The sequence below is a fragment of the Platalea leucorodia genome (assembly GCF_965183815.1).
Source record: "Platalea leucorodia genome assembly, chromosome: Z".
Lineage (NCBI taxonomy): Eukaryota > Metazoa > Chordata > Aves > Pelecaniformes > Threskiornithidae > Platalea > Platalea leucorodia.
The window spans coordinates 16,339,727-16,483,905 of NC_138858.1; the positions used below are offsets into that span (position 1 = coordinate 16,339,727).

The window sequence follows — 144,179 nt, forward strand, 5'->3', positions numbered from 1 at the left end:
GTGTGACCTTGGCATGGTTTGCTGTCGTCTCTTAAATGAAAGGTTGGAGGTTTTGTTTGATTTGGTTATCCGTTAATGAAGGCAAATCTGGTCTGGTGGCAGAAATGGTCAGAACAAAATGGCCTTTCCACCAGCGCTCCCAGAGAGGCACGTTCTAGAGAATTGTGGAGGAACAGCTCTTCATACAAATGTAGCTGCCCAACACAAAAAACACCTTTGCATTAGGCCATAATGGCTCAAGGAGCTGCAGGACTCCTTGTGCTGACCGACAGAGCTGCACAACTTCTCTACTCTCAGTCTGAAGGTAAGAAAGAGAGTGAGAAGCTGGTAAGATGGCACATGCTCATAATTCATTATTGCTTTCACTAGGAAACAGGAGACAGAGTCCAGGCCAGGGCAAGATACCTGTCTGCTGCTGCACCCTCTCTGCAAAAGCAGGGCTCCCTGAGAAAGCAAAAATCCAAATACATTTGAGGTTATTTAGAGCTCTTTGCCTTTTGCTCTCTGTGGTGACCCTGGGAAAGTGCAGCCAGCAGACAAGAGCTGCTGAGTGCCTCTGCCCTGCAACATGGGCACCACCCCAAAACTGAGGTGCCAGGGCAGGAACTAAAATGGAAAGCAAGAGAATGCACCCATGCAGAACAGAAACAGCAATGACAAACACAAACGAAGGAAGCAGTTTGCCCTAAAAAAATAATCAAAGTCTGGAACAGAAGCCAAAACCTCCCAAATACCCAGCGTGCGCCCCACTCAGAGGGCAATGCTGCATTGAATCCCCCTTCACTCCAGAAGACTGGCAGAAACATATCAAGATGTCAGAGTCCTCAAAACATATTTCCCAATTTGTTGGGACCCAAGGTCATATATATCTTTGAAAAAGAAAAATAACTCAGATCTTCCTGCATATCTTCATTTTCCAGTTGCCTTTGCATTTTGTTTTTCTTTTTTTAATTCTGAGTTTGGCCAGGGAAGTGCTGTTACACAACTTGAGGACACAATTAGCAAACTGATGTTCCACCAGATCCTTATTACATTCTGTAAACTTGTCATAAGAAATCAAAATAGTCATCACTTCAGCTCCATGGTTGCTGCTGTGTGGGATTTGTAGTTATGTGAAAAATACTGACTTCTAACTTTCAGAGGCCATCTCCTAACCCTCAGCACTGCCAGCTCACTGAGGGCAGCCCCTCCAGCCCCAGTGGGACACCAAACAGGAGATGCCTGGCTTCTCCCAGGCTTGTAGAAACAAACCACAGCTGTGAGCTGCAAGTCAGTGTTTATAGTAGTATAATGCAGATGGCTAAAAGCTTCTACTTAGAAACTACTTCTACGCTTTTTCTTAACAGGAAAACAAGGATTTACTAAAAAAGTTTATAAATGTTAAAATTATTACAAGGATAGGGCACTTCACACAGTCTACAAGCAGTCTGTGCCATTCATAATCAGAGAACAAGCTAGCAGACAAGCACCACAGTTAGCATTAACAGAAATGTTAGGTGGAGACTGGTACTGGTAGACTTCACACTAAAGTCAGGGCTTGAGGACAGCATGAGTACATCCATACTGAATCTTTAGATGGGAGTTCATGTGAACTTAACACAGTTGCCTGAAGCTGATGGGCCACAGCAGCAAAGAGCACTGCTTGGGCTAACTCACATTTTGGCAAAGCTACATGCAACTGCTGATGTGCCCCAGGAGGTTGTCAGATCATCTGCAAGCAGGCGAGCTGATCAGAGGAATGAAGGGTCTGTACCAGGACAACAAAGCTGGCACTCATGTAACCAAAGTGACTAGAGAAAGGAGCTTTTCCCAAGTGTGGCAGCTCACCTTGTGACACTGCAGGACTGCTCTCCATATATATACCTCAGTTCCTCGCAGGCTTTGTCTATAGGATATCCTCAGAGCAATCTCACTCTCTTCTGCCCTGGCTGGAGATTAGCACTTGCATCTGTACATCCTTCCCTTATATCACAGGATGTGTTAGGGCACCTGAACAGCAGGCAATACCCTAGTGCTGGCACTTCACTTTGTGTTCACTTTCTGTCCTCACAGTCAGCTACTCACAAGGTTTCCTCGTCACCTTTTAAAAGTATAAGAAATCAAATAAGTCTGCTTAGAGATAAAAGCATTTAGAGATTTAGTCAACAGTTTGGCAAGTGATGGCTCATGCAAACAGGGGTGCCTTCTAGGACTGATTTTCACATGGAAAAGCACCAACACCAAAAGATGCTCTTCCTCTGGACTGCGGTTCTGCAGGCTTTCACACCCATATGAATCCATGCCTTACCAAGCCTCTGGTCTCAAGTTCTGGCACAATATTCCCCAAAGACCAAAGCATTATCACTGGAATCAAACTGGGAGCAACCCATAGAGGTCAGTGTATAGATGCATGCCGTTTTACAACACTCAGACTTTGGGAGTGCCTATGCACATATCCATGGCCTCAATTTCATTATTTCTACAAGAAATATTTCTCCAGCAGAACAAACATAACATCCCTTCCTCTCTGCTGCAATATGTTTATAAAAGATCATTTTTCAAAGAATGGGAAAATGCTGTCTCAAAGGGAGTGGAGAAATCCAATGAGTATTCTGCCTGAGATTATAGTGTTTCTAGCTGGGTTTCACAAGGTCACACCTCATCTATTTCAACCTGTATCTATTTCCTCCCACTCAGAAAAACCATATTATCCTCCCAAGTCAACCACTAACCCCCCTCTGAGAGCAGCCTATGTTTGCACCCCAAAGCTCTGCTGAAGGGAGAAACTCTAGAACTGTAAAGGGGAAAGAGCAGAAGGGGCAAACACCACAACATTTTCTGGGAGGTAAGCAAAACAGAAGTCAAACAGCTGTTCAATTTAAGTGTCATTCCCTGGTGCTTTCCAGACCCCCTAGGTGCAGAGACAGGAAAAAACATTCATCCCATCCCATAAAATTCACAACTGTGGACTGTTACCACCTACCTCCAGTTCTTTGGATGATAAACAGCAAGAGTTTACTGAACTGCACCCCTCACCTCACACAGATCTTGCAGACATGGCTTCAGCTGTCTGCTCTCTGCCAAAGTCTGGAGTTTTAACAGCATAAACTGATACTATTCACTAGACACTTTTTTCCCCTCAAAATCTTCCTGAAAACAAAATAGAAGAGAAATCTCTCATCCCTACATGGCAGATTAAAATTTAGTATCAGGCTGGACTGGGAGGAAAATACACTTTGCACTTAATTCAATAAATCAGTGAGGTATTTTTCCTCCTCTTTAAATTTTTATCACCCTATATGCCCCCCATGAGAAGGGATCTTGAAACAAAAAAATGAAGGTACCTTTAAGCACGAAAGGCCATCTGAATGGCTTCAGTACTGAGCTGCTTTGACATACCCTGTGGCAATAAGAAAAGTGAACCATAAAATATCTTATTTACTCTGTCCATCACTGGGCTATCTGATGACAGGGGTGGCACTGCCCCTGGCATGGCACAGCAGCGGCAGGCAGCCTTGCCTGCAGCCAGGCGCCTGTCACTTGTGCTCTGCTTCACCGGGAAACCCACGCCACTGCCTCATCCTTGGCTGCCACTGCTGATCTGAAGTAGGTGTGGGATTGAAGAGCAGAGGCAAAGGCTTTGAGAAGAGGGGTTGTATCAGCACAGAGGATGCTGTGAAACAGCAGCACCTGTGGAGGAAAACAATTTCTGTCCAAGGATTTTGTTAGCAGATTCAGATTTTATGCTGCAGGATTTGAAAGTGTTGGGTAGCAGCTACTCTCTCCGTCTGCTTTGTCAAAAGAACATTCAGGCATTTCCTCTCTTATATAGAATTTGCTGCTCCTTGACTTTAATTAACAAGCTGGAAGTATTTGGTGCATCAGCAGTCGCCCAGGACTCAGGACTTCATTGTGGCAGGGGTCGGCACCAATGTGACTCTGGGGCAGCAGCAAGCAAAACCAGCCACTGCTTCTGGAAACGTGTTCAGGTGGCTTTGCTCCAGATCAGGCACAGTTCAGGGTGTTTAGCTCTGAAAAGCACATTCACTACTTGCATCGCCAGGAAGACCCAGCACGAGGCTTGTTTGCCCTCTTGCTTGCACCCCATGTAAGTGGGTGGGCTGGAGCCAAGAAGGAGAACCCCAGCTCAGCACCTTCCTCTGTTTCCATGCTTTCATGCTACTGTTTTGTCAATTCTTCATCCCACAGATCACCTGGAAATTAAATTAAGACTTTTCACCTTTAGAAGCCACATCGGATTTCATCCCCGTTAACACCCAGCGACTGCTCTGACAGACTGAATCATGACCATGGGATTACCCAAGCACAACTACAGCACAGGCGCATTCCCCCAAAGCAGCAAAAGCACCCCTTCTGCCAGGGGCTGAAATGTTTAAAAGCGGGTTTTATCTACCACACAGCGGGAAAACAAAATTACAGGGAAACGAAGTCACAGTTTCCATGCTTGTAAGGCACCTGACCAGCAGAGGAGATGACAGGCAACAAACCAGAAACATTGTATACAGGCATTCACTGGGCACTCAGTCACCTCACCTTCTCATGGAGGGTGGATGGAAAGTCAGCCACCCTTCACACAACACCCTGCTTGCCAAGCCAGCCACCAAGGAAGGAGGAAGCAGCACCTGAATGAAGAGGGTCTGAGCTGGTCTATCCCAGAAGAGAGTCACGCATCCTCCATTGCACAAGCTGTGACACAGAGCACCAGGATCCCTCCTGCATGACAGCAAGGAGCCTGCAGCAGCCACCACTGCAAGGCTTACGGGGAAGGAAGGCGGTCAGAAAGCATCTGGCACTAGCTAGTGATTCGGGTACACAGCTGGAAGGAAGACGCATGAGCTGGACTGTTTGACCCACATCTTGTATTAGCCCAGGTGAACATGACCTTACCCTATAACATTTTTCAGAATAAATAAAAGCTATCATTAAGTAGCACTATTCAAGCTGCTTGTATATTGAGGAATTTGCATCTAAAGCATGCCTACTATATGAAACAAGTGATTCATGTAACTATTTTGTTTCCTGGTTAACACTTCAAAAGTACTAATGAGATGGTATCATTAGTGATCAGTAAAACATACTCTGATCGTTATTTTTATGAGACCAGTTTAAATGTTTGTCAAAACTTTAGTGGAAGTTGCCTTTTTAACATTTTCCATAGAAAATACCTACTTCCCCCCCTTTTTTTTTAAATGTGAAAACTTGCCTTTATGATGACTGACATTTTTAAAAGGGGAGGGTTTTTTTCCTTTTTTTTTTTCCTGCTCAAGAAAAAGGAGAAATTTTCACTTGAAAAATGCTTGAAATTAATTTGAAAAATATGGATGTATTTTTCCATTGCCTTGCAATTTTTTCCCACAGTTCTCTCAGCTAAATAGATCTAATCTGTTGTGTGCCCAGAAAAACCTGAATCACACATGTGTGCAGCCCCTTTCCTACAGCCCTATGAGTATTTAAATCAAGGTGATTAAGCTTGACAAGAACAAATCACAGAGCAGGGTTTCATCAGTACAGTTATCACTCTGTTTTTCATTCATCCAAATCAAATAAGACTTAAAACAAACCTGCAAGAACCTTGAGAAAAAATTATCTTTTAAAAGATGCACGAGGAGAGGTCTCTTCTTGCCTTGAAGGAGTTGGAAATCACCTGGAACTGCCAAAACTGAAACCCATTAGCCTCTTCCAATGCTAAAAATATGCCCCTTCCCCATACTGGTTGTAAATAGTCGGCTGCCAGTTCTGGAGCTTCCTGCTCGTGGGCCAGACAGTCTGCAATGCTGCTTTTCCCTCCTGCAGTCAGAAACCTATACACGTCCCCTGAGGCCTGTCCATGGGGAGAACAGCGTTTTCTTTTCATGGTATCCCTATCTTATGTGCAGAGTAGGCACCCCAGGACAGCTTGGGCCCACAGACACAGGCAGCATCTTGGGGGAGCCCCTTTCCACCACTCCTGCATGAGCTGCCTGGACCAATCTATAATTTATATAATTTATAATTTAATTTATAATTATATTAAATTATATTAAAGGTATAATTCATAATACATATTTTATATAATTTCTGATTTCTGTAAGCACAAAATTTACTGGGGTTGATTCCTCTGTGGAGCACAACTCAAAGAGGGGCTCATATCCCAGCAAATAATACAAGTTACAAAATGTGGCTGTGTGCCTTTTTTCACTGAGGAGGAGCTGTAAAGGGCAAGTTTCCCCCATGCAATCCAAAGGAGATACGTGACTTCCACCTTCACAGAAGGGAGTGGTTTTTGCTCCATCGAGGCTTCTAAGGACCACGCAGAATACCACAGGAGCCCTCAGCCTGTGGAGGGGTGAATGCAGGAGAGGGATGGCAGATGTTCAGCCCCACACTCTCATTCTGCTCCATCAACCCAGCGTCGAGGGCCTGGCCCATGGTTCATGGCTGGAACACAGGCATTGCTGTATGTGAGCTGGCACCACCACTTTGTCCTACACTGCTCATCTATCATAGGGCAATGTGACACCACAGTCTCCCCATTTGCAATCACCTCCTAAATTACTCCCAGTCACTGTTTAAGTCATTAAGCAAATTAATTCTTTCTTGGTACCCATAGGCACTGGAGCACTGGAGTGAGAGATGGATGCTGAAGTCTGAGACAGCAAATAGGGCTGGAGATTTGGGATCCCTGAAACCTCACCCAGTAAGTCATGCTGGAAGCTGCATCTGTGTTTAGTTCTTCTATGAGAAATGATAGTAATTCTGGAGTGTTAGCAACCAGGAGGGACAGTTGAGCAGGTATTCTAGACAAAGGACAGGAGAAAATATCTGTCATTTCATGTAACAAATAACTCTGCAGCTGTATCAGTGCTCAACGCAGATGGCAGTACCATGAGTACCTGTGAGCATACCCAGAGTTCAGGAGACAGCAGCTTGGGCCACAGGTGATTTCACCAATATTTACCAGGGCAAACGCTCCCCATCTGCAGCAAGAGAGCCGGGGTGCACATCGCCTGCCTATAGGCTTTGGAAACTCCCAAGGAACTAACCAAAGCTGACCCAAGTCATGGAAAGTACATGGGGAAAAAGCTCTGTTTCAAGCCACTGGAAATACAGTTTGCAACTGTGGGAGCCGTCTGCTGTACTGGGCTTTCTTGCATTGGTAGGGAAGGTCTAGTAATATGCATGCATAAGGCGAACGCTAGAAATTGAAGTTTTCCTTTACAGGTTCCACAGGCTGATTTCAATTTGCGTCCAGCCAGTTTGCTGGTAGGTCTCAACTTCCTAAAAGAGATAACACGGTGATGAAAACGCTGAAGGTAAGAAGATGAGATCCTGCCTGATAGAAAAAAGGATAGAAAAACCTTCAAAAGGAACAACGTGAAGCAATAAGGATCCCTGATAAACAATTGTATTTACTATCAAACGAGTTTGATAATCATGAATCAAATCACCTGGTAATGTTTGATTGTTTGATTAAACCAGCACCCAAAAGCCACCCCACAGGGAAGAGGTGAAGGGAACTGGGTGCACCCCTAATCACCACTCCTGTCCCAGCACTCCCCATTCCATGCTTAGACTCACAGCCTCTGTGCAAAAAGAGATGATCCTCTGACTCCACTGTTTTCTCCAGGGCCTTTCGAAGTCCTGGGACAATTTCCCTTTCCAGGCAGAATCTAAAGCATCACAGTGAGCCTTGTCCTTTACTGGACTGTGATGAGTGGCAGTTTCCCTGGGGCAGAAGCATCCCACTGCCTCTGCATATGTGGTGCTGTGGTACTACCTTTTCCGCAATACAGCCTTAGCAATCTTTCCCATAAATGAACCTGAGCCAACACTATTGTGCTGGGCTTGAGCATTTGAGAGTGGTGCTATCTAAAAGGTATATATATGTTTTATATACTTTTGTATATATATGTTTTATATACTTTTATATATATATATTACATGCACGTATTTAAAAGATACCAGATCTGGATATATACAACCTCTTTTGTTCCCGTGTAGACATAAATCCCAGCACGTGCTGGGGAAACCCAAAGGCTTTAGGGGGTTCGTGCTGGAGGAGATTGACACAACGAGGATTTGCCAGTGCAAATCTAGTCTGCAAGGCTTTGTCCATCAGCTCAGGCTCAGAGTAATTCCTGTACCATGGCTGGCAGTGGATGAGAGCAGAAGAGACTTTTTTTTGTCTTAACTGCTGTTGCTCACAGGCAACATGGTTATGCTTGGCTCCTGCTGCACTAGGGACCTGTGGCACTTGCTGGGTACAGCATGGGTTGATGCCAGTTTGGCATTCATCAAAGTCCTTTTTGCCAATGCTTTGTTGCCAGCCTGGCACATTTATAGGGAGGGAACCATGGAGCTCAGCATGGGAATGACCACCCTACTGGGAAATGTACCACTTGCTACTGGAAATGGACCCTGGGGATGGGTTTGAGAGCAGAAATATTCTCCGTGTGTGTGTGTGTGCGCGCGCACATGCCTGGCTTTCTGGCTGATACAGAATGAGAAAAGAAACAAGAGTGGCATATCTCATCTTACTTAGGAAAGTTTACATAGCACATTAATGCTAAGGACAGAAATGAACAAAGCCTGGGAAGGAAAAAGGATTTTCTTTGCTGCTGTGTACATTTTTCACGTTATAAAGGCCTTATGCTACATGAAAGCGCAGTCCTGCAAGCACTGATATGTGTGAATGACTTTATACCCCCAAACAGTCTTTTTGAGGGACTTAAATTTAAAGCAATTAAGATACGGAATTGCACAATCATTAGCAAAATTCCTGCAGCTTTACTGCAGGCAGACTTCACCACTAGGGAGCACCAACAGACAAAGTTTTTTAGAGCTTTTCTGTATTGAAATCAAACTACAACTATAAAATACAGAATGCATTTAACACTGACACGATAAGTATTTTAAATTGCGATTTTTTAAAACTGCCCACTGAGAACCTAGATGAATCAGGCGTAATGGGACAAGAGATTTTAATTTATTTGATCACTAGGCAAGGACTGTAAATTGATACCAATCAAGAGCTGTGCTGATTCATCTCTGCAACTTGTGGATATTTTTTTCCAAGTTTCTATATGATTGGTAACTTTATCACAATAAAAAAAGACAAATACCAGGCACCAAAGGAGTCTCTCCACCAGATATGAACCTTCTAGGTCAAATCCGAAGTACATTACAGAGCCAAGAGAACAGCCAGCTTGTTTTTTTCTGTGGCAAATCAGGATTGGAGGTTTCTGATGGTGTTTGGCAGTGGCTCAGAGGCAGACGGAGAAAATTCAGAGCTGTAGCTCAAATCCCAGTCTACACAGCAGAACTGACTGACCAGACATGGTTGCTAATAGTTCACCCTGTACATCTTCAATTCCTCTTCCTCTTGCCAGAAGCACAACTATATGTCCTCCTTACCCTCCCTTTCTGTCTGAGTTGGACACAAAACACCAGCATTGCTGTCACGTCTGTACAGAGTGGGGTGACATTAAGGACAGTGTCAGACTGTGCTGTGAAACTCTCTGGCCATTCTGGTTTTAGCTATACACCCCATCGTCCAAGTTCCACGTGGACATTCGAGAGCCTCTGGACATTGAAATGAAGGCAAAGCTCCAGTCAACACAACCTCGACTTCTAAATGGCTTTGCGGATACAGACTAACGTGTATAATAAACTGATCACTAATGTAAAATTTCATATCTTATCTACTGCTTCTAACACTAGAAGATGGGATTAGCCTTGATTATTCAGTGACTCAGGAGCCACCCAAGTTGCAGCTCTTCCTAGTCTTTAGTTTCCCCAATAGCAAGGATGTGCACCCATGACAGTGCCATCCATTTGGAAAGCAGCCCTGGCATACCTCACACTGATTCCCACAAAACAGAGGAGGTTTGACTAGAGACTAGTCTATAGCCACTGCTCATAGGGCTGTCCTCTGTGGCTGGAGTCAAGGAAATTCTCCAAGCAAACATGCACGGGCCGTAGCTGTCAAAAGATGCAAGATGCAAAGCTCTACAAACCTGATGCAGTGGATGATGGCACACTGAGCACTCACTCTTAGGAAAACACTTTCGATTATTGTATGGACACTAAACTGCATTCATCTAGCCTGCCATGGTAGCCCATTTCCAGTTGGATTAAGGCTCTCCCCTTCCCCAATGGCATGTTATTTCCTGTCTTGTTCTTCCCAATAGTCATGTCACTGTAGTGAATGTGCTCTAAATATCCCGAGAAGATGTAATTGGATTCAGTAGGAAAGCTCCTGTTCACTTGTACATTGCAATGACATTTAAGGTGACGTTCCTCACCACATGCAGAGGGATGGCTTCTACACCGTGGTGCTGCTGGGCTGGCCAGGGATGCCAGTCTCCTGCTGGGGACTCCTTAGTCCATCAGGGCACTGTGTGTTTGAGGGCAATGGGGATGGGAGCAGAAGTGGGGTAGCTGAGATGAAATTGAACCGAGAACAGTAGGTACATACCTGAGTTATGCCTGATACGCTCTGCAAAGCTGGATACGAGAAACCAGACAGAGGGTGAAAGTCTTGAGTGTTGCTGGGCATTGTATGGGCTGTACAATGCAGTACAGAAAAAATGCCCTGTGCAGGTAGGTAGAAGCTCCTTCCTCTTTAGTATCAGAACTATCCTAAATACCATATCTTAGAGACCCGGTTTCTGACCTCCCTTTATAGTCATGTCACCCATCTAAAGGCTGGCTCTCCAAAATGCCTTGGAAGCCACACACTCAGGGGAACAGCCAAAGTTTGGGCGGGGGCAGAGGTGCGTGAAAAGGTCCACAAGCTGTGAGGGGTCCCAAGGTCTCCACTGCAACTTTGCCATGCTTTGACCAGTGATATTTCTGAGCAGACCTAAAAGTCAAACCATGGGTCTTGTCAGCTGAAATGCAAATGCTTAACATCAGGGCTCATGAAAACTGTCAGTCTGGAAACCTTTTCCTCTGGCTGAGTGGTACATACATGACCTAGCCTCTTTGTCTCTTCATTGCAGGGCAATGCTGACTGCTAAAGAGCTGCAGATCAGCCTCAGCTTTGCACAGAGCCCGTCTGTACCTGACAGGCCTGCTTGCCCTGCAAGGTCCCGGAGCCAGCAAACGCAGCTTCAGCAAACCAGGGAGTGAACTCCAAGGTGCACGTGCAAGCTAGCTTACCTCTGTTCATTTGGACTCATGTCCTGAAATATCCATGTATGCACTAACACACTTGCTTGCAATGAAGCTGACCGTCAGCTACCAGCATCTGCTAACAGTCAGCCTTCTCCAAAGGAAGTGTTGGATGAATCCTATTACATCTTTCCAAGGACACAGACTCGCCTTTCCTGCAGCCATCTCCATGGGAAGCAGGGAGATGGGCTCAGCCCTCCCTGCAGAAGCTTTTGGCTTGCCTAGGCCATCTTGTGCCCCCATCCCAACAGCAGCAGCAGCCACAGCAGGAGCTGGCCCTGGAGGCAAGCAGTGCTCGGAGACATCAGCTGCAGCAGAACAGTGCTGTTTGCCCAGGCTCCAGCACTGCTGAACCTGCATTTTAGGAAAGGCATAGGAGAACACGAGGCAGCCCTGACCTCGTGCTAATGAACTCAGTCACAACTGCATCGCTATAAAACAGTTTCAACACCATTCAGCTCATATGAGATATTTTTGTTTCATGCTGGTGAGAGTGGGAAATGTTGAACTTCAATGTGCATGCAGTGATTGACAGGCTCACGAGATGATCCAAAGATATCCCACTATCTATTTGAGACAGCTTTTAAAACCGAGCTTACAGTAGTCAATCCTTCTTTAGAGACTTAATGAGTTTAACGATCATCCCAGTAGGCCAATGCTCACTTTACAATAATAAACCCAGAGGACAGAGAGTGAATTGAGGTAAGTTTCAGCCCCTTAAGCCAGCCCCACTGAAGACGAAAGATGATTTATGGTGTACCTGTTCTGCAGATAAGCAGGAGACTTGAGGCACTTCCGTAATTACGCATGTGCTCTCCTCTGGAAGCAGTGGCTATTTTCATACCACAGCCCAATAAAGGAAATGTGAGATGCATCTGTGCTTTGTTTATAGCTCCATTAGCCTTTCTTGAACTGCAAATTAGTTGGCAGCAGCAGAGACAAAAGGGAAAGACAGGGCTGGATTCCAAACAAAAGGTTTGAAGTTCACAGATAATTCAAGTCTTTCAGATTCTACTGCCTAAAGTTATAGTTCCTTTGAATAGTTACTCCATAATTAAAAAACTCATTAGTGGAAATTGACACATTTAGTACATGTTTAATTGTAGAACAGACTATTGTAAAGTATATTTTTTCTATAGAAGTTCTTTATAATATTTCAACTATGACCGTTTTCCATGGCAGTCTTCACCCTTGTCTCCTTCTTACTTTTCATCAGTCAGTGAACAGAAAAGAGAATAGACAAATGGGTTTGAGGTCTGCCTAGCACACTTGAAATTTTCAGAGTGAGGGGAGTTAGGAACAATAAATTGTACTTTTCTCCCATTTCCAGCCCCCTGGGGTAACCACAATGATGACACTAGGAGAATGTAAAGGCACAGCCTGTGAGGGCCAGCAGCAGGAAGCACAGTGCCATAACGGCATCTAGAGCATTAGCAGTAGCACAGTTGCAAGTAATTGCATTAATTGCCTTTAATTACACTCTGTGACCTGAAACAGACTGCTTCCAAGAAACATGACACACTACCAATCATGACGGATTTAGAAAGTAACTTGAAAAAGTATATGATTACATCTTTCTAATTGGAGCTGCAACTGGAATGACAGATGTGAGCCTGCGTATTTCTGTGCTTGTTTTGCAGGTCACCCACAACAGAAGTAGAGGAGCAAGCAGCAGGTCCTTCTTCACATAGGAAACCCTATACAAAACATTCCCAGAAAAATGGCAAATCTGGAAATGCTGCTTTGCTTTCCTTTCCCTGGGACTAAACATCACCTCTGTCTTCTGCCATTAGTGTCCCTGCCCCTGTAGAAAGGCTTTAGAGACAGCAAGTTACACTACAGTTCCTGCTGGATGGTAACATCTTTGCCACGGGCACAATGAGAGTTGTAAGTTACCACAGCTTTCCACAAATCCTGAAAGGAATTTTGTCCCAAAGTAATCTCTGTCCCCTTTTTAGTTACAGTTCTGCAAACATGAATAAACATTTACATGTATGCATTTTTGTTGTGAGGCAGTTCTGTCCAACGCTGGACAGAATTTACTGATGAAATCCAAAAGTCAATGGAGGAGTTGCATTAGAAAGGCATGGTCTCAGCTCTCCACCCAAGCCTTGGGATGGACCTAAACTCCTGGTCCAGCATCCCAGCAGCAGAGCCAGGAGCTGTGGTTGTAGATTTATCTAATGATGTGCACACATGCCTCTCTGGCAGGCAGACAGGCTCCTGAGATGGCTCTGCTGATGGAGCCAAGATGACTATTTCTCTGTCGCTCCCCGTGTCCTACAGTGTGATGGAGCTGACATTGCCATGCCACGTTTACATCGCACACCTGCAATTATAGGAACTGTGCTCTTCTCCATGACTCAGAATGTTTTATTCATGATCCATTTATGGTAAGACAAGGCACAGAGGACTCTGATGATACTGAAATCCCTTTGCATGCTAATAGCTAGGTTTTCAGCTGTGGGTCTCTAATTCTCATGCCTTATGCTGACATTTGTGTGTCTGAAGGAGAGTTGCATGCCGAACTTGCTGCATGTGCATTTACCTGAATGTCACCTGCTGTCCTGATTTTGGCTGGGATGGAGTTAATTTTCTTCCTAGTAGCTGGTATAGTGCTGTGTTTTGGATTTAGGATGAGAATAATGTTGATAACACACTGATGTTTTAGTTGTCGCTAAGTAGTGCTTACACCAGTCAAGGACTTTTCAGCTTCCCATGCCCTGCCAGGTGCACAAGAAGCTGGGAGGGGGCACAGCCAGGACAGCTGACCCAGACTGGCCAAAGGGCTGTTCCATACCGTATGGCATCATGCCCAGTATATAAACGAGGGGGACTTGGCTGGGGCCAGCGATCACTGCTCGGGGACAGGCTGGGCATCGGTCAGGGGGTGGTGAGCAATTGCATTGTGCATCATTTGTTTTGTATATTCTTGTATTATTATTGTTATTATTTTTTTTTTTCTCTCTCTGCCGTGCTATTAAACTGTCTTTATCTCAACCCATGGGTTTTACTTTTTTTTTCCCTGATTGTCTGCCCCCACGGAGGGGATGGGGGAGGGTGAGCAAGCAGCTGTGTGGTGCTTAGTTGCCAGCTGGGGTTAAACCACAACACTTGCATACAGGGCACAGCTGGCTGTGCAAATTTAATGTGCATGCCTCTGTATCCAAGGATAACTGCGTGCATGACTCCTTGAACACCTGTATGAAGATGGGAGAAAAATCTGATATGCCATGTCATATGGCTTAGGCAGTCATTCTGCCAAACACCTTCCGTCTCACCCTTTTCACTGAGCTCCTTCAGAGTGCATGGTGAGACCCTCAGGCTGACCCAACTCCCAGCTCGGCTGCATCTCACAGCCTTAATCTCCTGAGCTGCACTATAAATCCTTGCATATCCGGGAAGGTAAAGGGGGATCTCCATTATGCCTGTATGATGTACTCATGCTGCTAAGTCCTCTGTAGCAGACATGGGTGGAAACTCACATAGACCGATGAAGAAGCAAAACCGACTCCTTCCTTGCTCCCTGTTGTGGATGTCCATGGAGTCACAGGATGTCCCTTCCCCTGCCCAAGGTGTCAGTAGGTCCTCAGTCATTTTTGAGCTTATGATCTTCAGCCTTACCTGTATTAACACATTTTGAGGCATTCAAGAGCTGGGTCCAGTAGGTCATACTGTGATTTTGTTGCTGTAAGTCTACCGGTCACACAACTCAGTTTTACATTTTTTTTAATTGTCTTAAAAATGTACTGTAGAAAGCATACGTACGTACTTACCTGTCAAGCAACCTGATGGCTATGTCCAATGGCCAACAAATAGAACAATCAATTGACAGATCTACCAGGGTCCACATAATTCTTGTGACCTCCTGCTTTGCAAGCAGGAGGCGAATAAAAGAACCTCAAATTCCCTAAGCCACCACTTGCAAGTAACTGAGATCTTGGCTTTCAAGTAAGTTTTATAAACAACAAAATCGCTCTGGAAACCAGCAGTGAGTCTCTGACTCCCTCAACTGTCTTTGAAAATCCCAGCCTAAGGTCTTGTTCCTGTTCCCACTGAAGTAATTAAATTAATGAAATTCAAGATAGGGCAGCAGAGGAAAGCGTAGTCCAGACAACTGAACACAAGGTTATGAACTAGAAATTACAATACCCAGCCTCATCCCTTCTTTTCTATGGGTTATGCCAAGTCACTTAGTTTTCTTGCCCTTTTCCTCATCTATTTTTAGACTCAGGGGTTTATTCACCTATCTAAAAAAAGATTTGTTCACCTCTAAATCCACTAATGATCTTCAAGTTATTAATTTTCTTGGATAAAGACATCACTGACAACCAGCTCTGATTCTCATCACACATTGCAGCATAGCCAAGCTCAGCCTGAACTCCCCTCTCTGCTCCCTGCCATCTGCATGGACTCACAGTGGGGAGAGAAGACAGTGCTGTGCAGAAGGGGGGAATGCACCAGAAGGGTTTTTGTTCTGCGCTTGTGAGCCATGAGGATGCAGGATGCAAGGAGGCTGTTGATGAAGCTGGTGAAGATGCAAGCTCACACTGCCCTCCGGGATTTAACTGCACAGGAAGGAGGTCTCATGACTAATGCACCACACTTGGGCCCCTGGTGCGTCAACATTGCTAACTGCTGGCATTTTGAGACTTGCTTTCCCACCCACACTTTTTCCACTAAATCTTCCTATTCCTAGTGCTTGGGCACGGACAGCTGTGGCTCCCAGCTTCTGTATACATTCCTGGTACATAACCACCCCAGCTGTGACATTCATCTTTGCTTGTCCTGTTTACAGTGCAGCAATGACCTGATGCCACTGTCCTCCACTGGTCCTGTTCTCTCCATCCATCCCTCCCTCCCTCCCTCCCTACATCCACTCACCCCCGCTGTTTGCACAGAGGCTTGGCAGCACTCTAGGCTGCCCTTGTTCCTCCTCCACAGGCCGCTCCAGACTGCCATCATATCCTTTTCTGCTAAGGTACCACGAGCTGCTCCACAGCGAGCCAGAGGGGCACGTAGGCCTTCTGGTGACTATGAAAGGGATATTCCAAGATTGCGGTTTTGGCTATACAATTTCCCATTTTGGCATTTGAAGTCAGTCTTGGTGAAAGAACCTGGAACGAGCTGAACACTTAGTGCAGCATCAGCATATTGCAGTCGCCAGATCCATGGTACATTACATGAATACTTGCTTAACACCACCTTTGCCCTGTAAAGATACTCGTAATTTGAGGGTTTTCAGCACTGCTAATGACGGTGTGCCTTGTGAAGAAAGCAGACTGCACCACTGCAGTAATTTAGCCCAAGGGAACCTGTAGAAACAGATTAAGCAACATATATCAGAAATTTGCCTTCTTTTTTCTGTTTTTCACCCCAGCCAAGAAGGTAATGCAAAATTTCTTTCATTTCATTAAAGGAAATTTAAGTCATTAATGTCCAGCTGACACTGTAGTGTTAGTTCTGCTCTGCAGAAGTGAGAAAAAGGCTAGTGACCTGAATTTTTTAAGCTGCATAGAAACAGCATGGTGCAATTACAATGCTACAGCGATGGTTAGCTCCATCTCTAGGTATGAAGAGGCTATTCCTTCAGACAAAAATCAGAAAAGGTCAAACTTAAAAGCAAGGTCATAAGCAGAACGTTGGGAAGAACAGTAAAGGACTCTTCATTCTGAAATTCTTTTGATATTTTGTGATCATAGTGGCTGGAGCTTTTTTTAATTTAAAAAAAATTTAGAGCAAGTCAGGTGAGAAGCTTCTCTTAGATGAAATGCCAGAGAGACTCAGTGAGTGTAACAGAAGGTGACTATGCAGAGGAAGGATTAGTACAGTGACTAGAGCTGGAAGTTTGGAGAAGAAAATGATAGCAAAGAGGACCATGTTCTGTATGACCAAGCCCATGAAGGAATTTTAATTGTTTTTGAACAAGATACCTAAATAAAAAAATTAGCATTTTCGTGTTGTGGTTTAACCCCAGCCAGCAACTAAGCACCACACAGCTGCTCGCTCACTCCCCCGCAGTGGATGGGGGAGAGGATCGGAAGAGTAAAAATGAGAAAACTTGTGGGTTGAGATAAAGACAGTTTAATAGGTAAAGCAAAAGCCATGCACGCAAGCAAAGCAAAACAGGGAATTCATTCACTCCTTCCCATGGCCAGGCAGGTGTTCAGCCATCCTCAGGAAAGCAGGGCTCCATCACTCGTAACGGTTACTTGGGAAGACAAACGCCATCACTCTGAACGTCCCTCTCCTTCCTTCTTCTTCCCCCAACGTTATATACTGAGCATGACGCCATACGGTATGGAACAGCCCTTTGGCCAGTCTGGGTCAGCTGTCCTGGCTGCGCCCCCTCCCAGCTTCTTGTGCACCTGGCAGGGCATGGGAAGCTGAAAAGTCCTTGACTTAGTGTAAGCACTACTTAGCGACAACTAAAACATCAGTGTGTTACCAACATTATTCTCATCCTAAATCCAAAACACAGCACTATACCAGCTACTAGGAAGAAAATTAACTCCATCCCAGCTGAAATCAGGACATTTTGGTATCACCACATTAACTCAGCTTCATTTTTCTTATCAATGAGTGAGGTGAGATTCAGCTTCACTGACAGGAATTTGGATTTATTGTTTTGATGATTGTAAAGGTCTTGTGGAAGAATTAGAACAGTTGAGTAAAAGAAGGATCCATTGCCTAAAAAAAAAAAGTAATTACCCAGAGTGTGCACTATCTAATTAGACACGATCCAGCTGATATAGCAGCTGTGCATAAAGACTTCCCATTTCTAGAATCCTCACAATCTGAATAAAATGAAAAATTATATGATCCAGAAGCAGTTTTTAGGATTACTAAATTAAATAAAGGAAAATACTACTGAAACTATACACAGTGGATTTGTAGGACATATTCAGCTACAGGTGAAGGGAGAGAACAGTGCTGTACAACAGGGAGCTTGTGCTGAATGCTCTCCCAAGAGAAATCATGGCTTATTTAATACAAATATTGCTTCATGTATATATGCATGCGTGTTCATTATAACCAGGCTTACTGTTTTCTGCTTAACACAAGGCAAGCATGATGAGGAGGTGCTACTAAAATATTGATTTAATTTTTTAAATATCACTTGAAGACTAATTGCACTATTCACTTGAGAATTTTCAAACATGCACAATAACTGATCTTTTCTAAGTCCTCATAGATAACCATGAAAACTAGATCTGTATTAATTAAGACACAGCAGAACCTTGTTATGAGCATTAAGGTGAGTGATTTGCAGCTGCACCATCACCCCTTGTAAGAGGAAGCAAACCCTGCCAGTTAATGCCTTAGTATTCAGCGCTAAGCCCAGATCTAACATATGCTGAGACTGTATGATCAGTGTTGCAGTAAGAATTACTGTGTTTTATAATTCATGACAATATAGCTTGTAGATCACAACACTGAATCCAGCAGCAGAGACTTACAAAGCAAGTCATGCCACCCTTAACAGTGGCTGGACTGGATATAATACACTGCGCACTCACAGAGCAACAGTTATGCACTGCAGGACAGAACAAGCACATCTTGCATTACATGTGTTTGCCTCCTTAATGTAGGATTTTATAGGTTGCTAAGCCACTGTAAAGCACTCATCTTGATTTAAGTCTTGAATTGTTCAAAGTACCATGCAAACACATTTGAATGTTTGGCTGGTGGCACTAAGGTAAATTGTCCCTGCAGCCTCACAGCTGTCCACATTGCACATTCATTGTTTTTTTTTCCAATAGCCCATTTTCTCCTGATCTGGTCCTTGAGCAACACCGTGAAAGGCATTATAACAGACTGATGCAAGCCAGATCCTCTAAATCCTATCAAACTTCAGTGTATTTAGGTTTAACAAGCACATTTTCAGGCAGGGAGGGGATGGGGAAGGGGGGGACACTGTCCTGAAAGTGGATGTTTTCTTGTCCCCCTCCCTGCCAACAAAAGCCCATGCTAGACTTTTGGGTTTGAAAACAGAAGGACCAGTAGAGGTGCCTGGGGATAGCTTAGTTCACACTTAGCCACTGCAAAATCCCTGTAAAACCCCCAATGCTAGTGCAACGTTCTATGCATGGGACTTGCAGGTCAGCCTGAGTGGCAGTATTTTGAACCCTTAATGGTTCCCAGGGGACTTGATTCAGTGTGATTAACTGTAAATGGTACATAAACATAGATGAGAGCCAGGCAATAAGCTGGTACATATGCTGCTTTAGTAACTGCAACAGGACCACACAGATTTATAGTAACCAAGAACTGGGTCCTTAAAGGCTAAGATTTATCCAAGCCCCAGGTCTGGTCTGAAGAAGGAGCTCACTTCAGAGTCAGATATCTCTCCTGAATGTCCTGAAAATTCTTCTTTCTTTCATCAATACGCAGATACACTCAGAATTGCACAGTTCATCACCTTCAAAGCAACACAGTTAGTGTAGCTTGCAGACAGTGTCTTAAAGAAAGTATTCTATCTGCCATCTGGACACAAAGCTGCAACACAGAGGCACTTGGACGTGTTACGGAGCCATGCTTATATCTTGACATGCCCAGGAACTATCAGGGAGGTGTCACCCATACAGGAGAGCCAGCTGCACCTTTGAAGGCAAACTTTGAGATACAGCAAAGAAATGGAAGAGCCATCTTCATCTATCATAAAAATGCAATTAGTGGGATCTCAAATAACACAGCTTAGATACAACAGTCAGACAGACAAAGAAAATGCAGCTTGAAGGTATAGAAACTGGCAGTCACATTGTAGTTTAAAAGGGAATCTTTTGCAACACGACGTGGTGAAGGTTGCCTTCCCCAGTGGATGGGAAGGCTGTTTTCGCTCACCCATGGGCAGCTGGGCACGTGCTGGACCCCAAGCCTCCCACCACCGGCCGTCCCCAGCTGCCTGCAGAATCCACAGAGAAGCTCCCATTCCAAAGGCTTTATGCTTTTGCCAAGTGAATATGAAGTGCTAACAAATTAGAGCACCAATATCTTACCCTCACTTTGTAGAGGTGTAAATGTCAGGCAAGCTCCGAGGCAGTGCAGCAAATAAACTAAAAGCAGGCAAAACGGAGCAAAACCTGGGCACATCCTTACACCAGAAATGCTCTAAGAGGCAAGCACAAGGCAATCCCATGTTAAAAGATGGCACCTGACCGCCAAACAGCTGCACATATACAAATACATATAACACAGACAGGGGGAATCAATGTCTCTTTTTAGTCAGAAAGGAAAAGGGGTTTCTGTTTGGAAGGTCAATGTTCTCTGAACCATCTGCCACACAGGTTTCGTATAGCAATTCGAGAAGAGATGCATGAGAAACAACAGGAGACAAACATGTTTTGTCTTCTCTTCTTTACTCTTCTGAAGCTTCCCATCCACTTTACAATCACAAAAATAGCTACAGAAACGTCCCCAAACCATTTTGTTCCCTTCCATCTTGTCCAATTATTAGGGGAGTATGGACTTGAATCAAAATGTTCTGTTTTCCACATGTCTGTTGGTACTTAAGTGCTCTATGCAACATAAAAGAGCCCCAGGAGAAGGGAATGGAAGAGCTGCAGACCAGCCTGCACATGGACCTGTTCCTGGTGAGCTGCCTGGGGCTGGAGCCCAGGGCTCCCGCACAGCCAAAATATTTGGCTAACATGATAGAGATTAGCAATTTTGTGTTGAAAAACTGTATGTTTCAGGAAACAAACTTACTTAAAAAAGAAAAAAAAACCAAACAACAACAAAACCTTACGCAAATTTGTAAAACACAAAATCACAGGACAATTCCTCTTTGGAGGACGTCATCTCCCCTTTATGTGCTCACTCATAGGCAAGGGCTTGCACATATACACATATGATGTTTACAGGGCAGAATCACTGTTTCTTTTTTCTTAGAGGATAAAAATATATAGATTTACTGATAAATCTTTCTAAACATAGTTTGGCTCAGCTCCTTTACATGGCCTCTCAAAAAAATTGACAAAGTTCTTGTAACTCAGTATCATAAATTCTTAGCGCATCAAAATAGCACTCAGATCATTAATGCCACAATATTTATCCCTTGCTTTGAAGTAAGAGAGAACTCGTGCAGACCTGTAAATAAATCCCATTTATATTTATTAACAAACTATTTCTGAGCATGCACTGGGTCCCACAAGACACACAGGACCAAAAGTTACCACTGATATTTTGCTCCCACAAAGGTTCCACTAAACCACTTCCTTTCACTCACCTGATGGAATCGATGCAGCAAAGGCTGTAATAGGAACTGCAGCACATTGGCATTAAACACCACTTAATGGTATCACATTTTTGTTCTGTTTTTGTCCACGATGCCCAAGAAAGAGAAAAAAAAGAGCTCCTTGCAGCGGTAGCAGGTCAAGCATTTGGTTTGATATGAAAACTGAGACATGCCGGTCCAATTCTCTATTCTTCTGCACAATGCTATGGGACTACAAGTTACTACAAAACTGTCAGCATAATTCTCCAAGCTATTTAATTCTTATAGAGGGTCAAGAGCTTTTTCTGAATGTCTGGAAACAGGGCAAATTAAAAAAAAAAAAAAAGTAGCAGGAGGTTCACTGAATAATTAATTTAGTAACATACATACAAGTTCTCACATCAGTAACTTGGTCTTTTACATTAAGCTCCTTTTTTACTCTAAAAGTTGTATTTATTTAATCCACAATCTAATCTTAGTTGCACAAAGAGAACATCAGGGGAAAAGTTCCTCAGAGCTCTACTGTGTTAAACATTATGATTACAGGCAAATTAACACACTTGACACTTATTTGTTAACTGCGGCCTTTGCACAACTGACACTCTCCATGTACAGGACGAGCAGCCCTGAAAGTTGAAAAGCAGCTTTCTCATAAATTTTTGATTTACATTTCTCTTTGTCAAGTCCTTTTAGCAAGCTCTGATTTAGGACTCAGGCTTTATTAAAAGGAAAGCAGAGGGAAGATGACAAACATTTGATAGCAGAAGCAGCAGCCGTGTTTACTCCCTTCACCAGCAAACAGACTTCTCTTACGTGGCTCCAGGAAGGGTGGGGTTGTGTTTGTTTTCATCTGCCCCTATTTCTGGTTTTAAATGGCCAATTTGTCATCATCAGGCTAAATTTTAGCCAAATTTTATAAAACCAGATCCATTTAGTTGAACCTTTAGAAAGTTGAGATACTACCTGATGTAATTTCCTCTGGACAGAGTGGTGGGGCAGCCCAGGGCACCAGCTCTTAATAAATTATTGCCAATAAAATCCAAAGCCCCAATTTTTTTTCTTTTAAGTACTCTGGAGTGGCTGGCTGGGTGGTCCATGCTCCTCTTCTGCAGTAAATGCAAGGAGCCTTAGCCCTCACTAAAAAAGCAAGTGTACTTCCAGAGGTAGTTGGCGATGTGTGATATAACAGCCCCCATTCATTTTCACTAGCCTTGAGATACACCAGCTTTGCCTTGCTTCAAAGAAGAGGCAGCTAATTGCCACAACCATTCCCTCGCTTTCAACTTCGATTTTGCTATACTCAGGCTAAAATCCCAGTGTTCAGACTGTGTAGTTCGTGCTTACGGTGGTGCTGTCGGATTTTGCAAGCAGCTTTTTGAAAGAAGTTCCCCCTCCCTTCCCCATTACATGCAGACCGATTATGCACACATACAAAAAGGTTCAGCCAAGTTTAGCTTGCACATTTAACTGTTCTAGTAAGGAGAATACAGATTACCTGATTTTCTTGCAGAGTACATTGTCTGCACAAACAGATGTACAGAGTAATAATCCTCATATTACAGAAAAGCACCTGATCTGACCATATTAGAGCTTTAGTAATGCAGTAATTCAAGCAGATGACAAACTCATCTCTAAAAGGTTTGATGAATTGGAGCACTGCTATTTTGTGCAAGTCTGTGAATCACGGGTATGATTACCTATTTCTATAACTAGGTAGTTAATCACCCCAAAGCATTCAATGTAGAAGCTTGCTTTTCATCTGGAAAGGGCTATTGTGGTCTTTATTTCATTGAACATGGAGCATGAAGACACAACAGCTTGTTGGATTGGACTATGGAGACAAAGCATGCAGGTCAGTTTGATACTAGGCCCTGTGACAACCTGTGACTACAGCTAATAAAGTACTTCTGGCTCTCCAGTCCCATGTAAAATACATGCGCAAATCTTTAGCCCACAAAAATACTGTTACCCAAATGTGGGTTTCGTGAATAACCAGGCAGTCTTATGAAAGTCTTATCAAACAGATGAATGAAAGCATAGCAGGATCTTTTCCTCCAAGATAATGTTTTCAGCATCTGATAATCCTGTCTAGCCAAGGGTATTAGGAAGGATTAAATATGGAAATAGATGAACCTGAATTATTCTGTGACTCTATGATAACAAATCAGTGGGGTGCTCAAGGGTGAGCTATCAAAGCAGAGTTTACCTTCACATGCCTATAACATGAATTAACTTTTTTCCTATTCATCACTAGACAAGTGCTATCAGATTTTGATTTGTGTGAAAGATTACACTTTATTCACCATGAAAAGTAAAAATTTTTCTTTCTGTTATGAAACAACAGCCCCTAAGCACCCTCCCAGCCCCCAACTATTTGCAGCTTAGAACTCCCTGAGATGAATTCACTGTCTGTGTATTTAGTAACCTTCACTAAATAAATTTTTCACGAACTTGCCTAGTCTCCCTTTTGGCTGATGAAAACATTCAACACCCACCCCAGCATCAGAGCAGGTGAAACCCCCTCCTTTTGTTTGCTCTGAACATATGTCCAGCAAGATTCAGCTGATGCCTCCTCACGCTTGTGGGCCACCAGCTGCAGTCCACCCCTTCCATGCCACTCATGGTTTCATAGCCATCTATCATACCTCCTCCTACCAGTCTCTCCTCCAGTCTGAAAAATCCTGACCTAGTCATTCCTGACGTGGAAGTTAGCCACAACTTTGCTCATCCTTGTTGCCCTTCTCTGAGTCTTTTTCAGATCTGTCACATGCTCCTTAAGACTGGCTAACCGAACTGCACTCAGTACTCCAGATGCAGATGTGGCTTAGATGAACACATAATGATGTGCTCTGGTTTGTTCCTATTTCTTTCCTCATGATCCCTACTGTGATTTGCTTTTTTTGACCATCAAAGTAAATGAATTTTATTGCTCCATTATTTACAGTTTTTTTCAGTGCTGATGCTAACAGTCATTAGAGGATCGAGAGGTAGAGAGTTGACAAATACATGTTTCTCAATAGCCCAGAGAGTAGGGTACAGCCATTCACTGTCTGTATTCACTGCTAATGGCATATTTAATTTCAGTTAAAATATAAAACCAGACACTTATTCTTGAAACAATCCAATGCCAATGGGATTATTAAAATGTATTGGCCACTTTGGGAGCTTGCAGTGACTCTATATGAGCTACAAGGCTTGAACACGTAAAACTATATCCGGTATGCTTTATTTCTGACAACTTCTCATACTTTCTATTTTTTAATGCTGTAATTAGAGGAAGAGCAGAGGTGAATTTTATGGGGTAGCAGATACATGACACAGTGGAAAAGGAGTTAGCTCAGATTTTGATTTCGGCAAATCTTCCCATTACTGCAGGGAAATAAATGGTGATTTGCTATCAAGAAACCAACCCTTAAAAACCTTTTGCAAGGTCTTTGATGACTCTGGTCAGACGACTGCCAGGTTGATGAGTGCACCATTAGAGAAAGATGAAAGCGCTAAGCCCTGGCTGGTGTCAGTGCTCTCACCTGCACTGCCTTGTCCACAGGATAGATCTAGACCGGGGCAGGCAGGCCTTGGAAGCTCTGGAATAAGCAATTCGTTCAGGTATCACCCAGTAACATAATGCACCGTCCTCCTGGATTTGAACGCAAGCTGAGAGATGGGTTTCATGTTTTTTCAGAGTAACTAGAAAAGCAAAGTCAGAGGACTTAGACAATTGGCTAATAACAGGCTTTTGTATTCCAAGGTAAGATCTATTCTGGCTGTTCCATCCACGTGGTACCCAACATACCTAAAACACACCCCAGCTCATGCCCTCCAATTCTTCCTTGCAAATTGTACAAGCTTTATTTTAAGATGTTTATGAGTTTCCGAAATGTCACGGCTACTCGGGGAATGGAATTGGTTTGGTCAGACAATAGTTTTGCTAATGAGGACGCTTCCTCACCTGTGCAAACTGCACAGGAACAAGAAGCCAATATACCTGCATAGATCGCATGGCATTAATGAACACGGACTGCATGCATCATGGAGTTTTTTAAAGCTTTCTTCCTTTTAATCTGAATGCCGTGAGGGAGCAACGGCTCTCCCTAAGCCCTGCAAGCTCCTATCAGCCTGCAGCTTATTGTTCAGTCTTAATGTTTTTCCATTTCCATGGTTTGGTCTGGCTCAAATATGCTTATTTGAAGGTGAAGGTGCTCAGGTATGCCTTTCAGGCCATACTGGCTGGGCTGAATCTGTGTGATCAACACAGGCAGGGTATTTAAATCTGCATCTCCCAGCAAAAAAAACCACCTGGAGCATTTACTGTTCCATTTTACGAAGCAGCAAACCCAGTCCCTTCCCATCTGATGCCTCCTGAGGCAATAATTCCCCTCTCAGGTGAACAAAGCCCCCTGTTCTTAAGATTTTCCCACTTTCTCACTGACCCTCCTGAAAATACATTTCTTTGTCCACACCACAGCCCCCAGGACATCCTGTTCAGAGCCATCCAGTGAAATTCAACCCCGCTCTTCGGTCCCTTCCAGCTGATCAGCTCCTTCTGCAGTTTGTGCCACCCCCATCGTGCTCCTCTCCACCAGCAAAAGAGTCAAATTCTCCCTCTCTCCCAAGAGCTGCAGATTGTATGCCAGCTGCCCTCATTTCTGGGCAGGTTTGCTAGTTATTCATGACTATTTGAAAATTGGGTATCACTTCCACCATTTTAAAGGGCAGATGGAAGCTTTTTTGATCGATACTGATCCAAATTAAAGCTTACATTTACTATTTAGTACTGTAAAATAATTTCTACTTTGTTCACCCTGAAACACGGACAAATGTAAGAAGCTAAAATGGGTGAGGTTGCCAGCTCTAAGCACTGAGGAACAAAGTTCCCTGAAGTGACCAACTTTTTTTGGCATGTGGGATCTCTGCAGCAAAAATCAATAAGCTTTCCTCTCCTTAGTTTAATTCAATGATTTGCTTTTTCAAAGCTCAAAAATTTGACTTAGAAGCCAGGAAGACTTTCTTTTTCTGCTCATCTATGAACAAAAAGTATATGCACATTTTTGGGGCCTTTTGGTCCTAAAAAAACAAGAGAATTTGATAATTATATAAAAAAAATCCTACTCAAATCTTTAACTCTATATCAAAATTTTCATTTAGTAAATCACTTTCCATATATTTCAGTGTTGATATAGATTTTCTTTGGGATCCAGCATATTTAACTCCATTTTATTTACAACACTTTTTTTATTAGCCATAGTGCTGATTTTATATGTGTTAATTCGCTCTAATAATCTTCAGGACACAGCATGAAAACAACTAAAAAAATTAATTTCATAAATAAGAAATGCCTTTTGCTGTTTCCTCACAAAATAAACAATGAAATAACAATCTACATGAATGTATGTTAAAACAGATACTTGTTTACCCATGTGTATAACTTACCCTCCGGTTTAGCAAAGACATACCAAGTCTCATGTGTCATTCCACTTAGTTGTTAAATCAGGTCTTAATAGTTATCTGTAAGAATTAACCTGTCTTTAGACAACAAAAAACTGCAATGAAAAAAGAGAAATCAAGACTAAAATTCATTACCTAAATCGCTGTTTTGTATTTGAAGATTTAAACCTGATCAAGACCAGTTACTATTTATGTCACTTTGATTTCAATCAGTACATTTACAATGAAATGATTTTTTTCCTCAGAAATTTCACAGTTGCTGGGAGAAAAAACAAACATAAATGAATAATGCCAGAAACTGCAGCTAGGGCACTAAGGAGCAAGAAACTGGGCCAAAAATGTTGAAGTCCTATTTATCACTTACACTGCGCCTATGCCCATAAACTGCTTATTTCCATAAAATCTATTTAAAATTGAACTTCTGAGAGAATAGTTGCATTTTAATTGAACTCTCTTATCAAATTAAAAACATATAAAACATTTCTTTTTCCCCTCCTCTCAAATCCAGTGATTTAATATACAATTACTTCCTGGAATCAGAACCATTTACTAAATACCTGTCTCACCTAGTGTTACACATGCTTTCTTAAAGGCATCAGCATCTGAGCTGGCTGCGTTCTCATGTGTCATCAGACCACGATATTAACAGTTAGGACAGAGGCAACCTGTATCTGGAATAAAGTAGCTATTGCAACAGCCGGATAAAGTTGGCCTGCTGATTCTTTTATTGCAGTAGTTTAGGGAAAAAAAGGAGACAGAAGAGAACTACTTTTGCAATGAGGAAAATTCATTCTTTGTACTGAGCAACCTATATGCTCCTGTTGGTAAGACAGTACCTGTGGGATAGGAAGAGGAGGGGAGACAATTTAAGAAGCAGGCAAATTTAATTCATGGGTTTCTGCAGGGAAGCCTCTTTGGCATTGCTCATCTTTCATGGCACCTTCTTCTGCAGCTCTGGCAGCCCGCACCTGGCTACCTGACTTCAAACTGGGCCAAGTGAGAGGGCATGAATAGTGCGGGAGAAGAACACTTGGGCTAGGTTTGCCTGTGACTTGGTAAGAGAGGTGAGCAAAAGAGGTCTGTCCCAGAAAACAACACTTCTGGCCTTGCTAGGAAGAAAAAGTAATACGAACCTTAAACTCCAAGCTGTTGCCATGCAGAAAGGCACTGGCTTCTGACATGCCACACTTCACCTTTGCAGGACGCTGTAAAGCCCAGCCTTGCTGGCTGTGCTCCTGGGTGCAGAGAGCTCTTCGTGGGGGCTTGTCTGTGTCCCCCTCTGAGGAACAGGTCCCCACACCCCACAGGAGGCACCAGGGAGATGATGGAGGGAACTCACCTGCTTGCTGGCATGTGCTGGAGCCAGGCTTGAGGCAGCGGCCAGTCTGCTCCACCAGCACCTGCAGGCAAGCTGAGATTGCAACCACGGTGGACACTCCTCACCGTGCCTACGTGAGCTGCAGGCAGCAATGCTGAGAGGGCCCAGGGGAGCAATGGGACAGACTAAGATATCAGAGGTCTAGTCCCTGCTTTCCATCTCCCTCCTTCTTACGAAGTACCACCAGTGGCAAGAGTAGCAGCACGGGCTCATCCAGGCTACAGAGCTGGGTCATACGCTTTCCTGCTTGAGGCAAATTGGGGCTGGAAAGCCCTGCCAGGGAAAGGGGTAGCTGAGAGCCTGCTGTGTCCCTGGCAGCATGAACACATCACAGCGTCCTGTGGTATTCAGGGGTCCCACAGTAACCACGTGGAAACGGTACTCCCACTGCAATGCCCTCATGGGGCAGTCCACATACACCCCTAACATAATAGCACAGCCTGGGTCTAACATCCAACTCCACCCCATATCGCAAAACCGTGTTTAAGAAGCCTCCTACATGTAAAGACTTGAATGCAGCAATAAAGCCATAAACCAAGAATACAGGTACCAGAGCTTTATTAGATGTTTCACTGGATACAAAGAAACTGGATTTTATATTACTCTTTTTTTACATTAAGTACACATTCTTGTCATAAAAATTCACATTTGCTATACAGAACTGTAGGCATTTTTTACACAACATTTATTAAAGTACCATTAAATAGATCCTAAAAAGAGAAGGTGCAGCTCTGTGAACCTTTATGGGCACAATACACAGGGAGCTCCATGTCCTCAGTGTTACACAACTGTCCTTCCCACCAAAACGGAGAAAAGTCATTCAAATGCATTAATGCTCATTAGGAATAATAAGGCTTCTGTACAGAGACCCTGAACAGCGTCAGGAGGCAGTGTGGCAATAACATCCTAATCGTCACCTGCATGATCCTAAAGCTACTGACAACTGAGGCAGTCAAAAACTTAACAACTGTCCTGGCAAGCTCAGATATTTCTTCTTTTTCTTTTTCAAATTATATTTTTAACAACATATTTTCATTTTCAATAATAATAATTACACATAAACCCAGGATTCTGCTTTAAGGATCCCAGCTTCACAGCAACACTGATTTCAGCTACTCAAGGAATCTCTCCTGATCAAATTTACTTTTGCAGTACCCACAGCTGAGGGAAGAGACTAGTATGTGTCATCTCACTGCAGAAAAAAAAGCCTAAGTGTACCTCCATCTTCGGAGATACTCATTGGCGTATCATCCAGTCTGTTTTTAATTTGGAGGGAGAAAGTTTATAACTGAATTCTCATCAGCCAAGGTGAGGCCCATCTACAAGGGCATGCGTACATAACTTGGGAGTGCAGAAATAAACCATCCTGGGGCATCAGCTATGGTACACTGCCATCTTTTAGCCCCATATTTAACACCTTATAAGAACTTGTGGATTGCTATGGTGTACTGAGGATGACAAACCTGTAATACTCACTTTGAGCAGTGTTGCTCACAGCTGGCAGTTAAAGGGATGCGTATGCAGAAGTTGACATAAGCAGCACTGAGCAGAGGCAAAACAGAAGAGTGGGAAGATGCTGCATTTTAACAAGACAAAGATAACAGAAGAGGGTCTGAAATCAGACTTCTGCTTTCCCTCAATCACTGTTCAGGTGGGTCAGACTGAAGCTGACCTCACACCAAATGCACTGTAGGGCAGGCACGCTCTGCCTAATCCTGTCCAACTGGCCAGGCACAAGGTGGACCCTCTCTGTGGTCAGTACGTCTTTCAGAATTACCCTTGGTGCCAGGCAGAGGCATCTCAGACAGAAACCATGAAGGGAGAGCTAGACCTGGCTGTGGGAATGGTAGAGGGGTCATACCTGTAGGCAATGTAGGCATTCCTAACCAAAGCACTAGGTCCTGCCAGCCACTGGGAAATTATTATACCTTTTTTAAATAAAGCTGCCACGGCTCCTGAAAGCAGAATGCTGTACGTGGGCAGGCCAGGCCAGGGCTGCTCAGCCTCTGACATTTACAATTTTTACATAAGGATTTTTACAGTCCAATCTAGATTGGAGCAGAGTTCAAAGCTCTTCCTGCGAATTTACAGCTACATTCCAGCACAGGACATGAGCAGTATTGCACAGCATCCAGGCACTTCCCCAAAGCTGGGGTACCACCGCCCTCCTATCATGATTGTATCCCAGAAGATGAATTTTAGGCCATTCAATTACACGATCACAATTCCTGCTTGCATCAGCAGGAGCTGTGTGTGCACAGAAGTGATTTGATCTGTATCACACTAGAAAACACGTCTTTGCCACCTTGTACAATCAAGGTAGTCCATCAGGCAAACATCCTATTCTTCATTCACCAATATGTGAGCTCCAAGTAACTTCAAGTTTAACTCCTTAGTGCCGAAAAGTGAGGGAGCCAGCCCTATGGACAATCCCCAGTAACGTTTGAAATCAGAACTGATAATCATGGGATTTAAACAAGATTATGCAAATGCATTAAGGCAGGTTACATAACTGCCCTTTTCCTTTAGGATTAATTATTATTTCCTCATACATTGTAGACAACCCATACTTCCATACACACACATACATACCTACAAAACGGCAGCACAGTAAAAACTAAATAGATCACTGAACTCCAACATACTTGTAATCAATACATTGCACGTACTATACAGCATATTTTAACCTCATCATTGGGTAAACATATATAATTCAGAACAACGTTGACTGTATGTAACACAGAAGCTACCACTGAGATATGGCAAATACATCATATACACTATTAGCTTTTACTTCACTGAAAAGGAGTTTAGAAGTTTAAAATGGTGTTAACTGAACTGCTGAAATCACCAAATAGCCTACTCAGTTGCTAATACCTAGTGCTCCATATACTATATTCAGGATAAACAGGACTGGAGCTATGCTTTCAGGGCACTCCACTTTTTTTGATATTGTAGAGTTAACCTCCACAATTTTAAATTTCCTTTGCAACACAATATATACTTACTATATGCTAACTATCTGCTCCCTCTCATCCCAGGGTAAAACTTTATTAACTGCTTTGAAGTTGGTAGAAATGGTCTAGATTTATATCAGTATGACAGAAAGACTTAGCGCAGCATACAGGATCATACATTCCCTCTCACGCACACATGCATATATATACACGTGTCTGTTTAAAGAACAGCTTGAAATGGACAGGACCTACAAAATCAGTAATGTAACCAACAGCAAGTGAATGCAAATAACCCACTGATTTTAAAACTAGGCTCCCATGGTCTGATTCTGATCTTATCCCTCTCCACACAAGGCAGGAATCAGACTGTGGGACCAGCTGCTATTTGGTCCAAATTGCTGCAGGTTGGATCAGTACTTGAGAAAGACATCTCAGCTTGTGTAAACTGAAAAATGGAGCCAGGTAGGTTTACACCAGCTGAGAGACTGCCTGTGTTGTGGCGAAGTTGCAATTTTTCAATTATGACTGAAAAGAAAGGATCAAGTAATCACGTGAAAACATCAGAAAACAATACTATTTGATGTGTATACAGTGAATATAGAGAGGGGAAAAATGAGCACAGGAACAAAAAATGTTTTGGTGGAGAATGACATGACAGTTTGAGTAAATAGATGCTTATGAAGATCAATAGTGTAGACAGGTATTTTTCCTGATGGGCTGATTACAGTCATCTAATTTCCCATTCCAGATTCCTCATACTACATGTGTAGAAACCTCCCAGATGAATCAGGTCAGACAACTCATCTGACCCAACCCCACAAGCACATTTCTAGTTGAAATCAAAGAGAGTTTTAGCTGCATATGAGTGGCAAAACTGGGCTCTTGAATGGTCCAGTTGTGCTGCATAGTCCCTTCTGGCTTGTTCTTTTCTGGCAAGATCTCCCAAGCAATATCAACAGGGAGTACATCCCTATCAGGACAGTTCAATTACAGTTTTGGGGCCTTGCAGATAAAATCGCCAGAAAAGTGTGGATAGTATGCCCCCGCCTCCTTTTTTGTTTTAGTAATTAAGGCAAGGTTGTTTACCTGTCCCTAACATAGCAAGTGCTGTGCTTCTCCAACAGAAAGGAGATCGACAGCTAAATGAAATAATAATTTTTCTGACCAAATGTAACATTTTGCTAAGATTTTTTTTCCCCATTAATGGAGAAACTATATGATTTGTCTATTATCCTTCTTGTCAGAGGATTTTTTTTTTTTGCTTTGCTTTTATTTTCCAGCACCCAAATGACAATTAGAATAAAACTGATGCTAAGCGAACATTTCATAACAATGCTAATAAGCTCAAGAAAGCTCTATATTTATTCATATATACAGGCGCACGCGTACACACACACACACACACACACACACACTTTTCTTAAATACAGCAGAACATTTGCTTTGAGTACATCTCTGTGTAAGCGAAAAGCTTGGTGTGTCTGGTGTGTGTTTGAGTGGGGGGTCCTAGGAGGAACTCGGTGTTGTTGGTGCTCTCAGATTCAACAGAATTTCAATCAATAGCCAAAAAAAGAAACCTATTTTTTGCTCCACCCAAGGATTCTCATTGCTTTACTATATTAAAAGAATAGGGTAACTCTTTTGACTACACTTAAGTAGCTGAAGGGTAACAGGTAGAATCTGGAAGCAAACGAATCCAGCTAAATAGAAAAATGAAGAGAGCATTTCACACCACATCACCGATAAATAAGCAAACATTTTCATGTTTCTATATGGGACACCCACATTGGGTGGGTTAAAAAAAATGTATGCTCATGTTTCATTTTATATGCCTGTTACATGAATTTTGCTGGGAGAGCCTGTGAAAACTGGAAACAAAAGGCATCAACCCACCCCATATTTTGATTAGGCATGAGTGAAAGCACTACAGTCCTACCCCTTGTTCAATGTAAAGGTGGACTGTGACTCTTGGTAAATTTTTGGGGCAGTTTGGGTAAAGTTTTAACGCTGTAAAAAACCTAACTGGCTTAGATCACAGATTGCACTGAGGATGAATCTTACAGTCGTAACCTATACAGAAAAAAATGGTACTGAAGGAGGCATCATAACTTCTTAACACCTGCACAGTTTTCTTCAACCAAATTTATAACACTCCTGTCCAGAAACCAGAATATCATTACGCAAGTGTGCATGGATGTCTTTGTGTCATATACATACATTTATATGTGTCTTTATGGTACACATACACTTAGATGTTTCTTTATAGTACACACACACTCTTTTTCCAAGGCACCCTCTCAGTACAAAATAGCAGTAAGTGTTCATTTTAGTCCACTTCTTTCTAAACTAAAAACAACAACAAAAACCCTACAAACCCACTGTAACCCACCTGTTCGGTAAGACCATTTTTGGTTTTCTGAACTCTGATGGTAGTCCTTATAATCTGATAGAAAATAGCAAAGGACTGTATGATGCCATTCTCTTTTCTCATTCAACAAAAAATTCTAGTAACATCAATGGAAACTTGACCTCAGTCTTATCCAATAAAGCCCTGCAATATTTCAAAGAGCATTTTCCTTGTTAGACATTGTAGCATCTATAATTTTGCACAAATGAAATGTTTTGCTTTCCAAAGTCATGTGCCTGTGTGTTGATGTGTTCAAGAGATATGTCTGACTGCATTGTATCCAGTTAGGTGTCATACAGTGGCAATGCTCTCATTTTATAACCTGCTAAGTCTTCCATATATTTGAGTTTTATATATGTTTCATTAAAAGTAGGATGATTAGCCATTCTGCTGCTAGAACAGTGCCATTCAGTAGACTTCCAACCGTGTTACGCAGTATTATACCCCACAAACAATTATAAGGACTATAGGGTATTTTTATTTGCTAGAAATTGAACTACTACACTCTTTAGTACAGCAATTTTTCACTGATGAAACTGGCACTGATTTTTTTGTAATCAGCAGAGAAGTGTTGTGTTCGTAGCTGCCTTAAAGAGAAGCTTAGACTGCACCTATTTTTTTTAAGTGCAGTTTTAGTCTTGCAGAAAGCAGGTTTTCACTATGGGACAAAATCCTGCCCACCTTACAGTACACACAATTTACTGATCCTATGACCAATCCATGCCAAACACAGGAAACTTTCCTATTAAATTCAGTGGACATCATTGGATCAGACACTTACATAAGATTAACCCTGGGAGGGAGTGGTGCTCCAAGCTGGCCTAACTTTGTTCCTGCTAGAACCAGGGAAAATACACACTGGCAGCTCCTAGTAGAGAGTTAGGCCAGCACTACATATCTGCTGACTTGACCTGGGGCAGAGACATTGGAAAACCCCATTTTGAGAATGAAAAGCAAGCAGGATTTATTCTGTGCTCCGTGCAAGCTACGTAATACATCATGTTTACTGTCCACTGATTGCGCATGTGTTAGAAGCATGACTTTGGATTTACTTCACAAAGGCATTTAAACCTGTAGCTCACTGATAAATATGATCAAACCACCTAACAGATGAAGTGTAGCAGCTTGAAATTTTTGGGCCAGATATACTGTCCTTAGTCTGCCAGTGTAATGCTCACACTGTCGGGAATCCTGCTGTGGGCAGGCAGAGGGCAATACACATCCCATTGCTCCAAAAGCAGCAAATTTCTTGGCACTGTTCATAACCATAGAAGACACATGAATCCTATTTGGTACCTCATGGAAAACACGTAAATGGCCTTCTTTTATCAAACACTGTAAACATGTTTAGTTTTGCTCTTCACATGAAACACAAATGTAAAAAATGATAACTGATTAAAACATTTCCCCTACGCCCACCCACTAAAGCCCTAAACACCTCAGTGTGTTATAGGAAGATCAGTGTTTTAGAAGATAATTCTTTTAAAATGCAATCCTAAATAATGCAACATCACACACATTATAGTACTATCAAGTAGTGTCATCTTCACCTTCATCCAGGGCATAGTTGAGCTTTATGACTGTGCTGATAAAGTCACCAAGTTCTACAAAATCTGCAGTGATAATATTCACACCACTTTCTCCTGGTTTCTGAGTTCGGACCCACTGCATCATTGCAGGAAGAGCCCTAAGGAGAAAACAGGAACAATAATTACTCATAAAGCAGCGAAATAAATGCATTGAGGCAGGATTTACCAACAGTGACTCCCACTGATCTTACTTGGTTTCTAAAGGAACCATGTGAGAAAGGACACAGGTTACTGCTCAGGCTTTCTGAAAAACCTTCTTTTTGTAATTTTTATTCTCTGTGGAAATAATATGTTGATTGTATTTCAACTTCTCAGTAGAAGAGAATGAAAGAAGCTCACATACCGGCTCACAGTAATTATTGATCTTGCCTAGGGGCAAGGGCATGGACCTTTTCAATATCATCAGGCCATATGATTCCATGGGAATCGTTCATGGAAAAAGAAGCAACAGAGAACTCAAATCATTTGGAAAGCATGTTTGACACATTAAAGGCAATAATGAAAATAATATTTTGGGGGACACTAGAGCAATCATGATTTCTACAGTGTAAGTACAGCATGTACCGAATACCCTGCTTCACCAGTATTAATATCCCAGCCATGAATGATATTTAATCATAAACCAGTGGCTAGTAACTGAAATAAAAAGCACCACAGTCTTATCAGCTCTTTTCTAAGATGGCCTATTTTTATTATGTCAGACCCTTAGCATGGGAATACTGGGGTGTAAAAGATGTGTGCCTAACTGGGTCTGTGAGTATAAAGAAATTTTTCTGACACCATGAAAATATAAACTAATAATCACAAGAAATATCTATAGGAAAATAAAGGGCTCCCCAGTCCTGCTGAGAAAGTCAAGCAGCAAGATCCAGTTTTCAGAAGACAGAAGTTAACAGAGTTCCAAAAAAATAAGGTACAGATTTTTCAGAGAAAGGGTATTTTTCAGAGAAAGGGTAGTTGACCATTGGAACAAACTCTCAACGACTGTGACAAACTCTGCAGCACTTGAGGTCTTTAAATCAAGCCTGGATGTCATTCCAAAAATACACTCTCGGTCAACCTCAAGCTGCTGAGTTAAATAAAAGAACCTATGGACTGTGCAGGGCCGCAGTCAGTTTAGATGAACATCGTGTTCTCCCTTTGCTCTAAAATCTATAAATCTGTGATTCCCCCTCAGCCAGCATGTTGTACAGCCTCTTTCATAGAGGCAAGATACATATAAAATGTTGGTCTGACAGTAATTTAAATCAAGCTGAACACGCTGAACCTAAATCTGCTCCCAAAAGCTTTAGGAAAACAGATTTAAAGAAAACAGAACTATTAGCAGACACAGATTGTACTTGTCAGTGGCCACCAGAATTAGTCATTTTTTTAAAAACAATTTAGTGCTGAAAAAACTAAGCAGTTATAATTTTTGATTCCTCTATGATTTTACAGGAGAATGCACAACACTAAGGTTTTGCTTCAGCAAATGTGCTTAAATCCACTCTAAGATCCATGTTTAAGCCCAGCCAGCCATTTTTTCCACTCATTGATTCAATATCACTGAAGCATATGTATGTATGCACACCAGCTCACAAAACTGAGCTTCAGCACTCTGCTATATAAGAACCCAGACAGCATCTTTAGATTTAAGCTATGTAATCCTGACAAGCTGCACTCCATGGAACTGTAACAGGCACAGGTCAGGTGTTAAATATCCAGCAAGGCCTGGACTGTTTGAAAAGATCTGTGAGCAACCAGAACCAGGAGAGGTCTCAGCAGAACAGCATGGACCACCAAGGTGATACAAAGCAGCTCAGAGCAGTTGAAAACTCCACTACATCTTCACATGCAAGAGATACTGCTGAACACTGGACAAAGACACAACGCTGAACTTCTAAGATGGCAGATGCTTTTGTATTTAATATCATCCTATTTAAGCTCAAAGAGTCTCAGGTTTAAAGGTGAACTGATTGACTGTAGGCAGGCACAGATCTTTTTCGTCCTTTCTTCTGCGTAAATTGATACCCTTGATATTTTACTCCCCCTTGAGGCACAATTAACTTCTTTTGGTGTCCTTTATTTGTTCTGAAGCTGGTTCTGATGCAATTCTGTCTTCAGACCATAGAGTCTGCTGTCTATACACTTAGCCATATAGACTGAAATACTGTTTTCTTTTTCCTACTGTGTTCTTATTAAGCCAGCCTTTAACATATAGTCATGGCTCCTTTCGATTAGTGCTCTATCTTAAACTCAGTTTGCCCTGCCACTTCACCTCCAGTTAGGCTTGGTAGTTAAATGGGTTATTTACATTTTGCTGATATTTCACACAGGACACAGTTGCATGACCCTTTGCTCATACACAAATCATTAAAGTCACAGAAATCTTTTGTTCACAAAACTAGAAAGCATTCAAAGATAAGTCAAAAATTCAATCAGATTATCCAACAAAAAGCTTATTTACAGAGCAAAGCCAAAGAACACAATACTGTAAAAAAAAAAACCCACCTGAACAAAAGATTCCACTGACCTAAAAAGATTTGATCTAGGCTACACAACTCTGCTTATGATAGAAATTCATAGAAAAAACCCATACAGATCATCTTCCTCCCATAGTGCCACCTTGAAAGTGGATTACATCAATGACTGTAAGAAACCACACGTTGCTCAGTTTCAGTACAAATATCTCACATGCTCACAAAACAAGCCTGCTTTAACATTTCTCAGGGTGCCTTTGTGATAGCAGCACAAACCTTGTTCACCCTCCCTTGTAATTTCCAGTCTCTGCATGCCTCAAACTAGTAATTGTTCTCATTAAGGGTTTCAGTCAGAGGAACACAAACCATGCTGTGTGGCAGCCACCTACATGACTGTGCTCACAGCAACCCAATACATACTATGGTCTTCGTAGATATTCTTGCAGTGTTGATAAGATACGATTTTGCACATGAGCATAGGCAAGCCTCTCAGCTTGCAAACCCTGACAGTACCACTGCCTCTGTGTTAGGCAGGTCCTGGCTCTCCTATGGAGGATGCTGATGTCCGTGCTTAGGGGTCTCACTGAAGCTCTGGCACCAACAGATCCCAACCTTGCAAGGGCTGAGGACAGCCCAGCCATGTGAGTATGGGCCACACGTAGATACTCAAGGTTAGTAATATGTCTGCTGTTACCCCACTAATCACAGCGGTGTAGTCATACTGTAACTACATCCACAGCTCCATTGTGCTAGTGTAATGAGTTTTCCTAATAAAACAGTGTCATGTTGGTAATAATGACAGCAATGCCGCTATTGAAACTGCATTCAGGACGAGGTCTAGCTCTCCTGAGGGCAACCTCAAGTCTTCCAGACCTCCTGTGCCTCAGCTGTCTCCACTATAAATGAGGCAGTGAAAGCTGGATCAGTTGATCAGGAGTCCTACTGGTCTCAGAGATGTGTTGTGAGGTTTCAGTGCTGTGCATGAATGTTCTGAAGGGCATACAAGATGAAAAGTCCTACGTTAACATGCCACAAATGAAGAGACAGGCATCTGGAAAAGCTGACAGATGCAGAATACTGTCAGCCCTTAAAGCTGACAGATGCAGAATACTGTCAGCCCTTAAACTTACTGAAGTTGGCTGCATCCTGCAGCTGGGCAGTCCAGCTCTTGTGGCCACAATCCCAGTTCTTGGAATGAATCACTTCTAAGCCCTAAGGGTTGCAAAAGCCACTGTGCGACGCTGAGCCACACACACAGAAGGGTGCTGCCTGCCTTAGCCTAGAGCCAGGGAGAAGGTATGCTCATCAGCAAAACCTGTGCGGGGAGAAAGCAAGGAGTCTCCTCCTCTCACCCCACTACATGGGGCACTGTTTTCATCCTGCTGCAGCTCCACCAACCTGGGTCAGGGCTGGCCAGATTTCACGCTGCCAGGCCAGTGCAGCACTGCCCCACAAACCAGCATCTGAAGTCGACTCCTTTTTCCACGTCCCCAGCAGGATGAGAGGGCTAGCAGCATGAGTAGGGCAGGGAGAGGAAAGCCAAAGGATGGGGGGGGGTTGAGTGGTGGTGGGGAAGGAGGGGAACAGCACGTTACCTGCATTTGACTATGGATTGGGATCAGTAATCTTGGTGAAAAATTTTCTGTCCTGAAGGAATACATAGAATATATAATTTATTTGCACTGACTGGCACCTAGGAGGTACCAGACTGCTGCCCCTCACACCCAGAAGGGCAAGAGAGCAGGGGGGTGAAAGCGATGTGACCAGACGTGACATGGAAGGACCTCATGGGAAGGGCTGTGGTCCAGTCCCAGCCCACCACCGCTGCACCTCGGCACCAGGGGCCAGATCCACCCTGCCACCCATGCTGCCCAGCAGCCTCCCGCAGGGGCTCTCAGACCCACCAAAAAGTCTGCATGAGAAGGGGGAGAGCAGAGAAGGTCTGGGCAGTAGGGATCTACCTATGCTGGACAATGCAGTGTCATGCAGGTATTTAATGTGGCTGTATTTCTTCTGAGACCAAAGCTTTTACCTCTAGGTGGCACCTCACTAGGTCAGTCAGAGGTACTCATCATTTGGGCACGGCTTGGGTATCAGGATGGCTTACATCATGCATGCAAACACGCCTTACATCACTGTTGCCAGATATTTTTTTTTGTTGAGGAGCCGTGTACTTTCTCATATGGCATTGCTACAGTGATCTTCATTTTCAATCCAGTAAAATCTAGGCTCAGCTTTGACAGTTATTTTATTACCTCTATTTTCCCTGTCCTGTTTGCTTGCTCATATAAAGAGAAATGTGCGCAGATTTCTTTTTAAGTTTTTCATTTCTTTCAGGAACCATTTTCTGATGCATTAAAGAACTCAGCGGAGAAACACTGCCCTAAACCACAAAACATGCATAGCCCTTTTCAAAGCTATTGAATATTCAAGACCTCTTTTTTTTTTAATCTATCAAAGATCTCAAGTGGACTCCAATGGTATTGAATTTTGTTTAAAAAATATTAATTGAATATTCAAATAGCTTCAGTTCAAGCAGCAAAACTGTGAGTCCCACTACGAGCTTTCAGGAAGAAAATATGAACTAACTAATTGCATTAAAATTTACGTAAAAAAATTTGCTCTTAGGCTATTTTAGTTCAGAAAGAGGGGGGTGGGTTTTTTTTTTTAATGCTTGAGTCATCAAAGCCTGACAACATGACAGAAGACTAACGACAGCAGTGCTGTAAGACAGGACCTCCCATGGCGAAACAGCCGTCCCTCTCTGCAGAGCTTTCAAGGGAGAGGAGGGGGGAAACCAACTTTGTAAACGCAAAACAAAAGGGCTGTTCACTGTTTAATGAGAGTTAATGATCACTAAAGGCAGGGAACAGGTTTTCTTCTGGAGTGCAGGGAGCCAGTACAACCTAATCCAGAGTGAGAAACTGGTCTCATTTACAGAGTGTGATGCTGCCTAGCATTAACCGCCCATTACCAGTAACACCAGTGAGAACTGAAGCAGGTCCACTTGCTCAGGGCAAAGTGACGTGTGGCATTTCTTCCCTCTCCAGTGAAGCACACACCTGCCTCCCTGCAGCCTTTTGCAGACAGGTGTTACTGTTCAAGAAAAACAGCACTCCTCTGCAGGAGGATGTACTCATGCCAGCCTGAATCTGAATCCCTATACTCTAACTTTTCTCCCCTGCATCCAATTTTACCCATGTTTGCAAGTACACTGATTAATTCTGGAGCCGTAATTCAGCAAATGCTGACTTTGGCTTTTCAAGGATGCTGAAAATTCATAGCTCCAGTGGGAGCAGTGGATGTCTCGCATGTCACTGAATCATAAAATCACAACTGGAAAGAACCTTGAAAAGTCATTCAAGTTCATTCAGCCCATCCTGGGCAGGATCAATTACAGAAAGATCAACAATACAAACCACTCCTGGTAAATGTTCAATTTAATCAGTACTTACAAGCCCCCAGTGATGGAGACATTCCAATCTTCCTCTGTATTCAGAGGATCCCTGCGTAAATATCCTTACATATCCTCATTAGCTTCAACTAGAGTACCCACAAATAGATGCCACCAAAAATAATGGCATTAAGGTGTGCTGCTCAAGAGTGTTCACCACATCCTCACTCTGCTCCCGCTAAAGATTTACTGTTCATCAGTAAGTAAGCTTCCCCACAGAACATGAACCTTAGGTACCATTCCGCAGTACATCATTCTACTGTAATTTTCTCTGTGGCAAAACTAGTTTAAAAGGTCCTCTTCTGTGGAAGCTGTTTGTTTCTCATCCCTAATCAAAATTTACCATTCTCTCACTTGTGCTAATAGACCTCTAGAGACAAGAGACCTCTAGACCTCTAGCACATAGAAACGGTCTGGATTAACAGAAACAAATCAACCATTTTTGCTCTTCCTCTGTCCCAAATGGCCCAGTTCATTGACGAGATTTGATTTATAACAGGACCTCCCAAATTGTTAAATCGACACAACCAAGGAACAAATGAACTGAAACACAGAGATTTACATGAGCTCGGCATGAATGGGCTGGGAAAGAACTCCTTAGATTCACTTCCTTACCCCTCAGATCCTCTCTAGGCAGCAGTAGTGTGGCCATAAAATTGCCACTACCAAGGCCAGACTGACTAGAACCAGAAAATTTGGGCAACGCTAGGTGAAATTTTATTATTAATAGTCTTGAAGGCACACAGGTGGGAATTCCTTTCCCCGGATCCTGCGTGGACACTACACTGCCTACCAGCTGTCACGTTGCAAGAACTATCTACACTAACATCCAACAGCCCTGAATTTATTTTTCTGAAATGCCTACCTGTAATTCAGGCATCTCCAATTGCTTTATACAGTTTGGAAACACATCTAATCAGATGACACAGACTACCGTGCTGGGGTCAGATGAATATTTTAACATAATTGATCATAGTACTGTACTCTGCAGAGTCAGCAGGGGCCAGATGTCTTTGCTCTCCTATTGAGCTGTTGTTGGCTTTCTGGGTTTCATTTTTAAGTGGAGGCAGAAAAGAGCTCAAAAGGGCCTTTCCTGCCCTCCCTTCAAAGAACATTTCAGCTGAATTTATTGAACCTACACCTCTATGTCTGTACAAAAATGCAACGGGATATTTAATAGCAGCAAATGGTGGTTCTGAAGGTGATTAATGTTCAACATCCTATTTTTCCCTCATTCTGTGTTTTTAGTCATTGCACCTAGGGCATTAACTAATAGCACTGGGAATACAGACAGCTGGGAAAGGACTCAGTGGACCATATAGTACAAAAGATCTCATTAATGAGGCAACTCCAGTATTTTCGCTACTCTCTTGGTCAATGTAGTGGGGAAATAAAGTGGGCAACGCCAGAGCTAAAAGCCTGAACTGCTACCACACAAAGTGAGGCATTTAGCTTTTACATCATGACTGAAGAAGGCCTTGTAACACAGATAGTTATGCTAGTATGGATAAATACATGATAGTCCATGACTTAACAGGAAAACTACTGCCTGCCATGAGGATGCCTGTGTTCAAAGGCTGGCTTTTCTCAGTGGTCCAGCAGATCAAGTTAGACAAGCTCATCAACTGCTCTTCTAATCAGTTATCTCTTTGGTGACACAGGGAGAAACATCTCCCATTTTCCTAACAGTGGTGCAAGTCTTAAGCTATGAAAATGGAGGGAAAAAGAGAGATCTGAGTGCTGTTCAGACATCATTCCTTTCAACGTTTTGTAGCCTAAACAGAGATAATGCCTGAGCACTCGTTTACACAGGTGCCTGCACATGGCATAGTTTACCTGCTTGATACAGTCAGTCCTGGTCCCAGTTCCACACAGGGACTGTTCAAGAAATGCCAAGAAGTTCACAGAAATGAAAATAAGCGTGGACTACAGAAACAGGAACTGGAACTTATGCCACTGCCTGTGAAACAGAGAAAACCTCTGCTTTATGTAAGAAAACATCTGTCACCAGCCAAGGGAATAGCTACAGGTTTGGGGCTTTTTCCCATCTTCTAGTTCTTTAAAAAATGAGTTATGCTTTATTCATACACTCATTACCCTTGAATCACTGTATTAAACCATTCAAATCAGGTGTTAGAGTTGACAGCAGAGCATGAACTGCTTTGTCACAGGTGTATTTTGTAGCCAGTACTAGACCACTCACGGCCAAGGTTCTCCAAGAGTTGCCACCATGTGTCGCCTGGGACCTTTCAAAGAGCTCTCCTGCTGAGGAACTTGGTAGGAGACTCTGGTACACAGCTGCCCAGCTACCCCCCAGTTCAGAGTTTCACTTGCTGCTGATGGCTCAGCCCCACATTCTTGAGCATGTAAAATTTGAGTGATGTAAGAAAGAAGAGACAGATTAAAAGGCAAGGAACTAAAAAAAAAAAAAAAAAACAAAAAAACCCCCAAAAACCAAAACCCACAACATTGTGCATGGAGGAAATACTCTGAAATTTAAAGTGGAGAACAATGAAATAGGGTGAACAAGAAGAAGTGCTTTTTCCCAGTGTTTAGCCCTGCTCAGAACCTGAGAACACAGATGAATTAGCAGAGCGATTCTGAAAAAAAACCCACTTTTGAGTAACTGGAAAACTTAGTTAAAAGGTATGTACCACTACTAGGGAAAGCAGGGCAGCTAGGTGCAAGGCAGAATTTATTTAAGAAACTTCTGGCTGCCAGCAATATCACTCCACTGTATGACCTGTAACAGAATTTCACACATTGTTGCACAGTTTCCACTGACACAGATACTACAATAAATCTAAATTACTTCATTAAATAGGTAAAATATGGATTTTTTTTTAGTCTAATAGCGTAGCCTGCAAAATTGTTTTCTTCCTGCAGATGGTCGAAATTAAACTAAATCTCACTTATATTTTAATCCTTTGCTGTTGAATACAGAGCAAAGCAGTTTCCATTTACTTTCAGATAAACAGCTCTAAGTGGTTAGGTTTTTTGTTCCATCAAGTGGAGATATAAAGTCAGTCTGCAGGAGCAGAGAACACACAACCAAAGTATACAAAACTGCACATAGCTGTTTGCCATAGTACCTTGCTCAGTGTGTTTCACAATATATTACTCAGACAGACATACTATAGAATAATCCATATTGAATGTAATGTTGAAAAATGTAAGGAAAATAACCATACTCAAATCAGCGAAAGTTGCAGTGAAGAGTTGGGTCTTGCAGCATTCCCAGGAATTTAACATTTTCTGATTCTTCAGAGAAGGTGGAAATCTGCTTCATTCATGAAACACCAGCAAGAAGAATACAAGGAAGCAATCCATCCAACAAAATTTAAATTGAAAATTATGACAAAAATAATTGCCTTTGAAAAAAGGTACAGGGAAATAGTAATTTTTCATCACTGCAGCTATCTGGACAGCAAGAAGAAGCAGAAAATATAGTAAGAGCTTCAGGCTGCACATCTGAGTAACATAAATTGGGCATAATTACAGCTCTGATTTGAATGATGTTGTGATTAAAACAAGTCAGGAAATGAGATGGTGGGGGACAAAATTACATAGGAACATACATTTTCTTCAGTTAATTAAAAAAATAAACGTCTAGTTAATGTTCAACGTAGCCAGTTAAACATTCTTTTCTTACTTTTTGGTCTTTTAAAATTTAACTAATTTTAGATTAGGTTTCATTTTAAAATAAAGTTATTTTGGAACTGTCAAAACACTTCAATATTTCTAAAACATTAAGTTAGAAAATATCAAGGTGAAATGTTTTCCTACATATTTTCCTCAAATACAATTAGTCATCGAGTCTGATCCAATTTCACAAACAGTATCAATGGTGCTCACAAATCCGGTTTTCCAGCAAATTTCTGGTCAGCATCAAAATTCCTCCCTGCTGTACCTCTCTTCATCTGAGGCACCGCCTCTTCTGCTTCCTGCTGTTGTTTCCTTTGACTACATCAGCAACTGCCTTTTTTTCTTTGGACTGAACTTCCCCCACCTCCTTCTCCACCAAGCCTTCATGTCCAAAGCTAGTTTTATCATTTCCCTTGCAAGGTGTGTATCAAATAGATACACAGCACCAAGGATCTTTATTGCACTGCTGTCATTGCCACCTAGGGTTTTGCCAACCAGCACCTCAGCCCTGCGCCCAGACCGCAGGCTGCGGGGGTCTAGGGTTGTCACACACCCACTAGCTCCTCCATTAACAACTGCTTCATCTCACCAGAGAGGGAGACTAAGCTGCCTATTATCCTTTATACATTTTCTGGCTTCTAGGTCTGGCCTCACACAGCTAAACCAGCTTTGTTAATGAGCTGGATCCCAGAACCAATATCCTACTAAACAGCATCCTGGGCATTGCCGTGAATCATTTACAAGGAGCAGCCTTCTCTGAGCTATTCCTCATTCCTTCCACTTGCTTTCCTTACAATCCAGTATTAACAAGCCCAAAACATTCACATGATAAATCCTGTATTATACCAATTATAATGATGCCAAATACAGTAGCCAGGAGATACTACAGAATAGCCACTGCTCTTTCACAGTAAGAAATGTTTGTTCTGGCTACAGCTGGGGGAAACATGCTCACCAGGCTATCTTCCTGCCAAGGTGGTCCCACATCAGCAGGATCTGTTCCCCTAACACAGACTTCTCTGACTCCTCAATAACCAGTGGGGCTATGAACAAATACTGCAAGAGCACCTGCTTCTCCATCACCGGGTGGTGGGTCTTCACATGCCTCGAGACCAGACTGCTCTTGGGGCTCCTGCAAGCAACCTAGCAGGGAGAGGAAAGCTGTGCTGTGTGGTCCTGTCCTCCCATCTCCAGTGACAAAGCAAGTGGCATGGACAAGACCGTGCACAGCTGCCTTTGAAAAGGCGGGTTAGCAGCTGTGACATTCTCCTGTGGAAGAGGGTCTGGGAGGAATCTGCTAATGATCTCTGTTCCTCTTTCAAAAGCTGATAGAGCTCATCTTAAAAGCAGTCACCTTTCTCACTCCTGCTTTTCCAGCTGTAAGACTGTTGGAAAACTTCACTGCTCTGATGGCAGGGAGCCCTCCTCTCACTTCCAGCCTAAATTTATTTAGTCAGTGTATAACTGTTGCTCTTGTGAGAACACTGGCCTTTAGCCTCAACTGTTCTTTTCCCTCCCTGGTATTTTTTCCCCTGTGATATTTATAGACAGTAATCACATAGCATCTCAGGCTTCATTGTGCTAGGACGAACAAGACAAGCTCTCCCGATGTCTTCAGCAATTCATTCCCTGATTATCCTAGTTAGTAGTCCCTCTTTACATCTGTGCCAATTTTAATTTGCTCCCCAAAACATGGATGATCGGAATTGCACAGGATATCCAAAAGGATCTCCTACCCACACCCAGTAATATCACCACCTTTCTGTGCATGCTGGAAGTGCCCCACTGCATTACCAAGAGGACACCACTCTTTTCCCCAGATGCTTTCTACTGGGGGCTCAGCTTTAGCCAGCCATGAGTGACACTCCAGCATCTGCCTTGCCTGGCTTCCCCAGCTGATGAGATCCCACCTTACCAGAGCATACTCCCATCATTATGACCTTGCATTTTATACCACTAAATTGCAGCTCATTTCTAAATACTGCAGGCATCCAGTTCTTGTTGTATGTTACCCCTCAGCTGTCCTCTGTTATGATGATAGCCTCTTACTTTGTTTTATCAGCAAATTCCATTAGCAGTCTACTACAGCTGAATCCAAGGTCCTTCATGGAAATATTTAAGACAACCAGGCTCTTTGAGGAATGCTGCCATTACCTTCTCTTCAGTCTGGTATTCCAGTCTCAACTCCATTTCCTGTTCCCAAATTCCATTTCCGTTGATAATATCCTACTTAACACTTTACCAGCTGCATTACCGAAATCCCAAAATTTTCCTGTAAAATTTCCATAGAATTAGTTACAAAACCACATGAAGATCATGTGACAGCATCCACCTTTTGCAAAACCTCATCAACATTTATCCTACTTTCCATTAACCTCTATATCTTTAATTATCACTTCTTTCCAGTTAAGCTCTTCAGTCTCACCTTCTCCTGAAAGCTTGTGAGGGCTCGGATCATTTCCCTGCCATTTTTAGATGAGAGCAGTGTGTTTGCTGCTTTCCTCTCTAAACCACTGTTTTCATAGGTCTGCTTTAATGTGTGCAATGTTCATGCTAGTCCTTCAGCAATTCTGCTGTGGAGATTACACAGATCACTCTCCTCTCTGCTTGAATGTATTCACTTCTTACAGCTTTTATAAAACGTCTTCCCCGGTGATATTGGGAGTTGCAAAGAAGGCTCCAAGAGGAATCCTGACAATTCAAACACTGGATGAAAAAATAACTTCCAAGCTCCACACTGAGTATAGCACAACTTAAGAAGATAAGCAGGATTAATACAGTTATTTTAACCAACTCACAAGGGCCTATCATTAAGATAACAGTGGTATAGTTTACTTACTGTACTGTGCAAAGTAATCCACTGGAAGGAATAAAATCTGCTTGTTTCACTCTGGTAGATAATTCTGCTGACCTTTGAGCCATCCTTTTTAACATTCATTACTGGCAGATTTTGTAATCATATGCCAATAGTCATCTTTTTTTTTAACTCAACCTTATAGCCAACAGTCTTGAAATGTCTAGATGATGCAATCAATGGCAACATAACATGACTGACAGCAAAATTCAGATCAGTCATAAAGCTGAGTCAGACTCTTCCACATTGCATAGTCCCAAGTCACTAACTCTAGACTACATCTACCATCACGCTGTCTGCCTTCACTTCAAATTATTCTAAATTTTAAAGATGGCAGTCAGACCACTTCACTTTTGGCCAATATAATGAGGTTGAACTTTCCTAGAGAAAAACTAAAAACAGGTTCTGACTGATTTTTCCTGCAAAAAAGTAAAAGTCCTAGAGATGTGCCATATACTCCTTAGATGATACTGTCTCCCTGAAGAACTCTGTCCTTCTACAGTGTTTATTATCATGCACATGAGGTGAATTATTATTGTTAATAATATTGCCACTTTGCTTGGCCAGTGGTATTCACTCTATAGCTAATAGATAAAACTGTCATTTCCAACAGTCATAAGCAAAATTAAAATGGACATTAGGAATGAGAGGAAAAGGATGATATTGTCTGCAGACTGTCACTTGATCAACAGTGATATCAAGGGGCAAGTAAAGGCTGGGTACTTCAGGGCTATACCCCCATTGTGGTATTAACTAGATCCAGCCCGAAACCAAGAATTGCTGTTCTGTGAGAAACTCCAGCAGTTCAAAACACGATTTTGTTTCGAATTAGGAAGCAAATACAAAATGTTGGCCTTTCCCATCAAATAAAGTTCAAGACCTGTTTCTGAATACAAAATTGAAAAGCTGTGAATATAGAAACACCATTGAATATTGCAATTAACACTGTAACATAAATCTGAAGACAAGACAGAATTAATAGAAGTACAAAGTTGAAATGTTTTGACATAATCTATTTTGCTAAAATAGACTTCTCCCTGGAGAAAAATACTGAAAGAAGCATTCCTGAAAAAGAAGAGTAGACTTTAAGATATCTGCAGTTTTCAATAAAAAGCTACACCAATGGGAAAAAGAACAAATGGTTTTGTAATCCCTGGCTTGAAACAATTTACACAAACATGCACTTGCTGCCACATCTAACAAAACTAACAACTGTAGAGCCAACTCTTAAAAAAGGAAATAAAATATTAACCAATATACCACTGATGTGATCTCAAATTAGCTTTAAAAACAAAAATGTTTTGATGATTTGGAGAGCTCTTACTGGTTCTGATCAGCACTAAAAATAGGCAGACATTGTGAGAAGTCTCATGCTTCCAGTAATACTGGTAACTTCTGAATTGATCTCATATTTTATTTAATGAGAACTGCACATTGATGAACTAGGGTTGCCATACCACAAATGAAAGAAACCACATCACAGACCATCAGGGAAAAGGTAGACTAAAAAATGCATTATATAGCTTGTAAAAATATAGCAAGGGACTGCAGAGGACGCATCAACAATAAACTAAAATCCTCCTGGAGTGAAGCCAGGATAGATATTTGGGTTGAGACATGCCATAACAAAGAGGTCATAGAATCACAGAATAGTTTGCATTGGAAAGAACTTTTAAAGGTCATCTAGTCCAACCCCCCTGCAATGAGCAGACGTATCTTCAACTAGATCAGGTTGCTCAGAGCCCCATCCAACCTGACCTTGAATGTTTCCAGGGATGAGGCATCTACCACCTCTCTGGGCAACCTCTTCCAGTGTTTCACCACCCTCATTGTAAAAATTTTCTTCTCTATATCTAGTCTGAACCTACCCTATTTTAGTTTAAAACCATTACTCCTCATGCTATCACAACAGGCCCTGCTAAAAAGTCTGTCCCCATCATTCTTGTAAGCCCCCTTTAAAGTACTGAAAGCCTGCAATAAGGTCTCCCTGCAGCCTTCTCTTCTCCAGGCTAAACAACCCCAACTCTCTCAGCCTGTCCTCACAGGGGAGATGCTGCATCCTTCTGATCATTTTTGTGGCCCTCCTCTGGACCCGCTCCAACAGGTCCATACCTTTCCTGTACTGAGGGCCCCAGAGCTGGAGGCAGTACTCCAGGTGGGGTCTCACCAGAGTGGAGTAGAGGGGCAGAATCACCTCCCTTGACCTGCTGGCCACGCTGCTTCTGACGCAGCCCAGGATACGGTTGGCCTTCTGGGCTGTGAGCACACATTGCCAGCTCGTGTCCAGCTTTTCATCCATCAGTACTGCCAAGTCTGCTCTCAATCCCTTAAGCCCTCAGCCTGTATTGATACTGGGGGTTGCCCTGACCCAGGTGCAGGACCTTGCACTTGGCCTTGTTGAACTTCATGAGGTTCACATGGTCCCACTTCTCAAGCTTGTCCAAGTCCCTCTGAATGGCATCCTGTCCCTCAGGTGTGTCGACTGCACCACTCAGGTTGGTGTTGTCTGCAAACTTGCTGAGGGTGCACTCGATCCCACTATGTCATTGATGAAGATATTAAACAGTACTGGTCCCAATATGGACCCCTGAGGGACACCACTTGTCACTGATCTCCATCTGGAGAGCTGTTGACTACTACTCTCTGGATACGACCATCCAGCCAATTCCTTATCCACCAAACAGTCCATCCATCCAATCCATATCTCTCCAATTTAGAGAGAAGGATGTTGTGGGGGACTGTGTCAAAGGCCCTGCAGAAGTCCAGACAGATGACATCTGTAGCTCTTCCCTTGTCCACTGATGTAGTCACTCCATCATAGAAGGCCACTAGGTTGGTCAGGCAGGACTTGCCCTTGGTGAAGCCGTGCGGGCTGTCTTGAATTACCTCCCTGTCCTTCATGTGCCTTAGCATAGCTTCTAGGAGGATCTGTTCCATGATCTTCCCAGGAACAGAGGGGAGGCTGCCAGGTCAGTAGTTCCCAAGGTCCTCCTTGCTACCCTTTGTAAAAATGGGTGCAGTGTTTCCCTTTTTCCGGTCACTGGGGACTTCACCTGACTGCCATGACTTTTCAAATATCATGGAGAGTGGCTTGGCAACACACCAGCCAACTCACTCAGGACTCTGGGATGCATCTCATCAGGTTCCATAGACTTCTGTATGTTCAGGTTCCTCAGGGGGTCTTGAACCTGATCTTGTTCTTCCAGTGGGAGGGACTTTGTTCCCCCAGTCCCTGCCTTGAGGTCCATCCACTCGAGAGGTGCGGGAAGAGAGGTCACCAAGAGAGGTCATTCCCTCCTCCTTCAGCATGACACGGGGTTTTACTGGACTGCTCTGCTCCAGCAGCACAAGGAAACACAGACCTGTCATGTTAGCCATGCACTGAGCACAAGAGTCCCTGCAGCAGCTCACGCTCCTCTTGTGGGATACAGACCAAGCTGTACATTCACCATAGAGCTGCTGCAGTCCCCTTCCTCCTACAGACATCTCACACCAGATGCTGATGCTGGCCATCAAGCATCAAAGACCAGACAGAGAGACCTTGCACACCTCCACCCAGCACTGACTCAGGGGGACATCTGCTAGACAGTACAGCCTTGTGACCCAGTGCACTGGTATATTGTGCATCAGCAGATACGTTATTTAAGAGATGACAAGAGTTCATAAGCATGGGCTTGGAGAAAAATACCCACCACTTAAAACCAAAAAAAGCAGATGTGAGTCTGCATTCAGAAGAGATTCAGAAGAGCTGCACAGCCAGTACGGTCGATGTTGGCTGTAAAGCGGAGAGAAGCCCAGAAGGTTACTGAGATGGAATTACAGTAACTGACCCTTGTGGTCAGTCCATCCAATGCATTATTTCCAGTTACTAGAGAATAAAGAAAAGTCCTGCCCGAGCTGGAAAATATGTTTAAAGCAACAGTCCACCTGTGACTTTCATGAGAAATAGCTTAGAAGAAAAAAATCCCAGATGTTCATCATATGGATTACTACTTCCACAAACGTTCCTCAGACTTCAGAGCTCAAAGGAGGAAGCTTTTCACCAAGAGAAAATCATGCAGTTGGATTTATGTCTCTTTTTTTCTAGCGCAGCAGACAGTAATAGCACTGAAACGCTGTCTGATAGAGGGAGCCAGCAGCAAATGCCACTAGGTGAGACAGATCACTATCAGCCAAACGCTCTCTGAGCTGAGATTACCAACAGGCTCAGGAGAACTTGCTGCGGCTGGTGTAAGAGGAGGGCAAGAGCACGGGTCTCATTTCCTGTGTTGCAGCAGTGACCCTACTCACCCCTCTCGGCTGAGCCCTGTCCTTCACCTTCTGCAGAAGGATGTTTAACAGATGGACTAAACAGGGCGCAGACACTCGTCATGCCACATGCTCATACTCTTCAGAGAAACAGTGCCAGTCTTAGACAACACACAAGTACCTTGATGACCTTCCAGCAATGAGCTTCAGGACCGCCCACCTAGCACCCGATGACAGCCTGAAACAGCATCTCTAGGTACAAAACATCCTTTCCTAATTCCTCCCAGTGGAAACTTTAAAGGCTGATGGCAACACTCTGGTTTCAGATTTAATTCTTTCATCTTAATTATCCAAATCCTGACCATCACCGCGCATGCAGCTGAAGCAGAAATGAAACATGATGGGCTGACTGCTTGCAACAGCCCAGAGGAAGAAATGAAAACAGAGTAAAAAGAGTGTGCATAGGAGGAGAGAGATGGTGAAAGGCGGCTAAGGAAAGGATGCAACAACAGTGGTCCTGAATGAAGGCAGATCCTCCTCCTGCTGCAGGGATGGCAGTCACAAACCGACGGCTCAGTTGAGACAGCAGGGAAGGGTAGTGAAGAGTCAAGTCCTCACTGCTTCAACATTTTCCTCAATCAAAAGTAGGGAATGGAGGGGTGGCCCTGTTGTTGCTTTCCTCTGGTAAGCAGCAGAACCAAGGCAAACCATAATGAACTTAGCTCTGCTCACAAGGAGGCAAGTTTCTTTGCAATATCTGCTCAAACCTTGGGAAACAAGGCAGCAAACGCACTGGCTAAAATGATCCCTTCCCAGTTACTCAAGCAACCCAGTACACTACCATAGCTGTAGGAATTACTTGGATTACAGCATTGCCTCAGAGCTGTAATTTGAACGGGTTGCACTGGAAAGGAGAGGAGCCAGTTTCAGACTTCAGAGTATGTAAATCCAAGTAGGAAGGGAATAAAGGTCCATGGCTGTCCCCCTCCGCTGTCCAGCAGAAAAATTAAGAAGCCCATCACCTAAGATGTGATGTCATTCTTGATTTACTACACAACAGTGCTTGCTGGCACAACTGAGAGCACCACGGTGCTGTTTGAAAGATAAAGTTAAGCATGTTTCAATACCCTACCATGAAACAAATGATGGTAAGGTTCCTTCTTTGTGCTATAGCTCAGAAAACAAAAATTTTCAGTGGGGAAGTGCCTGCATCTCACCATGGCTCGTACTCCACTCTAACCACTCAGTCTCCTTCATATCTTAATACTATTTTATGATATAATACATTCTGGATGACAGTTGCTTAGTTACAAAAACTCTCACATCAACAGCTACAATATTAAAATCTTGCCAAAGGTCAAATCCCACTGTATGATCATTCAGTGTCTTAAAGACATATCTTTTATTATTTTTCTTAGTGTCTGAGATAAATACTGAAAGATATTTTACTATAATAGGCTGTGCTCTGTTGAAGCAACTGTACAGCCTGGGAAAATACATGCAATGCTATCATTATATAGACAAACTCTTATTATAATCTCTGACTACATGAGATTTATATCTTAGGTCCCCCCCCCCCCCCCCCAAAAAAAAAATCAATCCTGGAAGAAAATGGAATTATGAAACATTTGCTTAGGAGTAAAGTCATAGAGAAAAGATCAATAAAATGAGGTTAAACATTTCCAGGCTTCAAGAACAAAAGAAATAAAAATAAGCCTTATATTGTATCAAACCAGCTTCTTTCACAATGACAGTGAGTCCGTAAGAAAGAATTGCATTGCATCCCACAGACATTACTGAATTCCTAGGGAACAAAGTTCATCATCTCTGTTTTAATAGAAGAAAAACATGGGCATTTTTATAGCCTGTGCAAGTTCTGCTTCATACAGAAGGCAGTACATCACCAAGACCTTTGGCCTGGCTGCCTTCCCTATTTACAAGTTCTTTTCCACTCCCCCTGTTCCAGCCGTTTCTTTTGTACAGGTGTGGCACCAGAGTGCCAGGATGCCTTACTGCTTCCTCTGTGTGCTCTGCCCCAACACAACTCTGGCTATAGCCTGCATGCCTAACTGCTCATTCAGCCCACAAAGGCTACTTGTTTGTAAGCACAGGGAAGCATTTAATAAAATTAATTGCAGGCTTGGTGTACCTTCTGACAATGGATCCCGGGGGCTTTCTGTAACTAAGGCTTCCTTAGCCTACCATCCAAGCAGAGATAGCCACTGCAGAAGTTGGGGATATGTAGGTGACTTCTCCAGGGAAAGTGTGGATGTGTTCTCTCCAGATTACAGTTGAAAGCCCTCTAAGGCTTTGGAGGATGCTGAGAATTGCCCAAATCCATCAGGAATGATACAGCACGTGCAACAGAGTTTTAAGAGCTGACAGGAATTTTTTGACAATTTTTATCCATATCCTACTAGTCCAGGACCACAGAGCAGCTACAGCAGATTAAAAATCCAAACTTTCAGACATATGCATGTTAGTTAGTCCAGAACTGCCCAGTTCTCTGCTTAAAAATTAACAAGGATGTGCCTATAGATCTACTTGCTCCTATAGTCCTGAAGGCAATGGCTTGCAGCATGCAAGTGCTAATACAACATAGAGACATGGATGTTGTCATACCTGCTGAGTTTCTATTTGCTTGAGTTTGTGTTAGATGTGTTTGTATTACAGAAAGTCATTATGTGAATAAATCTGGAAAGGCTTGCTTCTGTAAACCTCTGTGCTCATTTTGTACCTTATAAATAAGGTGGAGAAGGACCAACCCATCAAGGAACTGTTCCCTTCACAATGAGGTAAAAGCAGCTAGGCAGACCCAGGCCCAGCACCAACAAATGCATTTCCCCTGGGCTGAGCACTTATTAGCATCTATTAGCTGTAGAGCTTCCTTAGTGATCCAAGTAATGTTAGAAAGATCAAAGAAAACCCAACTGACTTAATGAGCCATTTGCAATTTCACTACAGCAGCCACGCAGATTGAAGCATGAAATCTTTGAGACAAGTAGACGCTAGTGACAGCTTACAGCAGCAGGGCTGGGGGAATGAACCCAGTGATGAAAAACACTTGCTGCTTTCTGTATATGCAGAGTCAGACTGTGCTCAGAGTGTGATGATGGGATCACATAAAATATCTTTACAAATAGTCACACAGCATATACTGTAACTGCAAGCAGGTGTTTTGGTGCATAACATGATACAAGTTACAAGCAGTCCAAATAGAGGAAAAGACTGTGAGACAACCTCACCCGCCACAAGAAAACACCAAGCCAGCTACCCCAAACCAACACTCCAAAGCCAAGCTACCGATAATGCTGGTGATCACAGAGCTGGTGATCACCATGCCAACTTCCTTTCTGGACTAAATCTCACAGGCTACTAATAGGTATGTAGATAAATACTTTTCCCTAACAAAGTTATTAAAAAATCCTGTGCTCTTGTATTTTGTGGCATTTTAATACTATTCCAGGTTTATGACCAAAGCCATCAGACACAACCACCCAGCACTTTCCAAGGGAACACTATACTAAAATCCTTGTGCAGACAGATGCTCTGATGATGAAATGCCACTATAACTCCTGCCAGCAAAATCAGCCTGAACATACACAGCCCATTCGGGATTTTACCGTGCAGGCCTGTTGATGTGGCAGATAGATGCTTCACATGAAACCAAGGTCTCCCTGTGCTGCTCTGTGTATAAACATGGAGATTGCCTCTTTTGTGGTAAGACTACAAAAGTAATTAAGGATAGCTTGAGGAAGAATAGAAATACTAAGGATTTGGTTGGATTGCCCAGAGTACTTTTGAATTTCCCTAGTAATTTACCAGAATGATAGTTTGTGCCTTCTGGGGTCAAAAAGAAAAGGGCGGGGGGGGGGGGGAAGAGACAGCCACCTCCAAAGTCAAATGCAGGGAGGGATAAGCATGCTTCTACCATATACATTAGTTAGGGACTGAGTCCACACTTGCCTCTTGGCAGTTAAAGAGCTCACCCACCACCTGTGCTGCTATGCTGTCACTGAGTCCTAAACCCAAGCCAGCTCGTCAGAGCCTGCTGCTCTCCTGCAGCCCATAATGGAGAGACACCAAAGCTACAAGCACAAAAGATGCCCAGACAATTAGCAAAATACAGTTGCCATTTCTGTTGTTGTTTTTCACATCAAATAGTTTAAGAATGGCATTGGTCAGTACCAAGTGTGGATCAAAAACATCATCAAATCCTGCTCTTCCAGCAACACAGAAACTCTCAAAAATTGAGCTGGCTGAGATATGGCTTGGAGAAGGAGTGCACCCTCAGTAACTGACTCAAAAATCCCACTTCTTGCGACTCCCAGGGATTTTTTTTTCATATAATATCCACCTATTTGCTAGCTAAATCTGACCCTCCTTAGTTAATGACTGCACCCAGAGACGGCTCTTCTACAGACAGCTTCTGTGGCCTACTTACCACCCCTTTTGTTAACAGTGTGGATGCTTTGCCTCCACTTCAAAGGTTCCTTCTTATGTGCAGGATTTTCTTTTTTTTTTTATTTGCTTTGGTTGCTAAGGGGGAAGCTTTAGCATGGTGGGCAAGGATTTAGTCACATGCAAGCTACAGGGAACATTATCCTCAGAGATGAATTTGGAAATCAAGTGACAATCAGCTGGGTATGTGTTTATTTTCTATTTCTCAAAAGCTTGAAAAGTATCACAGGATTTTTGCATCCTCTGAAGGATATCTATTCTTCTTCTGTATTAATCAACCTCAGAGACAACAAAGAGAATATCATGCTTGTCTCCAGCGTCAGAGATAAAATTAGTAATTTCACTGCAAATCAGAAAACAAACTAGATTATTATGAAGAACAGCTCTACACTCATCAAAAGGTTGTTTCACAACCGCCTTTCAGACGTGCTGAAGGCAGCTGCCTCACTGTGAAGTTAATTCAATAAGCAGAGGGAACGTAATTCATTTTCTACGTACTGTTTGCTAATCAAAGAGTATTTCTTGGCATCTAAACTGTGCGTGACAGAATGTTAAGCCTGAAAACATATTCTTAGTCCTCAAAGTTTTTCATCAAATCCAAGAAACATAACGTGCACGCATGCAAGCGATTCTCCTCATTCAAGTAATGAAGATGAAAGCTGTGTTACAAAGTTTTGTAATGCTGAGCTGTGGTCCTAGGAAGAGCTCATGAGAAACAGCTTTTCCCTCTTGTATATGTGCAGGATAGAAAGCTTGATGACTTTATAATTTCTCCTTCTTAAATTATTGTCCCACAGAGTATTAAGTGTGATGACAGCAGCAAGGCCTGTGAGCAAGCATTATCAGTAAAAAACAGTCCTGGTGTATCTTCTACTAAATTCAGTCTTAGAAGCATGAAACTGTTTTTTTTAAATCAAGGTTACCATGGGCCTTCCATCTCTCTACATATCCATGCTGTAGGGAACAGGATGAGGAGTAATACCACTTCTTCTGAAATGCATCGCCTTAGGACTGCTCTACTGCAGTTTTAACATGTGTGCCTCCACCGCCACAAGCAGCCGCGACGAAGTGCTATTAAAGCAACCATCTTGTGTTGGCTACGGAGGAATATTTCACCGTGCTCTGTCACACCATGAGCTATAAAGCAGCAGAAAGGAGCACGGATTGCTGCATAGTGTCTGCTTGCAGGTTTCCCAGTCTGACGGATGCCGCAACTGAGAGAAACCATGTTCTCCCTTTCAGGTGGCCACTGCACTTCAAATTGTAAATAATCTCCTGAGCAACAAACAACCTCAGAGGTCAAAACCAGGTACGTTTTGTTGGATCTGAAAGCATCTAAACTTGCTCTATTTTCAGAATTAAGTCAATATGTAAATGGAAATGGCCAGTGTAGGGATGGGGGGAAAAAAAGAGACGACTATGGGTTTTATTCGAAAACTACAAAGGACCATTTCTTAAAAATAGTATTTAATTTAGGGGAAAAAACCTCCACGCCAGAATTATTTGAAAAGTTCAACCTTATTCCACATTTGCCTTCAGATCTTTCAAAATTCAATGACGTGAGGGGAAAACCCCACCCAAGTATGGTTACAAAACTGCTGCCAAAAGCGAGATAACTGCATTCTTAATGCAAAGCTCTTTGCCAGCATTTATTAATAAGCAGAAAATAGTATGAAGTGTATAAATCTATGCAGCAACTGGCAACAAAAGCACATATGTTATCTACCTGGACACAATAATGAAATTTGATCTGTGTATTTATTCTGAAAAGGACAGAATAATCTTTTTACAAATAATTATGAGATGGTTCAAAGTAGCAAACACAGTGCAGCTGGAACATATGCTCCAGCTCCTTTAGTATGGATTACGCACTTTTAAGTTACTGAAACATTAATGCAGCGAGATTGAAGAGAATCCTGTAAATTCTACTAATTGTACTGCATCCTTTAATTGCTCATCTATTTATTTTTTAACAGGATCATCATGAACTGAGGAGCAGTTCTGAGTATACGTCATGTTTACTTTCAGAGTAGTTAACTCAATATACGAGCTCAGTTTCTGTGTAGATTAACACACATTCCAAGCCTGTGTCTTCCTGCAGTGTATTTTTGTAGTAAGCAAAAGGATTTCAAAATGAGATGCCACACTTGGAAGACTAAATACCAGCTTTGGAAATAATTTTGAAGGTCCATTTCTTTAGCAATGGTTAAAAGAGTTATGCAAAGAAAGAAAAAATTATTCATGCAGCAGATGTGATTACACACTGGTGGCTCATGTGTAAAATCTCAGTTGCAATTTGGAAAACCAACATTTCCAGGTATTCCAGCCCAATTATTTACTGACATTTCAGGTTAGTTATAATCTCAAAATTTGCTGTAGAGAAAGGCATACTAAGAGTCCAAAGGCTCAAGTCATTCAGAGCTCAGCCAAACATATCCAGAAACCACCTGAACTTTTTATTTTTCCAAACACCTTCAAGGAAGCACATTAGGAGTCAGAGAAGAAGAAAAGGGTTTTTAATGGCTAATTTATTGATGCAGCAAGTTTTAAGAACCTGGTAGTTTCTTCATTGTGCTACTTCATGATCTTTGTCATATAGTTTAGTTTTAGGTAGTCCTGCAAGGAGCAAGGAGTTGGACTCAATGATCCTTATGGCTCCCTTCCAACTTGAGATATTCTATGATTCTATGTTCTAAAGAACACTCAGAAAGATGTTTACCAGGGAAAACAAATCCCTGAACAACAAGCTGAGTGTTTAACAGTAAAATCCATCAACAAAGTAGTATTTCAGTACAGAGAAGTGCTCTTCAGGCTCACCAGAAAGGGAGATCCCCAGCTCAATGGAGCCTATATAAACAAATGTGGAGGATATACAAACAGCTGCAAATGCAGTCACACAAGCACTTCTGAATCATATTCACTGCTTATAAAACCTTCTGTGTCAGTGTTTTACCATTTCAGGTAAAGTTTTTCCCTGTTTTTTAAAGTTAACAGTCGCTTAGGAAAGCTGCCATAAAAATGGCTCAACCTTTGTCAAAAATGAGGCATGTTTTCTTTGCAGGGTGTAGTGTCACAAGCACTGCGTCATTCATCTCATAGAAGGGGACAGCATTCCCAACAGACCTTCCTGCCACAGCCGCATCCATGCAGAGAGCAGACATTAGCACACCACCGATCCCCATTATAAATTTTTTACATTCTGGAACCCTTCTTCTTTTTTTAAGCGGAAAAAAAAATAGCTCCTGTGTCTTGGCATTAAATTTCAGGTTTCCTACCAAACTGTCAAGAACATAGTCACATATATATGCCTTTAAGCTGAAAATTGGCTGTGATTTATCAAAGTCAGAATGGTATAAATAATGCATGTCTTGCACAGAGAGCTTTTTTTGTAATATAACAACTAAGTGCCTGTCAACACAGTATTCCATGTATACAACCTCTACAATGGTCTGCAGTCTCTTTTCTGTATGATCAATGAAGGCCTGTTAGGAGGCAAATTCACATTAATGGTGCCCTGATCTCTTTGATACAATGTGTGATGGTATGCAGAGAGAAAAGCCACACATCTTTAAGGTGTGTAAAGGTAGTTAAGGATGCAAATTCTGCAGTGTCAGGCTTTGCTAATGAGCCAAAATGAAAAAAAATTATTTACCGAATACCTGAAGCCTGATGCATAAATAAAAAATTATCTAGATCATTCAGATAGATAGATTTGTCCACATTCAGTAAGGAAATCCAAGGCAAGATGTTTAGTGCTCATAGTAAGAAACCGCATTTGAAAAACGTAACAAATGGGAAAAACCTGCACTCAGAGAAAAAAAAAAAAAGGGCTAATCCAATCTAGTAAGATCTCGTTAGGCCTTAGTGCCAGATTTTCTTTCAAGACACAAAAGCTTCTCCTTCCATGTGTTGCTTTTCAAATATTTTAGGATTGTGCCCAAGTTCTGACTAACCCACAGTAGCATGGAAGAAATACATCTGCTGGAGTTTCTTTAAATGGAATTAGAAAAGCAGGATTACCAACATACACATTCAGCACAGTCAGCATACCTTACCCACCAGAAACTTACCTTTCTGTGATTGTTTCTCTGAGACCACTAGCAACCCCTTTCACCACGGTACTAGCCTTTGGCGTCAGCACTACTTGAGATATAAAAAAGGAGCCCTTCTTTCTTCTTTCAGTGATGGATGCCTGGAGGAATTGAATCAGTTTTTCCGGATCTGTTGTGTTTGCCCAGGGAGCTGGCATCATCTGGCCTGGCCAAAGAAATGGTACCTCGAGAGCCACTGGGCTGTGGTAGAACACCAGCACTTGGTGTTCCTTTTCCCACAGGTACTGGAGGCTGACTTCATGGGCAAATATAGCAGGACACATTTTGTTTCCGTACGTGTCTTTGAGCATTTGAACAAGCTTTTCATGATGGTATTTCTGCATCCCGTAGAAGTGATTGAAGTCCAAGAAGACCACTTCTTTTGGGTGGTCAGCGAGAAACGCGTTGATCTCTTCCAGACCCTCCTTGACTTTGGCACTGAATAAACCATGAGCAAAGTAGAGTTCATTGTCTGGGTCTCTCGGCTTGGTGGAAATTCTAAGATCAAAATACCGTATACCTGCCCCCAGCTGGCTGGTGAAGTTCATGGTCTGTGTAGCCAGCCACTTCCTCATCAGCTTTTTAGCCACAGTCCCAAAAACAGACACAAAATTCTGTACTGTCTCTGGCTGTTCAGGCCCAACCGGAGAGGCTTCATCGATGTAGAAGCTAAATGAGTCATGAGACCCTAAAAACACAACAAAGGAAAGTGATAAATATTGTATTCATATATTAAAAGTCATTAGTGATTCTTTCTTAACATGATTTTCTGACCTGTAACAACACTTAGCAACAAACTCTGCCCTTCTTCTCAGTACACTATATTTGTCTGGCAGCATTTACCCCACCAGCACCTCCCAGGAACTTGAAGGAAAGGTAGTGCCTGTTTCACTGCCTGTCTGGGCACTCCCTCACTCTCTTCTAGCTCTTACTTACTCCTGTAAGCTCAATGAAGTCAGCAGGCTCTGAATGTCAAAGAAATCCTGGCGTAACTCCAGCAAAGCTAGTCACATAATAAATCCCTAGAGCCAATGAGAAGACTCTGTCCCTGCACACTGAATTGTGCACCATGTAGTTCACAGAAGCAAAGAAAAAACCAAACCAAACCAACAACATCCCACACACACCTTTATAGCCAGCTAAAGTAAGAGTTGAACAATGCCAAGGACGTGTAACCTTTCTGACCTTTTCTTTATTTCAAGTCTCATCAACAAGGTTACTGAATGCTGTTTTCCTTCTTAAATTTACCTCTAAAATTCTTTCCCTTCCTTTGCTACATAAGTACAACAGACAGAGCCAAGGATAGCATTGCATTCCGCTGAGAAAGTACAGAAACTCTACTGCATGCTCTTGACAAGAGCGAGACATACTACTTAACATGCCTATGTATAGAAGTTATCATTTTCCACAACTTAACGAAACTGAATACAAATATATAAGACATTTTGCCATGCAAAATTCTCTCTGTCTCAAGGTACATCCATTAAAAAAAGAAAAAAAAAACACAAAACAAAAAACCAACAACTTATTTTGCTCAGCAGTTAGGCATTTACATGAAAGAGGCTGATACAGCTGAGAACATCTGCAAACACATGATCATTCTTCTGTAAGAGACTGTCTTGCTTTATGGAGAGATGAGCTGACCCTAGGAGATGCTCATCACCCTTGTCTGCCACTAGCTTTCTGAATACCTGGTGGTGAAATCTGGCAGTTTATATAGAAATACTGTCCGGCTGCAGGCAGAGCTGCACTCCCGCTGTCCCAGCCGGAGGCGATGCTTCTGGTCAGACTCACTGTAGCAAGCAGGTCTGTTCCACAGCCTACGTCACACCGCTTGCAAAACTCCTTCAAGGTCAGCAGGACTTGTATTTCTGAAATGGACTGTGGCAGTAGGCCCTCAGAGATCCAAATCCTAGTCTCAAAATGAGAGCACAAGTCTTGCCTGATACTGATGCTTCTGTATGTGCCTTTCAAAATTACTTTCCAAAGCATGCATGCTGTGGCAAGTAAGTATCACATTAATGAAATCCTGCTAGTCAGTTATTTCTGATGGTGATGCTATTTTAACTGAACAGGAACAAACCCTATAAACTGAAGTGACAGCTATAACATTTTCTTCTTTAACAATAAATGGAGCCATGACAAATCATCTTAAGCTCTTGCTTGGATTTTGCTTTTTTTAACCTGAGAAATGTCTTAAGATTTTGTACACCCCTGCTTTTCATGGTTGGCTCTTTGAACTGCATTTTACTTTAAATATTAGATAAATTTTCCATTTTGATGAAGCTTTCTGCTGCTAAGTGTTGAAGTGATAGCATATTCCTTGCAGAACCTGATTAGATCACGGAGTATCTGGTTACACACTGATATCGCAGGGGATCAGATCTGTATATAGAATTTTAAGGGTGAAACAAATGATTAGAGCAATGACTTGTGTTTCAACAGTATTACAGGGGAAATCAATGAGATACATTAAATGTTCTGCTCAATGTAACCTGCACTAATCTAGAAATTAAAGTAAATCCAGTCTTGTTCAAAACAAGGCATAGCTACTGATATTAGCAAGGGATGGATCTTGCAAACCCTCACTTTGTTCATTGAAGTTCCTTTTATTTCAGTAGGGTTTTATGTCAGAATAAATAGGTCTATAAACATGATCAACTGGTTGCAGCAGTAGGCTCAAAATGGTATTAAGATTAATTAAACCATTTTTCCTTTATTGTCTGATCTACAGCCACTGGCAACCTGAAGTTCAGAAGAGGAAGCTAAACTTGACTACCATGGCCAATATGCCACACAGTGCCAAACACTACTTAAAACTACTTAAGTCGAGAGAGGCAGCACAGTTCTCCCAGCAGAAAACTAAGGTGAACAACTTGGCAGCAGGTAGCCTTTAGCTATTGGTAATGCAAAACACAGAGAAGAGTATGTAGGAGGCAGAGGAAACACCACTGAACATTATAAGCAGGATAGTTTAGAAAAATATTTCTTCTTAATTAAGGTCTTCATGCACATAATTGAGCCTAAAAATGGGGATTCCTAGGTGTAAGGTACAGAAAAAAGCGCACAGTGCACTAAGAAACTCCATGTTTTGTAACCCAAACAAGGAGGCCCTATTAAATACTACAAAAAGAAAATAAGGCTTGACTTAACGAAGTTAAGCTTTGACACCGAACAAAGCAGATATCAGCTATTCAAGAGTACGTAAAGATTCCTCCTGACTGAAAAATACAGCAAATGTTTTGTCTTTCCACATGTATAAGTAATTTGAACAGGTTGTTTAAATATTTATTTTCATCATGCATTCATCTACATTGCCTTTTGCTTTCATCCTGCCCTGTTGTCCTAACCAGCTTGCTCATATAACTCGGGGAAATTCAAAATCCTTACACTTGGCAGAGGAAATTAAAGTATGATCTTTTCCCTTGTCTATGCCCCAAATCACTATGTTCCTGGTAATGAGAGAATCCTGTAGAAACATCATACACTTGCTTTTAGCAACCAGGTTTCCTTCCAGCTTTGCTTTGGTGCATGGGAACATTGCCATCCTACTCTGCCACTGGGAAGTGGACTTGCAGGTTCTCTGTATCACCAAATCTCAGCTCCCATGAAGACAGGTTGTAGGCGACATTCAGAAATACTAATGCGATGATGCCTGCAATCTTTGGAAGACAGCAGTGCTTGCACATCAGCTGTCTTTGTTATAGAAAGGCAGGGAACACACCGACCTGATGTAAGGGACAGTCTTTACCACAGAGACTTCATAGTCTGAGACATGGGGAAGCAAAAGAGAGGGGAAGTGACTCATCCCAAGTCATGCACGGAGGAGGAGTAAGCTGATATTCCACTTGTGTGCAAACATATTTTCTCACCAGTTTACTAAGTCAGCACACTGTTTCCCACCATTTCAACAACATAACATATTGTTGATCCAAGGAGTCAAGGATGAAGGCTCACGGATGAGGATCACAGCAGTGGTGAGCAAAGAGTAAACATTGTATGCATATGCTACAGACTGCCCAGTCAAGAAGAGAAAGTGGACAAAACCTTCTTTAAACAACTCAAAGAAGCCTCACAATTACAGGGCCTTTTTCACAGGGAACTTTGAGACATTTGCTGGAAGAGCAGAACAGCAGGGCACAGGCAATCTGGCGAGCAGCAAAGACTTTTTGTGCAGGCACTCCTTTAAGTGGACAATGCACACTGCTGTACATGGTACAAATTAAGGAAGATATGCTAGGGACATGAAGGCTGACAGCAGCGTTAGCCAGAACGACTATGAAGTGATGTAAGAATTTAAAATACTGAGTAAAGTGAGGAAGGCAAATAACTGAAAAAAGATCCTGGATTTCAGAGCAGCAGTCTTAGCCTGTTCAGGAAATTGGTAAGTGGTAGACTGTGGGAGAATTACCTTAAATGCCAAGGGACTCAGGAGAAATGGTTGAAATTGAAAGACAACCTCTCTAAAAGCACACAAACATTCCACCCCAGTGTGCAAGAAAACAAAGAGGTAAGGTAGAAGGCAAATTTTGGCCTGCATGAAGAATAACTTCTGAGTGAGCTCGAATTTAAAAAGCCATGTACAGAAGGTATAAGCAGGGACAGGCTCCCTGGGAGGAATACAGGAGGAATGCAAGGAGAGAGCTAGGAAGTCTATAGCTTGGCTGGAGTTCCTGCAAAGGATGGGAAACCTGCAAGGGATGGGAAAGGCAACAGAGGTCTGCTCTCAAGCACCCCATGTCTCTCTGCCTAGTACTTTGTCTTTTTCAAACTGCTTCTTGTTAGTAACAGGTGACTGAGTTAAGGACTACTTACCTAGATTAGACACATATAAGTAGATGGGACAAGAAACAATTCATCTGAACATGCAGAAGGCACAGGCCAAGATCACTGTACAGCTGCCCTCTCTCACCTTTGACAGGTCATGTTGACTAGAGGAGGCAAAAGTTACACTCGCCTTCAAAACGGGAAAGCAGAACAACCCAGGGAACAAGTCCGTCAGATTCATTTCAGTTCCAGGGAAGATCACAGAGCAAGTCCTCATGGCAACCATTCCAGCTTATCAACAGTAAAAAGGTGACTGGGAACAGCTACCATGGATTTAACAGGAGCAAATCATGACTGGCCAACCTGATTGATTGCCTTCTAGGATGGAATGACTGGCTTTGGGGAAAACAAAATTTCCCTTTTACTTCAGCAAGGCTTTTAACGCAGTCTCCCTTAATATGCTTGCAGTTTAACGGGGAAGACACCAACTAGACAAGTGCACTATAAGGTATGTGACAAACTGCCTGGACCATCAGGCTCAAGAGGTTGTGGCTGAAAGTTCAAAGTCTTAACTCACAGCTGATTACAAGCCAATTCTGTTTAACATCTTCATCAGTGATACAGACAATGTGATGGGGAGCACCCTCAGCAAGTTTGCAGGTGAAACCAAGTTGGGGGAAGAGGTTGATGCTCTGGAGGGGAAAGCTGGTATTCAGAGAAACTTCAGCACAGCAGAAAAGCTGGATGACAGGAACCTTAAGAAGTTCAAAGGCAAGATGGACCCAGGACAGACAACCCCATTCAATAGCACAGCTGGGGACCAACTGGCCAGAAAGCAGCTCTGCAGAAGACGACTTGTTCACTTGGACATAAGGAAAAAATAACTTCCCCACAAGACATGTTAAGTCCTGGAGTGGGAGCGCAGCAGGGCTGGACTCTGTATCCCTGATTCTCAATGCTTGGTTCGACAGCCGCATCTAACTTGGAGTTAGCTCTGCTTTGAGCAGGGGATGGACCAGATGACTTTTGGAGCTCCTTTCCAACGTAAATTATTCTGTGTCTGCTTATTCCCTCCTGCCCCAAGATACAAAAGATTTGTTTCTTTTCTCTCAACCTTAGAAGCAATTACCAAGAGACACTTAAAGTGTCTGCACCAGCCATGATCCAAAAAACAAAAGTGGCCAGTTTCAACCACCGAGATATTAAATTTTCATGAAGTTAGATGTGGCCAAACACTATATTCAAGAGTAAAATGTGCAGTATCACTTAGACTGCAAGAAAACAGCTGCTAGTACTTTTACTAGGGAGAAATGGTCTCCTGTTTTCTTTACTGAATTCCCTTAATAGGACAATTGGGAATATACAACCCACTACAGCTCAGCTATGGACATATTTATGGCTGCCCTGGAGGACTAAACCCCTCATTTAAAAAATAATTGGGCTCAGTGCTGAAAAAAGTCCCTCAGGGAGAGTGCGTTTCAGTTCAGAATCGTTTCTTCAGTCCCACAGAGATTTACAAAGAGGCACAGCAAATCTACTATTTTCAGTGGCTAAGTTTTAACATATCATTCATAAAGCAGGCAAGCGTAGCTGAACTTTGCTCTGCCCTCCCCTTGCCTCACTGGCGGCTCTGGTCATCCCCCTTAACAACTGCTTGGTAAAGAGCACCTAAAATAGAGGTACTAAAACAAACAGCACTGCCCAACGTGCTCCTGACAGCAGCAATCACACCCTGAACATCCACAAGTCACAGGAAAACCACAGACAGAAGGAAAGTTTCACAGTTTTTGGCATGTTTTACTCTCCCTCCCTTCTCCCACAGGCCTCAAGCTCCTCCTGTCTCTACACTGGGAGTTACCCAACAGCTGCTGGAAGTGGACTGTTGTACTACTGCTTTGGGTGTCATTAAAAGCTTTACCTGCTGTTGTCTTCCTATGTTTAGGAGATGACATCACTTGGTGACTATTGCTGAAATGTGACATGCGGTGCAATCTCACTTTTTTGAAAACATCCTTGTCAATGAGGGCTATACAGTAACTGACACCAGATCACAACACCTTTCTTGGACGTTGTGGAGAACAGCTAGGACAAATTCCATGACCTCTGGCACATACAAGACCAATGCAGATGTTCTCCCAACCTCACTGTCTGTTCTCACTGTCTCGTTTGGCCTGAAAAATTAATCAAACAAATTAAGAAAACACTATGAATCTTTACCTAGCCACACTGCTATTTCAAGGAATAACAAAGCCTAGTCATGACCACTAGAGCTGCTGCACCTCAGTATTGTGTTTTACCTTCTTTTTAAGACGGCTGAGCACCCTTCTCTCCACCAAAGCCAGAGCACATCTCAGAAAGTCAAAAAGTTTTACCAAGAGAAATGCAATTCAGTCTTCACAGTCCAGTCACCTTTAGCATTTAACCTGCTTGGGTGGTACAAGCTTTGTTTGATAAAAATATTACCCAGGACAGCAAACCAAAAACAAGTGGGAAAAAAGAGATTATAGATTGTGCAGTGACTAAGCTTCCCCACAGGTAACTGCCTCACTTCTCAGCTGTTCTTCCAGTGTTCATCACCAGTTGTGCGCCCCTGACACCAACCGAAGGTCACAGGGCTTAGCCACCTATATACATTGAGCACTCCATGATCCAAAGGAATGGGAAAAGAGGCAGACACTAACTCAGGTAATGCAAAAATGCAGATAATGAACAAGCCGTCGGGAGTCAGAACAAGAGTACATGTATAACTAGTCTTGTATACATAGGCCCACTTGCTATGAATCTGATCACATCAAGTTATGCTGTAATGTGTACAGACAACTCTGCTACCCATAAAACCTCTTTCTAGACTCATAAACTCTGTCAAAACCCTATGAGAAGCAGCTCAGTTCTCCAAGGACCATGCTGCTGTGTCTACGTAAACCAGCGAAAACACGCACAGACAGCCCCATGCAAGTCAACTTGAATCTGGGGAGGAGGAACTGAGAAGCCTGAAACTGCCCCTCTGCAGAAAGACCAGGGAGCTTTCTCCCTGCAATCTCCAAAACTTTTGTTCTGTTCTGTGTCTGAATTAAGAAGTCTGCAGAGACTGAGCTGGCCACCTCCCAGGTCTCACCCACAGAAACCCCATGGTCACAACCAGCCAAACCGCCACAGTTAGCCATGGGTGCAGGTACCTGGCAAGGAGGCTCATCCACAGTCTCGTTCCCCCACCTCAACCTGGAAAAGTCGCATGGGATTTCTGCAACTCACTACCCATGAGCAGTTCCTGCACTGCCAATAAATTAGCCCAGCTTTTCAGGCAAGGTTGCCTGCAGCACCAGCAGTATCATGCCTACCTTTTAGCTTTCTGAAGGCTCAGGAAGCCTTCTCAATGGAAAGCCAGAGCAGTGGGTGCTCTTCCCAGAGTCCTGGCCAGCCAAACAACTACACATTCTTGTAACTTGGTCTCAGCACGGAAATTGGGATTTTCATTAAATATAAAATGTCAGACTTTTCTTTACATGAGAGGAATACTTTATAATATGTAAGAATATCTGGGTTTTATTCAAGTGAATTTTCTGATCAGAAAGTGAGAAAAAAATATTTTATAGGTCTGCATTTTGTAGGTGGTGAGCTAGCCCATACATAAATCAAACTGAATCACCCCCTTCTCAAGCAGTGAAAACAGAAGAGCTCTTTCACTTTTTGAATATAAAGCTCTGAAGTTTCTATCGAAAAACAGACATAAACCAAAATGAAGACATTTTTAAAATAAGCCCATTAAACAAACTTGAAATGCCTGTGAGGTAACATGAACACAAATCATTCCACTTTTTAAATCAAAACTTTTTCCAGGTCATACAGCAACTTTATATCCAGACAGTTAAATCTTTCGAAGTCAACAGTTTTAACCTGTTAAGTAAGCATTTTAATACTTTCAAACTATAACTACAGGGATGAATTAACCTTGGTTTTCTATGGAAGATTACCAATAAAGTACAAATCCAGAGCCCAATTCTAAGCACACTTAACTGTTTGAATGACTTTAATTATGTGCACGAATGTCTGTAGGAAAGAGCCCCATTTTGCTTTAGCTTCTTTCAGAATAATAGAATTCCAAATTGCTTTGGAGTTACATTAACACCAGCTAAATTGAAGTCATCGAATATCTGGGAGCAAGAAGAGGCAGGCAGTGACAAAAGAGAAAATGTATTCTGGTCGTGTTTGAGAACGTAAGCAAAAAAGGTGACAGGAGTGACAGAGAATGAAGCTGTTAAAGCAACATTTGTTACATTACTATTAACTGCAAGAATTTAGCTGCTGCTGCAAATGCAGTACAATCATCATTTCCCCATCAGAAATTGACTCCCCAGTCTGCCCACGTCTGTACCAGTCCTATCGCCTCCAACAAACTCTTCCTCCGCTTGTATCTCCTTCTGCCTTGAAGACCTTGGTGATAATGTGGGAAAAGAAAAGGAAACATTTGCTTCCTTCCTGCCCTGTTACTTCCCAGAACTGGTAGCTTTCCCTTCATTCCCCACCCTCCTCCTGCAGGATATAACTGCACTGTGCTGCCTTATCGGGACTGTTATTGCAGGCAAAGCTGTGTGTCAAAGGAACAGTCTGAGAAAACTGATAGGTGCACACTAATTAGTATGCAAACATGTCAACATGGTTTGCTTGCAAGGGTGAGCAGAACTACTTTGTATTAAAAACCACTTCAAAGTCATGTTTTGTCAATCTCGGACAGACATGGTTTCTAATACCACTTCTGCCATAGGTGGACCTCTGCATTTCTCAGCCAAAACATCTCAGCTGGAGCACCTTAATCCACATTGAATGTCACAGCACAACTACAACAGACGCACCAACTGGATCAATGGACACAGCCTAGAGCTGCACGTGGCAAAGCACAAAACATTCAAAACTCAGCACAAAGCAACTGCTCCTTGATCAATGTAATACAGAACAGAAAGTTTATCCTTCAGAGAATCACAGAATAGTTAAGTTTAGAAGAGACCTCTGGAGGTCATCTGGTCCAACCCCCTTTCTCCTGAGTCCAAAGAGAAGTGAAAGAAAGAAAAATGTCTGCACAGATTACTACAAATCATTGAAGACTGCTCAAAAAGATCTGTCTGAACGAGCTTCTTGGCTAGGAAGAAAGAAGAATTGGTAGTCCATCAGCCTGGAGGTGGCATCCCGTATCTAGTGACCAACTTTCAGACCTGGAATGACTTTATGTTTTGACCTGGAATGACTCCCTATAAACAAACAAAATTTTCACGCACAAGAAAGGATTTTAAGCAACTACTTACTCTTGTTCCTCTGGCATCTCCTTATCACCTATGAAATACTCCTGAGGATCATTTTGTTTTGTGCTTCTGAACATGACTACAATTGCCTTCAAGGGAAGCCTGTGACTGTTGACATTGCCAGTAATTTCCATGGCCAGGACAAAATGCTTTTGACTCAGGCCGAAGCTGTTACCATTTTAAGTTGGTTTTTAAGAAACAGCTTGTGGACTACGGCAGTGCCTGCACTGGGGAAGTGTTTCTGGTCACTAGACAGAGCCAAGATCAGTGCCTCACCTAAGCACTGCTTCTTTCCTATAAGGAACTCGCTTCTAAAACCAAACAGGTTGGAAGGTGGGGAAGGATCTTGGCTTTAAGGCCCAAGATAACTGGCAATTATCACAGTACAACAGGCAAGCTTGGCTAAAAATCCTATTAGGTTACTCAATATTCAATTCATGCTAATGCATTTAGTGTACATAGAAATACCCGCATTCAGTCTTTTACAGCTCCCTCCTGCAAACACAAAGACCAGCTCCTGTTGCTCTTATTCCACACTTCAAACTCTCAACACTCTGTTGAAAAGTAAAGAAATAAGAAAAAACAAGCTGTAATTATATTTCTAGCTCTCCAAACGGTGTGAGCATGTTCACAACTACGGACATCACAAGGTCAATTCTGCTAAAGAAACTACTCTTTAACAGAAAATTATCACATGCTGCCCTCCTGAGAGCATGTTTCCCCTCTCACTTGGTATCTATCTTCCTTACTGTCCTGTAATTATTTGTGTAGGAGGAGGTGCTATAATGTTTTCTGAGACACTGCTAAGTGTAGATAGCCTCCCACCTCTTCCCAGTCAAACCACCTCCAGACAGATTTCCTTGCAGACTTCATGCAGGCAGCACACAGAAGACAGCACGGTGGAGCAGTACGCGAATGGCAGGGGTTTTCCAAGAGGCCCAGATTACTGTACTCTAGAAGCTCACCATTAAGTGAATTATTAGTTTCATCAAATGTAGGTTCTAAACAAGCCAGTCTCTAGTCAGACAAACGTGAGATTAACACCACTGGAAACCTGAAAAAGGGCTGGAAGATCAGGCCATAGAGCAGAGCGGAGCACGCTAATTCTCACATTTAATCAGCACAGTGGAGACCTCGCCCAACACCACAGTGGCAGCAAGGCAAGCTCTGGGCAGCACCACTGCTCACAACCTCTCCCCACCTCCATGGCCCCAAGAGCCATACCCAGCTGCTCTGCCGAGCGCAAGTCAGGCCAACAGATTTCCTGCAGATATTTAAATGGAAACAGCACGGGGAACATTTTTGCCTTGTAGATCTAGAAGTGGAAATGATCATGTTGAGGATTGAGAAAATCAGTTGGTGTGCCTTCCCCACTGTTTTTTCCAAATGTGATCTAAACCTCTTGACTGTACACAGAAGAAAAGGTGGAGGAGGAAGGCAGTAATATCACCTGTGCGTACACCAAATGCAAAAAAAAAAACCCGTTGGACATTTATGCACCGCACTGAAAATTTTAAAAGGTGCAAAGGCCATAAGACTTTTAAAACCTGCCTTACAATAAGACACTAGAAAAGTTATTTTTATTTGTTCACTCAAGTGAAACTGTAAAGATGATTTCACAATGGTTTGTGAGTGGACACATAGCAGAAGTTCTGTAGTAGAAGGCGGCTCCCTTCACCTATCAGATTAAAAACCAGCAGGATTCATGAAACAAGAACTTCAGATCAAACTTACAAAAATGAGTACATCAGCTCTTATTTCTGACACAGCAAGAGTAACTACTGATTTTTTAAAAGAATCTTTACATCAGGATTGACCAAGCACCTAAAGCATAGGTTTAAGATGATCAGAAGTTACAACTTCAACAGCACACCAGACACAACACTATGGATTGCATGATGCAGGTCAAGCACTGTGACAGGCAGACTGCCACTGCCTTCTTGTTTATGAATTTGACTGCACATATGAATACTGAATAGTACATTCTATATCACATTAATAAGCATTACATACAACCTTGTATTTTATAGACAACTATAATCTGAAGACAAATTAGCTATCTGATCACTTAGAAATAAAATACTTGGGGGCAGACTGTAGCTACTCTCTATCACCAGCACTCCACAAATAACAATTCTTTCAAGTTTTGCATTTTTGGGAACACTGCAAACAAATCTACTATGCTATTTTTTCTTTTTGCTCTGCAAGCTCACTGCTTCTTTTTCAGATGCATCAGAGATCTCTATGAGAACTGACATTTTAGTTAAATGCTAGTCTCAGAAGTACTGTATTAGCTATTTTTCTTCTTAATTCAGGGGCTAGCATACAAGAACGTGAACATTTCAGGGAGGCAAAAATAGCAAGAGGTATATCTGATTCTAAGCATAAAATTAATGTGCCAGGAATAGTTTGGGGCGTATTTTATTCCAGCACCAGCTCAGTTTGGCTGAGTATGTCATCAGCATCCAAGCCTCATCTCCTGGGGCAATCAGTGGCACTTCAATTGTGAGCCAATAGCTCTGCGACTAGTTAGAAGCTGTGATGACCCCGGGCAACTCTGCTGAGTATGCGAAATGGCATCTCCCCACAGTGAGTGCCTTCCGATCATAATTCTTGTTCATAACCCTAATGGTACCATTGACAGGACAGCCTTGAAGGGCAGTATGCAACTGAGGAGGCTTATAAAAAGCAAACAATCTGTCAATCCATTCATATCGCTTCCGCTCCATGCACAGAGAAACATAAAGCATTACTTATTATGTATAGTCAGAAGTAATTCAACGTTCACACTCTAAAACAGGATCAAATCAGACAACCTCTGCTTCTTGTGCTTTTATTTACTTGATTTCTCTTCATGGAAAACAGCCTTTAATACTCTTGGTAACAGAGAAATTCCCCTTGAAATAATTGCTTCTGATTACACAGATCTTTCTCTTGCCACTATTGCATCTTTTTGGCAACACAGAACATTTTGAATACTTGATTTTGCATTTCCCTCTCTCTTGCCTCTCCTCTCTTCTTTGATGTACATTTTTTCCTCTGGCATATACAGTATAGCCCTTTTCTAACTCCTAGCTGCATTGACACATGTATTAGCTTCAGTATAGTTCTTATTTCATTGTGTTCTCCCTTCTCTTGTTTTTTTGTTAAAAACAAACCCCACAAACAACCAAAAAACAGTGCAGTATTTTCTATTAAATCTGAGCATCACTACTGAACAGTCCTAGTGATCTTGTGGCTGACAAAATTTACTTGCACAGCATATGTAGTTTCTGCATCTTTACCCATGATTTTAAGGTCAAGAAAACCAGGAGGTATGGCTGGATAAAATGAAATTGCATTGCAAAGTCAGGGGAAGAATGATGCCTCAAAACAGGTTTTCTGTTACTTTTAAGATCCCTACAAGAAAGCCACTGCAATCTGAGATGGATCTCCACAAGAATTTTAAAGGCAAGATTTTTCAATTGTTTGTACAAGCATCAAACTCTGCTGCAAGGACACCTGCAACGCAGAGAATAAGGACTCCTCCTGCACTGTGATGAGTGCACTGACAGTCAGTTTATCAGCACTCCAGGATGGGCTGTCCTGGGGATGATATTCACAGAGTTTTCTATTACCATGCAAGAAATCCAGGCTAGATTCTTTTTCATTTTCTCAGTCACTGAGCTTGAAAAGCTGGGACAAATCTGAGCAGCTAATCTGATTCTTGTGGGAGAAAGCTGGGAAAGCAGGTAGGAGAAACATTATTCCCTTTTCTGAGTCAGTTCACAAAGGCTTTCGCATACAAACCATCTTAAAAAGACCACTTTTAATAAGCCATCTATATAAACTTAGCTGACTATGCCAAGGCTGAGAGATAACAGAAGGATGTAAAATACTGCAAAGGAAAGGGAGAAAGAGGAGAAGCATGTAAGGTGTTATATTTTGACCATTCCCCTTTCTCTTCACCTTTCCTTATCCTTTGGTTGCATCAGATCTTCACATCAGACATTATTCTACTTTTGTGTATTGCCTGGCACATTTGACAAACTGCTACAAACAAAATAACTCCCTTAGCCACTGCACTAAATGCAAGGCATGTCTCCCGAGACCAGGTGCTCTAGAAGAAGTCTGTCTCGTGCAAGGTCTCCTCAACTATAAGCAAAGACACTGTAATGTTTGACTTCATATTCACTAGAGGGAAATAATGGCATATTTTCCCTCGAGCCCAGAGATGTGAATGGAAAACACTACCTCATCTTTTCCAAAGCATATTTTTCCTGGAAAAAATCCAGAAAAACAGCCCTAAGCACTTGAATCCTGAACATTAGGAAGGCACCAGCTATGCACGTACAAATGGGGTATCCCTCCAGCACAGGGGGTCCCCCACAGTCAGTTTGTAACTAAGCAGGGTGCAAGAGAATCGGCAGCCGGAGCAGAGTCACCAAGAGGAAGCACTTGGGCTCATTCAGCTGGCTGTAAATATAACCCCTACACCAAGTTGTTACCAGCCTTTTCAAGCCCAGAGGTCTGCAAATACAGCACGGCTCTGCTTTACCACGTACAACCCCTGTTTTACAACATGACTCCCTGGGAAAGTACTACAGAGGAAAACACCTTTCTAGGAGGCCTCACTGTCTCCTCCTCATAATTAGTATTTGTCGTTTACACCTGACTGCAAAACAACAAAAATAATCTCCTTCAAAGACTTTGCATGTGACTGTTCAAGATGGTTGTGGCTGTTCCGCGATGTCGGCTGTAAGGCATCATGAATCACCTCTGGGTGCTAACAAGCTCAGAGTCTGTCGTCGTCTGATGACAGGGAGAGGTATGGGATAATCTGCCACCACTTCTTCCCCACAGGTTCACAACCTGACTTCTGAATAAGGTTAAACCCTAAAATATGAGGTTTAATAATAGCCCTTCCAAAATTCTAATGCTTTTAATTATAACTCTGAATAATCTTTCTATCCACACAAGTGACTCATTTCATTTTTGATCTTGAAGTGATATCACAAAAGAACAGCAAAGAAAACACAGCAAAACACCAGAGGCCTAAAGAAAGGTCTCAATCTCAACCAATAGACAGCAAACAGGACTCACTTGGATTCTATTTTAGCTGGGAGATCAAACAAAAAAAAAAAAACAAACCACCACACTATAATACAGGTAAAATTTACAAGACCCAGCATTGGAAGAGTGTAGGATTGTAAAATGTGTGTATCAGCTACATCACCTCTCTGGTCCAGGAACATGAAGAAACTAGTAACTTCGTTTTGCAAACAGAATGGCAACAAGTAAAGACACACAGAACAGAGAAGATTCAAACTGTCAATGCCTGCCTTTTATTTGTCTCTTCTACCATCACTGAATAGGCAATTTAAAGCCCCGCACCATCGATCAACCTGGAGTCCCGTCAAACACGCTGCACCTAGCATCCCAATTTCAATCCAGTTCTTCTTGAATTATTTGTTCCTAACAGTATCCCTGCTTGATTCAATACAGCAATCAAATAAGCCACTGTACAATACAGAGGACTTTAAGAAATGAATGAAACAAGTTACAAAATAGTAGTATTCCATTTCCTAAATTTCCAGTCCACAGTCCACACCAGATTCCCAGTTGGTATTTATCAGTATAGCTCTAATGACCCATTACGCCAATTTAGACTGCTGCAGATCTGGCTGTTAGTGTTTACCATTTAGCATTACGAAGTCAATGAAAAAGCACAGGCAGTACTATTGATTAAATGAATGAACAGTCAGCTGATCTGCACTTTGTCCAGGCTCAGTATACATCTAATTTACACTGGATATGCTCATGTCTTTAAAAGCAATAATTAGTTTAACTGTTTCACACTAACACTACATAAATACAACATTTCATAGTAATTTCCTAACATGTAATTGGATACTATCCTCATCCTCCCTCTAACTCATTTCAGCTGCTTTCATCCCCCTGGTTTAAAAGTTAACTTTGATACAGTAAAACTTACAAATTAGTAAATGTATTTTAAGGACCTTTCAAAGCATCCGAACATGGAATGTTTTCAGTCTTGAATGTGCCCAAAAATGCTATGTTTCCTCTGAACACCATGGCAGTGACTGCAGTCCACCTAGACTGACTGTGTTTTGGCTTTAACGCGACACTTCCTCAGCTTGGAAGTCAAAATATTGTTAACTGCAATAATCCCACAGCTGGTGATACTGCTAAAGCTGACGATATTGGTAAAGCTGACACTTACAGTGCAGTGATGACACTAAAACAAATTCTTTCATGCTTCCTTTGAATTCCCTAATAACTTCTGTGTCACCCTTTTCTTCTGGGTAGAGATTGTCCTTATTACTCAGGAAGGAATATCACAGACCAACCTGCCTTATCCCCTTCCCCTCCACTCTCTAGCTCTATGTCATCCTGAATATTTATTATTTCAAGACATTTGCAAGGACTTGCTCAAGATGGCCCATTTCTGATCCAGTTGTAAGAGGATGTGAGTGGCTTGTGTGAAAGCCTTTGATTTAAACCATTAAGTAATTCTTTAATAAAATGGCACTGGCAGTCAGCGTCTCGGTTCAACAGTCCCACTCCACAGCCAAACACAATAACAGCTGTTCCACACGGCTATTATTGCTGTTTTTCAAGGAAACTGTCAAAGCTGAGTCTTTATCAGACAGTGTCTTTTTTTTTCTCTCTGCCTTTCTTCCAGTTTTAGACATATATACTAATTCAGGAATTTGACAAATTCTGAGTAACTGAGATCTTTTGAAAAATAAAATCCATATTACTTCTTTTAGGAGCAGCTGTACCAGGAAAAAAACAATCCAGCAAGGTACTTGCAATTGTCTAAAAGAGGATCAAGTTGGATAGAGACCTAGATCTTCATATTTAACTTTGTTTAAAAAGCTTTTTCACAACGTTAATCACTCTGTTGGACACAGAACCGCCCTCCTGCCAGGACATCACTGAAGCTGTGGAGCACATGGAGCCAAAGTTCCCAGGACCCCCCGTCCCTCCGACACACAGCTGTGACCCAGAGTGCGGCGTGGAAGACAAATTCAGCGCTTAGCATCGGTGGAAATCTCTTCATCACTGAATTGTCATTTCTGTAAAACGGAGGCTATTAATACACTCTCTGGATTAAAAGTCTCCTAGTAAAAAGTGCTGTGTAGGAACTAGGCATAGCTGAATTTTTAGTTGAGGCAGTAGCTGGTGCAAGCAGACACTCAGTGAACAGCTTAACAATATTCTTGTTAATGCCTGTCACGGACCATAAGGATATCCCTCTCACCCACAAGAGCCACCTTGCTGCATGGCTGCCCCCAACTCTGCAAACCCGTACGCCTCGGGCAGCCAGGCAGCCCCTCGGCACCGCTGCCAGTTCAGTGAGCCGAACACAGCCACGGCAGCAGCTGCAGAGTCTGTATTTCGTCCTTGGAGGCAAACGGTGCTCCATATGGTGCCATGAGGAGGACATCATGCTCCCCTCCTGCTCCAGTAGCAGACAGATCCCATGTACAACGCAAGACACCTTTTTGCAGAAGTTCGATTTTGTGCTGTGCTCACAACTGCAAAACATTCACCCTTGCATACCATGAAAACGTTCAATATTTTACAACGAAAGTATTAAAATAATTGCATGGCAAATTATTTCTCACCTATGATGAACACCTAGTCCATAATCTTCTGTTAACAGCAAGAGCACTGACATATAAACAAAGACTAAATACCTCTTATCAGAGGGCATGTCTTGAAATCCAAACATATGCATTAAAATTAAAATTTGTAGGAAGCCCCTAAATTTGTTCCTGCAACTGGCAATCAGCCATTTTGTACATTATGTTACTGACATACTTTAATTAGCTCTAATTCACACATTATAATCACTGTCTAGAAAATTTGCAATACGCTTGTTATGAAGCAGTTTTGCATCTTTATCAACATGCAGTTGCTTTAATGTTACAGAAGTTACTAACGCAACAAAAAAGATCTCTTTTCCCATCATGAATTACGACATACCTGTCTTCCAATTTAAGTACTGTGGTTTTTTGAAAGTCACTTGCAAACTAATAGTTAAAAGTATTAAAACTCTCTTCATTGAACACAATAAAGAAAAGAGGAAGAAATCATAGGGACTAGTATTTTTTTCTAAATACATTTCAACAGGACACAGAAACTAATCTTCTTCAGTTCTTGTGAAAAAACCCTCTGAGCATATGCTCCTATCTTTCTGTTCCCAGAGACCTTGGAAACTCTGACTCGCAGGAGTTTGTCTGTTGCTGGGAGTCAGTGACATCCAGGCTCTTCCAAGTGAGACAGGCAGTTTTAAGCCTGACAGTGCTTAACTACAACATGCAGCTATTATTATTACTATTGAAGAGGCAGGAATTTAAAATTTAAATTAAAGATTTCTACCCTTTATAATAGTGAGGTAGCTGTTGGTGTTACTGAAGTTCAGATCTCATCACTATACAGTTCTTCAACATCCACAGTTGATTTCTGAGCATTGTTCCAGGCAGGTTTAATCCAGCCCAGTTATCAAGCACAGAGTTTTATGAATTTACTGGATCTGCTAGGTGAATCATAATTTCCCCTAAGTAGTAAGAATAAAAAGCAAACCTGGTGCAGGTGAATGAAAGCCAAAGGAATAATCAGCACAAAACCTTGAGACGAAAAGCTTTTGAATCGCAAGCTATTTTGTCTGAGCAGAGACTGGCAATACAATGGCTTCTTTATTTGCTGCAGTGCACTTCAAGCACAGGTACTTCTCACTCCAGGTGCTTAGCTGTCCAAAAAAAAAAAAAAAAAAATTCCAGAATTGCACCTGATCCCCAAGCAAAAGATATACTCCACCTTTTGCCTTATTTCGCTAACACACCTCTCTCTGTGCAGAGGTACAAATCCACATTAAACACTAACTGTTTTTTTCTTCTACAAGTGAGCCTCCTTTGAAGAACTCCAGAAACAACGTAGTTCAATTATTTGCATACAGAAAGCCAGATTTCATGGCACTGATTGATTTTCACCAGTCAAACAGCAACAAAGAGGCATGCAGGGGCATTGCGCTCTGGACAGTAAATGAAGCATTCAAGGATAATGAGGCAAGTGTGAACGCAGGTGCCAGGCATGGGTTTGTGTATGATGCCACATATAAACGGTCTACAGAGAGCAATAGGAGACATAAGGCACCCAATCTGTGCTGAAATCCATCCCCGTCCACTGCACGCTCTATTTAGAGGTTGCACACAGGCACATCACCCAAAAAGCTTGCTCATCCTGTGCAACAAGAAGAGCTGCAATGGAGGCAGAATCTGCCCCTCAGTGTAGGAGGAAAATGAATAGTAAGCAGAACAGCAGTCCCCACCCTCACGTCACCAGTTAACAGTTTTGCTGGTATGTGACCTTTTGTTTGCCATCAGATCATCTCCCTAGCAGTCAAATCATATGTTTGTCTATTCATCAGATCCTCTGAACATTCAAACCACCTGTTGACATACACAAAAGCTGTTTGGATCCTTCCTGCCCTCTATTGTGGCAGCTCAATGACTAAGACAGGGAGCTCCCAGCTGGGTATGAGCAGCAGAGAAACACTGCACAGCCAGAGGCGAAAGGGATGTCGGCAGAGCACAGTTATACAGGGAGAAAATTAGAGTGGAAACTCAGCGACAAGTCATCCCTTTTCTTGTGAGTGTCATAAAAGAAAGATGCTCAGAATAATTACTACAATAGCGATGTTAAAATGTTAATTTGTACAGTGCTCTCTGAAGCATGCAGTTCTGATTGACATTTTGGCTGGAAAAGGAACCTTACTTAGCAATCTCTGTTTGCTGAATTAAAGCACTAATAGAGGCAGTTTGATAAAAATGATGTCACCCTATTTGAAACCAAGCCAAAGGAAAGAAATGTTTTTATGATTTTCCTCCTGCAACTGTACAGTGATATTTAGACACAGAGAAGATTTCCGGGATCCCAGTATGGGTGGATTTGAATCCTCAGCATTAAAAATTAAAAACTGTGGGAAATCTCTACAAAATTCTAGCACTAAAACCACCCCCAGCTGAACACATGCTGTTTCCAGGAGCAGCAATGTGTTGGCTATTTAATTTCATCACACAGATGAACATCCACTTAGCTGGTCCATGTTTATCACCCCAACCACCTTACCCCATTGTAGCTGCTTAAAATTAAGCCTCTCATCTAAACTGCTACTGGTCATCTAAATTCCTGCAGAGATAAGAGAGAAAGAGAGGGACCTCTCATGTGTACTTACCTTGTCCAGATATAGGTGTCTAATATAAGTTAGGATAACTCACCAGTGGAGGGGATTCTTTTTCTCCACTCTTTAAATGAGACAAGCAGTGCTCACTTCAGGCAGCTAAAATTAGGGAGAGAATGAAGGTGAGATGAATCCCAGCATACATACCTCCACTATTAATGAATGCATCTTTAAGGGGAGGGAAATATTACCCCTGTATTACTAATGGGCAAGTTAGGGTCTCAAGAGGCAGAAAGTCATACCTTAAAAGAATTCAAAGTCCATCTACATTGAATTTAGAAGTTTAGACTTTAGTCTAAAACTATGACCCAAAAACCCTTCTGTGGCAGATAGGCAAAGAGCAGAAAGTCGTACTTCTTACCACAGCATTTCCCAAGCAATGAGAAGTGAGTCACTCTCATGGATGAACAGCTCAGTGCCCAAACGGCATATAATCCCTGTTTGGATGCACAAACTTGAAGTGTCCTTGGTCTAAATCCCTATTTAGGAACTAAGCTGTGAGCACACATATGAGAACATAAGAAAGACCTGAAGGTGCCCAGTAGCTCCAGACATCAGGCCACATGGTCCAGGGGAGGGAGTATGGTTAAGGGATAAGGGGTGTGTGTTGCAGAGGGGGGTGAAAACAGTTGAGAGTGCAAGAAGTCTGGAAATCCAGGCCCACAATATTTCAAACTGAGCACCAGAAATGTCTAGTTTGTTTGGGTTTTTTTCTTTTTTTTTAAATGTACTCTCCGATATTCAGCAATATCTCCATTTTTTTTCTGTCTCACTGAGGTACAATTATAGCATTGACCTCTGTATTGGGATAGCTTGAAGAAGTCCTCAGCAAGGAGCATGGCTGCCTTGCTCAAGATACAAGTTGGAGAAACTGCTCCAGAGACACATCACAGACAGCCTGTATCTCTGCAAGGATCTAACCATCTAAGAATAAAAAGAAATGCATAAAGTAGAAACAAAAGTCAAAAGAGGAGAGCTGAAAGAAACACTAAAATAATTACTATAGACATAAAAAATGGTCACAGCTAATCAATTGCTTGCTAAGTGCTTCATGCTTTTACATCACGGTAGAGCTCAATTTTAGGGAAAGACTGCAATAAGACTCCCATTCTGAAACTGTTTCTCCCCCACAGAAATACAGAAAAAAGTCTAAGGGAAAAGGTGATGGTGCTTGTGGGAAATGCTGACTCAGGTTGAAGAGAAGGGGCCATTACTGCAGGAATGTAGGCAAGAGCCAACCCTCCACGGCTCCCAGGACTCATCGGTTGGGCTGAGGCAAGCTGGGCTCTGAAACCAGGGGTGAGCACCCTGTGTTCGATGTGACGGGTAGGGAGGTGTGGATAAGGACAAAAGGCAGGAGAGGCTGCAAGACCAGCGTTGCTGTGTTATGAGTCCTGCAGAAACACCTGTGGGGAAATGCACCGTTCTCTTGGTGCGTTTGCTCTCCACGGGCAGTGTAGACAGGAAGGTACGTAGCCACACACAGCCCAGAGAGAAACACCACAAATCCTACCTGAGCGCTCTCTGTAACCTACAAGACAGCCATCCTACAGGGAGAAACAGTGTATCACCTCATAACACTTCCTGTTGGACAAACGAAAATTACACAAGCCATCTTGCTGTTTCTCTCCCCATGAGATGAGAACAGTGCCCAGACGGCCCGTCCTTGGGGGTACAAGGCAAAGCATCTTTTGGGATACGCTCAGCACAACCCAGGCTGGACTCCATTTGATATCCAGACAGTAGCACTTTCATGTTTCACAGACTGAGCTACTCAGATTGTGTTTATTCTTAGATGGCACTAGCATTAGATTAGTGTCAGGTTGTATTTTTGTATTTAGCTTGAAGTCTGCTGCTTCCATTTCAGGCCTGGAGAAAGGCTTCTACACCTAAAAGTTTATCCAATTTTTTCCAATTATAGCCGCCAGTCCTTAAAAGATATTACCTTTTCTACATGCCTGGCTCTTGATATTCTTGGACTATCACAGCCATAAGGAAACTACCACTGAACTTGGTGTCTGAATGGAGATTGCCCAAAATGAAGAAAAACGAAGCAACATTACCATTTAGTTCTCAAATTTACACACCATACCCAGAAGACCTATATCCCCAAAACCTCTAAGTATTACTCATTTTTAACTACTATATGCAACTAGGTACAGAATTGGAAACACTGAGAAATCATCTCTTTCACTCAGCTACTCAACTCCACAGGAAATAATTGAAACAAGAAATGTGCTCCAACAGACAAAAAAAAAAACATTCCTGAAATAAAACCAAGCACTATACAGCAAATCCTAAACCGCTGCCAAAATAATTTGATAACAGACAAAACAAGAAAAAAAAAAAGAAATCTCATTAACATGATGAAAACACCCACCGCCAGCAACAAATTGACCTGGAAACCCTATGAAAGCATCACGAAAAATAACAATAACATCAGATTGGACACCCTTGGACACAAATTTGGAGTGAAGTCCTTAAAAAGACTATTTCTTGAACAGCAGGAGGCTAATAAAAACCCAAACCTCTTAAACGTTTTATAATTTTCTGAACCCTAAGTTTCTTCATTAAGCTAATCCCATCAACTCCTGATCAAGAGGTAACAAACTCAGCTGCCAGTATCTTAACGATACAGGAAACGGTACTTGGCAATCCGTAGCAGTAATTTACCTTTTCCTCTCACAAGTAAATAACTATTAATCTCAGACTGCTCTAATATCTAAGGCTCCATCACTAAGATGAGAAAGAAACCCCAGAAGCAGTGTGAACTGTCTTGCTGTAGAGGTAGCACTTGCTCAAAGGCAAAGCCCCCTCTCCCCCAGCCACCTCCGCAACCCCTCCCTGCACATGTGCATGCCTTTTCCTGTTGATATGCTGTTGGCATTCGGGGAGGACACACGTCAACAGGCAGCGCATGGTCCAAGAGAAAGGAAAGATGCCTATAAATAAAAAACATTACACATAGGCAAATGTGCTGATATTTTTTCTATGTTCTTCCTTCCACCTGCATGGAATTGGAAATCAACTTTTTTTAATTTGGTTGAAGAAATGCATAGACAGTTGGCTCAACCGTGTGCTTTCTATAGGTTACATCACCTGACTCAACTGCCAAACACAGTTTAATATTTCCAAATATAGCCCCTGCATTTCTTTTTCTGACGTGTCTCAGCGAAGGGCTGGACACAAATTTGGTTGTCCCTGTTCCCAAAACCAATTACGTTTAGCGGCACATCCCCTCCTATAAAGTCCCTCCCCATCCCTCTCCACTCCACCCCACCTTCTGTTAGCAGCAAAGAAACAAGACAAAAGGAGATTATAACTAACATCAGGCACATTTCAACAGAAGCCTGTTATAGAATTTTCCCATAAATCCATCAGTTATTTCCTAATAATTATTTATTTATGCATTTGTATCCAAACAGACAATAGCTTATGTCACAAATGGTGCACAAAACTGACATGGTTTCTTAACATGGCTGCACTGCTGCAAAAGGTGGCAAGTCTAACAGGCTTTGGTTTTGCAGAAAACTTAATGCAAAGGTACAATGGTGAAGTGAAAGGCCAATCTGACCTTTACTTTGACAGGTTTTAGACATTAATGGTTAACACACACAAAAGATGTTAGCTCCCTCTCAAAGACTCCTTTCCAAGCACTCTTTTGTGTACGAAAACAATGTTTCTGCACGAGTCCAAGTGAGTCTTAAAATTATATTTTAACTGGCTTTAGATAAATCAATGCAAGCCTCTCAGAGGACACTTAACATTGATTTAAGCAGCTCAGACTGCAACACTGCTACAAGAGACACTGTGTCCACACACTGTGCTCTTCTCTGCCCACCCCGGGGAGGGTCTGGCTCGGACAGCAGACCTGCGAGGGCTGGTACTTGGCAGCCATCTGCAGGGGTGATGCTCCCAGGTGCCTCCCGACCCCTGCGTGTTCCCACCGCACGACAGAAGTGGTCTCATTAGTGATGCGTCATAACCTAATTTTTCTTGACTACGGTCCATCTTCTTTTCATTATGGATGCAGTAATTAGTTAACAAGGAGAAACTGCCACTGTTAAAAGACTGAGTTGTAATGCAAGGACTTGATTGACACGAACTGGATTTCAAAACCTGAGTGGTGCCATGTAATCCAAACAGACAATAGCTTGTTTAACAGGAGACTTTGCAGCTCTCTGACACACTGAAATTTCTGCATTTGCATTTGGTATTACAGAGTTCCTATATTTCTCCCCATAGCCCTCCTCCCCAGTAATATACAGCCCTAAAGGAAACAAGAAGAGGGGATCAATTTTCAAAGACAGGTGGAAATTTAATTCCACAACCACAGAGAAACAGTGAATAGCATATTTTTATCTAGGTAATACTCATGAGCCAGAACACTGACAAGGACATATTGTAAACTGCAGGCTCCAAAAAAAAATCCTGTTCTAAAATAGAAGCAGCACTATTTAATTACTTCACTGATTTCTCTTCTGGCAAAAGCATCAGCTAAGTAAATAAAATATTTGAGTGTAGAGCTGTGATTCCTTATGGCTCTGGCTTTGGCCAGGTTGACAAATAAAACTAGCATAAACCTCAAAACCTGCGAGGCAAACAGTTATCTCATTAAAGTGCAGCACATTAACTTGCAGCCATCAGCTCTGCTGCATGCTGTGCTGTGAATAAATTAAATGTGAATTCAGAAGAATTCTGGCTGGCTCTGTCTGACAAGCTTTATTACCACACATATACCAGCAATCATCTCCCCAGTTTTGCAGGAAAAAGGAATTAAGGAGGCAAGAGCAAAAGAGTCCAAGTTTATCTTCTCTGGCAGTAGAGCAGCTAAACTCATAACACCAGAGATGGCCTCACACGAACGCTTCGAAGGCAAACACACAAATGGAACCGATCTTTTGGACAACCACCAGTGAAGCAGATATTTTGGTTATCTACCATTAGCAGCTTCTCCTTGTGGCTATACCTAGTGAGTGGCTGTTGCTTATGCAAACGCAGTCCACGCTTACTCAAACAGAAATGCAATCTGAGCATCAACTATGTTGGTTTTTGCCTCAGTCAGGCACATATCACAGTGGCAGTCATTGAATAATGTATTTTCCTGAGGCAGAAGGAAACATTTCCCCATCTTCCTCAGTTCTTTGTGACTATTTCTTGTAGTGTTATTAAGCTCCTTTATCCTGGCAGCATAAAGAGGCTATAACATGTTAGTTGTATTTCATCCATTCATCCATTTCAAATGAAACAACATTTGACTACGAAAAATAGGGATTTAACTTTTCTCTTCCACTGTACTTTGTTAAGTTCTACCCCGCTAAGGAAAACCAGGATTTGTGACCATCATGCTATACTTCCAAATACAGACACAATAGAAATTAATGAATTTTAATTAGGTGAAACCACCAGTCAATGAAAACATAAACGAGGACAGAAGTGAGATGACCATCCCTCTAGCTGGCTTAGGTCTTCCAAGCCACAAGCACAAATGCAGGCATTCAAGACTGAAGCCATAGCACGTCAGTGATCCAGCACAAGGAAGGAACGCATAAATACACAGCAACAAGTTTTATATCTGTGCTTATAGGATATCATTGTTCAGATGGGCTCAATATTAATTTATTAATATATGATCCGTGGCACGAGCTCTTGAAGACCTTATGGCTGGATTAGCTCAATGGAAGCAGCATTATGTGACGACAGTCAAAGAATATGCAAAAGCAGAATTTGGACCATTGGCATAACTATAAATAGAAGCACACGAAACCATTTTCTTCTATTAAACCTAACACCTTGGCCTCCAGGAAAGTAAAATCCTGTAGCTCGATGCTTATTTAAATGTGCAGATACATTAAACCATATAATGTCAGATAGTCTCTTGGACAAAAGCACAGGGAATTCCAATTAGTTCAGATTGATGGGGAATTAAAAATTAACATTTTATTCATCAATATTTCAAAGCCCTATTACGTTCCATTCAGTAGAGAACATCCTTAGCATGCATCCAGCAGTGTCCTACAGAACACTCACAGCAAAGCTGAGGAGGATGACAAGATTTAACTGAAGAAAGTAGAAGGATACGGAGTTTGCCTAAACCCTCCAAACCCAGTGCCCATTTCACTGCCAAAGTTTAATTCTACATCTGTATTCCACGCTTCGAAAAATTTTCTTACCTCTAATGAATCCTAGCAAACAAGGTTCCTGTGTCCATTTTCTCTAGTCTACAAGTGTAAAACTTTCACTTCAAAAGCAGCATCACAGTGAAATCAAGTAAGACTGCTCCTTCGGTTCAACTGATGGTATGTGCAGTTACAGAGCGAGCATCCATTTCAGCTTGAAAACGTGGTCGATATATCCTTTGCGGACTTCTGACCTGGCACATGTTCTCCATGATACTGTCCCTGGAGAGGTGACTGCTCTCTCCACAACCATCACCATTTCTGAAGCCCTTCAAATGCACCAGAACAACACCAGAACTGGAAACAAACTGTGGCAGCAGGTGAATGCAGGTAATGCGACCGCATCATCTTACAAATTCCAATCTCACTGTAGCAGCTCTCTGGATTGCTCTTAAATTTTACTCCATGCCTCTTTTCTCAAGAAAGAAGCTGAAATATCTCTGTGTCTGTCCAGAGAAAGTAATTACTGATCCTTGGCAATGATGACTCCTGGCTAAAGATGACTGTGTTGCTAATGGTTCCCAACCACTGTACCAAACACAAATATTCAGCAGCCACAGAGAGAGGAGGGGAGGAGAGCAGAGAGAAAAGTTATTGAAAATCACAACTCATAAATGGAAAATGGAAAAACCTCAAAGAAAAGACAGGAAGAGACAATGCAATAATGCAGATCATCTATAGCAGAAGAGACCAGACAAGAACTGAAGACAAGGCTGTGCAACGGGATGGAAATAGAAACAGTCATAATAATGTACAGTGCAGGAGGTTTTCAGCAGAGCCAAGGAAACATAGGACAGGTTTTGCATATAGGCATTTGTTATTTTGCTTCAGATGATCTGTGCTTTACTCTACAGATAAAACACGTGTGTTCCAGGGAAGCTTCTGTGTGAAGTTGCTGTTAATGGTCAGAGTCCTGAAGGAGCCCACTCTACACTTTGTCTACAGACAGATGGAGCTTTGCCAGAGGCATGCTTTAGCTACTAAAAAGGCTTCCAGGCAGAGAGATAGCAGTTGACCTGTGGCCCTAAATCCTATAGTTTCATAACCTAAGAGGAAGTATGAACACCAAGTTATTTGCAGGGAATGTGCCCCCAAGACAGGGTTACTGAGCTTAAGTGTAATCTTGCAAACATGCAAGATCAAAGCATGGGGCTGTTACAACTGCCTAATAGCCACCTGCAGCGGGAAGGTGAGCTGCAGCTCTCACACACAGAGGAGCTGGGGAATTAAAGCCACCCAGCATCAGAACACAATCCCCACTTCAACTTTGCTTCCCTCCACCAGCTTTTTCCAGTCAAATCAGATAGACCATGTACAGGTGTTGGGGAAAAAAAAAAATTGAGAGAAAGGAAATTGTTATTTATCTTTTAAATACCCGGGAAATGTCCAGACACTACAGTAGAGTGTCTGTGCAAAGATCTGGTAATTGAACATAACTTTTCTGGGGTACTTTCATTTACAAGAGGTAAAGGTATGAACTATCTAGTAAATAAAAATAATTTGCCTTGACAAATACACTCTTTTTCTTTGTTAAACAGTACGGCAATCACTACTATAAAGTACCTGAGCAGACGCAACTTATGTGTGTTCCCTGAGAGTTCCCATGTGGGTTCTTGTCAGAGCAAGACAGGTGTTGCTGCTCAACTGCTTCTGCACCACCTGATATAGGGTGCCCGTATGTTCAACGGTGACACACACGTGGAGAACAGAGGAACAGAGAACTGGAGAAGATGATGGCACTGTTTACTCTGAAAAAGGATTGTTCGGCTTTTGAGGGTTTCCTACAAAGACATAAGAACTTTCTAAACAAGTTTGACTTTTCCTGCTCGTTCATCTCTCACTCAATTTGTCCCATACACCTTGTGCAGCTTGCAAAATAAATTCTAATTTCATCCCTTATGAACTTTCAACAGGGAGCTGTCATCTGAATGAGCAAACGCAGAAAAATGTATGTACGCGTATACAAACACACACATGCACACACGTATTGGAGTCAATGCAATGATTAATGCATGTCCAAGTTATTGTATCGATTAACCAACCGATTACTCTAGCATCATATGAATGTGAAACCTAGCTCTTTATTCTTTGAAGGGGTAATCTGTTTTCCTGGGAAGGAAAGGTTTTGCCTTGTCTTCAAAAAGGCAGACTTGGAAACAATCAGGATTTGGCCCAGGATAGTTTTTCAGTTCTTGAGACCTCTAGTCTCACTCACTCATCAAAAAAGTCCAGCAGCCAGTGCAACACCAAGTGTGGTCCTTTACCCTGGTTTTGTTTGGTTTGTTTTGGGGTTGGCTTGTTTGGTTTTTTAAAAGAATTTAGGGTTTTACTAAAATTACCCCTGTGTAGGAGTTAAGTGTGCACAGTGTCTGCCCTGGACATCGTACAATCTAAAACAGGGACAAGAGATGGGCAGACAAAAGAGCGCAAAGGAAGAAAAAGACAAATCTGTGTAACACTACTGGTGGCAGCCACAAATGGAGAGAAAATTCAGTTTTCAAATCCTTGTTTATGTCGGGTTTGCATACCTGTTCCCAGTGCAGGAAGAGTAACACAGCTCCTGCCAGGGACAACCTGGAGGCCTGGTCTAACGAGGAGCTGACTCACCAAAGAAACATCGTGCTGGTCTCTAGCAACCGCTTGGTCATGAAGATGTCCCTGCTCATTGCAGGGGACTTGGAGTAGATGACCTTTAAAGGTCCCTTCCAACCTAAACTATTCCGTGATTCTATGATTCGGTGTAACTGTACAAATTCAACACGATTTAAAATAACGCGTCTCCTAACTGCCGTTTCCAGCGTGCGAGGCCTGTGCCCAAGTACAGTGCAGAGCAAGCCCAGGCTCTTTAATCTTCAAGTGCTTTGAGTGTGCACAGCAGGGAGAGGGACAGGTTGGACCAACCTGCCCCTGGGAGTCCATTTTTAACAATGAGTTTCAAAGAGAACTTCCAGAATTTAAGAAAGAAACCCCAGTCACTAAAGCATCTCTCTGGAGGAAAGGTGAACAAGATACAAGTGATACTACTACTTTCATTCAGCTTTGAGGAGGTAAGTAAGTTACCTACAAAGCCCTGTGTTCAGCTGGTTACAATATTGATGAAGAGAAGGTAGTCTTTCAGGTACTTTTCATAACCATCTCTCCAATCAGTGGCACAGCTGGTGTCCAACATAGGGCTGAGGACACTGAATATTGCCAGCTCCAACGTAGCAATTAAGTAGTGATGAACTTTGAGCAGAAAAGTGATACTGCAGTTTTACCTCTTTAACTCTGAAGACCTGTACACAGAGGATAATTGAGCAGATCACTATAGCTGAAAGCCTAGCTCAACAGTTGGAAAAAAACATTAATGGATTAATTTTATATACACACACACACCCACAAATTAAAAAAAAAAAATTTTTTTTTTTCATTCATATAGATATATGAATGAAAAAGTGTGATGGACTCCTTTGAATGGGAGCCTAAAGAGTTACCTTGCAACATGTACAGCCACCTTTAAAAGGCTGTGATGGATCCTAGCAATCATTTCTTACATCCTAATCCTACTCACTGCCCTCTCCAGGAATTCAAGGAACATATGGTGAAATCAGGACACCCCAACAGAGACAGGCAGTACTCTGCCCTGCGTTAGGGAAGGGACAACAGTCAAAAACATGGTCACATAACAGGGCCACTTTCAAAACACCTTGAAAATACAAAAAACTTGCTGTCCTCAGGAGAGCCCACATCCATTTACTTAAGGTTCAAATGGGCCAGCTTAGGGCAACACATACATGGACTTCAGCACTGACCTAATTCTGGCTTCTTGAGAGCGTGTTTCCATGAATTCCAGGTGCATTTGAAAATCCACATTTAAACTTTTACCAGTTCCCATGAAAGTAAATTCATATACACGTTACCTGAGCAAGTGCCAGCAAAAATCCCAAACTGGCAGGTATGCACTTGTTAAATATGTTAAATACCACACAAAAAAAAATTCATTCTGTAAATCACCACCTGACATTAAGCACCTGGAAGCCTGAAAAATATATACAGGTATAATTTGCTTCTTGGCAGCCCAGTGCTTGTGTCATAAACAAAGAATTATAAAATGCTGTCATGCACACTACCTTTACCATTTGCTGATCACCTATTGAAAAGATTCACTGGTTTTATGTGGCTTATAGGCTTTTTTTTCCCATTATCTTGTAACTCATCTGTTCATGCTTCCAGTTCTTAGACATACTCCCAGCATACAGATTCACTCTTCATATTATGTAGCTTAGTCCACAGTCTGCTTTGAAACAGTGAATTTGGCTGGGACTAATAATACTGTCTGCATTTTGCAGCCTACTTATCAGTCATCAATTTATTCTCTTACGAGTAGTGCTGAGTAAACTCCCTCAGATTAGTTTCATACACATAATTGCTTCTCATAAGAAAGGTTATGTGAGTGTTCAGGAAAGTTCACTGGGTCACTGCATTCAAGAATTACCTTCTCATACTTTTAATTTACTACATCCCAAATGTTTTTAACCTACTGAACCAGGATCACAGCCACACTGTACCCTATTCACAATCTGATTTTTCCTGTTTTGAGGATATGAGTAAGCTTTTAGAATTTGAGCTTTTATAAAACATCCTGAGAACAAAGCTCTACCTAAGTAACTCTGATACTGGAAGGATTATACTTTAGCCAGAAAAACTGAACACGTTATAGCTGAAAACATGTTTTTCATTCCTACACCCTGCTCTGTGTACCCCAATCTACCCCGTGACAGTCTACATTTATAAATTCATTCTAAACTGTCCATATTTGAGATCTTAGTCTGCTGAAGGGAAAATAAACATGCAAAGAAAAACCATTACAAAACATTACTTTTTCTGCAAAAAAGGATGAAAAGACAAAAGAAACTACCTAATTCCAATAGTACAAAATAATGGTTTGATTTTTAAAAGATTGAAGATGAAAAATTTCATAAATAATGTCAAAAGACAGTAAGAGTGAGGAAAGCAAAAATTCTACAAGTCGACGGGATTGCACTATCTGTTGTATAAGTCAGTTAAGTACGTCCAATCATTATGAAGGAAGAAATAAAGTGAGGAAAAAAATCTAGTTATAAGAAATTGTTGTAGCCATGATTAAACGCCTTTAATTAACTGTGCCACAATTATCACTCCTTGTTCAATCTGGAAAGCAATACTGTGTCAGCCCACATATTCTCTGCATATTGTTGAAGTGAGTATTTTCAGATTTCACTGCCTGTTTCTGACTCCTAAAAACCAAATTTCTGCTTCTAAAAGACTAAAAAAGACTCACTGCTTCAGAGCATGTACAAGTAAACCAGTCATTTAGCCATCCAGGCAAAATCCCTCCTGAAGCACACAGCAAAATTGGCACTGCAGTGAAATATTCTTTCATAACCTTGTCAGGAGTAGCCTCTGCCTCTTGCAGGCTTTTTTTTTTTTTTTTTTTTTAAATAAAAAGAAGTGATAATGGTTTGGTTTCTGATGGAGATCTCAGAAGCCTCTGCAAAGTGGTGATGCTACCGCACTTTCAGGTCTTGCAGGTAATAGAAAAAGGATTATTTTTGTTAGACCATTGATCCTGAACTAACAAGACATGTTGTCCATTTCATAAACTATTTTCTATTACTTAAATCAGTAAGAGATAACATTAATTTTTTGCTGTGGTATAACCCCAGTCAGCAACTACGCACCATATAGCCGCTCGCTCCCCCCCCCCCCCCCCAATGGGATGGAGGAGAGAACTGAAAAAAAATTTAAAACCCATGGGTTGAGATAAACACAGTTTAATAGGACAGCAGTGGAAGAGAAAATAATACTAATGCTAATAATGCTAAATTCTTATATATACACAAAATATATATACAATACACAAAACAAGTGATGCACAATGCAACCGCTCACCAGCTGACCAATGCCCAGCCCAGCCCTGAGCAGCGATCGCTGCCCCCCCAGCCAGCTCCCCCCCGTTTATATACTGGGCATGACGCCATACGGTATGGAACAGCCCCTTGGCCAGTCTGGGTCAGCTGTCCTGGCTGTGCCCCCTCCCAGCTTCTTGTGCACCTGGCAGGGCATGGGAAGCTGAAAAGGCCTTGACTTAGTGTAAGCACTACTTAGCAACAACTACAACATCAGTGTGTTATCAACATTATTCTCATCCTAAAGCCAAAACACAGCACTATACCAGCTACTAGGAAGAAAATTAACTCTATCCCAGCCAAAACCAGGACATTTTTTATCTGTCATCACCTGTCAATCCAAGCTTACGTATTTTATTGTTCAAGAATGCCTGCAAGGTATTATTTTAGAGGAAAGTGATCTTATGTGGTTGGTTTACGGAACAGAAACACCCAGGGGAATTAACAGACAGTATCTACATATTCACACCAAAATCATATTAGAACTCAATATAGGCTGTTCAGCAAAAACAGCCTACAACAGCCAGCTCCCCAAGAGAAGTGGATTTAAAACACTGGAGGCAGAAACATACTTAGTTCTCAAGTATTTCCAGCTCATCTTGGCTCTTTGTGAAGAGTTTCCATCCTGCAAGACCTACTTCTGATCTAAGTCCATACTCACCAAAAACTGAAATATGTAACATAAGTGGGTTTTTAAAAAAAAAAAAAAAAACACCAAACTGTATTACAGATGTCACAGAAAGGGAAGTTTTCAACTAGAAATCTGTTCATTTTTGAAACAGCTTTAAAACAGGAGCTTAATATGGGGAGTTTCAGTGGAGTACAGCATTCTGTACAGGGGTGTTCAGCTCCCTGCAAATGAATCCTTTACAAGTAATGTCCTATCTGTAGAATGACCCAGACAGAAGTTAGAAAACCCTCAAGATCTACAAAAACATACAGAATAAAAAGCTACTTTGACCTTAAGAAGCTTTCGGAACAGAACTAGCCGAACATTTTTTGTGGTCTTGAAAAAGCATGCATCTCTCCATCCAGCATCACCAAAAGATTTAGAAGATGCACAAAGTATTTCAGTGAAACAAAAGCATAGCTTATGCCATTTTAAGTAGTTGGAAACTGCAAGAACATACAAGGGAAGCAGCAGATCTGCTCTTCCCTACAACTCTGCATATGGTCACTGTTGGAGAGCAGGACAATGGGGAGATAGCAGTACAGCTATTTATACGGTGCTTTAAATATAGTGGTTTGGTTTGAAATAAATCCTTTGGGTTTGATATATCTTGCCAATACTGAACTAATACATTTAAATTGGCTCATGACTGAAGGGTTTTTTTTTATTATTTTTTTAATGAGAAAACACCTATTTTCCCATCCCAAATAAAGTATTCCTTTTTCGTTGGCTTTTGTCAACAGCTAATGAAAAAAGCATCTGTTACTTTCCAAGTTGTTTTCCTGACAATATGGACTTGACTGGTAAACAGGCAACAACAGTCTTAGGGGATTTCAGATCAGGGTCTTTACAGGACTCTAAGGCCAAAATAGGTAATGGTAATTTATGCTGCACTGTGCAGCATAGGTGATCACACATACCACAGAAGAAGAAACCAGTTCAAGCCACAGAATAATTCCATTCTACAGACTCTATAGCAACCCCAAAACCTCGTGCTGAGATAGTGTTTTTTCTGGAAAGAACTGTAATCTCGCTTTAACAGATTTCACTTCTCAATCTATCAGTTGTGCTAGCAGTCTCATTGGTAAAAACGCACAGTTTAGCTCCAAGCTGAATATATATGGAGTAAAAATGACATTTATATTTCACTTCTTGACTACCCCCAGAGCACGCTGTGATAGTTATGTTCCTACTGGAGAGCCATCCTGAAAAAAACATTGCTCATATTCTTTAATCATGCTCAGAAACATTTTCATACTCTGTAGGAAGAGACAGTTCCATCAAAAATATGAATCTCACAGGGTCTCTAACACCAGCCTTCTTCATGGTCCTGATGTAGCAAATGGTCTCCTCAGGATTTCATAATTTCTACTGTCAGAATAAAATGTGTCATTAAGAGCTTTAAAAGAGCAGCTTGTGGAATAGTTTATGGGACATCAACTGACCTCCACAGATACTGAGACTGAAATGCACAAGAGCAGCAAAGATGTCAGCCTCTTCTCCTGATCACCAGCTTCCCCCTCCTCCTTTTGGCTGGGGTAAGCGACTCTTCACCTTTTGCTCTTCTGGAGGCTTTGAAATCCTACTCCAACACATTACACAGCAATACCCTCTTCTTAGGCAACCAAAGAACTGTGATTATGGAGCACAGTCAGAAACATACTCTTTTATACAGAGTGACACTGCCACATACCTGAACCTCAAATACTCTTTGAAAGGCATAATTTCTTTACGAGGGTAAAAAGAGGACTGTATTAGGGATGGAAGAGCTGTTCAGGTAGTATGAACAGGGTAACAAGTACTGTAGTAATTGTGTGGGGCTTGGCTTGGGTCTTTCTTTCCTTCGCAGATTCAGGAACAGCAGAAAATTAGCATCACTGTCTAAAGGAGAAGAGGGTAATTTGGTATCATGCGGGCTCCCTGCTAGGCATCACAGCATTTTAACACACACATTCAGGAGTTGTGTAAACTAAAACTAACAGGAATTCTTTTTAAGTATTTATTTTTATAAGATAAGCTTCAGAAAGGGAGACACTAGTAATTTTTCCACATCACCATACCTCTGGTTTGCCTTCGATTTATAGAAGTATTTCTGCAACACAGGACATGACTAGCACCCCTGAACCACACATGGAGGGGCCAGATTTTCTCTCTGCCTGCATCTTGCAGAGGTTCTTCCATGTGGATAAGGTTGAAGTGCTGGCAGAGCAGTAACGACAGTGTAGGCAGTAGCCAAAAATAATGGTTCATGCTGCGTAGTTCAAGACCGATGGGAAGCAAGCTACAGGCAGCATGGCTGTCAGGGAAATGCCCTCGTACAGTGTTTGGTCGGGTGTTCCCCACAGCTCGGGGACAGCTAACCTCAGAGTATTACTGAACCTTGGAAAGTAATATTGCATTTAATTGTTAATATATTTCCTCACATCTTCCCTGCTTTAGATTTTCTTCTAAAACAGAACATGCCTTGATTCCAGCAAAGCATCAAGGCATGAATTTAATTCTCACCTGAATTACACCTATGAGTAGTTAAGGCTCAGCTGTGGTTCTCTCATGCTCCAGGTTTGTAAGAGGTTTCTTAAGGTACAAGCAGTCCTACCAGCGGGCCTAAAAAACCTCACTGGTAAGAGAAAAAGAATTCAAAATTTGCTTCTTGATGAAGAGTGATTTCTGCATAATTATCAGGCTGTAATTCAATTGGCTAGGCTCTGCCACACGCACAACCATATAGAGAAAGGCTCCTGGGTCACACATCTTAGCTCTTTACCAGACGGAGCTACTCAGCACAAAACTTCACTGAAAAGGAGCACTGTAGTTTGACAGAGTTTAAGATGCCCCCTGCAGACAACAGCTCTGAGAGCAGGTCAAGTCATGTAAGAAAATTCACTCTTCCAGTGCTTGCCCGGGCTTTTCATACAGCATGGCAAAATCAACCTTACGAAGGCATTAGCAGCATCAATTTTTATAGAGCAACAGTTTTAGTAACTCACCCATGATTTGCACTAGCAGCAAACTCTCTGAATTTACAGTACCCCTCCAAACTCACCCCTGATGAAGAACTATAAAAGCACCTCAGTTGCTACTCTCTATACTACTCCTAAATATTTTTTGCCAGAGGTGAACACAATTCAAGTGAAATCAATGAGGTATGGGTGAGCATTTTTCATCTCTTAAGTTTCTACAGGTGTTCCACATAGGGGTCCCTCATGAGTAAACCATCACTGATGTGCTGCCAACCCGCAGAAGAAAGTCCCCTGTGCAGCTGATGACCGGCGTTCAGTGGAACCCGTCTGACGTTATCCACACGCAGTGTAACTTCCCCAAGAGGCCCAACAGCTAAAGCTGCTGGAAGAGAAGGGAGATTTGAAGATAGCTACAGGTGATGGTGAAGATGTGCCAAGCTGCAGCTTCAAGAAGACTGCATAAGCTTGATACCCCAGGAGCCCTCAAGTTTCTACATGTGAACTATCGTGATTTATTGTTCATTACTACAACTGAGGCTGGTTGAAAAGTACCACATTTCAACTGAGGCTTCCTGAAGATGAGTAAAGGATGGGAAGAGAGGGTTTCTGAGGTCAGGCAGGGCACCCACCTGCTAATGTGATAACTTTCTGTTTTACAACAAGGCACTCTTTCCAATCCAAGTTTAAAGGAGCTCAAAGGGATCATACCTCATTTCTTTTCTTGAATCACGTAGTAAGTTAATCCACCATCGATACATTTTCCTATTGTTGTCACCTCTTGCTGATCTCAGCCCAATTTCCAGAGTTACACCCGGGTGCTTCACTACTCCTCACACTGACACGCTATCTCAAAGGGCTTTGTCACTTCACTTCCAGATTCCAATTCTGTCTGTGTTTCCAGTGATGATGAATACCATACCTCATTTGCGGCCACACCAGACTACCATCTCTACGCTACACACTGTGCTTCTGAGCATGTGGCTGAAGCCTGCAGTGGTGATTTCTTCCCAGGTGCCTCACTTGCCAAAATCCCAACCACCGCTACGCTCCAAGTCTCTTCTTGAATTACCACATTTTAAATCCCTCTTCTGAAAAAACAACTGCCTTTTGAATAATTCTACAGTTCAGCCCCAGCCTATTAGTTTATTTTTATCCAAATGAAGTTCATTCCACTGCAATGCAATATGGGCTACTGTCTTCCTCTTGTGCTTCTTTCAATTGTTATTACTCACATATTTCCATAATGAGCTTGTTCTCATCTAGGTTATTAATGGAAAACATTAAATTAAACAGGACGCAAACATTGCAGCAGTGAAAAAGCACCCTGCCCAGAACCCAGTTTTACCAATTCAGTGCTGTCTTCACCTGAAAGCTGTTCAGATTGGTTGGATGCAAACACTACTACCAAGATTTTATTGTCTTTTTTAGCAAGTATCATACACAACAGGGCAATAGTAAACAAGTTTTAACCTGTGATTTTGCCAAAATCATTCATCAGCTCCCCCCGCAAAACAAATTACTTGAACCTTATTCCTCTCAAGTCAACATGAATTCACTGTCAAGGACAGCAGCAAAGAAGCGTGGAACAGCAGGCACAAGCCTACTGGCAAACATCATTTTAGGCCCTCAGCAATTCCATATCCTGATTTAAATTTGGCAGCTATAAAAAAAAATCTTCTGTCATCAGTTTTCCCTTTAAATATCCTAGCTTGGCACTAGTGGAATATTTCAATACTGCAAAATAGCTTGATCTCAGTGACGAATCGTCAGAACACAGCCCCTTTCTGCTCGCAGAAACCTTTTTCCTGCATGGTTTATTGTTTGTTTTACTTAAAACTTCTCCACGGCAAATTCTGTCAATTTCACATTCTTTTAAAGAAAGGCCTGGGCTGCAGTGGTATACAGACAGTTCTTTCCAAACAGAGGTCCTGAGGACAAAATTCAATACATAGGGGTATCGCAGCGATACGTGTTCTCAGAACATGCGTAAGAACACCAGAAGTAAAGCAGTCTTTTCAGAGCCCACAAATGAACTTAGCAGCTGGTGAAGTGCCTGGGTACATCCTTTTATTTAACAGTAAAATGCGGGGTTTGTTACTGTGAATTTCACTTATTTCCCCAATAACAGCATAATGCCTGTGCCCCCTCTTTCTGAGCACACATTTTACTTCACTTTTGCTCAAGTCTTAGAAGCAAAAATCAGTCAGCAAACCACTCCCAGCCTGCGCTCTAGATGCTTTCTGAAGCAATACTTTGCAAAGAGATGGAGATAAATTTGGCAGCGCTCACCCCCTACTCTGCAGGCAGGAATTTAGAGTAGTAACCTAAAGGGCTTGTCCTCATCCCTCCAGCCTTCAGTGTATTTATTCTCCTTCTAACTTACTATATTCTCTCTCTTGCTTGATTTTGGGTGAATGGATGAAACTACTGGTGCCTTCAAGCTTTCAGAGGGGGCTTCCGAGTACTCACACCGTGTCCCACCCCCCACTAGCATATATTAAAGACTACAGTGATACATAACTTGCTCAATGATCTTCACTTCAGGAGACAAATCTCACAGTGGTTCTTTGCATGGGTGACTGAAGGACACAGATGAAACCAGCTGGCTATGGTTCACCTGCTGAAAGGGGAAGAAACGCTGCTGGATGGCACCAGGAAACATCCAGCAAAATGGTGAGGCAGTGTTTGCATGTAACTCCGATGGACAACATGCGCAACCCTTAACGTAACTCAGAATTTGTTGCTAACTGGCCAGCTCTTCTTCTGCAGACCTTGCAAACCTCCCATTTAGCTGAAGCTGCGCTAACACTTTCTTTGCTTTTCAAATGAGGTCAGAAACCTCATCTCCTGCAAGTCGACCTCTAACCCACAGGGATCTGCCACAATCATTTATGATCTGGTCTCACGTTTGACTGGTCCTTCTCTTCAGAGACCACCTCAGAGGTGGGCGATGCAATCTAGCGCTCCATATGCCATCACACCCTCTGATGACTAATGAACTTGTGTTGCCTTCCTGTGGGAAATGTTTCCTTTCCTTCCTGGTATGACAAAGTGCAAACCACACAAGTCTCACATACAAGACATGAAAACCTAATGTGTCAGCTGTCACGAGAAGCTTTGGATACCCTCTTTGTCCTCTATTATACAACATTGTAATTCACTGTCAGAGCAGAATATATCAATTCTGAATTATACTACTGTTTAGGAAAAAGCATGGTTCAAACGCTAAGTCACTAAATTAAGGTCTATAAAATTCCGGTTCATTTCCTACTCCTGCCTCAGCTGCCCCCATTTTAAGCAAGCCATTTAGTTCTCTGGTCCATGAAACATGGAAAACATCCTGGCGTAATACAGAATGTGAATCCTTTACAATTTGTGTTTAGTACAGAGGCTATAGAGATGGTTAAATGATGCACACACCTTCCATGCTCTGACCGTTTCTTTTAGACAAGCTTTCAGTACATGTCGTTGGGTCTAAGTCCGCTTTACTGAGTCTGATATCACACGTCCTTCTGGAAACATCAGCAAAAGCCAGAAGTCAGAAACCCTGTCCTAGATCAGCCATACCACCTATCATCAGTGTCTTTACACGTTGATACAGGGATGTGTCTATTGCATGCTTCAGCTGGGCTAATATTTAAGTCACCCAGTCTGGTCACTTGCACTGTGATGTCTCAAGGATCTCCAGCTCTACTGCTCTTCTCAGTGCCCAGTCCAGGCATGAAAAACTCCATAAATCCTCACCTTGAATGCAATACACAAATCCACGCAGTGTTCCTGACAGCTGCTCTTCTATTCTCCCCTTGCACCTCAGTATTATTTAAACTACTTGGTTTCAAACTGCCCCACAGTTAGTAATATGACATGAAAATCCAGCTAAGACCAGAGACCAAAGCAAGAGGACTGGTCTTTTCTATGAAGCTGTTCAACAGAGATATGAAGAGCCTTGGTGTTCCAGGGCTTCGGAAAGCAGACCGATACTGCTGTCATGAAACAACCATACATGGTCTCAATCACACCACAGACATTTTAAACACCTTTTCTTGGAGAGTATTTTCCGTTTCTATGTTGTGCTGGCTTTGGCTGGGGTAGAGTTCATTTTCTTCACAGTAGCTGGTATGGGGCTATGTTTTGGATTTGTGCTGGAAACAGTGTTGATGATAACACAGGGATGTTTTGGTTACTGCTGAGCAGTGCTTACACAGAGTCAAGGCCTTTCCTGCCTCTCACCCCACCCCACCAGCGAGCAGGCTGGGGGTGCACGAGAAGTTGGGAGGGGACACAGCTGGGACAGCTGACCCCAACTGACCAAAGGGCTGTTCCAGACCATATGACGTCATGCGCAGCATATAAAGCTGGGGGAAGAAGAAGGAAGGGGGGACGTTTGGAGTGATGGCGTTTGTCTGCCCAAGTAACTGTTACATGTGATGGAGCCCTGCTTTCCTGGGAATGGCTGAACACCTGCCTGCCAATGGGAAGCAGTGAATGAATTCTTTGTTTTGCTTTGCTTGCGTGCGTGGCTTTTGCTTTACCTATTAAACTGTCTTTATCTCAACCCACGACTTTTCCCACTTTTACTTTTCCGATTCTCTCCCCCATCCCACTGCAGGGGAGTGAACGAGTGGCTGTGTGGTGCTTAGTTGCTGGCTGGGGTTAAACCACGACAGCTCTTTTTTAGTGCCCAATGTGGGGCTCAAAGAGTTCAAGATAACAACAGGTTTGATTGGAATGTGCTAGATTGAATCTATAGCTGTTATTGCTGTTTAGCTATTAATCGGCAGGCCTCTGCTTGCCATGGAGCTTGCTTGCCTTACTGTATATTAGAGTCCAGTGCTTGTTAGTGACTGCTTTTTGCTTTCGCTGCTTGCTGTACTGCTTATTGTCTCACTCTGCTGTGCCTGGGAACATTTTGGTAACAGCAATGGCCATGCACCTGGGCTGGCAGATGGCCAGGGCATCGCTGCTGGTTCTGTGCTGCTGTACTGGGCAGGCTGGAACTCCAGTGTGTACTTGAGTCGAAGCGGCTGTGACCTGTGGATGAGTCCACGCAGGAGCAGGACAGCCTGAAGGGTCTGTGGCCGTAGATAAGCCCATGCCAGAGCACGTACATCTCGAAGCATCTGTGGCCATTACAACAGACAAGTAAAGTCTGTAACTTTTGCTTTTTGTCTCCCAGTTCAACTGTGTATCTCAGTTCCATTGTAAGTCCAGGAACAGATCACTACATTTGAACTGGGAGACAAAAATCAGAAATTACAACCTTTACTTGTCCCAAGAGTTCTCCATGACATGAACATCTAAGTATGTTAAGACTTTGAAAATAAGCTAGCTTGTTTTTTAAATACTGCTGCCTAAATATTAAAGCATATTATTATAAACAAATGTTAACACATTTGAAAGCCTTATATATTTTCTTAATTTTACAGTAAAAAAGAGCAAGTCTGTGAAAGGCCAGCTGGCTCCAGTATCATTATAAGCAGACCAAAACATTACTTAGTGGTATTTCAGTAGCACACTATCTCAAAAAAGATTGGATTATATGCAATTTCCTCCTCTTCTGCATGATCCTTAACTCACTACAATAACAAACTAAGGGCCTGATCTAGCACTATTAGTCATCACAGTGTGTGTGTCAGTTGACTTCAAAATGCAATAGGTAAAATCCCAAATCCTGCTTTTCTCTAGTTGTTCCCTAATTTATATTTAGGTCATAATCAAAGACAATGGAATTTTTGGATAGGGCTGAAATGTAAAGCTTGTGATTTTTTCACTTTGAAGACAGATTATTTTTTCTTTCATGTAGCTATTTAATAATGGTTCACTTAAAGACTGGAAGCAACATAAGCTGGTACTCATGTCTCTGACAAATGCTCTGGGTATTTTAGAGCACCATATTTAAGTCCATCATCTAATCAGCATTGCTTTCTTCAGCTGCTCAGAGCAATTTATTCATCAAGAGCTAACCAAGACAGACTCAGTTCCACATTGTACAGTGCACAAAGTAAAAATACAGAGTTACTGCTCTGATTTAGTAACACTTCATACAGATCTGCATTTACACATGGTACAAGACAGTGGAAAACCAGGCCCAGTCAAACTAATGTCAACATTTCTCCAGGCAGTCAGTGAATTCTATTATCCAATAAACTGTCCAAAACCAAACCAAATAAAAAAAATATCCAAACTTAACTGTGAACTCGGTTGAACTCACGCAAAAAGCTTACTTCAAGTATAATGTTTCCTTCCCTCCCTCCTGGATCTTTCCTGGTTTGTCCATAAGTTAGTGGGAGTTCTGAAAACACATTACTTTTTGCCTCCTAGATTAAAACAGTGCTCACAAATTATCTAAGACAGAGAGACACAATTACTACTTTTAAATGTGATTTCCATGTTAGAAGAATACTTCTCCATATTTCTACTGGTTTTATGTATTCTCTAACACAGTATTTCTGGTCTGTATCCCACACTTCAGACAGAGTTGAAACGACACCTGAAGGGAAGTGCGACATAGAACGGATTGCGTTTAGCTTCTTGGCTTCTGTGTCCCAGGAACAACATGCTCTTGTAGACAATAGCAATTTCAAAAGGAAAGGGCATTATCCCTCACTTGACTCGGAGATATTGCTTTTAAGGCATTAAGTTTGTTTATCAGTGCTTCTGAATACCACTCAAAATACGAAAACACCTATTATTAAAACCTTAAAATGACAACAAAACACCTTCACCTCCCCTCTCTGATAAAATTCAAGCTTATTCACAGCCTAGAAAGGTGGTTTAAAGATTAAGAAGCCTTATCTCTGTTGGCACATCTGGGAAAGCAATGCCAAAGAAAGATAAAATCCAGTTCTGAAAATTACGCTGGTGGCTTATTGTTGCCTGAAGATATACTTGAGAAACAGACTGGGCTGGAAAGAGGCCACCACAAATGTTAGTTCCTCTAGGGTGGCACAATGCATGAGATTCAGAAAGATGTATGTTTCCTCCAGAGCAGAGAAATGTTGATTTATATGGATTGTAAATAGCCAGAAACTACTGAACATTGGGAGAATGAGGAGAATGTCCTCCAGTCATGCCCCTACATCTCTGCAGTGTTGGGCAAGATTCACAGGCCACAGGAGACCACAAACAAGACAAACGTCCATGCTCAGTTGAGAAGGAGGTGTTCAGGCTGCATCCGCTGCAGCCAGTGCAGGTTCTGTTGCTCTGTCCCCTATCTATTCAATGTCAAAAACCTAAGCAGTCGCAGAAGCAGGGAGCCAAACTTGTCTCAGTCCTGTCTTGTCCCAGTCATACTCTCCTATCACTGACCCAGTGTCACAAACCCCCTTGCACGCTCTCCCCATGGCCGTACAAACCTCGCACTCTCCAGCAGCCAAGGGGAATGGGGAAAGTCCCTACTCCAGCCTCATTTACAGACTAAGGGACACAGCTCTCGCTTGAAAGTTGCTGGAAAAGCAGTCCATCAGGGGTTATACAACATAACAATTGGGATGCAATCTTTTTGCTCAAGAAATCCATAAGCCAGAAGAGTAAAGGGGTATGTGTGGGGGGGAAATATCCCTTTATTCTCACCTAGTCCTTAAGCCCTTTCCCTGACACAGGCCAGAGAAGATGCCAGAGCCAGGGCACTAAACGAACTGCACCTTTGATCTCCTTCAGCACAGCACTTCTCACCCTGGCCCTAGATCTCCACCCTTGCATCTCCCACACCATGTAACCCTGGCTCAGTTTAATCCTCGTTATGTTTATTTGCCCATGTACCGACAGGGCTCTCCTGCAAAACTGAAGTCGCTTTCCAACAGCAGAGATTACTCCTGTTTTTGTAAAGGATGCAGCCTCAAAGGAAACGGTAAGAATTTTGTGGTGTAGAAAGTACATTAACAAACACCTAGGAATTGAAATCATAAGATGGACCAGAGCAGCCAACCTTTCAGTGACTTGTTCTGACCCCTGCAGAGCAGGAGGATGCGACAGGGCCAAATACATAATGGCACAAAAGCAAACCATTTCTCCTCAATACCACCACCGCATCGTCCCAAGCTCTCAAGCAAGCCAGTGTCTGGTTTTATCAGTTCACACTCACATCCTTTCCAGCCAAAAGAGCCTGCATTGTTGACAGCCAGTTCATTAAACTGATCTTAGAAATCCCAGTTTTCTCTGTATTCAACACTGATTTCTAAAGGGCTTCCTGCCTCTTGCACACTAGAAGCAACAGCATTCATATGTACACACACCATTCATGTCCTTCACAGCATCCCTTGGCTTGTTTCCCCTATAGGACAGCTACATCCAAAAATTACTGAAGCTGGCTTGATTTCTCCTTATTTATTGTCAACTTATAAAATGTTTCTCAAAACACTCACTAGGCACATGCACTAAATAACACTTGGCTAGCGGCACGAGCCCAGCTCCCTCTCACAGCAAGACCCTGCACTACTAGATAAGCCTTGAAGCATGACCAGAAGGTCAAAATACAGGTGCTTCCCCTTTCCCATCCCAGACAGGACTCTTTTGAGGCAACCTCTCCTACTGGAAAGCATAAGGCTGTCAATTTTGTATCAGAAGCAGGGTAACCCAGAACTCCAACCAAGAAATGCTTTGGAGATTAAAGTTCATCAAAACTGAGCATCTCCATGCCATTGGAAAAACTTCCACTTCAACCCTGGAGATGGTGAGAGAACTATACCAACTGGGGGAAAAGTTGAAGCATTAAAAAAAAACCCAAACCCACCAACAAACACTGCCCGAAACATAAAATTCCAGACTTCGATTAACATACTTACATGGCCTAAGTTGTCCTGAATTTAAACATGCAGTTTGTTGACAAAAAAAATACACTGCTGACTCCTGTGGTGTACTCTGAGGCCCATTACACACAGGCAGCGAGCACAGCTAATTCCAGCATGTACCTACTGAGAAGAGGTTCTGGGGATCCAATGATGCAACTCCCTAAAAGCACTTTTTCTAGTGCAGTGAGGATACAGAGATGAACACAGACAAACCCACAGCACCTGCTGTTCAATGTCCAAGTTACATCTTTGCCTCTAGGAGAGCTTCCAGTCAACACCTTCCTCCCTCTTCTTGTGGCTGAGGGTAACTGGGGAATTTTTGTTCAAAACCAGCTTCATTCAGCCCCAGCTCACCCCAGTGCACTGACTAATGATTCACTCCCACTGCAGTGCAATACAGAGCAACAATGTAGTCCTCCTTGCTTTCCAGCAATGGGAAAAGCAACTGGCAGATGTCTTCTACAGTAGCTTCAAAGTGATCTCCTGATCTGTCCCTCATACATGGATAAGCCATTTGAGATGTCAAAGCAGACAATTCAAGTCTGAGGGAACCAGTGCAAAAGACTCACATTTTTGGATCACATGATGGGAATATGCACCTGCACAAGTGATATATAAGGAACATCACCTCCCCAGCTTGCATGGCTTCAGAGACAGTATTTGCGAACATGACCTACACAATTAGAACCAACAGTCTTGCAAAATTGAAGGGCTTCAACAGGAAGAAATAAGACTAATCCTAAAATAGCAAAGATGTTCGGATTCCTATGCTAGCAACTAGAATTAGTACCTACCCAAATGTCTCCTCCGCTGACAAAGCAACTTCTGGGTTGCATTCACATGGCTGGAGAGCAGCACTCCACCAAAAGCTTGTGTGAGCTTTGCAGTGTAAAACAAACAGCCTTTCTCCCAAATCACTGCCTAGGGGTCAGTGAAATGTTCCGCAACCCGTGGAGCACGATTCCTAACCCAGCTCTCCTCCTAAGAACAAGGCCAGCCTCAGTATCAGTGGTCTTCTTGAGATTACCAGCCCTGGTGTACAAAGAAGAAAACATGGCAGAGATTTCTAACAGCTTTCTTAAGATCATACAGCAGCTTCACAGATAATGAAAATGACTAAAACTTCTCCATTTCTCTTCTACCCTTTAATGGCAGGCATCTGAGTGAAACATCAGAAGACAATTCCAGTCACACACTGGTTCAGAAGATGTACAAACATGTCATCTGGCTCTGGTGTGAACATCCAGACTAGTCTGAAGCATGTATTGTTGAAGAACACAAATTTTTAACAAAAGGATTTAGCTAACACAACAAACTAATACACTTTGAAGCCCTAAGCCAGCAGTTTGATTGAATAGCACTACATGTAGCTCATATATTGTACATTTTTCCTACTCTCACTGAAGTCCCAGTTTACCAAACTTTCAGAGTTATAAAACCAAGCTGCATGGCTGCAAAAGCATAAATACACACCAAATATTTAATAAGTTTAAAAAAAAAAAAATCTTCTATCAAACATGAATACGTTGTGGATGATAGCACAACACCAAGGTAAAGCATAAAGTCTACTACTCATCTTACTGGGTTTTGTTTTGTTAAAAAAAAAAAAGCGACAAAATTTATTTAAAGGCTAGGTTAGTTCAGTGCCATTTATCCTGGCTTTTTAAAATCACAACCAAATTTATAATCCAATAAACTTCATGGCCAGGTTTTTACCTTCATAGCAGCAGCACATGTCATACATCTCCGATCATCTGAAACATCCTAAGTGTCACACACATATGAGAGCTAAGCCTGGAACCACAACTAAGGAAATCCATTTTTTCTTCCCTCCCTTTCTCTTTTTCTAGCTATTCTGCAATATTTTATTTCATAGTTGATACACTAAGATGAAGTATTTAAGCATGACGCATGCGAACTTACCAGATAAGAGAATAGATGAAGAAAAGATTAAACTTTATTTACAGTGGCAAAGTATCTGAAAACTGTTGTAGTGATTTAAGTTAGATCACGGTGAAAACTGTGAGATGCTTTTAAAATAGATAGAAAAAGACCAAATCTGTACTTCCAAACACAGGAAACAATATATTCCATTTCATCTCAGGAAATAAAAAATTTCAAGTGGCTATGAAATTTTGCTACAGTAGGAACATCACACAGTGAAGATTCTCTTTGAATACTTGGACCTGAGCTGATGGAAGACTGAGGACCCTCAGCTTCCAAGGGAGCTGGCAGCACTCAGCACTTTTCAGCATTTAGTCGCCACCTACCAGGCACTAATTTGTGATGGAAGAAAGATCTCCAGCTTTACCTCAAGCATCTTCGACAGATGACAATTTAAGGAGGGGTTACTACTGGTATTATAAACTGCAATTTATATTTTTGTTGTTTAGCTGTTCTTCCATATAGTCAAAGGTAGAAAAAAATTAAAGTATCTCAGAACTCCAGATTAACCAACCACTTCTCAGCACAAACTATTTCGTTGCTACCTATATATACCCAGTAAGGAAACTGAACCCTTACTATAAAAATGTGAAATATGACCTCAAGTGGTCTAGCTGTGCAAAGATATGCAGCACAGGTACAGTCTTCTATCAGAAGCATAAATACATGAAAATAAGTACACAAACTATTCATTACTGAAATCATGGAATCGTTTAGGTTATAAAAAAGACCTTTAAGATCATCAAGTCCAACTGTTAACCTAGCACTGCCAAGTCCACCACTAAACCATGTCCCTAAGAACCACAATTACACGTCTTTTAAATACCTCCAGGGATGGGGACTCAACCATTTCCCTGCGCAGCCTGGTCCAACACCTGACTACTCTTTCAGTGAAGAAATTTTTCCTAATATCGAACCTAAACCTTCCCTGGTGCAACTTAAGCCCATTTCCCCTTGTCCTATCACTTGTTACTTGGGAGAAGAGAACAACCCCCACCTCACTACAGCCTCCTGTCAGGCAGTTGTAGAGAGCAATAAGGTCTCCCCTCAGCCTCCTTTTCTCCAAACTAAACAACCCCAGCTCCCTCAGCCGCTCCTCACAAGACTTGTTCCCTAGACCCTTCACCAGCTTCACTGCCCTTCTTTGGACACGCTCCAGCACCTCCATGTCCTTCTGGTAGGGAGGGGACCAAAACTGAACACAGCATTCAAGGTGCAGCCTCACCAGTGCCGAGTACAGGGGGATGATCACCTCCCTGGTCCTGCTGGCCACACTATTCTTGATACAGGCCAGGATGCTGTTGGCCTTCTTGGCCACCGGAGCACACTGCTGGCTCATAGTCAGCTGGCTGTCGACCAGCACCCCCAGGTCCTTTTCCGCCACGCAGCTCTCCAGCCACTCCTCCCCCAGCCTGTAGCGTTGCATGGTGTTGTTGTGACCCAAGTGCAGGACCCGGCACTGAGCCTTGTTGAACCTCATACAGTTGGCCCCGGCCCATCGATCCAGCCTGTGCAGATCCCTCTGTAGGGCCTTCCTACCCTCCAGCAGATCAACACTCCCACCCAACTTGGTGTCGTCTGCAAACTTACTGAGGGTGCACTCCATCCCCTCATCCAGATCATTGATAAAGAGATTAAACAGAACTGGCCCCAGTACTGAGCCCTGGGGAACACCACTTGTGACTGGCCACCAACTGGATTTAACTCCATTCACCACAACTCTCTGGGCCCAGCCATCCAGCCAGTTTGTTACCCAGCAAAGAGTACGCCTGTCCAAGCCATGAGCAGCCAGTTTCTCCAGGGAAATGGTGTCAAAGGCTTTACTAAAGTCCATGTAGACAACATCCACAGCCTTTCCCTCATCCACTAAGCAGGTCACCTTGTCATACAAGGAGATCAGGTTAGTCAAGCAGGACCTGCCTTTCATAAACCCATGCTGACTGGGCCTGATCACCTGGTTGTCCTGTACATGCTGTGTGATGGCACTCAGGATGATCTGCTCCATAACCTTCCCCGGCATTGAGGTTGGACTGACAGGCCTGAAGTTCCCCAGAATCTCCTTCTGGCCCTTCTTGTAGCTGGGCATCGCCCAGAGGAAATCACTAGTGATTCCCATTTGTGGCAGGGTACTTGAGAAGGGAAAAGAAGTGTTTCATTGCATTTGTTTACATTGATTTACCCCAGCATTTCCGTATTTCTGTACAGTTATTAGTTGATACCATACAGCTGTTCAAAGTAATGGAAAAAGATAATATTAAACTAAGTTATGCTACAGTAGGTCAAACAAAAAACATTCAATTTTGCAAAAATTTAGATTAAAATCCAAACTTTCAGATTTTGAACGATCTTTCTTCCAAATTATATTCTTTGTAGTGTCCCATGGGCTTTACTGTAAGGACTGCACAAGCCCATCTGTTCACAAATGAAGCACCTATAATCACATTAAAGAAAGGACAAGATGAGCATGGAGGTTATTCTCCCTGGAACTGGCTGCTCTTTGAAAAGCAGAACTGTTAAACACAAATCTGTTTACTAAATCTGAGAAGTATTTATTGAAGATATATACAATCAATTTCTAATTAAGTAGCTAAAACTTTAATTAATATCTCTGTGCAGAGCAGTAGAAGAGATTGCATAGCCCTCCTAGGGGGTTTAAAGTTGTAGTCTCCATAACTTTGTCTACTTTGAATCTGCATTTTTAATTACTTGCATAGTTGAGTGTGTCTGAGCATCTTCAAGCAAGTATCATTTTGTTTGAAAAACACAGTACAAGTTGCACTATAGTAAGAACTGTAGAAAGTGACCAAACATAAAACACATACCAAACACAAAGTTAAAAATTGTCAGAGGGTAAGGGCAGTTTGGATACACAGAACTGTTAAGCAGTTTTCGGCCAAGAGATGAAATGAAACAAAAATTCAATGAGGTGGAAAGAGAGGAATAATTCCAGATGGCAGTAAAGCCTTTCCCTCTCTCGCACCTGCCATGGTGGCGGGATGCGAGGCAGGTCAGAGAGGAAGCCAGCTCTGCTGGAACTAAGCTGCAGGAGACAGAGTGGACAGAGAGTGCTGGATTAAACAAATAGCTCCTGTTGGGAAACCAAGCAAAAGCAGTTTCAAATTACTTCTTGCAGCAGATGGGCAAGTAACTGAAGGGCTTGAACTGTTTGATTTTTATGGAAGTGTGAGGAACCAAACAGCTTCATTTTGTGCATGCTAGAAACATGTCATGGCAGGGGAAAGTAATGGTGAATGCCACAGGAAACTATCACACAGAAATATTTCTGAAAGGGTTGGAAATAACACATTAGCATGTGCAGGGCCAATGACAGGCTGTTCTGTGGATAAAAGATGACCATCAATAAGGAAGAAGAGAGCTATCCTAAAAAAGTTAGGAAGGTCAGCTATGAAGATCTTCGCTCATTTTCTGAGCAGAAAACAAAGCATAAAGTACTTATTTCAGGTAGACGAACACTGAAATAGAGTACAGGGTGCACTGGAAAAAGAAACAGTTCCTCCAGATACCTACATGCATGTCAAAAGCTAATGAGCAACCTGCATTACAGGTTTATTTATAAGTTTACCTGCACCATCAGTTTACAGTTCTAGATGGAGCTAGTTTTGTACAGAATCAGACCCTGGCAAGCAAAGTGGAGGTACTCTGTTGACCACTAGTGGACAGGCAAGGATGAAACAGGTCCCAAGCGCTTCCCAAAGACAATTGCTCTTCACTCTAAGAACATCCAATTTATCAGCTATTCAAGCTCAAAATTAAAAGGCTCCCTAATAACATTTGAACAGTGAAAATGTTGTGCATCTATGTAACCAACAAGGAAATATTTCTAGCCATTTTTAAGATGAAAGAATTTTCCCATGGGACTGAGAAGTGTCCACTCAAGAAGCAATCACTTGAACATTTGCAAGGTATTACAATGGAAGACAGGAATTTAAAATATTTAAAACAGAGCTGTTATGTTACCTCGGCAGTGCTGTCATTCACAAAATGGCTAAAATATTCCAGCTACAGTAACATGCATGCTTTTCCCAAGTCTTCCCATACCATCTCCCATCTCTTAACACATCTTTGACACTAACACATATCCTCCCTTTTTGTAAACTAATTCTCTATGAGGTCTTGCTCTTTCTTTTCAAAGCATGATGATGGTGGGATAGCGGGAAATACAAATTTCAAGTCTCAGAATCTCTTTCTAAAGATGGGTAGCATAAAAAAATCCCACCTGCCAACAGCTTCTTATTTAAAATGAGCCGACTTTAGCTCAGCTGTGTCTAGTAATTGCTTTCTGGCTGACGGACAAAGAACTTTATAGGTCAAAATACACCAAAAAATGTCATCTGAGAAACAAAAGAAGCCAGTTAGGTCCTGTGCATTCCTCTTAAGGAACTACATTAAGCAAACATACCTGCCAAGCTGGTATCACTGTGAAAATAATTTTCGCTGAGAATTGTATTGCTCACGGTGAATCCTCCAGCAACAGAAGCACATGCTGAGGCCAAAGGTTTCATCTGCTCAAAGAAAGCAGAAAACTCTCCTATGAAATGAAAGCCTGAAGAGTCCCAACTCTCAAAATTATGCACTCAAGAGATATTTTGGGTCTCAAATTCATTCAGAAGATTTTATCTACACTATATGAAGGACAGACATGTCCCTAGCACATATCAGGATTGCTCATATGGCAGATCTTAGGCTACCACCAGTTTTGGTGGAGGGATTGGTTACTTGGGGAGGAAAATACTTTTTTCCGTCATAAATTATTCTTATAGACTTCCCAGAGGCTTGGAATATTAGCACCGGGGGAAAAGGCAGCATGTATTATAAACATTATTTGTACAAAAACTCAGACTGATATAAAACCAGATACATATCTACATATTGTCAATAAGAAAGTTAATTGATCAGTAAGTGGGTCAATTCATAAGGAAATGCTGACTACTGATGTCTGTTTTACTGCATTGCACATAGCTCATATCCTCCACCCGGATTAAGAAGAGGGCATTAACACAGCAGAATATGTAGGCTCTCTATACCTCACCTTCTAGCCTCAACTTGGGGGCACAAAGATTTTAGTTCTATAAATGTACATTATCTAGAAAAAACTATTTCTTGTCCTGGTCAAAGAGGCACAGGCATTGAACAAAACTACACTTTACCAACTACCAAAAGACACGCCCCACCCCAAACAAGAAAAATAATCCATAATCCTCCACCTTTTTCTTAGCCAGACTGTTGTGAGTTTAGCCAGGCAGATCTTTTAACAGAAGAGGAAGTTTACAAACACTAGGATACATACACGTTGGGCTGAAATCCTAAGAATATATCCTTTCATTGTTCTAATTGTCATAGCAATAGGAGACTAAATATGTGTGGTATTTTCTGGAAGCTAAGAGATTATTTTATTTCCAAATAGTGTATACTATTATTTGCTACTGGTATCCTTCACTTGCGGAAAATCTGCCATTTGCAGTGCAAGGGAACAGAGACATAGATGGCAAAATGAAAGAAGAGAACATCATAGTATAACACATCATCCTCGTATTTGGAAGAAATCCAAATGGAAAAGTTTCTGATTGACAAAGCTGGCACAAGTTGTATTAGGGATCTCTGCCTCATCTACTGGATTCCTGGCCTTAGGAAAACAGAAGTACCTGGCTTGAACTGCAGAGAATGAAACAAGTAAATTAATTTACTGGAATAGTAACAAAATCCAGCACTGACTAAAGTCATGATAAATAGTATAAATTTGTGCCTGCATAAGCTTAACAGCTGAGCAATTTAAAACTGTCATCGATCATGTTTCTAAACATAATATGAACATAACATCCCTTCAACAGTATTGTTTAAATATGATCATGACAGAATACTATGAGTTTTGTGCTTCTCTTTGCAACAGTTAAAATATTACATGCATGTCTGTGCAAAAACAACGTAGTGTATCATCTCAGTTCCAAGCACTCCTTCTAAACAATGAGAAATGTACTGATGATTTCTAATAAAACAACAGCATTTTTGCCCCAATATAGTGGAACATCCTTTGTATTGGGTAAGTGATTCATTTGGAAAATTCATTCTAACATTTTCAAGCTGATAGTTTCTTTTGTTCAACATTAGCATTGGACTGTTACTCTGGCTCCAGAACTGAATTCTGTCCTGCTGAATTAAGGTCAAAATCAGTATTCCTACTGCGCAAGGGAAGTTTACATCCTGCTGGAAAAAATAAAAATGTACTGTTAACATCTCTTGGTAAGGAAAAAAAAACACCAATGTAAACAAAATGCTATTTACAAGATATAGCAGTCATTCTATGAATACATTAGTAATTAAATGTTAATTTCCAAAACGGTTAGAAATTCACAAGTTAAAATATGAAGAATTGACATACGAGGTTTTGGTCTCTACATGTTCCTCACATCAACTACTTGAATAGCAGTTATATGTTAATAGCTGTTAGGCACACATAACATTAATGTTCAGCTGTGGTCATATGGGAGGAAACTTACAAATAAACATCAGGAATGTCTCAAACATTATTTCTTCTTAAAGGATGAAACCAAATCCATGTTTGCCTTTGTACTAATATTGCATATTTAACATACAATGTGGAAATGTAATAATAAATCTACTGTTAGAAGATAATATTTAAACTGCACTGATACCTACAACCTGTGTGCCAGGCTCTCTAGCTGACAAATTCATATGAAATATATTGCCCGTCTCCCCATAAGGCTCTATTTGTCAAAGCTGGCATTTTAAAAGTGAGACAGGCAGGTAAGTGAGGTTTGTGTCAATTTACAATAAAGGCAAATTTCACAGGTCTTAACACTATGCCACTCAAGTCATAGAAGTTTTGCTGCTAATTTCACAAAATGCAAGACTGTGTGCATAGCTGTAACATGAACAAAACCCTTCAGCCAATGTAAGGGGTCAATCTCTGCACTTACAGGCTGCAGAAGTTGCCCACTGCTTAATGCTCTACTGAGATTAACTGGCACTTACAGCCCACAGTAGGGTATTTTTTTTTCTAATTTAAACATGTTAACAAGGTGTGAAGGCTTACATTATTACTGCCAAATCCTGAAAAACGTCCACTGTGAAAAATTGCCCTATATTTTAAAAAGAGGCTATGAGAAAGTAACTGAGAGATGTTGGTGAGATAAATGCATCAGTAACGGCCTCATGATGCTACAGTCAAGGAAGCTAGTTAAAGGTGACAAATATCAAACGCAATTTCTTGCATCTGGCAGCAAGTAAGTTTGATCATGATCTCTTCAAAACCAAGAAAAAGTTTCTAAAGGAATACGTTTAACCTGTAAAGGCCCAATGAATTGCAAACAGGCTCATTTCTCATCATGGCCAATATTCTGCAAGAACATTCCACAGCTTGTGGGTTAATGAATAGTTATTAACACCAAAAGCTTTCACAGCTCCAACATGATTTGACATAACAGTTACAGATGCTGGATTCCTATGCCTTAGAGGAACACAATTTTATACAGGATATATTCAACCAATAGCAAAAAACAGTGTAGCACGTAGAATACTAGACATAGCTTGTGTAAACTGAAAGAAACTAAAAGCCACATGATTTTAAAGGAGCACACCTGTGTTTAAAGGAAACTACAGAAAACACAGTCTAGCAATAGCTGCTGCAATTACATTGTCTTAAAAAATATCTTTGACTACTGTTATAAAAATTGCACGAGCAGCTGCTACACAAAACTTGCAAGAAGTGAACATTTTGCATAAGGAGCTTTGGAGACATTACGGCTTCAGCACCTCCGAAACCTCATTCCTGTTAAACATCTCAGAGGGGACAGGATGCTGGTAAAGAGGTCTTGCAAAATTAGGTGCTCCCTCAAACCAGGAATCATCCAAATCAATTACTGTTCTGGATTCTGATATGCATTTTGCGTAAGTCTACAGTTACAGTTAATACCTTACCAAAAAGTGCAGGGAGCGCGGGGAAGAAAGAGTTCACAGCCAGAGCACCACGACCTATTTCTCACCTTACTTAAATCAGTGTTGAGATGGAATGTTTTCTGAAGGCAGCCAGACATCAGGTCGCTCACTGCTGCGATCCGCGGACCCCCACGGCAGGCGGCAGCCCCGCATCCTGCCCCGGCTCCCCCCGAGCTCAGACCCGACCTCACGACACGAGTGTACGAGGGCACAGGCACTACACGGCACCTCGGTCGCACACGAGGTCCAGTAAACGGACTGCTACCCCACTCAAGCGGTATAGGAAGACGCCGCTTTCCCGCACAAAGAAGAGATCCAGCCTGCGCACTCTGCCAGCCATCGCCCCCAACTTCGCTAGAGCTGGGGGCCGCACGGAGGGCGTCCTGCGGGCGCCGCTCGGTGCAGCCCGCCGCCGGCCGGTACCCGAGGCGGAGGACGGGAGCACCGCACCGCCCGGCACCTCAGGCGGAGCGGAGCCGCCGCAGCGCGGCCCGGGCGCGCCGCCGCCTCAGCGGCGTGAGGAGGTGAAACGCGCCGGAGGCTCCGCTCGCCTCGCCCCGGCGCGTCCCGGCCCGCGGGGAGGGGAGACGGGAGCGGGTACCTGGGATGGCCAGGTTGGTGAGCGGGGTGCGGTGGATGCTGCCGGGCAGAGCTGCCATCCAGTCGGCGAAGCGCGGCTCGTTCTTCCCTTGCGACGAAGCCATGCCGCCGCCGAGCCCCTGCCGCTCTCCCGCCGCCGCCGCCGCTCGCTCCAGCCCGCCCGGCCCCGGCCCCGGCCCCGCCCGCCCGGCGCCGCCTCCCCCCGCCGAGCCCAGCCCCGCCCAGCCCAGGCCGGGCGCTGCCCCCGGCGGCCGCCCTGCTCGGCGGCGGGTGCCGGCGGGGCGGGCGGCAGCGGAGGCGGCGCGGCGCGGGGTGCTGGGGGGGGCGAGGCCGCCCTAGGTAACACGGCGGGGCTGGGGCAGGGAGCGGGGTCAGGGCCCAGGCCCTGGGCGGGAGCCGCCTCTGCACCCGCCGACGTGCGCCCCTCCGGCCGCCCGCAGCAGCCCCGGCGCCGCCCCGCCGGGTCGGGTGGAGGCAGCGGAGCCCGCCCGGGAGCTCGGCCGGGCCCACGGAGCTGTAGCCGACAAGGCATCGGCTCCTAGGATGGCATTGGGGAGCACTGGCAGGCTTTTTTTCCCCTGGGTAGCCGTGAGACTTTGCAATAACCTCCCTGACCTTGGTGATTAGTTGGTTGAATGCCTTCTCCTCTGGGACCTGGGCACATCTGGCAGCTGATGCCTGTGGCAGGCTTGTCTGCCTCTGGTACAAACTTCTCCTTTTGCAATGGGCTACTCATGAAAAAAACATTGCTCCTTACTTAAACACTCCTTGGAGATAGGTAATTTTTTTGGCAATAATTTTTTATTGTCCTTTGAGGATGATCCAAACCAGTATCTTCCACTCTCATCCCCAGCCTGTCTATGGAGAAGCATCTTAAGATGTTGGCGTTAACAAAGCATTTACATTCCTGCCTCCAGATCAATGAATGAAAGAACCTGATAAAGCTCTGTGAGCCATCTTGAACTGTTAAAAGCCTGATCTTTTGACTTCAGCATGACTGTTTGGTTTTTATCAAAGTTGTTGATATGCGCATGGAAGTTCACCTGGTAGATCGGTCAAAGACAGTGCCTGGAGAGAGCCATGCCTGAGCCAAGATCAATTACCAGGTCACCTTGAATTCCTAGGAGGGTCAGCTGGGGTCCTGTAGCTTGTGTTCTCACTCAACATCTTCTATAATAGCTGGCTTTGGAAATAAAAATGCAGGGAACAAGTAATAACCCTCTTATCTCTTTCTGTCCAAGTCTCCAGAGCAAGTAGGAAGAAAAGCTCTTCCTTCAGCCACAAAATAAAGGAATGATTTCTTGGAAAACGAGTGAATAATTATGGGGTATTTAAATAAAGGAAATTTTGCTGACTCACTTTTTGCAATAAAAATAGCTCTTAAGGTGGGATTTGACTGGGGAAATGTGAACAGATGGTTGACCTCGGGGGAGATGTTGAACCTGAATTCAGTAGTACATGAAAAAGGGGGAGGAGTAAGCAGTCACTGAGACAGGTTTAACTTTTGCAGCATTACTTCCTGCCTATTAGGATGTTAATCTGCCCGTTCCAAAATCACTGTTATTAGTAAACATGAAAAAAAAAAAAAAAAGACGAATCCACATTTTGGGTACAAAGACATTAAACCCACTAATGACCTAAAGATGTTACTTTACATCATCTTCTAAGGACAGAAAGAAATTACAGTAAAAAAATTCAAGATTTCTAAAGAGCATTCAAGTAAGTAGTAATGAATGTTTTTATCAACATGATTGAATCAAATCAGTTTAAGTGGCAAAGTTATTAATGGATTGCACTAGTTACCTGGAAACCCGCTGCTAAATTTTTATCTACTCCACTATGTGTTCTATCTTTTCTGAGATAAAACTGAAGTATACAGCTTTTTGAAAGGTTAAACATGTTGTTAATACTGTTGTTGATCTCTTCCAGTCTCTAAACCTTTGGGTGTAGCTCGGAGCAAAATAAAATAAGTACCTGCAAAACCCTGTCATTTTAAAATGTGTTATTATGTATAATAATGCCTAACCTATCTGATACCATTCCAGGTCTCTCAGTAATGCTTTCTGCTTTACTGGAGAACTGTAAACGTCGCTCTCTGCGCTGACTAGAAACTTGTTGGCCTTTGCTTCCACAAGTAATTAGAGCTTTTGTATCTTCTGTTTTTTTAATGCCCAAAGTAAGGTTCTTCATAGTCTGAATTTTCAAGCCATGGATACTCTGCTTTGTAAGAACCAGTCCCTTCTAACATGTCTCACACTAATAATGTTTGAAGAGATTTGCCTCTGTTTCTAATGCACTGTAACTCTTAAGATAGCAGGCTTAAAATCTGTCACTGGGTCTCTATGAAATTATGGGAATGCAGGCTTAAATAATTAGGAGGGAAGTGGGATAGGAGAGGAAGCTTTTATGGGACAGAAAGTAGGAAACATTGCTACAGGAACCTGAAGAAACATTTCTGTGGAAGTTTTGACTTAAAATAAAAAGGTAGCTTTTTGGAGCTTTTCAGTGGTTTGAAACTTCAGCACTTGTCTATGTATCTGCCTGGGAAGAGTTTAATAAAAACCAGAGCAAACTCTTTGCTTATCTTGATTGAAGAGCAGCTTACTGTGGTTTAGCTTGAACCTGCCATTTTACTGATTTTAACTGATTTATAAACAAAGGCAGCCTGTAAATCAAAATCAGAGCATCCATACAAACTTCTATTCCTATTTAAAAAGAACAAAAAAATAAAAATCACATTTTTTGTCAAATTACTGAAATCCCTACACATAACAAGTCTGAACTGTCAAAGAAAGTGGATTCCAGGAATCAAATACTTTAATAGCTTAGGAGAGACCAGGTACAACGAAAATGAAAGGCAGTGCCAAGATACTGAAAAATACCATCTTTGCTCTTTTGTTCACAGCTATGGTGAGGTCACTGAAAATGCCATGAAGAGAAGGAAAATTGAAATCGTACTATCTGTTCATCATGTATTGTGTTCTCTCCAGTCTGCAGCTGTAACAGCATGGATGAATAGTGACATCTCTGCTTCTATGGAACAGAAAAACAGAGTAATTTAGCCAGTAGGAATGTCACTTCAGCACTCAAAATTAATTTCATTGTTAAAAAAGGCTTTCCATTGTTTTTATTCTCTTAAAAATTAGTATTTTAATGGTAAACATTCACTGTTATACTTTGTCATTTTAACAGTCAGATACTTTGCCTTTTCATATGTCCTTGGCATCTATTTTAATCATGTGAATAACAAAGAAGTAACAGGATCTTTTTCTCTAAATTACATAAAATACATTCCACTCTGAGAAGTAAAAGAAAAAATGGCTTAATGGGGCATTGCCTCTCTGTAATTTTCCTATTATATCTGATTTATTTAGAGGCTACTCTAAATCAGTTGTTAATGAATTCAAAGTGAAGCTTTGAACAGAAGAATTACTGTTGCTTAAATATTTGAAGTTTTTCAGTGTATTCTGCTTTTGAGGTTTGGTCTCTTCCCCCTTCTTACTGCCCATTTCTATTAATAGAAGTTTTTCGGAACAAATTCTGGCTGCCATCCCATGTTTGCAGCTCTCATGGCTTTAAATAACATCATCAGTCACATCTGGGCAGCAAAGCCCATCCAGTTGTTTGCAGCTGAGTTCCCAATTGTCTGCTTGTTACCTGAAAACACAGTAGATCCACGTTGTTCTCAACTTCATTACTCCTCATGGCTAACAGGTGTAAAAAGTAATTTTTATCTGTAAGACAAGGACATAAAACCCTAGAGTCAAAGTGCATAGACTGATTGAATGAGATCATTTTTTAAATGACCATATGGGTGAATAGAAGAGGTGACAAGTATTTTTTTTTGTCATTTCATACTTCATCTGGCTACTTTGACAATCTCACCTTTCATTCATTAAGCAATCTTTATTTAGCAGTATTCATCCTGTCAAAACAACTTAAAAAATTTCTGAGTAGGCAGAAAAAAAGCCTTGTAGAAGCAGGGTAAATATTCTTTTCTTCATTTTATGGGAAAGAATATGTCTGTTTCTGCTTTTCAAGCAAAAGAAAATGTGGTTTATTCTGCACTCCGATTTGTTATTCTCTGCTAAGAAAATCTGAGCATCCCTGCTGGTGCTGTTATTGAATTTGAGAGGGAGCCATATTTGTTCTGGGCAGCTGATAAATGTCAGGATGTTAATGTTATCCCCACTCGTTGTTGTTGTGAACTACAGAGACTGTGAACATGATGGGTTGAAGATCCATCCAACATACATTTTTACTTGCATGCTTAATAACCAAAGCAGAGACATTACAGTAATATACAGAGGACCCAAGGGAGTTTGTGTGTCTTAATGAAGTCCAGATAAAAGTCGAGTCTAAAATTCATACTGCGTCTACTATTAGAACAGAATAAAATAATTAAAGTGTATGGCAAGACAGTTTGTTATAGTTAACCAAATTCTAGAAACTTGAAATAAGGAAGCTAAAAGACAAATTATAATATTTGTATCCAGTCCTCAGGTGGAAATCAATTTCACCAAGGCTACCCCTCTCTGCAAAGTATTTCTCAGGTTTCTGGAAGAAGGTTTGTTTTGTTTTTTTCTTGTCTAAGTTTGCCATGCAGACTCATGCTGTGTCTCACCTAAGATGTTTGCTTAAAAACACAGCAGTAGCTACTTTTTTACCTGGTTAAAAACAAACAAGTTTGGTTATGTTGGCATTACTGCAAAGACTCTAGTGTCATTACCAAGAGCACTGATGGCAGAACATGGAAAGCCGTATTTTCTAGCCTGTGCTATAAGATCATAGCAAAGTATGCAACTTCAGCACACGGAGGGATGAGAGAGAGATTGCTTTTTATTTCTAAACAGGCCTGACAGTGTTTAAAATTTTTCTATAGAAGCTCATGAACATTTTGTCATGTACAAGTGTCTCTGTGACTTGAAGGCCCCATGTTTAGCTTGGTAAAGAACTTGCAGAGAAAGCTTGATTCAAGCATTTGAATTTCAGCACGTTCTCAAGGTAGATCACTGTTTTAACAAAAACGAGCTAAATGAGCTAGTTTAGCAGTGGAGTTACCACAAGAAATGCAAAAGCAAGCTCCAGTGCTGATCATAATCCATGTAGCCACCCAATGTACTGTTGACGCGGTCACAAAAGACTTTGTCAATCTGAAAATATCTACCTTTGGTTAAAAAAAGAGTTGAAAGCCCCAATCCAGCTTCTCCCCTCCTAACTTTTAAGTTTTCCAGCAGCAGCAAAAAAGAATGAAAAGTTTTCAAGGGAGCCAAATAGTCCATGACTCTACTTAGTTTTGTCAGAAAACAGAGCGCTTTGTAGGAATATAAAATTTTGACCAGTCTAACTAAAATCTTCACTAAAAAGCAATATGATAGTAGACGACACACTCCAGAAGGATTCAGATTTTCTGGATGCTGAGATTTTACCTTTGGGGTTGTAGCTAGCATAGACAAATTAGGAATGTTCAAGGCAGCGTAAAAACTGTTAAAAATGCAAGACAGAACCAAGATGAGAAAAAAAACCCCTATTTTCATTGACAATATTTATTATGGTATCACATGGTGGTAAGAAAAGAAAAACCCATACACAGAAAAATCATTGAAAGTAGCAGGAATGAAATGGATGAGATAATCAGAAGTGGATTGCAGCATTTTACCACCAGAAACAGAAGATGCAATCACTTTGTATGTGTCAGCCATTTAGGATGTAGTTCAGGCCTACAGGGCAGGGTATTTAGCAACTGAGGGAGAAGAGGAAAATAGTATTTCTAAATAGATAGTAAAGTACTTTTTAATTTGTTAAAGTATGGAAATTAAGTGCTATAAAAAGGGACTCTCAGATTTTACAACTGTTTCTTTACCATCAAGATATTCAGAATGACATCTTGTAATTGATCTTGGCTATGACTGAGCAGCACATATGCACTATTATGTAGTTCCCATTTCCTTGCAGTAGGATTATTTTTAAAAGAGCAAATATCAGTCAAACCATTCATGTTCTGTAGTAAATGTTATTTAAAAGAGGCTAAAAGAAAGGGAAACTGCATTAAATGAGAAAATAGTGAAAGCAAATAAATGTGTCATGGCTGCTTAAGCAATGACTATTGAGCAATAATAAACAAATTATTTTTATTTCTGTGCCTGTTGGAGAATCGTCCAAAATCAGTGAAGATAATGGAAGTACTCCATGGAATTCAGTGGGATTTGGATCCCCTGGATGAAAAACTAGTATCAGTTGGTTAATAGCTAATGCATCTACTGTGCTTACATCCTAAGCCACTGGAGATGAAAAGTCTTTTCTATTTTTAAATAGAAAGGATGATGGATGACACAGAGACTTTCCAACAGGAGCTGCAGAGTGTTAACAATGGTCAGTTCCACTCTTGGCAACTGGAGTCATGTTTCATGAAAGATGCATTTCTGCCTCCTGGATGAGGCTTTCCAAACAGGCTGTTGCTGTTTGCATGGTAATGAAGCACTCCCAAAAGGTGTTGAAAATAGTCAGCAGGACTAATGAGTTTTTTGCACACTACTCAAATTGGTATGCTAGCTGCATTTCACAGGCTGCAGTCAGTGCCTGCTGAGGGGGTTGAGAGGTAATGTTCCTTTTTAATTACACACACCCCATGATCGGTGTGAGCAGTGCAGTTGTTCCAGCTTGGTATTTGCAGGTCTGGTAGTACAGGTTGCAGGGCAGTGTCTCAACCCCAAAGAAAGGGGTGGTGCACCTGGCTTCTCTAGAGGAAGAGGTAGGAAGAGGTTGGCATGAATGCTAGAGAAACAGAGATGAGAACTCATTATGGTAAGTCAGTGTTTCCGTGGTGTGCCCTACTCGACCTTGTGATGTTAAGGAGTGCTGCGTGGTCATTGCTCAAAGGTAATGGTGAAAGGAAGGTTCAAAGGAAGCCGGTGAAGGGTCTGGATCACAAGTGTTATGAGGAGCAGCTGAGGGAGCTGGGATTGTTCAGCCTGGAACAGGCTACCCAGGGAAGTGGTTGAGTCCCCATACCTGGAGGTATTTAAAAGCCATGTAGATGTGGTGCTTAGGGACCTGGTTTAGTGGTACACTTGGCAGTGCTAGGTTAACGGTTAGACTTGATGATCTTAAAGGTCTTTTCCAACCTAAATGATTCTATGATTCTATAATATCCTGTGCAACAACTTAAAACTTCTTACCTGAAACCAGGGGTATTTGATCTTCCTCTTCTTGAGGTGAGAGAGTGGAAAAAGCGGGTGGTAATGAAGAGAGGAGGAGAATCCCCCAAGGACATGGAGAAAGTTGATATCCAAAGGTGGTGGTATCACCAAGAGGTTAGGGACTAAGTTCTGGGGCTTATCTCTGCCCCTGAACCTCCATCCTCTGAGGCAATGGGGTGGATGAGCTGGTCTTGCTTTTCCTTCAGAGGCACCTGTCCCTCTGCCGTCCAGCTCCTCCCAGTTCCCATGGACTTGGCTCTGCTTCTCTCTGCTTTGAATTGCTGCCTCACCCTTGACCTACGTGGCAAATTAAATTATGCACCTAAGACCTGACCACACTGTATCTAATGAACCATTCCAAATGGCTGTAAATATTTTTAGCTAGAGCTTGGAAATCAGGCATCAGTTTCCAAAAGAATTTTCTGCCCACAGGATTGGGCCCTAATTGCTGTGCATCACGACTTGCTACCGGAATGGAAAGCTGTTAAAAACAGTTTCATTAAATGCAGTGCAACTCTGAATTATAAAGATAATTAAGTTTGAAAATGTAATGATCTGTATGACACTGAGCAGATAAAAGATGTGAGGAGTTCCTCATAAAAATACAATCCCCTTAAGATGAAAACTCATTATTTTTTGCAATATAAAGTCACACATTTTAGCCGCTAGGCTGTAAAACATTTGCCTAACTCTCTCAGGAAAGACCAAGGTTAAAAAGGCCATCAGAGACTTCTCCCCACATAACCTGCAAGCACCATAAACCAACGCAAAGGGCAAAAGGTGCAGTCTGGCTCTGACCAGCCTCCTCCCACTGCTCTCAAGCAGGTAGGAGAGCCTACAAACCGCCCTCCAACACGCTGCAAGTGCTGCATGCTTCCAGTGGCTCGTGCAGGCTGCAGCTTTAATACACTGCTCCTCACAGCCTGCTGGTATTTTAGCAGTGTTTTCCCCATTTTTAACTGTTTTTCATTGGATGCAGTAGGTTGGAAATCAGAGTAAGGCCTTGATCTGGCTGAAGCACCTACATATGGTTGTAGCCTAACAAAGAGGGTTTCAACACCTGCTTTTTGGATTCAAGCCCTTAAAGTCTGGTTGTGTTTTCCTGACATCCAGAGCCCTGTTGAAAAATACACATTGGCCAAATTAAAATCATCCCTTCAAAAGCTGTCTTTTGCTATCAACTAAGTTAAATAGGGGGCAGGGAACATGGATCGCTGCAGGACAGTGATGGGAGAGATGGGGCCATTCGGGATAAGCAGCTGGAGGGAAACGCAGCGCTCACACCCTTGCCAGCGGGACTGGTGCCAGGGCTGGGATCACGGCTGTTCATGCGTTTTTTTTTTTTTTTCTTCAGGTGGAGAAGGATGTCTCATTAAAAGTGGAATCTAAATTCGAAGAGTCACTTGCAAATCCAAAGTGTTACTCCAAAGAAAAAACAAAGCCCCAGTGCTTTCCACAGCAGCACTAGGCAGCTCCTTTCCTTGACCCATAGCCTGAACTCAGCATACTATGACTTTGCCTTAATATACATCTGATCTTTTAGTTCTGCTTTTTTTCAGGTACTCAGTCGTCTTGTTAAATTTTTTCAGGGCAATAGGGAAAAACAATCATTTACAGAAATAAATATTCTGTTTCCTTTCCACAAACCAGCTGCTTTCAACATGTGTTTTTGCCAGGGCTGAGCAGGTTAGAGCACAACTATGCTATAACGTGCAGCATCTGCTCTTTCTCATGTTGGCTCCAGACCCTGCAGAGGTTGGTGGGGGCTCACATAGACAAGACAACAAAAGGCAAAAGAATTCTGCAGTAATCTGCACACAGACTTACAAACTTCACTAAAATACTCTTTCTTGTGTGTGCAAAGCAAGAGATTTCCAGTTTCTGCTACTGTGCAAAGCAGAAACTTAATCCAGCCAACGTGCATGCTGTTTTCTTTCACCTAAGGGGAGATCCAGAGTGTTTTCCGCCTGGTAATTACAGCTTTGTGAAGCCCATGTACCTGAGGACAAAGCTAAACTAGCCTTGGAAGGAGGCTGGCAGGAGCGGTGCTGGAAATGTCGGCTTCAGAGGGCTGCGGTGCAGGCAAAGCTCCTTGGGCACTGGGGCCGACACGGGGCCTGGGTCTGGAGAGCCAGGGGACAGCTGGGTTGCGTCCACAGCTGCTGTCAGGGCAGTCCCCAGCGCCAGCAAAGGCACTGTGAAACAAAGGAGGTGCAGAAAGACTTGGAGAAGAGGAAGAAGCTGGAGAGAAAAAAAGCCCAGTGTTTGGTTTTATCACTCTCCGGACAAATGAAAAGACCTTTGTGAGCAGACCACAGTGGCAGAACATAGCAAAGTATTTACGTAGGCTTAATTAGTGTAATTTTAAGTGCTAGGTTCAATTTGAAGATTTCTGAGAAGCCTTTTGTTTTAACAAGCTTCTTTCTGGGTTGAAGCGTACTAAGATGCAGTTCTATGTAAATTGACAGATTTATGCAAGTGCATATATGTAAGCATATCAGACAATAGAGATTTATGAATGGAAGAAAATGTACATTGATTCAGGGCATAATTATTTTGTTGAAAATCTCTGTGTGGAAATGGTACAGCATATTCAGTACCGGCTGAACTGATAATGTCTCCTCACTGTTATATATTCAGCATATGCCATCTGAGAAACAGGAGCATTGATGCGTTGTTCCACTAGCCATATGAAGTGAAAAAGCCAACAAAACTTGGTCCCATTTTTAGAATTTCATTTTTGGAAGAATTTTCTGCTGCTGAAAGGGAGGCGGCAGTGGGAGGTTTGTGAATGGTCTGGATGATAAACAACTTGAATCACGCACAGGCTGAGGAGACACAGTGGGTAAAATCCTCGCCCCTTTGAAGTCAATGGGAGGCTTGGCACCAAACACCAAAGGGAGCCAGCCTTCACAAGCGCTGTTTTGGCTTTCCCTGGGATGTTGCAAGAGCTTTGCAAGTCACACTGTTGGCTAAACAGCCAGAGTGTTGTGGAAGGAGGAGGATAGGCAGGAGCTACTTTTTCCATTACAAATGTGAGTCTGAAATATGACCAGATCTCCTGCACCGTTCTTCTTCCCTGGAAAGAAACTTGGGATCCCAGGTTAAAAATTTTCTTGACCTGTTTGGAGACAGATGTCCTTAATCCCCCAAACTAAAGACATCCTAGAGGGCAAATGAAGTACTTTGAAACCCTACTGGCTCTGGAAGAGAAATCCGTTTTGAGAAACGTGCTTCATGCACGCACACTTGAAGTTGGAAGTCCAGCTGGGACATGGTTCATCACCTGCACTAGAGGGATTTTAACACTTTGAGAGAAGGATATCTGTTAGTCACCACCCCAACTCTCTTCTCCAATACTTCTCACTATAAAATATTCTAGAAATTCTCTTTATTGGGAGAAGCTGTTTGAGCAACTTTCAGTAAGTTAGAGAAGTCCAGCTGAGATTGGTTTGAAGTGCCACCTTCTTTCTGCTGCACAGAGAGGAGCTCTAGGACAATGAAGAAGGATAATTAAGAAAAATATGAGAGCAAAGGATTTCAGAAGCTCTGTGTGTGCCAGCAGTGGATAAATAGTTTGCTGACCAAGGAATAATACCTTTGGAAAAAAAAAATCCTCACAAAAGTACATTGGTATAATCTGAATGTCCTTTTACTGTGTACCCAGTCCTTGAAAAAAGGAAGTCTTGTTAGATATAGAAGGAACTTCTGGCACTTCATGTACACACATAAAGAAAATATTTAAAAATATAAGTATGAAAAGGCAATGAATCTCTGCTAAAACTGCCTGTGTCTGTGAAAGATAAGAGTGCAGGAGAAAGGAGAAAGAATAGTAATTACTTTTAAATTCTTTTGTAATCCACTTACTTACAGCACAGCACCTACAAAACACCTTGCAATGGTTAGGCAGATGCTCTGGCAGCACTACATACTACCCTGACCCTCACTGTTTCCTCACTTTTCCTCTCCTTGCAATTCACTTTCTTTAGTATAGCAGTAAATCCTTCGACTCAGGTGTTCATATCAACATGCTAATAGGGACCTCTACTCACGAACACAATACAAATTAATAACCTTAAGGAACAGTTAGCATAGTAGTAGTCAGGTGGTTAAATGTGCATGTGAAATCCTGGGCAGGTTTTTGTTTTGGCGTTTCTACAGCTCGCCTCTGTGGTGTGGAAAGGTGCAGGACCTGCCACTCGCCTGACCCTCCACTGGCCATCACCAGGACCAGCCGTTCATGCCACCCCCCCTGCCCTGCATCAGAGGGGAGGAATTACTGGGAAAGATTTGTATTGTTTGACATTTTGGTTTTGCCTAAAGAAAGGTATTCTGGTCAAGTGTACAAAGCCCAGCTCCATTGCCTGAATTTTGAAAGCAAAACTTCTCAGGGGGATAAACGACAGGCATTTAAGCTGGGACCTTTAAAAGATTCATAAGAGGGAATAAATGTTGTTGCTTGTGCTTTGATAAAGCTTGGGAAGTTTAAGACACATCTCAAAAGTTATGAGGAATGCTTCTTAGGGACAGGGATAGGTTCTTTCTTTATTGGTTGTATAAATCAACATAAATAAGTGAGACATAAAGAAATAATTATGAGACCTGCAAATCAGTGCCAGTACTGGTAACAGGCTCTAAATGTTTAGGTACCTCTAAACCTCTTAATACCTCTCAAGAGTAAAATTTCCAAGGATGTGTTTCCCTGTAGTGATGAACTTTGTTTCCAACCCGATGCAACACATAGATTTGGTATGCTGTGCTGATTGTGGACTTACATGGGTTTTGCAAAGGATAAAAGATGAGAAAGTTTGTCTTATTTGACAAAGGGCAAAATAACATACACCACACATTGTGAAGTTGTGTTTACACAAAGGGAGCTGTTTTCATGCCGCTTTCACCAAGGGGAGAGAATAATTCAGAGCAGAGGATGCCCGACTCCTTCCCACTGCTCTGAGGGACCAGCAGCAGCAATAGGTCTATCCAACCAGCCTTCGCACTCACGCCGCTTCCCAGTTTCCTCTCAGGAAAGAAGCCTAAGGGAAGGCTGGGAGAGACTGAGAAATGTGTTCACAGATTCTCTGTTGTCCCCCAAATATATTTTCTTAGCTAATTCTTTAATGACCATTTTGTCAAGGACAACTGAAGTATGGATTCTGTGATTCTTCATTAGCTTGACAAATTCATTTCTTTTATGGTCTTCCTGAAGGAAAAACCAGCTTCTCAAGTCCAATTTTCACTTTTGCAGTCAAGCTTTTGGCAGCAAAAATTTCTTGTTTTTTTTTTTTTTTTCTCTTTGAAACTCCATGAACATTAGGGTGAGCAGCAGGCACAGCTTTGCAAGTTTGAAAACCTTCCGAAAAGTTTATTGAGCTTTTATGCCCCAAATCCAGATTGTGTCTAATTATTCTCCTCCGTCACACAATGTGTTTGAATCCTGTGCTTCCAGTAATCACCTCCAGAAGAAACAAAATGCAGTATTTGTTCCCCAGGAAAGCTCTTACAGATGTGCATTATGTAGTTTCCTTTTCACTTTTGTTAAATTAAAGCAATATTTTAAATATCCTGCGTACGAATTTTGTTTGCCTCTCTTATTACAAGGCCTGAAGGAAAAGCAGGAGACGGTCTTATTTCCTTAGCAACAGAGTCAGGTGTGATTTATGCCACCATGCGTCCTTGCAGCTGTCTCCAAGCAACAAACCAAACTGCAATGCCAACTGTTGTTGCACAGTATACAGAGGGGGCTGAAGGAAGACTCTGGAGCCCAAATACCTATCCCTGGCATCAAACAGGAGGCAAGACTGAACAAACATGGGATTATCGTAGAAATGGAAATCAAATAATCTAAGCATCTCAGTTCAGCCTGCCAAATGCTCAGTATGCAAAAAAAAATCTATTTTAGATCAGTCAGTGCTTAGGTGACAACTGTAGATTTGTGTTAATACTTTACCAAGGTTTTGCCTGAGCTTATGAAAGTGGTACCACTGGGTCTGCTGTTCCTGAGCTGGCTTAGCAGGAGTTCTCATGGAAAACAAAGTAATCACATAGCAAAAAAATATTTTTGGTAATAATTCACTGTTAAAGTAGTTGCCAAAATTTGCCAAACTTCATTTGCCATTTCAAAGTTGTTTCCTCTTTGAAGTAGAGACTTGCACCTACGATTATATCATGTTGGCAAACACTGTGTTTCTAAATAACAACTGTAAAGCTAGTGAGGCTTGCCAAATGCAATCATGACAGCACTATTTTCCTGAAAAGAATTGCTGTTTTAGTTTAGGTGAAATTTTCTTTGGAAGCTGAGGTTTTGTGAGTGAAAGCTGCTGTTTATGCATCAGTCTCCCTGCGCCAATGCTTTTTAGGTGCTTTTCAGATGCAGAGCTAACACCTGTGGGTTACAAAAAGCAAGCAAGTACAAACTCCCTCATGTCAGCATTTCACCCCCACCCCTAGCTGGAAATCCATAAAACCTCTGAAATACCAGTGTTCATGCCACTGCTGAATACGCAGTGGTTTGTGTAGGAAGTGCCGGATCCTGTAACACTGACATCAAGGAAGACTTGCTGACCAAGAGGTGAGGGTGGAGCGTGGAAATGCTGGGATCCCCCCAAGGGTCACCACCCGTGTTTCACATCCCTGAGCACATGCTGCCCATGCCAAACCTGATGCAGAGGCAGAGTGGGCAGAGAGCATTGCTTCTTCCTGGCACTTCCCTGCCATGCCAGCATCAGGAGGAACTTCTGCCCTGTGAAGAGGATTTTCTTTCGGTGCTTTGCAAGATGAAAACACCCCGAAGTCAGTGCCTCTCACCCGTGTGGCCTGGGTGCAATGCCAGCATCTACAGCCTGGAAATATCAGTAAGCAGAGGGGAAAGACTTAGTAAAGACCCCTAGACCATTCCTCATTTTTAATGAACAGCTCTGAAATTGCAGCAACGATGTGGGTGCATGAAGGTCTCCGGAGAGCTGGGTGACTGGGGTCAGGTTTGTATCACTGCTCCTGGCAGCACTGGTCAGGGTTTATCCCAGCTTGGCTAACCAATATTCCTGCCTCTTCCAGGCAGGAATTCATTTACCATCATCCTTTAAGCTTTCAACTTTTCACTTCTTGGAGTACCATCTAAGCTGTTGTACTCTGAAGCCAACCTGCCTAATTTCAGCACATTAGGCAATAGCCGCCTTGCCTTGTACTTGCAAAAGCTTCTAGACTGCTTGGGGCTTTTTTCACTTGCATAAGTTTGTGCTAAATGTTTTCCTCCTCTTTTTTTTTTTTTTTTTTTTTAAATTTTCTTTGGGCCTTATCCTTTTGGAAAACTAACAGTAGAATCTTATTGCAGAGCACTTCCTACTTGTTAGGCCATCCCCCTTTACCTCATATTTTTGTCCTGATATTTAAAATTCTCTTTCTGTAGACCTTCTCTAGGAGACCTCTCACTTAAAACTTTTTATGATAAATCTACCAAAATTCTCATCAGCTGGCAGCTGTTCATTAATTTAAAAAGAGCATAAAACTGTATGTTGATTTTTTTTTTCCCTAACATTTTGTCCTGAAGTGGTAAATACTTGCAGTAATACAAGCCTGGATTTATGCTAAATATTGGATTAAAAAACCTTTAGGATTTGTTACTTGGCTGCAGATATATACTCCTGTTGACACTGCTTCCGTAGATTAGGTCTCACTGAAATTTTGAATATTTAAAAAGAAAATAAAATTTATCTTTGAGATCTAATGCAGTACCAAAATCAGGCTTGTTCTCCCATTCCCCTTTTTTAACCCAACATAATCAAACACATATTTTTATGTCAAAGAGCAATCACTCAGAGGTTCAAGAAATTCTAGCTGGCCCTATCACTACAAAATAGTTAAACGTGTCTATTTTCTTGAATGAGTTACAAAAGAACTTCAATCATGTGAATAGTATCACCAAATCTGTGGGACTAATTGCCTGCCTGGTGCTATAAACAAGTTCAAATATCCTTTTCTTTAATTTGGGATGCAAATTCTGATACAATTTTATGGCATGCACCTGTTTTCTGCTCTCTGCAGAGAGGCATGCCACTTCCCCCTGCAAAGTGGCACAAGATACTAAAATGGAGAAGCTGATCTTCTATAAAAGATAAGAAAAGGCTCTCTGGGTCCTTCTCATCTGGGCAGCCAAAGGGTCTTTACGTCCTTCTAGAAAAGTGAAAAACCTGAATGTTGCTCTTGTAATATGTAAATACATGGGGGTAAATAAGGTTTTCCTGGTATAAAACCACTGCAAAAGGAGAAACAGACCTGTGGAAAATACAAACCCATTTCAGTTGTTTTAATACTCACCTGCTAATTATTTGTATATGTATTTTTACAAATGTGTATACACTTTTAATATGAAGTTTGAAGTTTATGCTTTCTCTGGATTGCGGCTTTTTATACTTGAAAGAGTAAAGAAAACTGTTCAAGGCATGCAATTTTTTGTTTTTGCCTTGATACCCCTTCCTTATAGGAATATTTAAAGTATGAGCTAGTGGTGCCAAAAGTTTTGTTACTCATCAGCAGTCTATCCTTTTTATTAGCAATTATGCCTCATGCACTTGTTTGCTTCTGGCAAGCTCATTTTAAATGGCATGACTTTATTTTGGTTTGTTATTTTAATTAAAAGAAGCAGCCTGCGATTGTTAGAGAGAAGTTTTTGTCTTAATCTTTTACCCTTTAACTTATTCATAAATACTGGTTTCTTCAGCATCCTAGTGAGACTGCTTGTGGTGTTTCAGTGTCTGTTTAGTGCTGCATAGAGAAGCAGACAGACTATGGGATAATAAAAGACTGATTTTGACACTGCCTTGCATCAGTCCTGGTAAAACTAATTAAATTCAGAGGTGAAACAGGCTGTCAGCGGTCTGCATGTTGTGGTTCCCTTAGAGGAGTTGGAGGCAATCTTTTCCATCAATACTCTGCAATACCACCCTAGTTCTAGGAGTAAGTATATACAAAATAGTAATGACTAAATCCATCATCTGAGAAGCCTGAGAGGAAGAGGAATTTAAAGAAACCCAGAGACAGCCATGGGATCTGTATGGAAATTGTGGCGTGCAGGGCTGGACAGCAGCACCTGGGGACGCGAGCACCGGCCAGCAGCTGCAGGCTGGCGGATGCCCGTTTCAAAAGTGCACGTTCTCCATATCCTTCCCTCTCCCTCAAAACTCCTGAAACAAACCTAAGGTCCACCAGACACTCTTTTCTCCCCGAAATCCAGTAACCTACAGTTTCTCATGAGGGGACAGGCCAAGGGAAGAGCACAGTCCTATGTCACCTCTCTTTGTTGGACCAAAAAGGTCAGATGGGATGATGGCAGACAAACACTGTCCCTCCTGGAGTGACTCAGGAAAGAAACAGTGAACAGGCTGCACTGCTGGACCCTTCGAGGCAGCTCATCACTGCAGTCTTTATGTCCTGAATTCTACACTTTCTGCTTTTCCTTCCTTTCTTATTGCCATAGAAATTGAAAAGCATCTGTGAAATGTCTATGCTTGACATTTCTGAGATGAGTTTTCAGCCCTGGTACACCTCTTCCAGCAGCAGTTAAGTACGTATCTGGGGGATTGTTAATATTTTTTTTTCTTTTTCTTTGGCTCCTATTGAACTGTGTTGCTGAATTGCAAATTTCTCTCAGTGACATACACGTTCTTTCCTGAACATTTTTGTCCGGCCTATGTGACTTGAAAAAATGCCCAATGAAGTAGTCTTCTGTGCCTGTACTCTGCATCATAAGCACACACATTAGCTCTAGAGGTACCGATTCCCAATCAACATGCAAAACCCATCTGCAAGAAGTTCCTGCTTCTTCACTCACCATCTAGAAGAGTCATTTCTCATTCCCTGATGAAGATTTAACCAGTAAAGAATCACAATGGCTCCATTTAAAATTTCCCTAAACAGCAATAAAATATTATTAATCCCTTTCTCCTGTCTGGTCCCAGATCACTAACAGCCATCATAAACACAGCAAACTGGGCTATTTGTCTATGCTTCAGCTCATGCAGCAATAATTTTCTGTTTAATTCTTCAATCAGATCTGCAGACTTTCCATCAGCTGCCTCTTTTATTCTCAACCCACACAAGTCAGTAAAATTGTCATCTCTTAAAAGCAAATATTGTACCTTCCCAGTTAGTTACATTCTCATTTTAAAAATAAATCAATAGAGTTTGTAACTGATAACCAGATTATGATTGCTTTTAAGATTCTGGTATCCTTCCCATGAGATAATCTGACAGCACAATAAAATATATCTATTTGTTATGAGGAACCCTGACACATTCAATCGGCCTGTTTTAAAAGAGACCATAAATGAGACTTAGGATTTTAAACAGCCTGGATGACTTTCCTTCCTCTTAATTTCCAGCTGCTTGATTTTCATATGTCCTTCTTCCCTGAGAGGAGGTTTTAAGAACTATTCAAGAATTTTATATATATATATATATAAAAATATATATGTACATACAGACAGACAGGTCTACCCATATAACGAAGCAAGAAACTTCTTTTCATGCTTCTTTCACAGAAACTAGAAGGAGGTGAGCCACTTTGTTCTCTGCAAAGCTCATCTGAATGTGTTCCTCTCTGCATTATCCCTGTTTCCTCTCCACAGCCTTCACCCCCAGCTCTAACATAAGCACTGATTCCTGCCCAAAAAACTGTTCTGCAATCCACCTGAAAGCAAAGAGCATCACTACAATAATTATATCCAATAGTGGCACAGCACTGTTTGTCTCGCAGTGTGGGGCCATTGTGTTTTCACAATACAGGAAAAATGTTCTTTTCACTCTGGGGTTGGAACTGAAAAGTGTAAGATTTGCCGCATCCCCCTGGGAAATACAGAGTGTTATTACGCTTCATGAGGAGCATAATTACTGCCCAGGTGACTCTGGGCTTACACTTTACTCTTATGAACACACACAAAAAAAGCAAAACAAAAAATTACTGAAGCAGGAGTGGCGATGGGGGAAAAGCCGGCCGGGCTGTGACTGCAGGCTCTTGGGCACAACTGCCTTCTTGGGGGTCCCGGGCACGACGCCTTGCAGGTGGGAAAAGCAATCCCAGGTGAGAGGCAGTCCCTGGGTTGGTAATTTAAAAATTTTAATCTTAAATAAAATTACCCTGTTTGGTAATTTAAAATGGTTAAACTCTCATTTACATTTAATGGCTAAACTCTCCACGTGATGAAGGCAAGCATTAAGAAGCAGGGAGGTGAGATCTCTGGCATCTGTGCCCTGGAGGCTCTGTGTGGAGAAGGGGAGTCTTTGCAGAGCAGTAGCGGCCCCATGGGCCATCTCAAGTGAAGGTGCAGAAACTCATGTGCTGGTGGAGAGCAGCAGCAGCTAGCTTTTCTAAGTGTTTATGCTGCTCAGAGGGGGGAAAAGCAGCCAAAACCATTGGCTGCCAATGGTTCTGCCATTACCAACACATAAGCAAATAGGCAGCAGGTGCTTGTGTGTACCTAGATGTGATATTTATTGTATGCCAGCATAAAAACATAAATAAGATGAAGCAAATATTACTTGTATTGCCAGATTCAAATCCGTTTAGCATCCTTATTCCAAAAGGCCCCAATATTGTGGCTGTTGTGTTCCTGTTGCATTGGAAATCTGGAGACAGAATGGAGGAAGGACACCATTGCTTTTCAGCAAGCTAAACCACATTTTATTTCATTATGTTTTTCGATTTATGAACTTGTAAGTGCTGTCAGATGAAATAAAATACTCACACACAACCTTCTACTAATGCAAGTGCAATGACAGCTTAAAAAGCTTAAATTCCTGTTACTCACACATAAAGAAAACCTGATAGTGATGTTAATTTTCAGGGTTTTTTTGTTGATCCTGATTTTTAAGAAAATTTTAGGGCTTCTGAGAGTACCTTCTAAGGCAACTGTTGGACTTGCAGTCGACAGCAGGTTAGCAACTGCCTAATGCAAGGAAAATTTCAAGAAATAGCAGCATGTTACTGTCTAACACCCAAGTATTGCCCAAAGTCCCAGCCTTCACCCCGCTTTGGTGCATCCCTCAAGTGAGTCCCTGGGGGCTCTCGGCTTCTTCCTGCCCTCACCTGGGCATCCTTCAGTGCCCTCTGAAAGGAGACAACCTGCTTGAGTGTGTCCTCTCTTCTGGGCACTAGGCTGCGTGGCCAGCAGCCGCCATCCTTCATCTTCCCTGGGGGGCTCCACCTTGGTGGGGCGACCAACCTTGTGGATTCACAGGGTGTGCGTGACACTGGGATACGAACGCCACAGCAGAGCTTTGAAGGCAAGCAGATATCGCAGCTGAAAACCAAACTGGGTTGTTGGAGAGCCTGCTTATGGCTGTGATCTCCCGACCAGCACAGCTGGCAGGCTGCAGCCTCTTGTGAAACCAGCCATGGTATTTCGAGCTATGACTCTGTTGTGTGTGAAGCCTAACTTTGCTGTCAACATTTTTTGTGAATATTTAGATACCATAACATCATGAAAAGCAAGACGGCAGATGCGTGCAAAAATATTTTAAAAGTTTTCCTGTAACGCTTTAAAACACTGTTTGTTCACTGGATGTTTCTGCTTGTCTTAAATCTAGGCAGATTCGCTGGGGATTTTTGTCATTAAAAAAGAATTAAGTCTTAAGTGCATAATTTTTAATGCTTTAATGCTACAACATTTTGTTGATGGAGAGGCTCAACTGGTGACGTTATGCTTGTGATTATCTCCTGCTGTAGCCATGGAGAAGTTGAGTGGCGGCATTCACCACCACGCCAACACGTGGCCCGTGACCCTCCGGTTCCTCGAGCTCCCTGGCAGGGACAAATGAACGGGATTGCTGCACGGCGCTGAACTGTGCTCCTGCATGGCACAGCGTTTAGTGTTAGCAAACAAAGTGGGTGCCAAACTCCTGCTTTCACCTGCTAACCTTGCTGGAAAGACATGATGCTTTAAATGGATAAAGATAGGAAAAAATATATGGTAGAAACTCTGATAAGTTTTCTATCTTTTCCTTTCCTCCCTTACATTTTTCTATGTTTTCATGACTGCGGTTATTACTATAGGCACCTAATCAAAATCAGGTCAATCCCATTACAGTGGGAGCAGTGCTTTAATGTCAGAAAAAGCCAGAAAGCTGCCCTTCTGGAAGTAGGAGATTTCCCTGGAGTGAGGGACAGCTTTAATGCCAGTCACCCCATGACCCCAGAGTTAAGCCACTTACATCCAACTCCCCAGCTAGAACAGGAGTGGTCAGAGCACACTCTCTGTGGGTAAAAATTACTAGCTCTATGTATTAAAGCAATCCCAGTGCTGCTCCCTGACTCAAGTCAGCCCCTCTGGTGTTAAAACTCAGGGGAAGGCAAAGGCAATATTGCTGCCAGCTCATCCCCTGTATCGCTGCCTGGGGCTGCACAGACACTGGCCATGCGCAAGGTTAGAGCTACTTTTATATCCATACTTTCTCAGAAATGGTTTAATCAGAGATGAAGGTTAAAGCCTCTTCAGTTTTGTTACTGCTTGTTTCTAGCAATTTTGTATCATTGTAAACTTGGACCTGCAATGGTTTTTAGAAGAGTCATAAGCCCCAGGGCTCAGTACTGGGGCCAGTCCTGTTCAACATCTTCATTGATGATCTGGGTGAGGGGATCGAGTGCACCCTCAGTAAGTTTGCAGACGACACCAAGTTGGGTGGGAGTGTTGATCTGCTGGAGGGTAGGAAGGCCCTACAGAGGGATCTGCACAGGCTGGATCGATGGGCCGGGGCCAACTGTATGAGGTTCAACAAGGCCAAGTGTCAGGTGCTGCACTTGGGTCACAACAACCCCATGCAACGCTACAGGCTGGGGGAGGAGTGGCTGGAGAGCTGCGTGGCGGAAAAGGACCTGGGGGTGTTGGTTGACAGCCACCTGAACATGAGCCAGCAGTGTGCTCAGGTGGCCAAGAAGGCCAATGGCATCCTGGCCTGTATCAAGAATAGTGTGGCCAGCAGGACCAGGGAGGTGATCGTCCCCCTGTACTCGGCACTGGTGAGGCTGCACCTTGAGTACTGTTTTCAGTTTTGGGCCCCTCACTTCAAGAAGGACATCGAGGTGCTGGAGAGTGTCCAAAGAAGGGCAGTGAAGCTGGTGAAGGGTCTGGAGCACAAGTCTTATGAGGAGCGGCTGAGGGAGCTGGGGTTGTTTAGTTTGGAGAAAAGGAGGCTGAGGGGAGACCTTATTGCTCTCTACAACTGCCTGACAGGAGGTTGTATTGAGGTGCGGGTCAGTCTCTTCTCCCTAGTAAGGAGTGATAGGACGAGAGGAAACGGCCTCAAGCTGCGCCAGGGGAGGTTTAGGTTGGATATTAGGAAAAATTTCTTCACCGAAAGGGTAGTCAGGCACTGGACCAGGCTGCGCAGGGAAGTGGTTGAGTCTCCATCCCTGGAGGTATTTAAAGAACAGATGAATGTGGTGCTCGAGGACATGGTATAGATGGACTTGGCAGTGTTAGGTTAACGGTTGGACTCGATGATCTTAAGGGTCTTTTCCAACCTTGACGATTCTATGATTCTATGATTCTATGATTAGCCCAACACAGCCCACATCGGGCTGGAGCACATCCCACTGTTGCAGTGCTGCAAGCCCCGTGGTTGCTGTGCCATGGGCTGGGAGAGGCAGCTCCCTGACGTGGGATGTGCGGGTGAAAATGGACGTGCACTCAAGCTCCATTAGCACGTTTCTTCCCACAACTTCCAACACTTGTTTCTCCTGCTGTGTTGGCTTTTTGGCTCCTTAGCAGCGTTACATTTCATTGCTACTTAGCAAAGGCAAAGATGCACCCCACCATGCTGGCTTTAGTATATCTAATCTAACATTTCATAATGCTCAAACTATACCAGACTGACTTAAAAGCCTGATCTACACAGTATTTTCAGGATGAATTGATGTAAAATACCTTACCAACACCACAGAAGAGGTCTTCATTCATGTTGTCATGCATTTTAATCTTGTTCTTTTTTTATTTTCCTAAACAAAAGTTGATTCATGTTGTGAAGCTATTATTATATGTGAATTTTCAACTGCTATAGTTCTTTCAACTATTCTAGTTGTTTCACTAGATTTCATAATTCTTGATAACACAAGGATGCATACAATGTCTTCACGAGATTAAATAAGACTGAATAACTATGTTAAGCTACATAATCATTTACAATTCAATAGCTGCTCACATAAATGTAAACAGTGTGTGCCCTGTCTCTAAGAAACTTTGTATTTGTGATATGTCAAAGCAACATTTAGATGGAAATTGGAAGTCAGCTAAATTGCATGCAGCAGAATTTAAGAGTAGTTTTATTGTTAAATTGCCTTGAATTTGCTGGACACAAAAGAAAAAATGAGCTTATCAAGTCATATTCTACATTAAAAACTGATTTATTAAGAAATACAATGAACTGAACAGATTGTTCCTGGTGACCATGTCCTTCAAGATTTTAGAACCAATAAATTTCACTTCCACACTTCGTTTTTATTCATAAACTAGAAAACAAGCTTGCCTACTTTTTCTGCTCCCAACTGGCTTTTCATTTTTGAGGGAAATCATCTTTGGTAGAACTATTTGAGGAAAATGGGCAAAAGCAGATGCAAAACCAGGCTATTTCAATCAAAAGTTGGTTTATCATTTCAAACAATTTTTTTTTCAGATGCATAGCCAGTGCATAATATTTGAGGATTTTGACATGTTTTAAAATGCTGACAGCAAACACACACTGCTTGGCATTATTTTTCTTGGTGCAGCAGAGATGTAAGCATATAACATATCCTGAGGTAGAAGAGCGGTGAGCAAGAAATTCAAGAACGAGAGATGGCAACTCCTCTTGTCTATCTCTACAGGGACAGCAAAAGGGGATAAGATAATGATAGTCCATTTAGACCTTAACATTTCATGAGATCAGCTTCAAAGTTAACCCACAAAAATGTTCTTTGTGTTTAAAGGTGTGTTTTTCCTGATGCTGATGTGCTGGTTTCATAACAAAAAGGCCACTATCTTTTACTTCAGTGAGTTTACAAGAAGTATCCGTATTGATACGGTCCTTTCATACCAGTGCAAATGTCCATACTAGAGAAAAGTGCAAAATTAGATTCTTGGTTCCAGTTAGTACAAAACTTAACATTACTTAGCCCAAAACATGGAGCTAGATTAAATGGCTAGTGCAAGACAACATGATTAAATCAGAAATGTAAGAGTTAGGACTATAGAAAGAGGATCTTCCATGATCTTAGTGTGAGCCTGTTCTTTGCTCCCTGGGGCTGCCCACAGCTTCTTTCTGCCCAGGTGAAAGCAAGAACTCAGCTCAGTTCTCTTGCACTTCTCTCTTTCACCAGAATAAACTAATTCTATCCTCACAGTGCCATAAGGCAATTTACAGTAGTATAAAAGACATTGCTAGCTCAGACTATTGTCCATAAGACATTTTGATCATTAGAGCTATTAGAAATAAAAGCTTCATTCCTGTACTCTTGACTCTGTCTAGAATTGGAGATGAGAGGCTAGACCATTTGGTAGGAGCTGCAGCCAGATCCCTGAGATATCAAATACTCAATTTCCCATTTAATTGGAATTAGAGGTACATTAGGTGCCTTGTCACTGCTGCAGATGTCATCTGATCCCTGCCTTCCTTTAAAGATGTTGGCCTTGCCAGTGCAACACTGAATAATACATTCCTGTGTGAGGCATACATACACACACATATATATGAGTGTGCTATCAGGTTATCTATGCGGTGCTATCAGGGGACTAGTCCCACTCTTCTTCGCCATTGGGAATGAGCCATACACATTCTTTATACTGAATGTAAATTCAGGAGGCCAGTGCACAAGTGACTATTGCAATCCATTATAATTCTGTTCCTTTTTGCATGGTATTATCTTTCCAAACATATTACTATACTGTCATATCATATTCTTAAACAAAAAATACCAAATATGCCACTTATAAACATATTGCATGCAACCTGATGTGCTGAACAGTTATGTGCTCTTTCTAACACTGCTGTCTGTGCTCCAGCTGCAGCAGTGACAGGGCTTTACCTCTCTTGCTGCAAGCAGTTATTATTCTGCCTTTTCTCCTTAGTTTTATCTTAGCCCATTTCACTTCTGCGAGTTACAGCTTTTCCATCTTCAAATTAGTTCTCTTGCTATTAAGTAACTTCCATTTAAGACGGTGAAGAGCCCACTGCAGATAACTGCATAGCACTCTTATTAGGTTAACCCCTCTGCAGCAGGAAGGCTTAGATCAGACATTGGGCCTTTCCAGTCCAAATGTCATTTCCAAGAATAATTTTCCCTGGTTGCTTAGCAACTTCTCTTAATCTTTCCTTTCTCTCATTCATATCAATATCCAGTCCCTCGGCCACATCACAAAGCCAAGGCACACTGCCTCCAGCTTGCTGTTCACAGTGTCCTGGTAAAAAGAGTCAGAAACTCACTGGGACCCGTTTTCATTGTTTTGCTCCCCAATATAGTTGCTTTTATGGTTAGTTTGCCCAAGGAATACATAAGGCATAAGATTTGCAGGCAACAAGGGAAAAGATCTACTGTTGCCTTTATGCACTGGGGCACAGGGATGTGACTCAGTTCAGCTTTGCAGTCCTTGAGGGACCTCAGGCTGGGCAGAGGCTGCCTCTTGCTCCGTGTGTAAGCAAGCACCTGAGGAAATCTTCACACCAGCATGTAGGAATAAGCTTCAAGCTCCTAGAGAGTTCCTGTGCCTTTTTTTTTTCTTTCCTTTCCATTTTTCTTTCCAAAAATACTTTGAGAACTTTGAGGCTGGCAGAACAGCAGCATGGCTCAGGAGGAAGATGCTCAGAGTTTAGAGGAGTTACAGCACCTTGTGTACATACTCCTTTTCCCTGTGTGAAAGGGGGCGCAGGCTGTCACTCAAAATACATAGCACAGTCTTGCATGGTTTAAATGTAACTTCATTTCTGCAGAGTAATTCTGGGCCCTTGCTGTTTTATACTCATTTATGCACAATTCTTGCCCTTTCTCTTCTATGCTGCTCAAGACCACTCCTCACAGACAGTGCTGCAATATCACTATTTGCTTACAAAATAGTCATGGGTCTAAGCTTTTCTCATACACCCAGGTGCAGCTCAGAATTCAATGAAGGTGGCATGATATTAACTAAAATCAAAATTTCCCTGTGTATATCTTAAAAGCAGTTACTGAAGTCCCTTCCTCTGATGGAAGTATTTTCTCCAAAGGGTATTTAGCAGTCATTGTCCAAATATAGGAACTGCCAACATTTCTCATCCCTATGATCGCACTGGTTTATCCACTGGCAAGAACAAAATAATAAGAACAAAATACCGCTATAGCCTCATACAGTTTGATTTTTAACTCTGCAAGCATCCCTGTGTTTGCTTATGCATAAATAACAAAGATGTGCTCTGCAGTTTTGTGTGGGGAACCCCACTGGCACCTTATGTTTCTCCAGCTGCAGGAAAAAATTGTGACCTTCTTGTCCTCAGCCATACCACTGAGGAAACTTCAGCTGAGACTTTTATCAGTTTTAAAGTCTCCTTCATTCTCCAAAGCTAGGCAGACACCAATGTTGGTCCAGATCAAATGGCCCTTTCAATAAGCAACTAATTGAAATGTTAAAGTAAAGTCATTTCAAGTTCTTGGTGATATTCAGGACTTTCTACAAGACTGGATAAAAGCCACTATTCTGGCCAGATCAGGCCCAGCCAGCATGGGTTTATGAAAGGGAGATCCTGTTTCACTAACCTGACCTCCTTCTATGACAAGGTGACCCGCTTAGTGGATGAGGGAAAGGCTGTGGATGTTGGATGGACTTTAGTAAAGCCTTTGACACTGTTTTCCCACAGCATTCTTCTGGAGAAACTGGCTGCTCATGGCTTGGACAGGCGTACTCTTTGCTGGGTAACAAACTGGCTGGATGGCTGGGCCCAGAGAGTTGTGGTGAATGGAGTTAAATCCAGTTGGTGGCCAGTCACAAGTGGTGCTCCCCAGGGCTCAGTACTGGGGCCAGTTCTGTTTAATATCTTTATCAATGATCTGGATGAGGGGATTGAGTGCACCCTCAGTAAGTTTGCAGACGACACCAAGTTGGGTGGGAGTGTTGATCTGCTGGAGGGTAGGAAGGCCCTACAGAGGGATCTGCACAGGCTGGATCGATGGGCCGGGGCCAACTGTATGAGGTTCAACAAGGCCAAGTGTCAGGTGCTGCACTTGGGTCACAACAACCCCATGCAACGCTACAGGCTGGGGGAGGAGTGGCTGGAGAGCTGCGTGGCGGAAAAGGACCTGGGGGTGCTGGTCGACAGCCAGCTGACTATGAGCCAGCAGCATGCTCAAGTGGCCAAGAAGGCCAATAGCATCCTGGCCTGTATCAAGAATAGTGTGGCCAGCAGGACCAGGGAGGTGATCGTCCCCCTGTACTCGGCACTGGTGAGGCTGCACCTCGAATGCAATGTTCAGTTTTGGACCCCTCCCTACAAGAAGGACATTGAAGTGCTGGAGCGTGTCCAGAGAAGGGCAACGAAGCTGGTGAAGGGTCTAGGGAACAAGTCTTGTGAGGAGTGGCTGAGGGAGCTGGGGTTGTTTAGTCTGGAGAAAAGGAGGCTGAGGGGAGACCTTATCGCTCTCCGCAACTACCTGAAAGGAAGCTATAGTGAGGTGGTAGTCAGTCTCTTCTCCCAAATAACAAGCGATAGGAGACAAGGCGAAACGGCCTCAAGTTGCGTCAGGGGAGGTTTAGATTGGATATTAGGAAAAATTTCTTCACCGAAAGGGTAGTCAGGCACTGGACCAGACTGCGCAGGGAAGTGGTTGAGTCCCCATCCCTGGAGGTATTTAAAAGCCGTGTAGATGTGGTGCTTAGGGATGTGGTTTAGTGGTGAACTTGGCAGTGCTAGGTTAACAGTTGGACTTGATGATCTTAAAGGTCTTTTCCAACCTTAATGATTCTATGATTCTATGATTCTCTTACCCCAGTACTCGTACTCATGTAGAGTCCAGACTGGACTACTAGTCAAAGATGAGAAATAGAAACATTTTTCAACACAGCTGGAGACATCACATGGTTACAAAGTTGTTGGCAAGTCCACTGCCAAGAAACATGTCTGTGAAGAAGCGAAACTCAGCTAAACAGGATGTAACCTGATAAGCATCCTTGTGGTATGAAGTAAGCATCAACCAAGAGAAGTTCATCAGACATATCAAGATTATAGACAACCATTATCAATACCAAGATTATACACCATTCGTCGTGGTGGCACAAGAACAACAGGATAGTGCATGCTGTCTCTTTGGAGTAGAAAAGCACAAATCCTGACTTTTCTAATTGAACTGCAGGAATTGGATAGAATTATGAAGACATCCAGAAAACCACTGCTAATGATGATACACCCTGGGACCAATATGATATCAAAGAAAACTAGACAGGTGAGAGAAAAAAACTTGTCTCCATTTTTTCTGTCCCCAAGAGTGAGATGGGAACAGGATAAAAATAATGGAGACACATCTTTACTCATATTACTAGAGTGAAATGGCTTTTCTTTTTGAAGAGCCTTAAAAAGAGGAGTTTTTTGAAAGATTGGGTGACCAGTGTCTCCCATGTTGCAGCAATAATTATTGGGAATGGAGGCAAGAAGAACAGTTAGGAAAGTAGTACTTTAAAAATGTAAGGGAGTATGCAAAGGAGGCAAATGTAACACAGACATTAACTCAGCAAATCATGAACAAATTGACCTACAATGACAGTAAAAGTGAAAATAAATAGCATTCCAATTGCTAGAACTTGCAGTAAGAAGCAAAAAGAATTGGAAATTTCTCATTTACAAGAAGGCATTTAATATAATTGGCATTACAGAAATCTAGTGGGAGGACTTGCATGTCTGGAATGTTAAAAACATTGCTTTTAACCTGGTTAAGAGGAACAAAGCAGGTATAACGTAGGTGGAAGAATTACACCATGTGTCACAGGCAGCATTGCTCATCTTAGGGACTTGAAACTACAGTCCAGAGCAATAATAATAATAATAATAATAATAATAATAATAATAATAATAATAATAATAATAATAATAATAATAATAATAATAATACCACCAGACAGCAGCTTGGACGCTGGTTATACCACCTACAAGTTGGTTTGCGTTTCTTTTTTTAAGCTCTTTTTTCCATGTTTGACACATATGAGTAGACTGAAACAATAAACCAACTAGAAGAGTATATATGTAGACAATAAGACTGTTGTCTTAGTCAGGTTACTATTCTGAAA

General features: G+C 42.2%; 1 protein-coding gene across 1 annotated transcript; it reads right to left on the reverse strand.

Moving 5' to 3' along the window:
- Nucleotides 1-35,087: 35,087 nt before the first annotated feature.
- Nucleotides 35,088-115,818, reverse strand: PLCXD3 (phosphatidylinositol specific phospholipase C X domain containing 3; the record flags this gene model as incomplete). Its single annotated transcript, XM_082336049.1, has 3 exons — nt 35,088-35,244; nt 60,338-61,046; nt 115,716-115,818. 3 exons carry the CDS (start codon nt 115,816-115,818, stop codon nt 35,088-35,090), a joined length of 969 nt encoding a protein of 322 aa, XP_082192175.1.
- Nucleotides 115,819-144,179: the final 28,361 nt, after the last annotated feature.